Raw genomic sequence first — 128593 nt, 5'->3', positions numbered from 1 at the left:
TTATCTCAAAGTACACCAACACTTTTCATAAAACAGACAAATTAAACTGATACCTGTGAATTGTTAGCAATCTAGTGACCATTTTTAGGAACAATGTTATTTCCTAGAAGGTGCAGAACACAGTCACTGTTTTCATAGACCACTATCATCATATTCTTTCTGTGTGCATCGCTGGTGATGCAGAAGTTGGACTTGTAATGCTGTCCAGTCTGGAAATTTGACTGTGTATGCTGTCCCTCCCTGCTTTGGCCATTGGGACAAAAAACACCCTACTAATACTCCCAGTTGTCTGCTGAGATCTGCCAGATACAGTTTTACTAGCCCTTATCTACATCTCTTTCCAGCACGTTAAGCCAGAGCTGCACTTGTTTTGATGTCAGACCTTTTCCTAACGATTTTTCTGCCTTCCGATTTTGTACTATCTCTGCCCTCCTGATTCTACATTGGTGACTTGAACAATCCTGTCAGCCTGCACCACCAGGCAATTGCCTACTCCATGACCCCAACCCAGGGGACCCTGTGTAAGTACAGATCCCAAAACAAAGGTACAATTTTGAAGGCCAGGACATCCCAGGGATCTGGTAAATGAAGGGCTAAAGCCAAGACTGTCTGTAGTAGTCATTATTAAAGCTGCCATGTAATAGCAAACAATAGCCCCATTAAATGTAGCCCTCCTGTATGCAAAATCTAGGTGCATTTTTCCCTCTCAGTTTATGCATAACCACGACCTTTCCTCATCTCTATGTTAGTATGCTACTCTAAAATTGGAAGGATGAACTTGTTAGCTGACTGAAGCCATATACAGCATATCAGATATATACTGGTGTTACACAGACTATGTGACTGGCACCTTTTATTAGCCATATCTATTGGCATTAAGAATGTCAGACAATCAACCCCCCATGAATCGGCAAGTGTGTGAGTGATTATTTTATCAGTATTTTCCATCTGCACTGTCGCGGCTTATTATCAGGTGGCTTTTTATCATCCTAGAAAACTTTATGACCAGGTATCGGATATATATACGTATATATATATATATATATATATATATATATATATATATATATATATATATATATATACTGTATATATATATATATATATATATATATATATATATATATATATATATATATATATATATATACTGCTCAAAAGAACAATGGAACACTAAAATCCCACATCCTAGATATCTCTGAATGAAATGATCCAGCTGCAAATTTTTATTCATTGCATAGTGGAAAGTGTTCATAACAGTAAACCATAACAATTATCAATGTAAATCAAAATTAATATCCCATAGAGGTCTGGATTTGGAATGATACTCAAAATCAAAGTGGAAAATCAAATTACAGTTTGATCCAACTTCAGTGGAAATGCCTCATGACAAGGAAAAGATGCTCAGTATTGTGTGTGGCTTCCACGTGCCTGTATGAACTACCTAAAATGCCTGTGCATGCTCCTGATGAGGCGGTGGATGGTCTCCTGAGGGATCTCCTCCCGGACCTGGACTAAAGCATCCGCCAACTCCTGGACAGTCTGTGGTGCAATGTGACGTTGCTGGATGGAGTGAGAGATGATGTCCCAGATATGCTCAATTGGATTCAGGTCTGGGGAATGGGCGGGCTAGCCCATAGCTTCAATGCCTTCATCTTGCTGGAACTGCTGACACACTCCAGCTATATGAGGTCTGGCATTGTCCTGCATTAGGAGAAAACCATGGCCAACCACACCAGGATATGGCCTCACAAGGGGTCTGACGATCTCATCTTGGTAGCTAAAATGGCAGTCAGGCTACCTCTGCCAAGCACATGGATGGCTGTGCGGCCCTCCAAAGAAATGCCACCCACACCATTACTGACCAACTGCCAAACCGGTCATGCTGAAAAATGTTGCAGGCAGCATATTGCTTTCCACGGCATCTCCAGACTCTGTCACTTCTGTCACATGTGCTCAGTGTGAACCTGCTTTCATCTGTCAAGAGCACAGGGCACCATTGGTGAATTTGCCAATCCTGGTGTTCTGTGGCAAATGCCAAGTGACCTGCACGGTGTTGGGCTGTGAGCACAACCCCCATCAGTGGACATCGGGCCCTCAGACCATCCTCATGGAGTCAGTTTCTAACCGTTTGTGCAGAGAAACACGCACATGTTTGGCCTACTGGAGGTCATTTAGCAGGGCCCTGGCAGTGCTCCTACTGTTCCTCCCTGCACAAAGGTGGAGGTAGCAGTCCTGCTGCTTGGTTGTTGCCCTTCTATGGCCCCCTCCACATCTCCTGGTGTACTGGTCTGTCTCCTGATAGCACCTCCAGCCTTGGGACACTACTCTGACAGACACAGCAAACCTTCTTGCCACAGCTCGCATTGATGTGCCATCCTGGATGAGCTGAACTACCTGAGCCACTTGTGTGGGTTGTAGAGTCCATCTCATGTCACCACGAGTATGAAAGCACAACATTCAAAAGTGACCAAAACATCAGCCAGAAAGCATTGGTACTGAGATTTGGTCTGTGGTCCCCACCTGCACAACCACTCCTTTATTGAGGGTGTCTTGCTAATTGCCAATAATTTCCATCTGTTGTCTATTCCATTTGCACAACAGTGTGTGAAATTGATTGTCAATCAGTGTTGCTTCCGAAGTGGACAGTTTGATTTTACAGAAGTTTGATTTACTTGGAGTTAGATTCTGTTGTTCAAGTGTTCCCTTTATTTTTTTGAGCAGTGTAAATATATATATATATATATATATATATATATACAGTATATATATATATATATATATATATATATATATATATATATATATATATATTCTTAAGATTGTGAACTACCGTGCTAGACTGCAGGCGAGCCAGTGCTTTGCACTCACTTAATGAAAGCAGTCTTCTATCAGGGTGTAATAAGGTAACGGCGAGCGGTTCAGGCGCCAACATGTACGAGGACACTGTGACCAGAAGAGTACCTGCAACTGCTGGGGATCACTTATGAGGTAAGTATGAAAAACATTTGTTTTTCTTTCTAAAATGAATTAAATGGATGATGAAAGGGGGTCTGCACATGATGAAAGAGGAGGTCTGCACATTATGAAATGGGGGTCTGGACATGATGAAAAGGGGGTTCTGCATATGATGAAAGGGGTTCTGCATATGATGAAAGGGGGCGTCTGCATATCATGAAAAGGAGGGGTCTGCACAAGATGCAAGGGGGTACTGCACATGATGAAAGAGGGTCTGCACATGATGAAAGGGGGGACTGCACATACATGATGAAAGGGAGGTCTGCACATGATGAAAGGGGAGTCTGCACATGATGAAAGGGGGGTTCTGCACATGATGAAGGGAGTCTGCATATGATGAAAGGGGGGTCTGCACATACATGATGAAAGGGAGGTCTGCACATGATGAAAGGGGGTTCTGCACATGATGAAAGGGGTTCTGCACATGATGAAAGGGATGGATCTGCACATGATGAAAGAGGGGTCTGCACATGATGAAAGGGGGGACTGCACATACATGATGAAAGGGAGGTCTGCACATGATAAAAGGGGAGACTGCACATGATGAAAGGGGGTTCTTCACATGATGAAAGGGGGGACTGCACATTCATGATGAAAGGGAGGTCTGCACATGATGAAAGGGGGTCTGCACATGATGAAAGTGGGATCTGCATATGATAAAAGGGAGGATCTGCAAATGATGAAAGGTGGGATCTGCACGTGACGAAAGGGGGTCTGCATATGATGAAAGGGGGATCTGCACATGATGAATGGGATGGATCTGCACATGATGAAATGGGGGTCTGCACATGATGAAAGGGGGGACTGCACATACATGATGAAAGGGAGGTCTGCACATGATGAAAGGGGAGTCTGCACATGATTAAAGAGGGGTTCTGCACATGATGAAGGGGATTCTGCACATGATGAAAAGGGGGATCTGCATATGATGAACGGGAGGATCTGGAAATTATGAAAGGTGGGATCTGCACGTGATGAAAGGGGGTCTGCACATGATGAAAGGGGATCTGCACATAATGAAAGGGATGGATCTGCACATGATGAAAGGGGAGTCTGCACAAGATGAAGGGGGTTCTGCACATGATGAAGGGGGTTTTGCATATAATGAAAGGGGGAATCTGCACATTATGAAAGGGGATCTGCACATGATGAAAGGGGATCTGCACATAATGAAAGGGATGGATCTGCACATGATGAAATGGGGTCTGCACATGATGAAAGGGGGGTTCTGCACATGATGAAGGGGGTTCTTCACATAATGAAAAGGGAGATCTGCACATGATGAAAGGGGGAATCTGCACATGATGAAACGGGGGTCTGCACATGATGAAAGGAGATCTGTATATGATGAAAGAGGGGTTCTGCACATGATGAAAGGGGATCTGCATATGATGAAAGGGGATCTGCATATGATGAAAGGGAGGATCTGCAAATGATGAAAGGTGGAATCTGCACATGATGAAAGGGGGTCAGCACATGATGAAAGGGATGGATCTGCAGATAATGAAAGGGGGTCTGCATATAATGAAAGGGGGGACTGCACATACATGATGAAAGGGAGGTCTGCACATGATGAAAGGGGAGCCTGCACATGATGAAAGGGGGGACTGCACGTACATGATGAAAGGGAGGTCTGCACATGACGAAAGGGGGGTCTGCACGTGATGAAAGGGGGATCTGCATATGATGAAAGGGGATCTGCAAATGATGAAAGGTGGGATCTGCATGTAATGAAAGGGGGTCTGCACGTGATGAAAAGGGATCTGAATATGATGAAAGGGATGGATCTGCACATGATGAAAGGGGGGTCTGCAAATGATGAAAGGGGGGCCTGCACATACATGATGAAAGGGATGTCTACACATGATGAAAGGGGAGTCTGCACATGATGAAAGGGGGTTCTGCACATGATGAAGGGGGATCTGCACATGATGAAAGGAGCATCTGCACATGATGAAAGGGGGATCTGCATATGATGAAATGAGGATCTGCAAATAATGAAAGGTGGGATCTGCACGTAATGAAAGGGGGTCTGCACATGATGAAAGAGGGGATCTGCACGTGATGAAAGGGATGGATCTGCACATGATGAAAGGGCGGTCTACACATGACGAAAGGGGGATCTGCACATGATGAAAGGGAGGTCTGCACATGATGAAAGGGGAGTCTGCACATGATGAAGGAGGTTCTGCACATGATGAAAAGGGGGATCTGCATATGATGAAAGGGGGAATCTGCACATGACGAAAGGGGGATCTGCACATGATGAAAGGGGGGTCTACACATGATGAAAGGAGATCTGCATATAATGAAAAAGGGGTTCTGCACATGATGAAATGGGGATCTGCACAGGATGAAAGGGATGGATCTGCACATGATGAAATGTGGGTCTGCACATAATTAAAGGGGGGACTGCACATACATGATGAAAGGGAGGTCTGCACATGATGAAAGGGGAGTCTGCACATGATGAAAGAGGGGTTCTGCACATGATGAAGGGGATTCTGCACATGATGAAAAGGGGAATGTACATATGATAAAAGGGGGATCTGCATATGATGAAAGGGGGAATCTGCACATGACGAAAGGGGGATCTGCACATGATGAAAGGGGGGTCTACACATGATGAAAGGGGATCTGCATATAATGAAAAAGGGGTTCTGCACATGATGAAATGGGGATCTGCACAGGATGAAAGGGATGGATCTGCACATGATGAAATGTGGGTCTGCACATAATTAAAGGGGGGACTGCACATACATGATGAAAGGGAGGTCTGCACATGATGAAAGGGGAGTCTGCACATGATGAAAGAGGGGTTCTGCACATGATGAAGGGGATTCTGCACATGATGAAAAGGGGAATGTACATATGATAAAAGGGGGATCTGCATATGATGAAAGGGGGAAACTGCACATGACGAAAGGTGGGTCTGCACATGATGAAAGGGGATCTGCATATGGTGAAAGTGGGTTCTGCACATGATGAAAGGGGATCTGCATATGATGGAAGGGGGGTCCTGCACATCATGAAAGGAGGGATCTGCATATGATGAAGGGGAGGATCTGCAAATGATGAAAGGTGGGATCTGCACGTGATGAAAGGGGGTCTGCACATGATGAAAGGGGATCTGCACATCATGAAAGGGATGGATCTGCACATAATGAAAGGTGAGTCTGCACATGATGATGGGGGTTCTGCACATGATGAAGGGGGTTTTGCATATGATGAAAGGGGAATCTGCACATGATGAAAAGGGAGATCTGCACGTGATGAAAGGGGGTCTGCACATGATGAAAGAGGGGATCTGCACATGATGAAAGGGATGGATCTGCACATGATGAAAGGGAGGTCTGCACATGATGAAAGGGGAATCTGCACATGATGAAAGAGGGGTTCTGCACATGATGAAGGGGATTCTGCACATAATGAAAAGGGGGATCTGCATATGATGAACGGGAGGATCTGGAAATTATGAAAGGTGGGATCTGCACGTGATGAAAGGGGGTCTGCACATGATGAAAGGGGATCTGCACATAATGAAAGGGATGGATCTGCACATGATGAAAGGGGAGTCTGCACAAGATGAAGGGGGTTCTGCACATGATGAAGGGGGTTTTGCATATGATGAAAGGGGGAATCTGCACATTATGAAATGGGATCTGCACATGATGAAAGGGTATCTGCACATAATGAAAGGGATGGATCTGCACATGATGAAATGGGGTCTGCACATTATGAAAGGGGGGTTCTGCACATGATGAAGGGGGTTCTTCACATAATGAAAAGGGAGATCTGCACATGATGAAAGGGGGAATCTGCACATGATGAAAGGGGATCTCTATATGATGAAAGAGGGGTTCTGCACATGATGAAAGGGGATCTGCATATGATGAAAGGGGATCTGCATATGATGAAAGGGAGGATCTGCAAATTATGAAAGGTGGAATCTGCACATGATGAAAGGGTCAGCACATGATGAAAGGGATGGATCTGCAGATAATGAAAGGGGGTCTGCATATAATGAAAGGGGGGACTGCACATACATGATGAAAGGGAGGTCTACACATGATGAAAGGGGAGCCTGCACATGATGAAAGGGGGGACTGCACATACATGATGAAAGGGAGGTCTGCACATGATGAAAGGGGAGTCTGCACATGACGAAAGGGGGGTCTGCACGTGATGAAAGGGGGATCTGCATATGAAGAAAGGGGATCTGCAAATGATGAAAGGTGGGATCTGCATGTAATGAAAGGGGGTCTGCACGTGATGAAAAGGGATCTGAATATCATGAAAGGGATGGATCTGCACATGATGAAAGGGGGTCTGCAAATGATGAAAGGGGGGCCTGCACATACATGATGAAAGGGATGTCTACACATGATGAAAGGGGAGTCTGCACATGATGAAAGGGGGTTCTGCACATGATGAAGGGGGATCTGCATATGATGAAAGGGGATCTGCATATGATGAAAGGGAGGATCTGCAAATGATGAAAGGTGGAATCTGCACATGATGAAAGGGGGTCAGCACATGATGAAAGGGATGGATCTGCGGATAATGAAAGGGGGTCTGCATATAATGAAAGGGGGGACTGCACATACATGATGAAAGGGAGGTCTGCACATGATGAAAGGGGAGCCTGCACATGATGAAAGGGGGGACTGCACATACATGATGAAAGGGAGGTCTGCACATGATGAAAGGGGAGTCTGCACATGACGAAAGGGGGGTCTGCACGTGATGAAAGGGGGATCTGCATATGATGAAAGGGGATCTGCAAATGATGAAAGGTGGGATCTGCATGTAATGAAAGGGGGTCTGCACGTGATGAAAAGGGATCTGAATATGATGAAAGGGATGGATCTGCACATGATGAAAGGGGGGTCTGCAAATGATGAAAGGGGGGCCTGCACATACATGATGAAAGGGATGTCTACACATGATGAAAGGGGAGTCTGCACATGATGAAAGGGGGTTCTGCACATGATGAAGGGGGATCTGCACATGATGAAAGGAGCATCTGCACATGATGAAAGGGGGATCTGCATATGATGAAATGAGGATCTGCAAATAATGAAAGGTGTGATCTGCACGTAATGAAAGGGGGTCTGCACATGATGAAAGAGGGGATCTGCACGTGATGAAAGGGATGGATCTGCACATGATGAAAGGGTGGTCTACACATGATGAAAGGGAGGACTGCACATACATGATGAAAGGGAGGTCTGCACATGATGAAAGGGGAGTCTGCACATGATGAAGGAGGTTCTGCACATGATGAAAAGGGGGATCTGCATATGATGAAAGGGGGAATCTGCACATGACGAAAGGGGGATCTGCACATGATGAAAGGGGGGTCTACACATGATGAAAGGGGATCTGCATATAATGAAAAAGGGGTTCTGCACATGATGAAATGGGGATCTGCATATGATGAAAAGGAGGATCTGCAAATGATGAAAGGTGGGATCTGAACGTGATGAAAGGGGGTCTGCACATGATGAAAGGGATGGATCTGCACATGATGAAATGTGGGTCTGCACATAATTAAAGGGGGGACTGCACATACATGATGAAAGGGAGGTCTGCACATGATGAAAGGGGAGTCTGCACATGATGAAAGAGGGGTTCTGCACATGATGAAGGGGATTCTGCACATGATGAAAAGGGGAATGTACATATGATAAAAGGGGGATCTGCATATGATGAAAGGGGGAAACTGCACATGACGAAAGGGGGATATGCACATGATGAAAGGTGGGTCTGCACATGATGAAAGGGGATCTGCATATGGTGAAAGTGGGTTCTGCACATGATGAAAGGGGATCTGCATATGATGGAAGGGGGGTCCTGCACATCATGAAAGGAGGGATCTGCATATGATGAAGGGGAGGATCTGCAAATGATGAAAGGTGGGATCTGCACGTAATGAAAGGGGGTCTGCACATGATGAAAGGGGATCTGCACATCATGAAAGGGATGGATCTGCACATAATGAAAGGTGAGTCTGCACATGATGATGGGGGTTCTGCACATGATGAAGGGGGTTTTGCATATGATGAAAGGGGAATCTGCACATGATGAAAAGGGAGATCTGCACGTGATGAAAGGGGGTCTGCACATGATGAAAGAGGGGATCTGCACATGATGAAAGGGATGGATCTGCACATGATGAAAGGGCGGTCTGCACATGATGAAAGGGGGGACTGCACATACATGATGAAAGGGAGGTCTGCACATGATGAAAGGGGAGTCTGCACCTGATGAAAGAGGGGTTCTGCACATGATGAAGGGGATTCTGCACATGATGAAAAGGGGGATCTGCATATGATGAACGGGAGGATCTGGAAATTATGAAAGGTGGGATCTGCACGTGATGAAAGGGGGTCTGCACATGATGAAAGGGGATCTGCACATAATGAAAGGGATGGATCTGCACATGATGAAAGGGGAGTCTGCACAAGATGAAGGGGGTTCTGCACATGATGAAGGGGGTTTTGCATATGATGAAAGGGGGAATCTGCACATTATGAAAGGGGATCTGCACATGATGAAAGGGGATCTGCACATAATGAAAGGGATGGATCTGCACATGATGAAATGGGGTCTGCACATGATGAAAGGGGGGTTCTGCACATGATGAAGGGGGTTCTTCACATAATGAAAAGGGAGATCTGCACATGATGAAAGGGGGAATCTGCACATGATGAAACGGGGGTCTGCACATGATGAAAGGGGATCTGTATATGATGAAAGAGGGGTTCTGCACATGATGAAAGGGGATCTGCATATGATGAAAGGGGGTCTGCACATGATGAAAGGGAGGATCTGCACATGATGGAAGGGATGGATCTGCACATGATGAAATGTGGGTCTGCACATAATTAAAGGGGGACCTGCACATACATGATGAAAGGGATGTCTACACATGATGAAAGGGGAGTCTGCACATGATGAAAGGGGGTTCTGCACATGATGAAGGGGGATCTGCACATGATGAAAGGAGCATCTGCACATGATGAAAGGGGGATCTGCATATGATGAAATGAGGATCTGCAAATAATGAAAGGTGGGATCTGCACGTAATGAAAGGGGGTCTGCACATGATGAAAGAGGGGATCTGCACGTGATGAAAGGGATGGATCTGCACATGATGAAAGGGTGGTCTACACATGATGAAAGGGAGGACTGCACATACATGATGAAAGGGAGGTCTGCACATGATGAAAGGGGAGTCTGCACATGATGAAGGAGGTTCTGCACATGATGAAAAGGGGGATCTGCATATGATGAAAGGGGGAATCTGCACATGACGAAAGGGGGATCTGCACATGATGAAAGGGGGGTCTACACATGATGAAAGGGGATCTGCATATAATGAAAAAGGGGTTCTGCACATGATGAAATGGGGATCTGCATATGATGAAAAGGAGGATCTGCAAATGATGAAAGGTGGGATCTGAACGTGATGAAAGGGGGTCTGCACATGATGAAAGGGATGGATCTGCACATGATGAAATGTGGGTCTGCACATAATTAAAGGGGGGACTGCACATACATGATGAAAGGGAGGTCTGCACATGATGAAAGGGGAGTCTGCACATGATGAAAGAGGGGTTCTGCACATGATGAAGGGGATTCTGCACATGATGAAAAGGGGAATGTACATATGATAAAAGGGGGATCTGCATATGATGAAAGGGGGAAACTGCACATGACGAAAGGGGGATATGCACATGATGAAAGGTGGGTCTGCACATGATGAAAGGGGATCTGCATATGGTGAAAGTGGGTTCTGCACATGATGAAAGGGGATCTGCATATGATGGAAGGGGGGTCCTGCACATCATGAAAGGAGGGATCTGCATATGATGAAGGGGAGGATCTGCAAATGATGAAAGGTGGGATCTGCACGTGATGAAAGGGGGTCTGCACATGATGAAAGGGGATCTGCACATCATGAAAGGGATGGATCTGCACATAATGAAAGGTGAGTCTGCACATGATGATGGGGGTTCTGCACATGATGAAGGGGGTTTTGCATATGATGAAAGGGGAATCTGCACATGATGAAAAGGGAGATCTGCACGTGATGAAAGGGGGTCTGCACATGATGAAAGAGGGGATCTGCACATGATGAAAGGGATGGATCTGCACATGATGAAAGGGCGGTCTGCACATGATGAAAGGGGGGACTGCACATACATGATGAAAGGGAGGTCTGCACATGATGAAAGGGGAGTCTGCACCTGATGAAAGAGGGGTTCTGCACATGATGAAGGGGATTCTGCACATGATGAAAAGGGGGATCTGCATATGATGAACGGGAGGATCTGGAAATTATGAAAGGTGGGATCTGCACGTGATGAAAGGGGGTCTGCACATGATGAAAGGGGATCTGCACATAATGAAAGGGATGGATCTGCACATGATGAAAGGGGAGTCTGCACAAGATGAAGGGGGTTCTGCACATGATGAAGGGGGTTTTGCATATGATGAAAGGGGGAATCTGCACATTATGAAAGGGGATCTGCACATGATGAAAGGGGATCTGCACATAATGAAAGGGATGGATCTGCACATGATGAAATGGGGTCTGCACATGATGAAAGGGGGGTTCTGCACATGATGAAGGGGGTTCTTCACATAATGAAAAGGGAGATCTGCACATGATGAAAGGGGGAATCTGCACATGATGAAACGGGGGTCTGCACATGATGAAAGGGGATCTGTATATGATGAAAGAGGGGTTCTGCACATGATGAAAGGGGATCTGCATATGATGAAAGGGGATCTGCATATGATGAAAGGGAGGATCTGCAAATGATGAAAGGTGGAATCTGCACATGATGAAAGGGGGTCAGCACATGATGAAAGGGATGGATCTGCAGAAAATGAAAGGGGGTCTGCATATAATGAAAGGGGGGACTGCACATACATGATGAAAGGGAGGTCTGCACATGATGAAAGGGGAGCCTGCACATGATGAAAGGGGGGACTGCACAAACATGATGAAAGGGAGGTCTGCACATGACGAAAGGGGGGTCTGCACGTGATGAAAGGGGGATCTGCATATGATGAAAGGGGATCTGCAAATGATGAAAGGTGGGATCTGCATGTAATGAAAGGGGGTCTGCACGTGATGAAAAGGGATCTGAATATAATGAAAGGGATGGATCTGCACATGATGAAAGGGGGGTCTGCAAATGATGAAAGGGGGGCCTGCACATACATGATGAAAGGATGTCTACACATGATGAAAGGGGAGTCTGCACATGATGAAAGGGGGTTCTGCACATGATGAAGGGGGATCTGCACATGATGAAAGGAGGATCTGCACATGATGAAAGGGGGATCTGCATATGATGAAATGAGGATCTGCAAATAATGAAAGGTGGGATCTGCACGTAATGAAAGGGGGTCTGCATATGATGAAAGAGGGGATCTATCTGCACGTGATGAAAGGGATGGATCTGCACATGATGAAAGGGCGGTCTACACATGATGAAAGGGAGGACTGCATATACATGATGAAAGGGAGGTCTGCACATGATGAAAGGGGAGTCTGCACATGATGAAGGAGGTTCTGCACATGATGAAAAGGGGGATCTGCATATGATGAAAGGGGGAATCTGCACATGATGAAAGGGGGGTCTACACATGATGAAAGGGGATCTGCATATAATGAAAAAGGGGTTCTGCACATGATGAAATGGGGATCTGCATATGATGAAAAGGAGGATCTGCTAATGATGAAAGGTGGGATCTGCACGTGATGAAAGGGGGTCTGCACATGATGAAAGGGAGGATCTGCACATGATGGAAGGGATGGATCTGCACATGATGAAATGTGGGTCTGCACATAATTAAAGGGGGGACTGCACATACATGATGAAAGGGAGGTCTGCACATGATGAAAGGGGAGTCTGCACATGATGAAAGAGGGGTTCTGCACATGATGAAGGGGATTCTGCACATGATGAAAGGGGGGATCTGCATATGATGAAAGGGGGAAACTGCACATGACGAAAAGGGGATATGCACATGATGAAAGGTGGGTCTGCACATGATGAAAGGGGATCTGCATATGGTGAAAGTGGGTTCTGCACATGATGAAAGGGGATCTGCATATGATGAAAGGGGGGTCCTGCACATCATGAAAGGAGGGATCTGCATATGATGAAGGGGAGGATCTGCAAATGATGAAAGGTGGGATCTGCACGTGATGAAAGGGGGTCTGCACATGATGAAAGGGGATCTGCACATCATGAAAGGGATGGATCTGCACATAATGAAAGGTGAGTCTGCACATGATGATGGGGGTTCTGCACATGATGAAGGGGGTTTTGCATATGATGAAAGGGGAATCTGCACATGATGAAAAGGGAGATCTGCACGTGATGAAAGGGGGTCTGCACATGATGAAAGAGGGGATCTGCACATGATGAAAGGGATGGATCTGCACATGATGAAAGGGCGGTCTGCACATGATGAAAGGGAGGTCTGGACATGATGAAAGGGGAGTCTGCACATGATGAAAGGGGGGTTCTGCACATGATGAAGGGGGTTCTGCACATGATGAAGGGGGTTCTGCACATGATGAAAGGGGAGTCTGCACATGATGAAAGGGGAGTTCTGCACATGATGAAATGGTGTCTGCACATGATGAAAGGGGAGTTCTGCACATGATGAAGGGGGTTCTGCACATGATGAAGGGGGAAACTGAACATGACGAAAGGGGGATCTGCACATGATGAAAGGGGTGTCTGCACATGATGAAAGGGGATCTGCATATGATGAAAGTGGGGTTCTGCACATGATGAAAGGGGATATGCATATGATGAAAGGGGGGTCCTGCACATCATGAAAGGAGGGATCTGCATATGATGAAGGGGAGGATCTGCAAATGATGAAAGGTGGGATCTGCACGTGATGAAAACGGGATCTGCACATGATGAAATGGGGTCTGCACATGATGAAAAGGGGAAACTACATATGATGAAATGGGGAATCTGCATATGATGAAATGGGGAAACTGCACATGACGAAAGGGGGATCTGCACATGATGAAAGGGGATCTGCATATGGTGAAAGTGGGGTTCTGCACATAATGAAAGGTAATCTGCATATGATGAAAGGGGGGTGCTGCACATCATGAAATGAGGGATCTGCATATTATGAAGGGGAGGATCTGCAAATGATGAAAGGTGGGATCTGCACATGATGAAAGGGGGTCTGCACATGATGAAAGGGGATCTGCACATCATAAAAAGGATGGATCTGCACATGATGAAAGGGGAGTCTGCACATGATGAAGGGGGTTCTGCACACGATGAAGGGGTTTTGCATATGATGAAAGGGGGAATCTGCACATAATGAAAAGGGAGATCTGCACGTGATGAATGGGGGTCTGCTGTTATGATCCTAGTGGGAGAGGATCTCTGGTATTCTGGCTAAGTCTGCAAAAACATAGAACCAGCTCTAGGGAGGTGGAAACTGGACTGACCGCATACCTGATCCTAACACACAACTAGCAGTAGCCGGTGAACGTGCCTACGTTGTTCCTAGACGTCTCGAGCCAGCCGGAGAACTGACTACCCCTAAAGAGAAAATAAGACCTCACTTGCCTCTAGGGAAATTAACCCCAAAGATACAGAAAGCCCCCAACAAATAATAACGGTGAGGTAAGAGGAAAACACAAACGTAGAGATGAACTAGATTCAGCAAAGTGAGGCCCACTAATATAGATAGACAGAAAATAGAAAGTGAACTATGCGGTCAGCAGAAAACCCTGCAAAAACATCCACGCTGAATATTCAAGAACCCCCGCACTGACTAACGGTGTGAGGGGAGAATATCAGCCCCCTAGAGCTTCCAGCAAGCTAGAAAATCACATTTTGGGCAAGCTGGACAAAAACACTGATAATGCAAATGATCCAAAGTATGCAAACAGAACTTAGCTTTTCTTGCTTGAGACAGATGGCAAGGAATCAGGAGGAGACCAATTTGGACTGAATACATCAATACCAGGCACAAGACTGAGTTTCCAGGAAAGCTAAATAGGAAAACACCCACAGCTTAATGAAACAGCTGAGTCCAAGCCTGAGGAAAGACAAGACTCATACCATACCGCTTGTGACCACTAGAGGGAGCCCAGAAACATAGTTCACAACAGTACCCCCCCCCCTGGAGGAGGGGTCACCGAACCCTCACCAAGACCCCCAGGGCGATCAGGATGAGCAGCGTGAAAGGCACGAACCAAATCAGCCGCATGAACATCAGAGGCGACAACCCAGGAATTATCCTCCTGACAATAGCCCTTCCACTTAACCAGATACTGAAGCCTCCATCTAGAGATACGAGAATCCAAGATGGCAAACAACACCGGAAGGTCCAAACGAAAAGACACCGGGTTAAGGACTTCCAAAATCTTATAAGGACCGATAAAACGAGGCTTGAACTTAGGAGAGGAGACCTTCAGAGAAACACACCGAGAAGACAACCAAACCAAATCCCCAACACGAAGTCGGGGACCCACACCGCAGCGGCGGTTGGCAAAACGCTGAGCCTTCTCCTGTGACAATTTCAAATTGTCCACCACATGGTTCCAAATCCGCTGCAACCTATCCACCACGGAATCCACCCCAGGACAGTCAGAAGGCTCAACCTGACCCGAGGAAAAACGAGGATGAAAACCAGAATTGCAGAAAAAGGGCGAAACCAAAGTAGCCGAACTAGCCCGATTATTAAGGGCAAACTCGGCCAGTGGCAAAAAGGTCACCCAATCATCCTGATCAGCAGAAACAAAACATCTTAAATACGTTTCCAACGTCTGATTAGCTCGCTCAGTTTGGCCATTAGTCTGAGGATGAAAGGCCGATGAAAAAGACAAATCAATGCCCATCTTAGCACAAAAGAATCGCCAGAATCTGGACACAAACTGGGATCCTCTGTCAGACACGATATTCTCAGGAATGCCATGCAAACGAACCACATTCTGAAAGAACAAAGGAACCAAATCGGAGGAGGAAGGCAACTTAGGCAAGGGCACCAAATGGACCATCTTGGAAAAACGATCACACACCACCCAGACGACAGACCTTCCCTGAGATACTGGAAGATCTGAAATGTAATCCATGGAAATGTGCGTCCAAGGCCTCTTCGGGATAGGCAAGGGCAAAAGCAAACCGCTGGCACGAGAACAGCAAGGCTTAGCCCGAGCACAAATCCCACAGGACTGCACAAAGGAGCGCACATCCCGTGACAAGGAAGGCCACCAAAAGGACCTAGCCACCAAATCTCTGGTACCAAAAATCCCAGGATGCCCCGCCAACACCGAAGAATGAACCTCGGAAATAACTCTGCTGGTCCATCTATCAGGGACAAACAGTCTCTCTGGTGGGCAATGATCAGGTCTATCAGCCTGAAATTTCTGCAGCACTCGTCGCAAATCTGGGGAAATGGCAGACAAAATAACTCCCTCTCTAAGAATACCAGCCGGTTCTGAGACTCCCGGAGAGTCAGGCACAAAACTCCTAGAAAGAGCATCAGCCTTCACGTTCTTCGAACCAGGCAGGTACGAGACCACAAAGTCGAAACGGGAGAAAAACAACGACCAACGAGCCTGTCTAGGATTCAGGCGCTTGGCAGACTCGAGATACATCAGATTTTTGTGATCAGTCAAGACCATCACACGATGCTTAGCTCCCTCGAGCCAATGTCGCCACTCCTCAAATGCCCACTTCATAGCCAACAACTCCCGATTACCGACATCATAGTTCCGCTCAGCAGGCGAAAATTTCCTTGAAAAAAAAGCACATGGCTTCATCACAGAGCCATCAGAGCTTCTCTGTGACAAAACAGCCCCTGCACCAATCTCAGAAGCATCAACTTCAACCTGAAAGGGAAGTGAGACATCTGGCTAGCACAAGACTGGTGCTGAAGTAAACCGGCGCTTCAGCTCCCGAAAGGCCTCCACGGCCGCAGGAGACCAATTAGTAACATCAGAACCTTTCTTGGTCATATCCGTCAAAGGTTTAACTACGCTAGAAAAATTAGCGATAAAACGACGGTAAAAATTAGCAAAGCCCAAGAATTTCTGAAGACTCTTAACAGACGTGGGCTGAGTCCAGTCATGAATGGCTCGGACCTTGACTGGGTCCATCTCCACCGTAGAAGGGGAAAAAATAAAACCCAAAAAGGAAACCTTCTGTACTCCAAAGAGACATTTTGAGCCCTTCACAAATAAAGCATTATCACGCAGAACCTGAAACACCATCCTGACCTGCTTCACAAGGGAATCCCAATCATCAGAAAAAAACAGAATATCATCCAGATAAACAATCATAAATTTATCCAGATACTTCCGGAAGATGTCATGCATGAAGGACTGAAACACAGAAGGAGCATTAGAAAGTCCAAAAGGCATCACCAAGTACTCAAAATGGCCTTCGGGCGTATTAAATGCTGTTTTCCATTCATCTCCCTGCTTAATACGCACAAGGTTATATGCACCACGAAGATCTATCTTGGTGAACCAACTGGCACCCTTAATCCGAGCAAACAGATCAGACAATAATGGCAAAGGATACTGAAATTTGACCGTGATTTTATTTAGAAGACGATAATCTATACAAGGTCTCAAAGACCCGTCTTTCTTGGCCACAAAAAAAAATCCTGCACCAAGAGGGGAAGAGGATGGGCGAATATGTCCCTTCTCCAAAGACTCCTATATATTACTCCGCATCGCGGCATGCTCTGGCACAGATAAATTAAAGAGTCGTCCCTTAGGAAATTTACTACCAGGAATCAAATTTATAGCACAATCACAGTCCCTATGAGGAGGAAGGGCACTGGACCTGGGCTCATTAAATACATCCTGATAGTCTGACAAAAACTCAGGGATCTCAGAAGGAGTAGAAGAAGCAATTGACACCAACGGAGAATCGCCATGAATCCCCTGACAACCCCAACTTGACACAGTCATAGCTTTCCAATCTAAAACTGGATTATGGGCCTGTAACCATGGCAGACCAAAACGACAACATCATGCATTTTATGCAGTACAAGAAAACGAATCACCTCCTGATGTACAGGAGTCATGCACATGGTCACTTGCGTCCAATACTGAGGTTTAGTCTCTGCCAATGGCGTACATCAATTCCTCTAAGAGGAATAAGAATTTCCAAAGGCTCCAGGACAAAACCACAGCGCCTGGCAAACGACAAGTCCATCAGACTCAGGGCAGCATCAGAATCCACAAAAGCCATAACTGAGTAAGAATATAATGAACAAATTAAAGTCACAGACAAAATAAATTTAGGCTGCAAAGTACCAATGGCGACAGGATTAACGACTTTTTTTAAGCGTTTAGAGCATGCTGAGATAACGTGTAGAATCACCACAGTAAAAACACAACCCATTTTGACGTCTATGATTTTGCCGTTCGGCTCTGGTCTGAATTCTGTCACATTGCATAGAGTCAGGCACCGCCAGAGGATTAGCAGATTTGCGCTCCCGCAAACGCCGATCAATCTGAATGGCCAGAGCCATAGAATCACTCAGACTTGTAGGGATGGGAAAACCCACCATCACATTCTTAATGGCTTCAGAAAGACCATCTCTGAAATTTGCGGCCAGGGCACACTCATTCCATTGAGTAAGCACGGACCATTTCCGAAATTTTTGACAATACACCTCAGCTTCATCCTGACCCTGAGAGATAGCCAGCAACGCCTTTTCTGCCTGTTTTTCAAGATTAGACTCCTCATAAAGCAATCCAAGCGCCAGAAAAAACGCATCTACAATCACCAATGCAGGAACTCCTGGCGCCAGTGAGAAGGACCAATCTTGAGGGTCGCCACGCAAGAAGGAGATAACAATTTTAACTTGCTGAGTAGAATCACCAGAGGAACAAGGTCTCAAAGACAGAAACAATTTACAATTATTCCTAAAATTCGAAAACTTAGATTTATCTCCAAAGAATAGCTCAGGAATAGGTATCTTTGGCTCAGACACAGGACTACGAATAACAAAATCCTGAATGCCTTGCACCCTTGCAGCAAGCTGATCCACACTAGTAATCAGAGTCTGAACATCCATGTCTGCAGCAGAGCTCCAAGCCACTCAGAGAATAAGGGGGAAAAAAGAAAAAAAAAAAAGTACTCAGAACTTCTTTTTAATCCCGCTTCTGCAATGCATTAAATATTTCCTTTTGGCCTGGTATACTGTTATGATCCTAGTGGGAGAGGATCTCTGGTATTCCGGCTAAGTCTGCAAAAGCATAGAACCAGCTCTAGGGAGGTGGAAACTGGGCTGACCGCATACCTGATCCTAACACACAACTAGCAGTAGCCGGTGAACGTGCCTACGTTGTTCCTAGACGTCTCGAGCCAGACGGAGAACTGACTACCCCTAAAGAGAAAATAAGACCTCACTTGCCTCTAGGGAAATTAACCCCAAAGATACAGAAAGCCCCCAACAAATAATAACGGTGAGGTAAGAGGAAAACACAAACGTAGAGATGAACTAGATTCAGCAAAGTGAGGCCCACTAATATTGAAAGGCAGAAAATAGAAAGTGAACTATGCGGTCAGCAGAAAACCCTGCAAAAACATCCACGCTGAATATTCAAGAACCCCCGCACCGACTAATGGTGTGAGGGGAGAATACCAGCCCCCTAGAGCTTCCAGCAAGCTAGAAAATCACATTTTGGGCAAGCTGGACAAAAACACTGATAATGCAAATGATCCAAAGTATGCAAACAGAACTTAGCTTTTCTTGCTTGAGACAGATGGCAAGGAATCAGGAGGAGACCAATTTGGACTGAATACATCAATACCAGGCACAAGACTGAGTTTCCAGGAAAGCTAAATAGGAAAACACCCACAGCTTAATGAAACAGCTGAGTCCAAGCCTGAGGAAAGACAAGACTCATACCATACCGCTTGTGACCACTAGAGGGAGCCCAGAAACATAGTTCACAACAGTACCCCCCCCCCTGGAGGAGGGGTCACCGAACCCTCACCAAGACCCCCAGGGCGATCAGGATGAGCAGCGTGAAAGGCACGAACCAAATCAGCCGCATGAACATCAGAGGCGACAACCCAGGAATTATCCTCCTGACAATAGCCCTTCCACTTAACCAGATACTGAAGCCTCCATCTAGAGATACGAGAATCCAAGATGGCAAACAACACCGGAAGGTCCAAACGAAAAGACACCGGGTTAAGGACTTCCAAAATCTTATAAGGACCGATAAAACGAGGCTTGAACTTAGGAGAGGAGACCTTCAGAGGAACACACCGAGAAGACAACCAAACCAAATCCCCAACACGAAGTCGGGGACCCACACCGCAGCGGCGGTTGGCAAAACGCTGAGCCTTCTCCTGTGACAATTTCAAATTGTCCACCACATGGTTCCAAATCCGCTGCAACCTATCCACCACGGAATCCACCCCAGGACAGTCAGAAGGCTCAACCTGACCCGAGGAAAAACGAGGATGAAAACCAGAATTGCAGAAAAAGGGCGAAACCAAAGTAGCCGAACTAGCCCGATTATTAAGGGCAAACTCGGCCAGTGGCAAAAAGGTCACCCAATCATCCTGATCAGCAGAAACAAAACATCTTAAATACGTTTCCAACGTCTGATTAGCTCGCTCAGTTTGGCCATTAGTCTGAGGATGAAAGGCCGATGAAAAAGACAAATCAATGCCCATCTTAGCACAAAAGAATCGCCAGAATCTGGACACAAACTGGGATCCTCTGTCAGACACGATATTCTCAGGAATGCCATGCAAACGAACCACATTCTGAAAGAACAAAGGAACCAAATCGGAGGAGGAAGGCAACTTAGGCAAGGGCACCAAATGGACCATCTTGGAAAAACGATCACACACCACCCAGACGACAGACCTTCCCTGAGATACTGGAAGATCTGAAATGTAATCCATGGAAATGTGCGTCCAAGGCCTCTTCGGGATAGGCAAGGGCAAAAGCAAACCGCTGGCACGAGAACAGCAAGGCTTAGCCCGAGCACAAATCCCACAGGACTGCACAAAGGAGCGCACATCCCGTGACAAGGAAGGCCACCAAAAGGACCTAGCCACCAAATCTCTGGTACCAAAAATCCCAGGATGCCCCGCCAACACCGAAGAATGAACCTCGGAAATAACTCTGCTGGTCCATCTATCAGGGACAAACAGTCTCTCTGGTGGGCAATGATCAGGTCTATCAGCCTGAAATTTCTGCAGCACTCGTCGCAAATCTGGGGAAATGGCAGACAAAATAACTCCCTCTCTAAGAATACCAGCCGGTTCTGAGACTCCCGGAGAGTCAGGCACAAAACTCCTAGAAAGAGCATCAGCCTTCACGTTCTTCGAACCAGGCAGGTACGAGACCACAAAGTCGAAACGGGAGAAAAACAACGACCAACGAGCCTGTCTAGGATTCAGGCGCTTGGCAGACTCGAGATACATCAGATTTTTGTGATCAGTCAAGACCATCACACGATGCTTAGCTCCCTCGAGCCAATGTCGCCACTCCTCAAATGCCCACTTCATAGCCAACAACTCCCGATTACCGACATCATAGTTCCGCTCAGCAGGCGAAAATTTCCTTGAAAAAAAAGCACATGGCTTCATCACAGAGCCATCAGAGCTTCTCTGTGACAAAACAGCCCCTGCACCAATCTCAGAAGCATCAACTTCAACCTGAAAGGGAAGTGAGACATCTGGCTAGCACAAGACTGGTGCTGAAGTAAACCGGCGCTTCAGCTCCCGAAAGGCCTCCACGGCCGCAGGAGACCAATTAGTAACATCAGAACCTTTCTTGGTCATATCCGTCAAAGGTTTAACTACGCTAGAAAAATTAGCGATAAAACGACGGTAAAAATTAGCAAAGCCCAAGAATTTCTGAAGACTCTTAACAGACGTGGGCTGAGTCCAGTCATGAATGGCTCGGACCTTGACTGGGTCCATCTCCACCGTAGAAGGGGAAAAAATAAAACCCAAAAAGGAAACCTTCTGTACTCCAAAGAGACATTTTGAGCCCTTCACAAATAAAGCATTATCACGCAGAACCTGAAACACCATCCTGACCTGCTTCACAAGGGAATCCCAATCATCAGAAAAAAACAGAATATCATCCAGATAAACAATCATAAATTTATCCAGATACTTCCGGAAGATGTCATGCATGAAGGACTGAAACACAGAAGGAGCATTAGAAAGTCCAAAAGGCATCACCAAGTACTCAAAATGGCCTTCGGGCGTATTAAATGCTGTTTTCCATTCATCTCCCTGCTTAATACGCACAAGGTTATATGCACCACGAAGATCTATCTTGGTGAACCAACTGGCACCCTTAATCCGAGCAAACAGATCAGACAATAATGGCAAAGGATACTGAAATTTGACCGTGATTTTATTTAGAAGACGATAATCTATACAAGGTCTCAAAGACCCGTCTTTCTTGGCCACAAAAAAAAATCCTGCACCAAGAGGGGAAGAGGATGGGCGAATATGTCCCTTCTCCAAAGACTCCTATATATTACTCCGCATCGCGGCATGCTCTGGCACAGATAAATTAAAGAGTCGTCCCTTAGGAAATTTACTACCAGGAATCAAATTTATAGCACAATCACAGTCCCTATGAGGAGGAAGGGCACTGGACCTGGGCTCATTAAATACATCCTGATAGTCTGACAAAAACTCAGGGATCTCAGAAGGAGTAGAAGAAGCAATTGACACCAACGGAGAATCGCCATGAATCCCCTGACAACCCCAACTTGACACAGTCATAGCTTTCCAATCTAAAACTGGATTATGGGCCTGTAACCATGGCAGACCAAAACGACAACATCATGCATTTTATGCAGTACAAGAAAACGAATCACCTCCTGATGTACAGGAGTCATGCACATGGTCACTTGCGTCCAATACTGAGGTTTAGTCTCTGCCAATGGCGTACATCAATTCCTCTAAGAGGAATAAGAATTTCCAAAGGCTCCAGGACAAAACCACAGCGCCTGGCAAACGACAAGTCCATCAGACTCAGGGCAGCATCAGAATCCACAAAAGCCATAACTGAGTAAGAATATAATGAACAAATTAAAGTCACAGACAAAATAAATTTAGGCTGCAAAGTACCAATGGCGACAGGATTAACGACTTTTTTTAAGCGTTTAGAGCATGCTGAGATAACGTGTAGAATCACCACAGTAAAAACACAACCCATTTTGACGTCTATGATTTTGCCGTTCGGCTCTGGTCTGAATTCTGTCACATTGCATAGAGTCAGGCACCGCCAGAGGATTAGCAGATTTGCGCTCCCGCAAACGCCGATCAATCTGAATGGCCAGAGCCATAGAATCACTCAGACTTGTAGGGATGGGAAAACCCACCATCACATTCTTAATGGCTTCAGAAAGACCATCTCTGAAATTTGCGGCCAGGGCACACTCATTCCATTGAGTAAGCACGGACCATTTCCGAAATTTTTGACAATACACCTCAGCTTCATCCTGACCCTGAGAGATAGCCAGCAACGCCTTTTCTGCCTGTTTTTCAAGATTAGACTCCTCATAAAGCAATCCAAGCGCCAGAAAAAACGCATCTACAATCACCAATGCAGGAACTCCTGGCGCCAGTGAGAAGGACCAATCTTGAGGGTCGCCACGCAAGAAGGAGATAACAATTTTAACTTGCTGAGTAGAATCACCAGAGGAACAAGGTCTCAAAGACAGAAACAATTTACAATTATTCCTAAAATTCGAAAACTTAGATTTATCTCCAAAGAATAGCTCAGGAATAGGTATCTTTGGCTCAGACACAGGACTACGAATAACAAAATCCTGAATGCCTTGCACCCTTGCAGCAAGCTGATCCACACTAGTAATCAGAGTCTGAACATCCATGTCTGCAGCAGAGCTCCAAGCCACTCAGAGAATAAGGGGGAAAAAAGAAAAAAAAAAAAGTACTCAGAACTTCTTTTTAATCCCGCTTCTGCAATGCATTAAATATTTCCTTTTGGCCTGGTATACTGTTATGATCCTAGTGGGAGAGGATCTCTGGTATTCCGGCTAAGTCTGCAAAAGCATAGAACCAGCTCTAGGGAGGTGGAAACTGGGCTGACCGCATACCTGATCCTAACACACAACTAGCAGTAGCCGGTGAACGTGCCTACGTTGTTCCTAGACGTCTCGAGCCAGACGGAGAACTGACTACCCCTAAAGAGAAAATAAGACCTCACTTGCCTCTAGGGAAATTAACCCCAAAGATACAGAAAGCCCCCAACAAATAATAACGGTGAGGTAAGAGGAAAACACAAACGTAGAGATGAACTAGATTCAGCAAAGTGAGGCCCACTAATATTGAAAGGCAGAAAATAGAAAGTGAACTATGCGGTCAGCAGAAAACCCTGCAAAAACATCCACGCTGAATATTCAAGAACCCCCGCACCGACTAATGGTGTGAGGGGAGAATACCAGCCCCCTAGAGCTTCCAGCAAGCTAGAAAATCACATTTTGGGCAAGCTGGACAAAAACACTGATAATGCAAATGATCCAAAGTATGCAAACAGAACTTAGCTTTTCTTGCTTGAGACAGATGGCAAGGAATCAGGAGGAGACCAATTTGGACTGAATACATCGATACCAGGCACAAGACTGAGTTACCAGGAAAGCTAAATAGGAAAACACCCACAGCTTAATGAAACAGCTGAGTCCAAGCCTGAGGAAAGACAAGACTCATACCATACCGCTAGAGGGAGCCCAGAAACATAGTTCACAACAGTCTGCACATGATGAAAGAGGGGATCTGCACATGATGAAAGGGATGGATCTACACATGATGAAAGGGCGGTCTGCACATGATGAAAGGGCTTTCTGCACATACATGATGAAAGGGAGGTCTGGAAATGATGAAAGGGGAGTCTGCACATGATGAAAGGGGGGTTCTGCACATGATGAAGGGGGTTCTGCACCTGATGAAGGGGTGTCTGCACATGATGAAAGGGGAGTCTGCACTTGATGAAAAAGGAGTTCTGCACATGATGAAGGGGGTTCTGCACATGATGAAGGGGGTTCTACACATGATGAAGGGGTGTCTGCACATGATGAAAGGGGAGTATGCACATGATGAAAGGGGAGTTCTGCACATGAAGAAGGGGGTCCTGCACATGATGAAAGGGGAGTCTGCACATGATGAAAGGGGTGTTCTGCACATGATGAAGGGGGAAACTGAACATGACGAAAGGGGGATCTGCAAATAATGAAAGGGGGGTCTGCACATGATGAAAGGGGATCTGCATATGATGAAAGTGGGGTTCTGCACATGATGAAAGGGGATCTGCATATGATAAAAGTGGGGTCCTGCACATCATGAAAGGAGGGATCTACATATGATGAAAGGGAGGATCTGCAAATGATGAAAGGTGGGATCTGCACGTGATGAAAGGGGGTCTGCACATGATGAAAGGGGATCTGCACATGATGAAAAGGATGGATCTGCACATGATGAAAGGGGGGTCTGCAAATGATGAAAGAGGGGCCTGCACATACATGATGAAAGGGATGTCTACACATGATGAAAGGGGAGTCTGCACATGATGAAAGGGGGTTCTGCACATGATGAAGGGGGATCTGCACATGATGAAAGGGGGATCTGCACATGATGAAAGGGGGATCTGCACATGATGAAAGGTAGGATCTGCAAATAATGAAAAGTGGGATCTGCACGTGATGAAAGGGCGTCTGCACATGATGAAAGAGGGGATTTGCACATGATGAAAGGGATGGATCTGCACATGATGAAAAGGCGGTCTACACATGATGAAAGGGAGGACTGCACATACATGATGAAAGGGAGGTCTGCACATGATGAAAGGGGAGTCTGCACATGATGAAAGAGGGGTTCTGTGTTATGACCCCAATGGCAGAGGGTCTCAGAAGTTATTACCAAGTCTGCAAACACAAAAAACCAGCTCATAGGGCAGTGGTAACTAGGCTGACCGTATACCTGATCCTAGCACCACAAATAGCAGCAGCCGGGGAACGTACCTACGTTGGTTCTAGACGTCTCGCGCCAGCCGGAGAACTAACTAACCCTAGAAGGGAAAAGATAGACCTTTCTTGCCTCCAGAGAAAAGACCCCAAAAGTTGGATACAAGCCCCCAACAAATAATAACGGTGAGGTAAGAAGAAAAGACAAACGTAAGAATGAACTAGGTTTTTAGCAAAGAGAGGCCCACTGACTAATAGCAGAATATAGTAAGATGACTTATACGGTCAGCAAAAACCCTATCAAAATTTCCACGCTGGATATTCAAGAACCCCCGAACCGTCTAACGGCCCGGGGGGAGAATATCAGCCCCCTAGAGCTTCCAGCAAAATCAGGAATCACATTTAGTGCAAGCTGGACAAAAAATAAGAGCAATGCAAATAACCAAAAAACAAGGAAGCAGGACTAAGCTTATTTTGCAAGAACCAGGACCAGCAGACAGGAGCAAACAGAGAGGAACTGATTACAACGCTGCCAGGCACCAGACTGAAAATCCAGGAAGCTTAAATAGCAACACCCCTGGACTAACGAGCCAGGTGGGTACCAAGCTGGGGAAAGAAACTCAAAGTGTCATGTCGCTAGTGACCACAAGAGGGAGCCAAATAATCCAATTCACAACAGTACCCCCCCTTAAGGAGGGGTCACCGAACCCTCACCAAGACCACCAGGACGATCAGGATGAGCAACGTGAAAGGCACGAACCAAATCGGCCGCATGAACATCAGAGGCGACCACCCAGGAATTATCCTCCGGACCATAGCCCTTCCACTTGACCAGATACTGAAGCCTCCATCTGGAGAGACGAGAATCCAAGATCTTCTCCACCACGTACTCCAACTCGCCCTCAACCAACACCGGAGCAGGAGGCTCAACAGAAGGAACCACAGGCACAACGTAGCGCCGCAAAACAAAGACCTATGGAACACGTTGTGAATGGCAAACGACACCGGAAGAGCCAAGCGAAAGGACACTGGATTAAGGATTTCCAAAATCTTATAAGGACCGATGAAGCGAGGCTTAAATTTAGGAGAGGAGACCTTCATAGGAACAAACCGAGAAGACAGCCACACCAAATCCCCAACACGAAGTCGGGGACCCACACCGCGGCGGCGGTTGGCAAAACGCTGAGCCTTCTCCTGTGACAACTTTAAGTTGTCCACCACATGATTCCAGATCCGCTGCAACCTATCCACCACAGAATCCACCCCAGGACAGTCAGAGGGCTCAACATGTCCCGAGGAAAAAAGAGGATGAAAGCCAGAGTTGCAGAAAAATGGCGAAACCAAAGTAGCGGAACTAGCCCGATTATTAAGGGCAAACTCAGCCAATGGCAAGAAGGTCACCCAATCATCCTGATCTGCAGAAACAAAACACCTCAAATAAGCCTCCAGAGTCTGATTTGTTCGCTCCGTTTGGCCATAAGTCTGAGGATGAAAGGCAGACGGAAACGACAAATCAATGCCCATCTTAGCACAAAAGGATCGCCAGAACCTGGAAACAAACTGGGATCCTCTGTCAGACACGATATTCTCAGGAATGCCGTGCAAACGAACCACATTCTGAAAGAACAAAGGAACCAGATCGGAAGAGGAAGGCAGCTTAGGCAAAGACACCAAATGGACCATCTTGGAAAAGCGATCACATACCACCCAGATGACAGACATGCCCTGAGACACCGGAAGATCCGAAATGAAATCCATGGAAATGTGTGTCCAAGGCCTCTTTGGGACAGGCAAGGGCAAGAGCAACCCGCTGGCACGAGAACAGCAAGGCTTAGCTCGAGCACAAGTCCCACAGGACTGCACAAATGACCGCACATCCCGCGACAAGGAAGGCCACCAAAAGGACCTAGCCACCAAATCTCTGGTACCAAAAATCCCCGGATGCCCTGCCAACACCGAGGAATGAACCTCGGAAATGACTCTGCTGGTCCATTTATCAGGAACAAACAGTCTGTCAGGTGGACAAGAGTCAGGTCTACCAGCCTGAAATCTCTGCAACACACGTCGCAAATCCGGAGAAATGGCTGACAAGATTACTCCCTCTTTAAGAATACCAGCTGGCTCTGAGACTCCAGGAGAGTCAGGCACAAAGCTCCTTGAAAGAGCATCAACCTTCACATTCTTTGAACCTGGTAAATACGAGACCACAAAGTCAAAACGGGAGAAAAACAATGACCAACGGGCCTGTCTAGGATTCAGGCGTTTAGCAGACTCGAGATACATCAGATTTTTGTGATCAGTCAAGACCACCACACGATGCTTAGCACCCTCGAGCCAATGACGCCACTCCTCAAATGCCCACTTCATGGCCAACAACTCCCGATTGCCAACATCATAATTCTGCTCAGCAGGCGAAAACTTCCTAGAAAAAAAAGCACATGGTCTCATTACAGAGCAACCAGGGCCTCTCTGCGACAAAACGGCCCCTGCCCCGATCTCAGAAGCATCCACTTCAACCTGAAAGGGAAGTGAGACATCAGGCTGGCACAAAACAGGCGCCGAAGTAAACCGGCGCTTCAGCTCTTGGAAAGCTTCCACGGCTGCAGGAGCCCAGTTAGCAACATCAGAACCTTTCTTGGTCATATCCGTCAAAGGTTTAACAACGCTAGAAAAGTTAGCGATAAAACGATGGTAGAAGTTAGCAAAACCCAAGAACTTCTGAAGACTCTTAACTGACGTGGGTTGAGTCCAATCATGAATAGCTCGGACCTTGACTCGGTCCATCTCCACCGCAGAAGGGGAAAAAAATAAAACCCAAAAAGGGAACCTTCTGCACTCCAAAGAGACACTTTGAGCCCTTAACAAACAAAGCATTCTCACGCAAAACCTGAAACACCATCCTGACCTTCTTTACATGGGAGTCCCAATCATCAGAAAAAACCAGAATATCATCCAGATAAACAATCATAAATTTATCCAGATACTTCCGGAAGAAATCATGCATAAAGGACTGAAACACTGAAGGAGCATTAGAGAGCCCAAAAGGCATCACCAAGTACTCAAAATGACCTTCGGGCGTATTAAATGCAGTTTTCCATTCATCTCCTTGCTTAATGCGCACAAGGTTGTACGCACCACGAAGATCTATCTTGGTGAACCACTTGGCACCCTTAATCCGGGCAAACAAGTCCAAACAACAGAGGCAAATGATACTGAAATTTAACAGTGATTTTATTCAGAAGCCGATAGTCTATACAAGGTCTCAAAGATCCGTCCTTCTTGGCCACAAAAAAGAATCCCGCACCAAGAGGGGAAGAGGATGGACGGATATGCCCCTTCTCCAGAGACTCCTTGATATACGAACGCATTGCGGTATGCTCAGGTACAGACAGATTAAATAATCTTCCCTTAGGAAATTTACTACCTGGAATCAAATCTATAGCGCAGTCACAGTCCCTATGAGGAGGAAGAGCACTGGACCTGGACTCGCTGAATACATCCTGATAATCAGAAATACTCAGGAACTTCCGAAAGAGTAGAGGAAGCAATAGACACCGGCGGGGAATCACCATGAATTCCCTGACAGCCCCAACTTGACACAGACATTGCCTTCCAATCCAAGACTGGATTATGGGTCTGTAACCATGGCAGACCCAAAACAACCAAATCATGCATTTTATGCAGAACAAGAAAACGAATCACCTCCCGATGTTCAGGAGTCATGCACATGGTTACCTGTGTCCAAAACTGTGGCTTATATTCCGCCAATGGCGTAGCATCAATACCTCTAAGAGGGATAGGATTTACCAACGGCTCAAGAACAAAACCACAGCGCTTGGCAAATGACAGATCCATAAGACTCAGGGCAGCTCCTGAATCCACAAACGCCATAACAGGGTAGGAAGACAATGAGCAAATTAAAGTCACAGACAAAATAAATTTAGGTTGCAAATTACCAATGGCGACAGGACTAACAACCCTTGTTAGGCGTTTAGAGCATGCTGATATAACATGTGTAGAATCACCACAGTAAAAACACAACCCATTCTGATGTCTATGATTTTTCCGTTCATTTCTAGTCTGAATTCTACCACATTGCATTAAATCAGGTGTTTGTTCAGACAACACCACCAGAGGATTAGCGGCTTTGCGCGCCCGCAAACGCCGGTCAATTTGAATAGCCAGCGCCATGGAATCATTCAGACTTGTAGGAATGGAGAAACCCACCATCACATTCTTAATGGCTTCAGAAAGGCCATTTCTGAAATTTGCGGCCAGAGCACACTCATTCCACTGAGTAAGCACGGACCATTTCCGAAATTTTTGGCAATACACTTCAGCTTCATCCTGGCCCTGAGAGATAGCCAGCAAGGCTTTTTCTGCCTGAATTTCAAGATTGGGTTCCTCGTAAAGCAACCCGAGCGCCAGAAAAAACGCATCAATATTTGCCAATGCCGGATCTCCTGGCGCTAACGAGAAGGCCCAATCCTGAGGGTCGCCCCGCAAGAAAGAGATAACAATTTTAACTTGCTAAGCTGAGTCTCCAGACGAACAGGGTCTCAGAGATAGAAACAATTTACAATTATTCCTGAAATTCCTAAACTTAAATCGGTCTCCAGAGAAAAGATCAGGAATAGGTATTTTAGGTTCAGACATAGGACTACTGGTAACAAAATCTTGAATGCCCTGCACACGAGCAGCAAGCTGATCCACACTAGTAATCAAAGTCTGGACATTCATGTCTGCAGCAAGCTCAAGCCACTCAGAAGTAAAGGGGAGGAAGAAAGAGAAAAAAAAAAAAACCTCAGAATTTCCTTTCTTATTATCCCACTTCTGCAATGCATTAAACATTCACCTTCGGCCTGGCATACTGTTATGACTGTCATGATCTCTGCAGGCAGAGATCATAGCAAGCCTATAGAGGGACAAGCTCTCGGAAGATGGAACTATACTGACCATGAACTAAGCCTGCCGCGCAACTAGAAATAGCCAGGTAGCATTTCCTATTTATCGCTAGATGCCCAGCTCTGGCCTAAGACCTAAATAGCTAGCAGAGGGAAATATAAGACCTGGCTCACCTCTAGAGAAATATTCCAAAGAAGACAGTAGCCCCCCACATATAATGACGGTGAGTTCAGATGAAACTACAAACGCAGCAGGAAAATAGTCTTAGCAAATTTGAGGTCCGCTTACTAGATAGCAGAAGACAGATAGTATACTTTCATGGTCAGCAGAAAAACACTAACAAAACACCATCCAGAGATTACCTTAAACTCTGGCATTAACTCATAACGCCAGAGTAGCAATCCCTGATCAACGAGAGCTTTCCAGACACAGTAACAAAACTTCAGCTGTGAACTGGAACAAATAGGCAAAACAAAACATGGACAAAAGTCCAACTTAACTAGTAGTTGTCTAGAAGCAGGAACAAGCACTGAGAGGCATCAGATAACATTGTTGACCGGCAAGAAACCACCAGAGAAATGAGCTTAAATAGCGACACCCACTACTGATGGAACCAGGTGAAACAGGAAAGAGGATGACAAGTCCAATTCCACAAGCGGCCACCGGGGGAGCCCAGAATCCAAATTCACAACAGTACCCCCCCCTCAAGGAGGGGGCACCGAACCCTCACCAGATCCACCAGGGCGACCAGGATGAGCCCTATGGAAGGCACGAACAAGATCAGAAGCATGAACATCAGATGCATTGACCCAAGAATTATCCTCCTGGCCGTAACCCTTCCAGTTGACCAGATACTGGAGTTTCCGTCTGGAAACACGAGAGTCCAAAATTTTCTCCACAACGTACTCCAACTCACCCTCAACCAACACCGGAGCAGGAGGCTCAACTGAAGGTACAACAGGTACCTCATACCTGCGCAATAACGACCGATGAAAAACGTTATGAATGGAAAAGGACGCAGGGAGGTCCAAACGGAAAGAAACAGGATTAAGAATCTCCAATATTCTATAAGGGCCGATGAACCGAGGTTTAAACTTAGGAGAAGAGACCCTCATAGGGACAAAACGAGAAGACAACCACACTAAATCTCCAACACAAAGCCGAGAACCAACACGACGATGACGGTTGGCAAAACGCTGAGTCTTCTCCTGGGACAACTTCAAATTGTCCATAACCTGCCCCCAGATGTGATGCAATCTCTCCACCACCGCATCCACTCCAGGACAATCCGAGGATTCCACCTGACCGGAGGAAAATCGAGGGTGAAACCCCGAATTACAGAAAAACGGGGACACCAAGGTGGAAGAACTGGCCCGATTATTAAGGGCGAACTCTGCCAATGGCAAAAAAGCAACCCAATCATCCTGGTCAGCAGAGACAAAACACCTCAGATATGTCTCAAGGGTCTGATTAGTCCGCTCGGTCTGGCCATTAGTCTGAGGGTGAAAAGCAGATGAAAAAGACAAATCTATGCCCATCCTAGCACAGAATGCCCGCCAAAATCTAGACACAAATTGGGTACCTCTGTCAGAAACAATATTCTCAGGAATACCGTGCAATCGGACAACATTCTGAAAAAACAGAGGAACCAACTCAGAAGAAGAAGGCAACTTGGGCAGAGGAACCAAATGGACCATTTTAGAGAAACGGTCACAGACCACCCAGATGACAGACATCTTCTGGGAAACAGGCAGATCTGAAATAAAATCCATCGAGATGTGTGTCCAAGGCCTCTTAGGAATAGGCAAGGGCAACAGCAGTCCGCTAGCCCGAGAACTACAAGACTTGGCCCGAGCACAAACGTCACATGACTGCACAAAGACTCGCACATCTCGTGACAGAGAAGGCCACCAGAAGGATCTTGCCACCAAATCCCTGGTACCAAAAATTCCGGGATGACCTGCCAATGCAGAAGAATGTACCTCAGAGATGACTCTGCTGGTCCAATCATCCGGAACAAACAGTCTATCAGGCGGACAACGATCCGGTCTATCCGCCTGAAACTCTTGCAAGGACCGCCGCAGATCAGGAGAAACAGCCGACAAAATTACTCCCTCCCTAAGGATACCTGTGGGTTCAGAATTACCAGGAGAGTCCGGGTCAAAACTCCTAGAAAGGGCATCTGCCTTAACATTCTTAGAACCCGGTAGGTATGACACCACAAAATTAAAGCGAGAAAAAAATAAAGACCAGCGCGCCTGTCTAGGATTCAGGCGTCTGGCAGTCTCAAGATAAATCAAATTTTTGTGGTCAGTCAATACCACCACCTGATGCCTAGCCCCCTCGAGCCAATGGCGCCACTCCTCAAACGCCCACTTCATGGCCAAAAGCTCCCGATTCCCAACATCATAATTCCGCTCTGCGGGCGAAAATTTGCGAGAAAAGAAGGCACAAGGCCTAATGACGGAGCAGTCGGAACCTTTCTGCGACAACACTGCCCCAGCTCCGATCTCCGAAGCGTCAACCTCAACCTGAAAAGGCAGATTCACATCAGGCTGACGCAACACAGGGGCAGAGGCAAAACGGCGCTTAAGCTCCTGAAAGGCCTCTACAGCATGAGGGGACCAATTAGCAACATCAGCGCCTTGTCTGGTCAAATCAGTCAGTGGTTTAACGACATCCGAAAAACCAGCAATAAATCGGCGGTAAAAGTTGGCAAAGCCCAAAAATCTCTGAAGACCCTTAAGAGAGGAGGGCTGAGTCCAGTCACAAATAGCTTGCACCTTGACGGGATCCATCTCAATGGAAGAGGGAGAAAAAATATACCCCAAAAAGGAAATTTTCTGGACCCCAAAAACGCACTTAGACCCCTTCACACATAAAGAATTAGACCGCAGAACCTGAAAAACTCTCCTGACCTGCTGGACATGAGAGTCCCAGTCATCAGAAAAAATCAGAATATCATCCAGATATATTATCATAAATTTATCCAGAAAATCGCGGAAAATATCATGCATAAAAGACTGAAAAACTGAAGGGGCATTAGAAAGACCAAAAGGCATGACCAAATACTCAAAGTGGCCCTCGGGCGTATTAAATGCGGTCTTCCACTCATCCCCCTGCCTGATCCGCACCAAATTATACGCCCCACGAAGATCAATTTTAGAGAACCACTTAGCACCCTCTATACGAGCAAACAAATCAGTAAGCAATGGCAATGGGTATTGATACTTAACAGTGATCTTATTCAGAAGCCGATAATCAATACATGGTCTCAAAGAGCCGTCTTTTTTTGAGACAAAGAAAAACCCAGCTCCCAAGGGAGAAGAAGATGGACGAATATGTCCCTTTTCCAAAGACTCCTTTATATATTCCCGCATAGCAGCATGTTCCGGCACAGACAAATTAAACAAACGACCCTTTGGATATTTACAACCCGGTATCAAATCTATGGCACAATCGCACTCACGGTGCGGAGGTAACGACCCAAGCTTGGGTTCGTCAAAGACGTCTTGATAATCAGAGAGGAACTCAGGGACTTCAGAGGGAATGGACGACGAAATAGAAACCAAAGGTACGTCCCCATGAATACCCTTACATCCCCAGCTCAACACAGACATTGCTCTCCAGTCCAAGACTGGGTTGTGAGACTGCAACCATGGCAATCCCAGTACCAAATCGTCATGTAAATTATACAGCACCAGGAAACGAATAATCTCCTGGTGATCCGGATTGATAAGCATGGTTACTTGTGTCCAGTATTGTGGTTTATTATTAGCCAATGGGGTGGAGTCAATCCCCTTCAGAGGAATAAGAGTCTCCAAAGGCTCTAAATTAAAACCACAACGATTGGCAAAGGACCAATCCATAAGACTCAGAGCGGCGCCAGAGTCAACATAGGCGTCCGTGGCAATGGATGACAAAGAGCAAATCAGGGTTACAGACAAAATAAACTTAGACTGAATGGTGCCAATGGAAACAGACTTATCAAGCTTCTTTGTACGCCTAGAGCATGCTGATATAACATGAGTAGAATCCCCACAATAGAAACACAATCCATTCTTCCGTCTAAAATTCTGTCGCTCGCTCCTGGACAGAATTCTATCACACTGCATACTTTCTGGCGTCTTTTCCATAGACACCACCAGATGGTGCACCGGTTTGCGCTCCCGCAGACGCCTATCAATCTGAATAGCCATTGTCATGGACTCATTCAGACCTGCAGGCAAAGGGAACCCCACCATAACATCCTTAACAGCATCAGAGAGACCTTCTCTGAAAGTTGCCGCCAAAGCGCACTCATTCCACTGAGTAAGCACAGACCATTTACGGAATTTTTGGCAGAAAACTTCAGCTTCGTCTTGCCCCTGAGATAGTGCCATCAAAGTTTTTTCTGCCTGAAGTTCCAAATGAGGTTCCTCATAAAGCAAGCCCAAGGCCAGAAAAAACGCATCCACATCGCGTAACGCAGGATCCCCTGCTGGCAATGAGAAGGCCCAATCTTGAGGGTCACCCCTGAGCAAGGAAATCACAATCCTAACCTGCTGAGCAGGGTCTCCAGCTGAACGAGACTTCAGGGACAAATAAAGCTTACAATTATTTCGGAAATTCTGGAAGCTAGCTCTATTCCCTGTGAAGAACTCCGGCAAAGGAATTCTCGGCTCAGATACCGGAGCATGTACCACAAAATCTTGTAAATTTTGTACTTTCGTGATGAGATTATTCAAACCCGCAGTTACACTCTGGAGATCCATTATTGTCAGGTGCACACAGAGCATACAGAGATTAGGAGGAGAGAGAGAAAAAAGACTGCAGCAAGGCAGACTGGAGGAAAAAAAAAAAAAAATTCCAGCAGACTTCTTATAACTCTCCTTTCTCAACCTGGGTCTTTAACACTTTATAGGCCGGTCAAACTGTCATGATCTCTGCAGGCAGAGATCATAGCAAGCCTATAGAGGGACAAGCTCTCGGAAGATGGAACTATACTGACCATGAACTAAGCCTGCCGCGCAACTAGAAATAGCCAGGTAGCATTTCCTATTTATCGCTAGATGCCCAGCTCTGGCCTAAGACCTAAATAGCTAGCAGAGGGAAATATAAGACCTGGCTCACCTCTAGAGAAATATTCCAAAGAAGACAGTAGCCCCCCACATATAATGACGGTGAGTTCAGATGAAACTACAAACGCAGCAGGAAAATAGTCTTAGCAAATTTGAGGTCCGCTTACTAGATAGCAGAAGACAGATAGTATACTTTCATGGTCAGCAGAAAAACACTAACAAAACACCATCCAGAGATTACCTTAAACTCTGGCATTAACTCATAACGCCAGAGTAGCAATCCCTGATCAACGAGAGCTTTCCAGACACAGTAACAAAACTTCAGCTGTGAACTGGAACAAATAGGCAAAACAAAACATGGACAAAAGTCCAACTTAACTAGTAGTTGTCTAGAAGCAGGAACAAGCACTGAGAGGCATCAGATAACATTGTTGACCGGCAAGAAACCACCAGAGAAATGAGCTTAAATAGCGACACCCACTACTGATGGAACCAGGTGAAACAGGAAAGAGGATGACAAGTCCAATTCCACAAGCGGCCACCGGGGGAGCCCAGAATCCAAATTCACAACATATGACCCCAATGGCAGAGGGTCTCAGAAGTTATTACCAAGTCTGCAAACACAAAAAAACAGCTCATAGGGCAGTGGTAACTAGGCTGACCGTATACCTGATCCTAGCACCACAAATAGCAGCAGCTGGGGAACGTACCTACGTTGGTTCTAGACGTCTCGTGCCAGCCGGAGAACTAACTAACCCTAGAAGGGAAAAGATAGACCCACTGACTAATAGCAGAATATAGTAAGATGACTTATACGGTCAGCAAAAACCCTATCAAAATTTCCACGCTGGATATTCAAGAACCCCCGAACCGTCTAACGGCCCGGGGGGAGAATATCAGCCCCCTAGAGCTTCCAGCAAAATCAGGAATCACATTTAGTGCAAGCTGGACAAAAAATAAGAGCAATGTAAATAACCAAAAAACAAGGAAGCAGGACTTAGCTTATTTTGCAAGAACCAGGACCAGCAGACAGGAGCAAACAGAAAGGAACTGATTACAACGCTGCCAGGCACCAGACTGAAAATCCAGGAAGCATAAATAGCAACACCCCTGGACTAACGAGCCAGGTGGGTACCAAGCTGGGGAAAGAAACTCAAAGTGTCATGTCGCTAGTGACCACAAGAGGGAGCCAAATAATCCAATTCACAACAGTTCTGCACATGATGAAGGAGGTTCTGCACATGATGAAAAGGGGATCTGCATATGATGAAAGGGGGAATCTGCACATGACGAAAGGGTGATCTGCACATGATGAAAGAGGGGTTCTGCACATGATGAAAGGTAGGATCTGCAAATGATGAAAGGTGGGATCTGCACGTGATGAAAGGGGGTCTGCACATGATGAAAGGGGGGATCTGCACATGATGAAAGGGATGGATCTGCACATGATGAAATGTGGGTCTGCACATGATGAAAGGGGAGTCTGCACATGATGAAAGGGGAGTTCTGCACATGATGAAGGGGGAAACTGAACATGACGAAAGGGGGATCTGCAAATAATGAAAGGGGGGTCTGCACATGATGAAAGGGGATCTGCATATGATGAAAGTGGGGTTCTGCACATGATGAAAGGGGATCTGCATATGATAAAAGTGGGGTCCTGCACATTATGAAAGGAGGGATCTACATATGATGAAAGGGAGGATCTGCAAATGATGAAAGGTGGGATCTGCAAATGATGAAAGGTGGGATCTGCACGTGATGAAAGGGGGTCTGCACATGATGAAAGGGGGGATCTGCACATGATGAAAGGGATGGATCTGCACATGATGAAATGTGGGTCTGCACATGATGAAAGGGGAGTCTGCACATGATGAAAGGGGAGTTCTGCACATGATGAAGGGGAAACTGAACATGACGAAAGGGGGATCTGCAAATAATGAAAGGGGGGTCTACACATGATGAAAGGGGATCTGCATATGATGAAAGTGGGGTTCTGCACATGATGAAAGGGGATCTGCATATGATAAAAGTGGGGTCCTGCACATTATGAAAGGAGGGATCTACATATGATGAAAGGGAGGATCTGCAAATGATGAAAGGTGGGATCTGCACGTGATGAAAGGGGGTCTGCACATGATGAAAGGGGATCTGCACATGATGAAAAGGATGGATCTGCACATGATGAAAGGGGGGTCTGCAAATGATGAAAGAGGGGCCTGCACATACATGATGAAAGGGATGTCTACACATGATGAAAGGGGAGTCTGCACATGATGAAAGGGGGTTCTTCACATGATGAAAGGGGATCTGCACATGATGAAAGGGGGTCTGCACATGATGAAAGGGGGATCTGCACATGATGAAAGGTAGGATCTGCAAATAATGAAAAGTGGGATCTGCACGTGATGAAAGGGGGTCTGCACATGATGAAAGCGGGGATCTGCACATGATGAAAGGGATGGATCTGCACATGATGAAAAGGCGGTCTACACATGATGAAAGGGAGGACTGCACATACATGATGAAAGGGAGGTCTGCACATGATGAAAGGGAATCTGCACATGATGAAAGAGGGGTTCTGCACATGATGAAGGAGGTTCTGCACATGATGAAAAGGGGGATCTGCATATGATGAAAGCGGGAATCTGCACATGACGAAAGGGTGATCTGCACATGATGAAAGGGGATCTGCATATGATGAAAGAGGGAATCTGCACATGACGAAAGGGTGATCTGCACATGATGAAATGTAGGATCTGCAAATGATGAAAGGTGGGATCTGCACGTGATGAAAGGGGGTCTGCACATGATGAAAGGGGGGATCTGCACATGATGAAAGGGATGGATCTGCACATGATGAAATGTGGGTCTGCACATGATGAAAGGGGGGACTGCACATACATGATGAAAGGGAGGTCTGCACATGACGAAAGGGGGATCTGCACATGATGAAAGGGGATCTGCATATGATGAAAGAGGGGTTCTGCACATGATGAAAGGGGATCTGCATATGATGAAAGGGGGGTCCTGCACATCATGAAAGGAGGGATCTGCATATGATGAAGGGGAGGATCTGCAAATGATGAAAGGTGGGATCTGCACGTGATGAAAGGGGGTCTGCACATGATGATATGGGATCTGCACATCATGAAAGGGATGGATCTGCACATGATGAAAGGGGAGTCTGCACATGATGAAGGGGTTTTTGCATGTGATGAAAGGGGGGTTCTGCACATGATGAAGGGGGTTTTGCACATGTTGAAAGGGGGAACTGCACATTATGAAAGGGAATCTGCACATTATGAAAAGGGGGTCTGCACATGATGAAATGGGGTCTGCACATGATGAAAGAGGGGATCTGCACATGATGAAAGGGATGGATCTGCACATAATGAAAGGGCGGTCTGCACATGATGAAAGGGAGGACTGCACATACATGGTGAAAGGGAGTTCTGCACATGATGAAAGGGGAGTCTGCACATGATGAAAGTGGGGTTCTGCACATGATGAAGGAGGTTCTGCACATGCTGAAAAGGTGGATCTGCATATGATGAAAGGGGGAATCTGCACATGACGAAAGGGGGATCTGCACATGTTGAAAGGGGATCTGCATATGATGAAAGAGGGGTTCTGCACATGATGAAAGGGGATCTGCATATGATGAAAGAGGGGTTCTGCACATGATGAAAGGGGGATCTGCATATGATGAAAGGGGGTTCTGCACATCATGAAAGGGGGGATCTGCATATGATGAAAGGGGGGATCTGCACATGATGAAAGGGATGAATCTGCACATGATGAAAGGGGAGTCTGCACATTATGAAAGGGGGATCTGCATATGATGAAAGGTGGGATCTGCACATACATGATGAAAGGGAGGTCTGGATATGATGAAAGGGGAGTCTGCACATGATGAAAGGGAGGTCTGCACATGATGAAAGGGGAGTCTGCACATGATGAAAGAGGAGTTCTGCACATGATGAAGGGGTTTCTGCACATGATGAAGGGGGTCTGCACATGATGAAAGGGGGGTCTGCACATGATGAAAGGGGGTCTGCATATGATCAAATGGGAGTTCTGCTCATGATGAAAGAGGGGTCTGCATATGATGAAAGGGAGGGGCCTGTACATGATGAAAGTGGGGACTGCACATGATGAAAGAGGAGTCTGCACATGAATGATGAAAGGTGGTTCTGTACATGATGAAAAGGGTTTCTGCACATGATGAAAGGGGTTGTTATGCACATGATGAAAGGGAGGGGGTTCTGCACATGATGAAGGAGGTCTGGACATGATGATATGGGGGATTTTGCACATGATGAAAGGAGGGGTTCTGCACATGATGAAAGTGGGGTTCTTCACATGATGAAAGGAGGTGTTATGCACATGATGAAAGCTGGGTTCTGCATATGATGAAAGGGGTGTTCTGCAGATGATGAAAGGGGAAGTTCTGCACATGAGGAAAGTGGGGGTTCTGCACATGATGAAAAGAGGGGTCTGCCTATGATGAAAGGGGGAATCTGCACATGATTAAAGGGGATCTGCATATAATGAAAGAGGGGGATCTGCATATGATGAAATGATGGATTTGCACATGATGAAAGGGGAGTCTGCACATGATGAAAGGGGGTCTGCACATGATGAAAGGGGGATTTGCACATGATGAAAGAGGGGATCTGCAAATAATGGAGGGACTGCAAATTATGGAGGGGGGCTTGAAATGATGATGACAGGGGCCTGCAAATGATGGAGGGGTGCTGTCATTTGCCAATGATGGAGTGGGGGTTACAAATGATGGAGGGGGTTGCAAATGATGGAGGGGGCTGCAAATGATGTGAGGGAGGGGTCTGGGGACTGAAATGGAACAGAAAGGGACTGCACATGATGAAATGAGGGGGAAGGGGGAATACAAATGATGATGTGAGGGGGAGAGATACTGCAAATGATGAAGTGAGGGGGAAGGGGGCTGCAAATGATGAAGTGAGGGGGAGGAGGACAGCAAATGATGATGTGAGGGACAGGGACAGCAATTCAATTGAAGGTGGGGACAGGGAGAGCAAATGAGGACCTAGGGGAGAGCAAATAATGATGAATTTTAAGGGTGGTGGGAGTAAATGATGTATTGAATGTGGGGGGAGAGCAGTTTATAATGAATGGGGTGGGGGTGGGAGAGAGAGAAGATGTGACAATGAATTGGGGTGGAAGGGGCATGTAAATATATTGAATCGGGAAGATGGAGGCACACAGTGGGGGGCGTGGAGGATGCAGTGACTGATAATGAATTGCGGGAAAAGTACAGGGGCTAATTAATGTATATGTTTATTAAGTGGGAAAATGGCTATTTATTGTTGGTGGGGTGCAGTGGTGGATTAAAAATAACTAATTATATATTAATGGTGGGTGCACATCTGTATTCAGATGTGTAGTGTAGAAGAAAGGGAATAGTGGGGAATGTGCTCTGGAAGTGGTGCTCCAGGTAACTATGTGTTATTTTATGCAGAGACGAGTCCTGGCTTGAAGAAATGATGCCAGTCTGCGATGCATGAAAATGAAAAGCAAAGATGAAGGACTTCAGCTAGAGACGTCACTGGTGAGTTAGTGTGTTACCTGTACACTGACACTATATACAGAGCTCCTGTGTACAATGTCACCAGTGGTCACTGTATTACCTGCACATTGACATTATATACAGAGCTCCTGTGTATAATGGCATTAGTGTTGTGTTTTTTTATTATTGATCAGTATTGTAGTATTCGGTCACTATGTGGTGGTAGTATGTGATCTGTTTATGATGTGGCAGTACTTCTCCCTGTATGTGGTATTATCTGGTCACTATGTGATGGTAATATGTGATCTGGTCATGGTATGGAGGTACTTGTTCCTTGTATGTGGTATGTGGTATTATTCTGTCACTATGTGGTGGTAATATGTCGTCATTGCTCTATATTATTGTTAATTTTGATTATTTATTTTCACCACGTTTTTGATGATAAGCAAGGATCAAAAGAAAGTTTACAATTGCACTAGTTCTTGTTGTAATTTAATGTTAACTGCTATTGCTATTTGAACAACCCTTTCTCATTCCCAGGTTTGTTCGCATTTAAAGGAAAATGCCTATTCTGACCCCTTGTGTTGGCTACTGGATCTGCCGCAAGTGGCAAAAATCGCTGATGTGAAAGTAGCCTAAGTCACTGCCGACAGTGTCTGTATTAGTCATACTCACCAATGGGAGAGGCAGCACTAAAAGTGCCTATGGCAGCATAAACTCTAAACACGACTGGAAGACCCATGACCTAGGCCTCAAACTTAGCTTTCTTACACTGGGCTCTACATGGCGACCCAGAATCCATTGGTATTTTTCAGATTTTATGAAGCCTTGCACACAATCAAGGCACTCAGTGCCAGAGGCAGCAAAACAACCCGAAAACATCTTTGAAAATTCACCATGTTTAACTGAAGGTACTCTGTTCTTTTCTTTGTAGGCCTCATTGCATTTTCGGTAAATAGTAGAATCATCTGCTTTACCAAGAGGCTCTATCTATGTCTCTACTGTCTAAAGATGCTTTTTCAGAAGGATTTTAGCTTACTTACATACAATTTGCAGTCTAGCTTTTTTATGTCTCTGTGTCAGCAGTGGAGTCCTCCTGAATCTCTTGCTATGGCGTTTCATTTCATTCAATATCTATGGATAGTTTGTGCTGATATTGATGCACCCTGAGCCTGCAGGACAGCTTGAATTTCTTTAGAACTTTGTTGGTGTTGCTTATCCACCATCTGGACTATCCTGTTTTGCAACCATTTCATCAATTTTTCTCTGCAGTCCACATTCAGGGAGATTAGCTACGATGCCATGGGTTGTAAACTTCTTAATTATATTGTGCACTGTGGACAAAGGTAAGCCAAGATCTCTGGAGATGGACTTATAACCTTGAGATTGTTGAAATCTTTCTGTTCTCCATGTTTAGTGTGGCACACACAGACACACACTGCAAATATCAAGTTCGCCATTTTTTATTTGGTTAGAAGTGTGATTTTCATATTGCTCAAACCTGTTAAGGTACCTTCACACTAAGCGACTTTACAACGATAACGATAGCGATCCGTGACGTTGCAGCGTCCTGGCTAGCGATATCGTTGTGTTTGACACGCAGCAGCGATCTGGATCCCGCTGTGATATCGCTGGTCGTTGCTGAAAGTCCAGAACTTTATTTGGTCGTCAGATCAGCATGTATCGTCGTGTTTGACAGCAAAAGCAACGATGCCAGCGATGTTTTACAATGGTAACCAGGGTAAATATCGGGTTACTAAGCGCAGGGCCGCGCTTAGTAACCCGATATTTACCCTGGTTACCATTGTAAAAGTAAAAAAAAAAACAGTACATACTCACCCTCTGATGTCTGTCACGTCCCCCGGCGTCCGCGCCGCTGCTCAGAGCTTCCTGCACTGAGTGTGTCAGTGCCGGCCGTAAAGCAAAGCACAGCGGTGACGTCACCGCTCTGCTGTTAGGGCCGACGCTCACACACTGCAGGGAAGCGGACGCCGGGGGACGCGAATGTAAGTATGTAGTGTTTGTTTTTTTACATTTAACACTGGTAACCAGGGTAAACATTGGGTTACTAAGCGCGGCCCTGTGCTTAGCAACCCGATGTTTACCCTGGTTACCCGGGGACTTCGGCATCGTTGGTCGCTGGAGAGCTGTCTGTGTGACAGCTCTCCAGCGACCAAACAGCGACGCTGCAGCGATTGGCATCGTTGTCGATATCGCTGCAGCGTCGCTTAGTGTGAAGGTACCTTTACTTGCCACAGGTGAGTTTGAATGAGCATCACATGATTGAAACAAAGTTGCGTGTCCACAATTTTGGAAAGGTGCCAACAATTTTGCCTGGCCCATTTTGGGGGTTTTGTGAGAAATGATGTCCAATTTGCCTTTTTTCTCTTTTATTTGCGTGGTTTTAAAACACACAAAGGAAATAAACATGTGTGTAACAAAGCATGCGTAATTGCAAGAATTTGGGGGGAGAAACATGTAATTTTCTATAAGAATTACAATTGTGCCAACACTTTCAGCCATGATTGTAGTTTATCATTGCTTAACCCCTTAATCCCATATGACGTACTATACCGTCGAGGTGGGGTGGGCCTTAATTCCCGGTGACGGTATAGTACGTCATACGCGATCGGCCGCGCTCACGGACCGCCCCCGGCACATTAACCCCCGGCACACCGCGATCAAACATGATCGCGGTGTACCGGCGGTACAGGGAAGCATCGCGCAGGGAGGGGGCTCCCTGCGTGCTTCCCTGAGACGATCGGTACAAGGTGATGTACTCACCTCGTACCGAACGTCTTCTCCCTGCAGGCCCCGGATCCAAAATGGCCGAGGGGCTGTATCCGGGTCCTGCAGGGAGCACTTCCGGGTCGGAGCAGGCTGCAGATGAAAGCTGCAGCCTGCTCCGATGAAAGTATGATCGCAGATCTAATAGAGTGCTGTGCACACTATCAGATCTGCGATCTGTGATGTCCCCCCCGGGACAAAGTAAAAAAAAAAATTTCCACATGTGTAAAAAAAAAAAAAAAAAAATTCCTAAATAAATAATAATAAAAAAAAAAATATTATTCCCATAAATACATTTCTTTATCTAAAAAAAACAAACAAAAACAATAAAAGTACACATATTTAGTATCGCCGCGTCCGTAACGACCCAACCTATAAAACTGGCCCACTAGTTAACCCCTTCAGTAAACACCGTAAGAAAAAAAAAAAAAAACGAGGCAAAAAACAACGCTTTATTACCATACCGCCGAACAAAAAGTGGAATAACACGCGATCAAAAAGACGGATATAAATAACCATGTTACCGCTGAAAACATCATCTTGTCCCACAAAAAACGAGCCGCCATACAGCATCATCAGCAAAAAAATAAAAAAGTTATAGTCCTCAGAATAAAGCGATGCCAAAATAATTATTTTTTCTATAAAATAGTTTTTATCGTATAAAAGCGTCAAAACATAAAAAAATGATATAAATGAGGTATCGCTGTAATCGTACTGACCCGACGAATAAAACTGCTTTATCAATTTTACCAAGCGCAGAACGGTATAAACGCCTCTCCCAAAAGAAATTCATGAATAGCTGGTTTTTGGTTATTCTGCCTCACAAAAATCGGAATAAAAAGTGATAAAAAATGGTCACGTGTCCGAAAATGTTACCAATAAAAACGTCAACTCGTCCCGCAAAAAACAAGACCTCACATGACTCTGTGGACCAAAATGTGGAAAAATTATAGGTCTCAAAATGTGGAGACGCAAAAACTTTTTTGCTATAAAAAGCGTCTTTTAGTCTGGTTTCACACTTGCGTTTTTATCTGCATGCGTTTTTTAAAAAAACCGCATGTGTGAAAAAATGCATGTAAACGCGGTAAAACGCATGCGTTTTTATAGAAAAACACAAGAAAACAAGAAAAAAACAAAAAACCCTAACCCTACCCCTAAACCTACCCCTAACCTGAAATACGTGGCACTGAAATACGTGGCACTGAAATATACGTTTATATACGTATATACGTATATAAGTGCCACGATATTTCAGTGGCCACGTATATAAGTGCCACGTATTTAAGTGCCACGTATTTAAGTGCCACGTATTTAAGTGCCACGTATTTACGTGCCACGTATTTACGTGCCATGTATTTACGTGCCACGTATTTTTCAGTGCCTGAAATACGTGGCACTGAAATACGTGGCACTGAAATATACGTTTATATACGTATATACGTATATAAGTGCCACGATATTTCAGTGGCCACGTATATAAGTGCCACATATTTAAGTGCCACGTATTTAAGTGCCACGTATTTAAGTGCCACGTATTTAAGTGCCACGTATTTAAGTGCCACGTATTTACGTGCCACATATTTTTCAGTGCCTGAAATACGTGGCACTGAAATACGTGGCACTGAAATACGTGGCACTGAAATATACGTTTATATACGTATATACGTATATAAGTGCCACGATATTTCAGTGGCCACGTATATAAGTGCCACGTATTTAAGTGCCACGTATTTAAGTGCCACATATTTAAGTGCCACGTATTTAAGTGCCACATATTTACGTGCCACGTATTTACGTGCCACGTATTTTTCAGTGCCTGAAATACGTGGCACTGAAATATCGTGGCACTGAAATATCGTGGCACTGAAATCTCGTGGCACTGAAGTATTTACGTGCCACGTATTTTTCAGTGCCTGAAATACGTGGCACTGAAATACGTGGCACTGAAATACGTGGCACTGAAATACGTGGCACTGAAATACGTGGCACTGAAATATCGTGGCACTGAAATATCGTGGCACTTAAATACGTGGCACTTAAATACGTGGCACTTAAATACGTGGCACTTAAATACGTGGCACTTATATACGTGGCACTTATGACTGTCAGAAAATGTTCAGTAAACGGTTAGGGGTAGGGTTTCAGGTAGAATTGGGGAGTTTCCACTGTTCAGGCACATCAGGGGCTCTCCAAACGCGACATGGCGTCCAATCTCAATTCCAGCCAATTCTGCATTGAAAAAGTAAAACAGTGCTCCTTCCCTTCCGAGCTCTCCTGTGCGTCCAAAAAGGGGTTTACCCCAACATATGGGGTATCAGCGTACTAGGGACAAATTGAACAACAACTTCTGGGGTCCAAGTTCTCTTGTTATCCTTGGGAAAATAAAAATTTGGGGGGCTAAAAATCATTTTTGTGGGAAAAAAAATATGTTTTATTTTCACGGCTCTGCGTTGTAAACTGTAGTGAAACACTTGGGGGTTCAAAGTTCTCACAACACATCTAGATAAGTTCCTTGGGAGGTCTAGTTTCCAATATGGGGTCACTTGTGGGGGGTTTGTACTATTTGGGTACATCAGGGGCTCTGCAAATGCAACGTGACGCCTGCAGACCAATCCATTTAAGTCTGCATTCCAAATGGCGCTCCTTCCCTTCCGAGCTCTGTCATGCGCCCAAACAGTGGTTCCCCCCCACATAGGGGGTATCAGCGTACTCAGGACAAATTGGACAACAACTTTTAGGGTCCAATTTATCCTGATACCCTTGTGAAAATACAAAACTGGGGGCTAAAAAATCATTTTTGTGAAAAAGAAAAATAATTTTTATTTTCACGGCTCTGCGTTATAAACTGTAGTGAAACACTTGGGGGTTCAAAGTTCTCACAACACATCTAGATAAGTTCCTTGGGGGGTCTAGTTTCCAATATGGGGTCACTTGTGGGGGGTTTGTACTGTTTGGGTACATCAGGGGCTCTGCAAATGCAACGTGACGCCTGCAGACCAATCCATTTAAGTCTGAATTCCAAATGGCGCTCCTTCCCTTCCGAGCTCTGTCATGCGCCCAAACAGTGGTTCCCCCCCACATAGGGGGTATCAGCGTACTCAGGACAAATTGGACAACAACTTTTAGGGTCCAATTTATCCTGATACCCTTGTGAAAATACAAAACTGGGGGCTAAATTTCATTTTTGTGAAAAAAAAAAAAAATTATTTTCACGGCTCTGCGTTATAAACTGTAGTGAAACACTTGGGGGTTCAAAGTTCTCACAACACATCTAGATAAGTTCCTTGGGGGGTCTAGTTTCCAATATGGGGTCACTTGTGGGGGGTTTGTACTGTTTGGGTACATCAGGGGCTCTGCAAATGCAACGTGACGCCTGCAGACCAATCCATTTAAGTCTGCATTCCAAATGGCGCTCCTTCCCTTCCGAGCTCTGTCATGCGCCCAAACAGTGGTCCCTCCCCACAAATGGGGTATCAGCGTACTCCAGACAAATTGGACAACAACTTTTGGGGTCCAATTTATCCTGATACCCTTGTGAAAATACAAAACTGGGGGCTAAAAAATCATTTTTGTGAAAAAAAAAAATAATTTTTATTTTCACGGCTCTGCGTTATAAACTGTAGTGAAACACTTGGGGGTTCAAAGCTCTCAAAACACATCTAGATAAGTTCCTTAAGGGGTCTACTTTCCAAAATGATGTCACTCGTGGGGGGTTTCAATGTTTAGGCACATTAGGGGCTCTCCAAACGCAACATGGCGTCCCATCTCAATTCCAGTCAATTTTGCATTGAAAAGTCAAATGGCGCTCCTTCCCTTCTGAGCTCTGCCCTGCGCCCAAACAATGGTTTACACCCACATATGGGGTATCAGTGTACTCAGGACAAATTGCACAACAATTTTTGGGGTCCAATTTCTTCTCTTACCCTTGGGAAAATAAAAAATTGGGGGTGAAAAATCATTTTTGTGAAAAAATATGATTTTTTATTTTTACGGCTCTGCATTATAAACTTCTGTAAAGCACTTGTTGGGTCAAAGTGCTCACCACACATCTAGATAAGTTCCTTAGGGGGTCTACTTTCCAAAATGGTGTCACTTGTTAGGGGTTTCAATGTTTAGGCACATCAAGGGCTCTCTAAATGCAACATGGCGTCCCATCTCAATTCCAGTCAATTTTGCATTGAAAAGTCAAATGGCGCTCCTTCCCTTCCGAGCTCTGCCCTGCGCCCAAACAATGGTTTACACCCACATATGGGGTATCAGCATACTCAGGACAAATTGCACAACAATTTTTGGGGTCCAATTTCTTCTCTCACCCTTGGGAAAATAAAAAATTGGGGGTGAAAAGATAATTTTTGTGAAAAAATATGATTTTTTATTTTTACGGCTCTGCATTATAAACTTCTGTAAAGCACTTGTTGGGTCAAAGTGCTCACCACACATCTAGATAAGTTCCTTAGGGGGTCTACTTTCCAAAATGGTGTCACTTGTGGGGGGTTTCAATGTTTAGGCACATCAGGGGCTCTCCAAATGCAACATGGCGTCCCATCTCAATTCCAGTCAATTTTGCATTGAAAAGTCAAATGGCGCTCCTTTGCTTCCAAGCTCTGCCATGCGCCCAAACTGTGGTTTACCCCCACATATGGGGTATCAGCGTACTCAGGACAAATTGTACAACAACTTTTGGGGTCTATTTTCTCCTGTTACCCTTGGTAAAATAAAACAAATTGGAGCTGAAATAAATTTTGTGTGAAAAAAAGTTAAATGTTCATTTTTATTTAAACATTCCAAAAATTCCTGTGAAACACCTGAAGGGTTAATAAACTTCTTGAAAGTGGTTTTGAGTACCTTGAGGGGTGCAGTTTTTAGAATGGTGTCACACTTGGGTATTTTCTATCATATAGACCCGTCAAAATGACTTCAAATGAGATGTGGTCCCTAAAAAAAAATGGTGTTGTAAAAATGAGAAATTGCTGGTCAACTTTTAACCCTTATAACTCCGTCACAAAAAAAAAATTTGGTTCCAAAATTGTGCTGATGTAAAGTAGACATGTGGGAAATGTTATTTATTAAGTATTTTGTGTGACATATGTCTGTGATTTAAGGGCATAAAAATTCAAAGTTGGAAAATTGCGAAATTTTCAAAATTTTCGCCAAATGTTCATTTTTTTCACAAATAAACGCAAGTTATATCGAAGAAATTTTACCACTAGCATGAAGTACAATATGTCACGAGAAAACAATGTCAGAATCGCCAAGATCCGTTGAAGCGTTCCAGAGTTATAACCTCATAAAAGGACAGTGGTCAGAATTGTAAAAATTGGCCCGGTCATTAACGTGCAAACCACCCTCGGGGCTTAAGGGGTTAAAGATGGAGAGTAACTTGACTAAGGGGATTAGAACTACAAAGTGTAACAATAATACATTTCCTTTAACCTAAATGGGTTTAAAGAGGGAGCAGGAGAACTATTGATTCTCGATAGAATATTTATAATCCTTTCCTTCCCAAAACATAACCATCTAAGCATATGATATACTTTTTTTCTGCCTTGCAGCCACCAGTAGAAGGAGCGTTCTGTATATGGACTTATACATCTCACATTTATCGTAATATTCAATCACCATTTCTCCCCTAGTGAGGACCAAAACTTTTTTTTAGCAATGTTTTTTCCTAAACTTCTCAGAGAGATGGTGTTAGTTCTATGCATCACCAGTTCCAAAGAAACATAATTTCCTTTGTGATAAGGATCAGGAAAGGCTTGTCCTCACAGGTTTTACACAACCTTGGTTTCACCATTTTCCTGCCATGTGTCTTTTAAAAAAAAACAAAAAAAAAACCTTCTTTTGTTGGGAAAGTAATAGGAGAACCAGGGTGGAGTTGTAGGCATCCAACACTCACAAACACAGCAATGTGCTGAAAACAAGCTGCCGCTTTTCCTGCAAAGAGACAGAGCAACTCAGGTAAGTGATCGATTCTGATAAATAGGATGAGATATGAATTAATATCCTAAATATGCAAATGTAGCAGAGATCTGTCTCTTTAAATATGCCGTATGCTCTTTTGTGAGTAAAAATGCATTCGTACAAGATGACTCAAACTAAGCTTTACATCAGACCAACTGAGATCTACTATATCGGAGGAATTCAGATTGTCCAGGACTGTCCATGGGCTTATTCGCACTTTATTTAATATAAGTGTGAAAACTCAAGAAAAATAAATAAATAAATAAATCAGAAAATGAGCATGTACCCCACAGCAAGTAAATATGTAAATTATAATGATATATGTAAATAGCATAGAATACTTAATTAACATTATTTTCATTAAAAAGGCATAAAAGCCATCCCAGCATGACAAGGTCCCAATGGGTACATCTTATTGTATAGGGATGGCTTTTAATTTTTTAATAAAAAATAATATTAACCAAGTATCCTATACTATTTGCATGTACTATTGATCTTTACTTATTTACTTCCTGCAGGGTATATGCACTTTTTTTTTTCTTGAAGATTGTCCGTGAAATGTGTGAATCATCCTTACACTTACATATCAGTTTTTGGGGGTTTTAATATAAATATGGTTCAACTATAGGGATTTCTTTTTTATACAATTTGTTTGCTTCTCATCCATAACTCTCTTGTTTGATTGTATTTTTTTGTAACATTGCTGAAATAAAAATGTATAAAAAAAAAAAATCTGCACTTGTGAACTGCCCAAATAAGGATCACGTCGTTTTTTAAATTCCAGATATGGGCCTATAGAGCTGCAAACTGAAAAATGACAGAATTTAGTATGTAAGAAAAAAAAAAACAAAAAAAACGGGAATGAACAGTTTGAGCCGGCAATGATTGGGCAAGCAAAAAAGCTACAGTAATAAGGAACCAAATGACGTAACTGTGAATAAGCCCTGCCGTTAAGCCATCTGACCGACTCAGCTCAACTACATGTATGGGAATGGGTATTGTAGATGGGGTAAAAAAGGGCAGAATTATAGTATTGGGAGATGGTAACGGGGTAAGATTCATGTCAGAGGAAACTAACATTGTGCTGGTAGGCTTTGAGGGAGGATAAATAGTCTGTGGGGGCAAAAAGATGCATTTCTCCAGAGTGCGGGAGAACTAAATGACTGGATCACTCCGTGCATGCCCCAATGACAGAAAGTCCGTCTCCCTGGATGAAATACAGTAATGGATTTTCTACTGGCAGCATTGGAAGTCTTTTTATTTCTGGAATAAACCTACATATGCAGGTAAATATTTTTTTTTTCAAAAGGCAAAAACAAAGAGCATTTTTGTTTTACGCCAAATTCATGAATCATTTAGAAGAATTTGGCATAAAGCTTTCAGCAAGTAAGGGAAAAGGAAAAGTGACAATAAATTGTAAATAATGTATCAAAGCCTAAGGCCGGGGTCACACTATCAGTATTTGGTCAGTATTTTACATCAGTATTTGTAGCCAAAACCAGGAGTGGGACAGTCAGAGGAAAAGTATAATAGAAACATATGCACCACTTCTGGATTTATCACCCACTCCAGGTTTTGGCTACAAATGCTGATGTAAAATACTGACCAAATACTGATAGTGTGACCCCGGCCTAAGACTTCATAGTTGTGTAATATGGTAATATACTGTGATTAGATTTCTGCATCTGTGGATAATGATATTACAATATTGTCTGTGGTTCACATAAGACTGAAACACAATTATAATAAAAATCATACAGTACTCAGATGTAGCAGTCACATCTAAGTGGTTGCCCTAGATGTATCCACAAATATTCTAAAGTAATAGTATGTACAGAAGCTGTAGTCAGGTTTGTCAACTGTTCACTAATATGTGTGAGGCATCTTTCCGTAAACCATGTCTGAGGGCTAAATAGTTTTCAACCTCTACGGTGCCAGGATGCGACCGTCCAGGCTGAGAACCACTGGGGAATAAGCTGCTGAGGGCGCAGCATCATTCACCAGTGGTGACATCATCGAGGCCGGGCTGAACTGCGGTGACCTCAGGACCGTGGGAAAATGCCAGTGATGATGTCACCGTTGGTGAATGAGGCTGCGCCCTCAGCAGCTCATTCCCCAGTGGTTTTCAGTCTGGACGGTCGCATCTTGGCAGTGCAGGTTTAAGTGTCCAGTGACGTAACTAGAGTCCTATGGGCTGGTTCAAATTTGGAAATGGGCCCTCATCAGCATATTCGTCAGATGAATGGGCCACTGTAATTATGTCCTCCGTCCTGGCCCTATTCTCTAATAATGTCCCCCATTTTGTAATAATGTCCCCTGTCCTGGGTCCCTTCATATGATAGTGTCCCCTTTCCTGGGTCTCTTCGTGCAATGATATCCCGCATCCTGGCCCCCAGCCTGTATTAATGTCCCCATCCTGTCATAATATCCCCCATAATGGCCCCTTCTTTCATACTTTAATAATGTTCCCTTTCCTGGCTCCTTCCTGCAATAAAGCCCACTATTCTATGCCCCATTACTGTAATATTGCCTTATATACCATTATAATATTTACTGTCCTGTTCTAGAATGTTCCTGTAATAGAAGCCACTATCTTGTGCCTTTTCTGTAATAATGTTCCCTGTCCTGGGTCCCTCTCTGTAATAATGTCTTCCAATATGTAATAATGATCAACTCCATGGCCCCCATTCTGTAAAAATGTCCCCTGTCCTGGCCCCCATCCAGTAATAAAGTCCCATATCCTTGTTGTTTACTGTAATAATATCCCCTGTCCTAACTCCTATCCTGAATAATGGCCCCTATCCTATGCCATTTCTTTGAGAAAGTCCTTAATCCTGAATCACTTACTGTAACAGCGGCCCATGTTCTAGGTTCCTTCCTGTAATAATATTCCCCATCGTTGGTTCCATCCTGTAATAAAGTGTTCAGTCCTGTGCCCCATTCTGCAATGATGTCACCTGTCCAAGCCCCTTCCTGTAATAGTATCCCCATTCTTACTACCATCCGGAAATAATAGCTCTATCCTTTAATAATGCATTAGTCCCTATTCTATAATAATGTGCTCTATAATAATGATAATAATAATTTTATTTATATAGAACCAATATATTCTGCAGCACTTTTCAATTAAGCAAGGACATGTACATACAATAAATACAATACAACGTAACATATAGTTCAACATTCACAGGAGAAGTGAGCGTCCGGCTGCTCACAAGCTACAATCTATAAGATGCTGTAATAATTTCCCCATCCTAGCCACTATCCTGTAATATTGGCCCCATCCAGTAATAAAGGCCCCTATTTTGTGCCTTTCCTGTAATGATACCAGCCATTCTGGGTCCCATCTTGTAATAATGTCCCCCATTCTGTAATAAAGATCCTCATTCTGGCCCATATCCTGTAGAAAAATGTCCCCTGTCCTGGCCCCCATCCTGTAATAATGTCCTATGTCCTGAATTTAGTCCTCTAATAATATTTCCCATTCTGTGCCCTTCCTGTAATAATATCCCCTGTCTGTGCCCCTTCATGTAATAATGGTCCTGTCCTTATCCCCATCTAGTAATAATATCACCGTCTTGGGCCCGATGCTGTAATGTACAGTACAGACCAAAAGTTTGGACACACCTTCTCATTTAAAGATTTTTCTGTATTTTCATGACTATGAAAATTGTACATTCACACCGAAGGCATCAAAACTATGAAATAACACATGTTGAATTATATACTTAACAAAAAAGTGTGAAACAACTGAAAATATGTCTTATATTCTAGGTTCTTCAAAGTAGCCACCTTTTGCTTTGATGACTGCTTTGCACAGTCTTGGCATTCTCTTGATGAGCTTCAAGAGGTAGTCACTGGGAATGGTCTTCACTTCACAGGTGTGCCCTGTCAGGTTTAGTAAGGCTGGTTTCACACATCAGTGGCTCCGGTACATGTGGTGACAGCTTCCTCATGTACCGGAGACACTGACACACGTAGACAAATTAAAATCAATGTGTCTCTGCAGATGTCAGTGATTTTTCGAGGACCGTGTGTCCGTGTGCAAAACACGGAGACATGTCAGTGTTCGTGGGAGCGCACGGATCATACGGAACCATTAAAGTCACTGGGTCTGTGTAAACACGTACCGCACACGGATGCTGTCCATGTGCCATCTGTGTGCTGTCCGTGTGCTGTTCATGTACGTTTTTCCTGTCATAGGGTTAAAATTGTAAAAATTGTTGCAATACACGGACACGGACACAGTGTTTTAAAAACGCACTCACGGACATCACACGGATCCCACATGGATAGTCTACGTGAGCACACGGACACGGATAACTCCGGTACCGTTTTCTCCGGTACCGTAATTATCTGGATCTGTGAGACTGGTCTAAGTGGGATTTCTTGCCTTATAAATGGGGTTGGGACCATCAGTTGTGTTGTGCAGAAGTCTGGTGGATACACAGCTGATAGTCCTACTGAATAGACTGTTAGAATTTGTATTATGGCAAGAAAAAAGCAGCCAAGTAAAGAAAAACGAGTGGCCATCATTACTTTAAGAAATGAAGGTCAGTCAGTCTGGAAATTGTGAAAAGTTTGAAAGTGTCCCCAAGTGCAGTTGCAAAAACCATCAAGCGCTACAAAGAAACTGGCTCACATGAGGACTGCCCCAGGAAAGGAAGACCAAGAGTCACCTCTGCTTCTGAGGATAAGTTTATCCGAGTCACCAGCCTCAGAAATCGCAGGTTAACAGCAGCTCAGATTAGAGACCAGGTCAATGCCACACAGAGTTCTAGCAGCAGACACATCTCTACAACAACTGTTAAGAGGAGACTTTGTGCAGCAGGCCTTCATGGTAAAATAGCTGCTAGGAAACCACTGCTAAGGACAGGCAACAAGCAGAAGAGACTGTGCTAAAGAACACAAGGAATGGACATTAGACCAGTGGAAATCTTGTCTTTGGTCTGATGAGTCCAAATTTGAGATTTTTGGTTCCAACCACAGTGTCTTTGTGCGACGCAGAAAAGTTGAACTTTACATGCCTGGTTCCCACCGTGAAGCATGGAGGAGGAGGTGTGATGGTGTGGGGGTGCTTTGCTGGTGACACTGTTGGGGATTTATTAAAAATTGAAGGCATACTGAACCAGCATGGCTACCACAGCATCTTGCGGCGGCATGCTATTCCATCCAGTTTGCGTTTAGTTGGACCATCAATTATTTTTCAACAGGACAATGACCCCAAACACACCTCCAGGCTGTGTAAGGGCTATTTGACCTAGAAGGAGAGTGATGGGGTGCTACGCCAGATGACCTGGCCTCCACAGTCACCAGACCTGAACCCAATTGAGATGGTTTGGGGTGAGCTGGACCGCAGAGTGAAGGCAAAAGGGCCAACAAGTGCTAAGCATCTCTGGGAACTCCTTCAAGATTGTTGGAAGACCATTCCCGGTGACTACTTCTTGAAGCTCATCAAGAGAATGCCAAGCGTGTGCAAAGCAGTCATCAAAGCAAAAGGTGGCTACTTTGAAGAACCTACAATATAAGACATATTTTCAGTTGTTTCACACTTTTTTGTTAAGTATATAATTCCACATGTGTTAATTCATAGTTTTGATGCCTTCAGTGTGAATTTACCATTTTTATAGTCATGAAAATTCAGAAAAATCTTTAAATGAGAAGGTGTGTCCAAACTTGTTCTGAACTGTATATTGTAAAAATGTTCCCCATTCTGTATTTATTTCCCCTGTCCTGTCCACTATCCTGGACCCCAAACAATAATAATGTCCCCCATCCTGGTCCCATCCCATAATAATATTCCCTGTCCTTGGCCCAAACCTGTAATTATGTTTATGATCCTGGACCCCGCCCTGTTATAATATCTCCTGTCATGTGTCCCATTATGTAAAAAATTCCCCCATCCTGTTATTATATCCCCTGTCCTGGGCATCACCCCGTACTAACATCCCCTGTCCTGGACCCCTTCCTGTAACAATGTCCCATTATCATTGTTATTATTATTATTATTATATATTATATATCCCATATCCTATTCTCCTTCTTGTAATAATAGCCTCTATTCTGGGCCCCTTCCTGTCATAATATCCTCTGTCTTAAGCCCCATTCTGTAATTATGTCTCCCATCTTGTGTCTAATACTGTAATTTTTGTCCTTGTCCCGGGTCCCATCCAATAAAAATGTCCCCCCATTCCTGTAATTATGTATCCATCCCGTAATAATGTTCTCTGTCCAGGGCACCTTCCTGTCATATAATCTCTTCTGCTGGGCTCCATCCTGTAGCAATGTCTACTGTCCTGAGTCACAATTTGTAAGAATGCCCTCCATCCTGAAATGATGTCTACATTCTGGGCCCCATCATGTAATATTGTTCCCTGTCCTGGTACTCATCCTGATTAATATCCCCTTCTTGGACTCCAGCCTATATTTATATCTCCAATGCAGGGCCCCATCCTGTAATAGTGTTCCATCTTGCCCTCTTCTTGCAATGACGTCCCCAAACCTGTATTTTCCTCTGTCCTGTAAAAATTTCCTCCATCCTGTCATTATGTCTCCTGTCCTGGGACCTGTCCTGTAATAATATCTCATCTTGGGCCCCGTCGTGTAATAATAGCTAATATCCTGTAAAAATGTCCTCCATTCTGTAATTATTTCCCTCCTCCTGGGCCCCATTCTGTAATAATGTCCCCATCCTGCCCTCTTCGTGCAATGGTGTCCATTGTCCTGGGCCATAATCTGTAAAATGTCTCCCCATCCTGGCCCCATACGATAAGAATGTTGCCCGTCCTAGCTCCCAAGTTGTAATATTGTCCCCCCCCATCCTGGGTCCCAACCTGTAATGATATCTACGGTCCTGGGCCCCACCCCTGTCCGGAGTCCCATCCTGTAACAATTTCCAACATCCTGGCTCCTTCCTGTAATAATATCCCCCATCCAGGGCCCAAACGTATGATAAAGTTCTCGGCCCTGGCCCCTTCCTATAAGAATGTCTTCTATCCTGTAATTTTCACCTGTCCTTGCTGAGAGGAGTATCTTATTCATACTCTGTAGCTAGATCAGGGGGGTAGATGCGCCATGACAGTGACATCATGTGCAACCCGTGATGGACACGCCATCATTAGTTGCCAGACCCTGATTGGCTTTTGGCATTGCGGTGCAGGGAGTTGACGGCTCTGTGCACCACAATACATTTAATGAAGCTGGCATCAGCAGGCCTGATGACTCCCCACACCCTATCATGGCTGCACTCTTTCAGATTGCAATCGTTACCACCAGGTACGGACTGGGACTGAAATTCAGCCCTGGCATTTGAGATCACACAGGCTCATGCCATCCCTGTCCCCAAGCACCAGATGGGATATATTACTAATATTACCCTGGATGGAGGAAAGGAAGGTTTCCTACAAGACCAATATACTAATGATAGCCGTGGCTGCTGGGGTAAGTGACGGAGTCAGCGACTTTGTGCTCCATCACAACTCTTAACAGCATGGGTGTCTTAAGAACACTGATTCTGTTAACAACGTAGCAGACAAGGTGGCCCACGACCAGACAGGCCCTTCTGGTATTTGCCAGAATTGCCAGATGGCCAGTCCGGCCCTGGATACAGCAATCTAAGTGATGGACGCAAACCATACCCAGGGAACCAACATTGTCACTATGTGAGCTCGGTTTCAGCGTCTGTGCGGAGGTGCAGAGCCGATCATTGAGTTTAGGCTGCACTCACTTGAGTGCTGCCAATCAAGATACCAGAAAGTGACTGGTATGTAAGTCAAAGGGCCGTAACAGTGCGCTGAAGCCTCCTCATTCACATATGAAATAAACTGTTTTTATTTCCTTCATCGAAACCATTAAAACTAATATTAGTAAAAGATTTCTCCATCCAGCACAGAAAATTAAAAGCAATATTTTTTTTTTTATTGTGACTCCATTAAAATAGTCAGAGAAAAATAGATGATGCGTTTTGAATCGAACTGACTCTTCATTGTAGATAGAATTTAAAAAAATGACAAAACTACTGGTCTAAAAACACATAAAACCATTAGTTAGATGATATCATATATTCAGCACCTGAAATGCAAAGTGATAACCCTAGAAAGGGATGTTGTGGGCATGCATGCGTCCGATAGACAACCATGTAACGAAAATAAAAGAACTAATTTATAATGTGATTACAGTCGATTTACTGAATAGTCCATGGAACGGCCAAACAGTTGAATTACAGTCTTATGTTAAAGCACTGCTCCAGTTTTTGCTTTTATTCACTGCTGGAGTGGTGCTTTAAAAGTAAATCACCTGCCCTTGGCCATATACTCACCCTCCGGTATCTTCACCGGTTTTTGGCACCACTCCAGTGTGAAAGTCAGAAGCTGCGTCACAACCTCTCAATACATACTTAGGCTACTTTCACACTAGCGTCGTTTGGCCTCCGTTGCAATGCGTCGTTTTGGAGAAAAAACGCATCCTGCAAAAGTGCTTGCAGGATGCGTTTTTTCTCCATTGACTTGCATTAGCGACGCATTGCGACGGATTGCCACACGTCGCATCCGTTGTGCGATGGATGCGTCGTGCTTTGGCGGACCGTCGGCACAAAAAAACGCTACATGTAACTTATTTTGTGCCGACGGTCCGCCATTTCCGACCGCGCATGCGCAGCCGGAACTCTGCCCCCTCCTCCCCGGACCTTACAATGGGGCAGCGGATGCATTGAAAAAATGCATCCGCCGCCCCCGTTGTGCGGCTCTTGCACAGTATGTGTCGGTACGTCGGGCCGACGCAACGCGACGGCCCCGTACCAACGCTAGTGTGAAAGTAGCCTTAGACTTTTATTGTAAAGTGACCTCTGCGTCACTCCTTGAAACACTGGAACTACCAGCAGGTCTCTTTTCACTGGAGCGACACTGGAAAAAGATGAAGTCGGAGGCAGGTAAGTAAAAGACAGGGAGCAAGGGCGCTACATTTAAAGCAACACTCAAGCAGTGCAATTAAAAAAAAACCTGGAGTGGTGCTTTAATGGCATTATTTATTTTTGATTGCATATGGGAAACCGTTAATTTATATGATTTTAGAATTAAATTATGAATCATAAAACGTCGCTGTTCTAAGTACAATTTGCATCACTTTGTAGCGTTCATGGAGTTACAAGCACTAAACATTAAAGTAACGTTATCAGCCGTATTATAATTAGTGACTCGTCTGAAACCGCATTAGAAATTACTTTTATTTACAATAAATGTTCTTCTTTTTTTTTTTGTCACATAGTTGCCTATGAGACACATGCATGTCTACGCCATACTATTCTAGGGTTAACACTTTGCTTTTCGGGTGCTGTCAATATGTGAAGTCATCTAATTAGTGGGAATTATGTGTTTTTATACCAGGGGTGTTGTCATTTTTTTAAGTTTCTGATCATTTTGCCCACAGCTGCTGGATACCTCACCAGCCTTATCCGTGCACAGAGGGGATTACACAGGAACCAGCCTGAACAACGCACATATATTGGACGGTGTTAGCTGCATCCACAAAACTTTCACATACTTCTACTACTAGAAGCAATACTGCAGGTACCATTTTTGTAATGGTAAAGTCCCTTAGTAACTTGTACAAGTGGTTTATTTAGCATTTTGGAGGTGACCGATTTCCTTTTCAGGTCGAATGATAGTGTGTTCATACAGACTATTTTTTTTCTGCAGGAAAAATATAAGCCATGTTTGAAAAAAAAACCTCAGTAAAACTTGTTTTATCTGTTTTTTATTTGTGTGCTGCGCCGTCTTGATCTCAATTTGGGAAAAGTGCATTAAAAACGCTGAAAGAATCGCCTCGTTATTTTATTTTATAAAAAGTGCAAGGGAAAAAAAATCTCCTTGAGAGGGACTTCTTGTAAATTTCATTTGTTTCTCCATTAACCCCTTCACGACCTTGCCCTTTTCCGTTTCTGCATTCTCGTTTTTCGCTCCCCTCCTTACCAGAGCCATAACTTTTTTTATTTTTCCATCAATATGGCCATGTGAGGGCTTGTTTTTTGCGGGACAAGTTGCCCTTTTCAAAGACCGATAAACAGCTGCAGCTTGGGATGGCCAAACTGTTGCACAACTCTTAGGGTAAACAGTTAGTATCAGCTAGAAGAGTATCACCCATATATAAAACATAACTCTTACTAATATTGTTAAAATTGGACAAACAATACAAAACACATAAAAGTGCTCACGCCGAAAACCGTGCAGAAGATAAAAAACTGGTTGAATCTCACCAATTGCGGACTGGGTGTACCCTCATAGATGAATGGGGGTCCCAGGGAGGGTCCAGGGATGGTAGAGCAGTAAGTGTAGCGGACGGGGACCAATTTCCTACTCCCCTGTCGTGCCCCAGCAGTGACTCCTGTCCTTACAAGGACAGGCCAAGATAAGCCCTACACTGGACACCCCCCACCATATGTAGTGTAGTAAGCGCCTCCCAACGCGTTTCTTCCCCGATCACGGAGATTCATCAGGGGAGTTCCAAAAGTCCATGAGCTAGATTTTGCATATCACCGTATGATATACAGCCACTGCTGATATCCTCAACTCTGTTTATCTGAGCAAAATCTAGATTCAACCAGTTTTTTATCTTCTGCACGGTTTTCGGCGTGAGCACTTTTATGTGTTTTGTATTGTTTGTCCAATTTTAACAATATTAGTAAGTAAAAGTTATGTTTTTTATATGGGTGATACTCTTCTAGCTGATACTAACCTTTTCAAAGACATAATTGGTTTTAGAATGTTGTGTACTAGAAAACGGGAAAAAAATTCCAAGTGCAGTGAAATTGCAAAAAAAAGTTCAATCCCACACTTGTCTTTTGTTTGGCTTTTTTGCTAGGTTCACTAAGGCTATGTGCACGCATTGCGGATTAGGCTTCGGAATTTCTGGTGCGGATTCTGTCTCTCCTGGCAGAAAATGCACCTGCGGTTTTTTGTACGGTTCCGCAGCGTGTTTTTGCTGTGGTTTTCTTGCGGATTTGCTGCGTTTTTTACCCCTGCGGTTTTCTATAATGGAATGGGTACAAAAACGCTGCAGATTCACAAAAAAGAAGTGACATGCTACTTCTTCCATAGCGTTTCTGCAGTGGATTTTCCGCAAAGTGTGCACAGCATTTTTTTTTCTCATTGATTTACATTGTACTTTAAATCAATTGCGGATCTGCAGTCTTTCTGCACTGCAAAAAACGCTGCGGATCTGCAGAGAATCCACAACGTGTGCACATACCCTTAATGCTAAAACTAACCTGCCATTATGATTCTCCAGGTCATTACAAGTTCATAGACACCAAACATGGCTAGGTTACATTTTATCTAAGTGGTAAAAAGAAATTCCAAACTTTGCTTAAAATTTTTTTTTTTTTAAAAATGCCATTTTCTGATACCCGTAGCGTCTCCATTTTTCGTGATCTGGGGTCGGGTGAGTGTTGTTTTTTTTTTGCGTGCCGAGCTGACGTTTTTAATTGTACCATTTTGGTGCAGATATGTTATTTTGATCGCCCGTTATTACATTTTAATGCAATGTTGTGGCGACCAAAAAAACATAATTCTGGCGTTTCGAATTTTTTTCTCGCTATGCCATTTAGCGATCAGCTTAATACTTTTTTTTTATTGATCGGGCGATTCTGAATGCGGCGATACCAAATATGTGTAGGTTTGATTTTTTTATTTTTTTTTTATTTTATTTTGAATGGGGTGAAAGGGGGGCGATTTAAACTTTTATATTTTTTTATTTTTTTTTTTCATTTTTTAAAACTTTTTTTTTTTACTTTTGCCATGCTTCTATAGCCTCCATGGGAGGCTAGAAGCTGGCACAACTGGATCGGCCCAGCTACATAGCAGAGATCATCAGATCGCTGCTATCTAGCTGAAATGCAGGTGTGCTATGAGCGCCGACCACAGGGTGGCGCTCACAGCAGGCCGGCATCAGTAACCATACAGGTCTCAAGGACCTCTATGATTACCATCCTGACACATCGCCGACCCCCGATCATGTGACAGGGGTCGGCGATGTGCTCATTTCTGGCCGCGCGGCCGGTAGTGCCGGTTAAATGCCGCTATCAGCGTTTGGCAGCGGCATGTAACTGGTGAATCACGATTTCACCCGCCGCTATTGCGGGTACATGTCAGCTGCTCAAAACAGCTGACATGTTCTGGCTTTGAGGTGGGCTCACTGCCGGAGCCCACATCAAAGCAGGGGACCCGACCTCCGCTGTAATAGTACGGCGGAGGTCGGGAAGGGGTTAAGAACAAGGCATACGAAATGCTGCATGAGGATACTGTTGGATTTTTTTTTTGTTGTTTTAGAAAAAATTCTGAATTGGTTAAATGATGCTGCTTTCTATTTCAGGACTGACGCAATCATGTTCTCTATTGACCCGTTCACCGTTCTTGTTGGGATTTTATTTGGCCTATTTTTCATTAAGATTTTCAAAAAGTCAAAAGGCAAAAGTTACGAAAACTTCCCTCCTGGGCCCAAACCCTTGCCAATCATTGGTAACCTGCACATCTTAAATCTGAAGAGGCCATATAAGACTTTCCTAGAGGTATTATTGTATTGATATGAATATGTACAAGTATTTTATACAAAAATAGCAAAAAATGTGTGGACTATAGCCTACAGACATCATAAAAAAATAAAAAATAACTGACAGTGGACCTGAAATATTTTTTTCTGAATTTTGTTTGCAAGTTTATTTCCTAGTGTACCAAAATGTTGTCTCCTCCCTCCTTTCTCTAGTTCTTGTTAATGTATTACTTTCCTATTCCCAGCTGTCCAAGAAGTATGGCCCAGTGTTCAGTGTACAGATTGGAAGTGAGAAGATTGTTATACTTTGTGGATATGAGACTGTGAAGGACGCTCTTGTCAACTACGCAGAAGAATTCTCTGAAAGACCCTATATCCCAATATTCCAGGACCTAACAAGGGGATATGGTAACTTTTATTTTAATTTTCACTCCACAATGTAAATTTACCAACCTAAATGTCATACACTTAAATAGGCAGCTTACTATCATCACCATAACTCTACTATAGTACATTAAAGGGGCTCTTTAAAGAAAAAGAAAATAGATTAAACCTTGTCCATATGTCCTGTTCGGGCAAAAGAATATCATAGATGAAGGACACCACGTAAGGAATCCCTCCCCAGACATTTGTTTTGCCAAAATACTGACTTGGATGTAATCAATGTTATGGTGTTCGCAGATGCATCATCATTTTTTTTTTTCACAAATATTTTAATATAACTATCAGAAATGTTTAGATGGTAGGCAACCACAATATCAGGGGCATAACGTGAAGCATGGTGGGAACTAATGTATAGTCTTCAATAGGGCCCCAAACTAAAGTCGGTTTCACACGTCCTGATATTTCCAGTACTGGAAAAAACAGTACTGGAGATGTCCGTGTGCTCACTTGGTACATCCGTGTGGCACACTACGGAAGCAGCGCCACAGTAATTGCTGTCCCCTGCTTGTGGTGCTAAAGCCAGCTGTCATCCATTCTCCCCTGCTCTGCCGGCGATTAGCACGAGCCGGGGAGAATGAATGAAAGAAAGGAAAAAACTGTTGGGTTCCCCCTATGTTTTACAACCAACCCAGCAAAACTCACAGGTGCAAGCTGCTGTTCTCAGGTTAGTGAGGGGTCATTGATATAGGCCCCAAAGCCTAAAAACAGCAGCCCTCAGCTGCACAGAAAAGGCACATCTATTAGATGCGCCAATTCTGGCGCTTTGCCTGGTTCTTCCCACTGCCCTGTAGCATTGGCATATGGGGTAAATGTCATCTTCCTATTGTAAGGTGACATTAAAACCCTGCTGTTCTGTTTAGATTTCACATACACTTGTACTGTTCCCGGTCATTTTTGACCGTCCTTATAAAATAATCATTTTTAGCTAATCTAAGTGGTTTTTTTAAACAGTTTTTGCACTATTATATTGCTTGTGAAGATGGTTGTTCAAATACCAGAAAAAAAAATAAATACAAAGCTTGTTTTATATTTTTTTTTTTATATCCAAAAGGGAACATGGTATTTTTTCGATTTTTGTAAAAATTGATTATTTTTGCAGATAAAAAAAAAATCTTGATCTAAATGTTAACTATAAGTAACAATATCAAACATTATGTAGATATACTTTTTTCAAAGGCAAAAAAAAAAAAAAAAAAGCTTTTTTCTCTATAAAATGGCAAAAAACGTTGTTTTTTTATACACTTATACTGTTCCCGGTCATTTTTGACCGGACCTAACAAAGTTGTGATTTGTACCTAATTCAAGTGTTATTTGATTACCTGTTGCATTGTTTTACTGTATGTGAACATGGTTTTCAATAATCAGATGAAAAATGAAATCAAAAACATTTTGAAAATGTTTTGAATCAAATAAATTAACATTTTTTGCAATATTTGCTTCATATTGCACATAAAAACTTTTCTTTATTCTAAACTATATACAAACTTTTTTTTTAAAAAAAGGTTTTTTGTCAAAAACAAATGATAAATGCGATCAATGTATTACTTGCATTGATCACATGTATAATTTACATGACGCTTGCACAAGTATTTTGCACATTTGCAACACATAATATTAGATTTATGGTTACTGGACGTTGGACAGAATGAGCATCTTTTTCGCTTGCAGCTGGTTGCGATGGTGGAAGCCGTTTCAGTATCAGTGGTGGTCGAAGCTGTTGGCTCGCCGTCTCCACCATGCTCTCGAATTTGTCGGGCCACTTTTTCTGCACTCTCATTTCTTGGATTTCGTGGCCGTGTTTTTACATATGGATTAGTGAGAGACTTCCCCAATTCCTCAATAAAAAGCCGTCGTTTGTGTAATTTTTTTTCTTCCCATTTGGGATTTATTTCCCGCCACAATACAAAGGCATTATACAACCAGCAAACACATGGAAAATCAGAAAATCATGATTTACAATATGAAATGTTGACAACTGAATGGAACTAGATCTATATGAACAGCAGGGTAAATAAAAACCAGTGAAATAAATTGCGCATAGCTATACTGGAAGCGAATCCGTCGGCTGTATCGCAACTTGAAAATGTTGGTATGTGTAAATCTGTTCTGACCAAAAGTAGTCAGATACATTGATAAATAGTAGTAGATGCAATATATAGTTCAAAATGAGGTGATAGCACCTTTATTTTTGTCAAAAATTGTCTGGAGAGCTGAATAAAGGCCTATCGGTCATTTTTGACCGAACAGTACAAGTGTAAAAAAAATTGTACCAAATAAAGTAAACAAAAATTAAAAAAAAAAAAATTCCCACAGAGAGTACCCCCCTAATGACGAAAAGTCAGGGAGCCTGAAGTCTCAGAATCACACGCTGAATTTTTATAACATTATAGAATTTCAAAAACGGTCATTTTTGACCTAACAGAACAGCAGGGTTAAGTTGGCTTAGTAATGGAGAGGTGTCAAAAAGACACCTCTCCATTACTAATCCCAAAGTTGTTAAAGGGTTAATAAAATACACCGTAAGAAAAAAGATTTTTAATGAAGTAAAACCATACACATAGTTTGACCATTTTTATTGTTACAGGTGATCCAAGCGAAGCCCTTTATCTCCTGGAAAAAAATTAAAATAAAAAGCCAACAATATACCCATACCTGTCTGCCGTATAGTCACGTCCCACGCAGTAATCCATATCTGGGGGCATTAACATTTTACAACTGGGAGCGCTGCTAATGCGACCGCTCCCAGCTGTAAATGACTGGGGAATGAATGAAACACTGGGAGCAGAGCTTTGGTGACTAGCGGTGACATCACCGAAGCTGTGCCCCCTGATTGTTGCCAGCTGATTTTCTCACACTGAAGAGTTCATTTGAGTTCATGTTGCCAGGGGGCACAGCTTCGGTGATGTCACCAAAGCTCCGCTCCCAGCGTTTCATTCATTCCCCAGTCATTTACAGCTGGGAGCAGTCGAATTGGCAGCACTCCCGGTTGTAAAATGTAAATGCCCCCAGATATGGATTACTGTGTGGGATTTGACTGTACGGCTGACAGGTATGGGATATTGTTGTTTTTTTATTTTGACTTTTTTCCAGGAGATCAAGGGCTTTGCTTAGATTACCTGTAACAACAAAATGGTCTCAAACTGTGTGTATTGTTTTATTTCATTCAAATTATTTCTTTCTGTGTTTAATTAACTTTATAACAATTGTGGGATTAGTAATGGATAGGTGTCTTATTGACACCTCTCCATTACTAAGCTGGCTTAATGTCACCTTCCGATAGGAAGGTGACATTAACCCCTCATTACCCTATACGCCAATGCTACTATTGGAATAATAATGGATAGGTGTCTTATTGACACCTCTCCATTTTTAACCAGGCTTAATGTCACCTTTACCATAGCAAGGTTACATTAACCCCTTATTACCCCAAATGCCACCGCTATAGGGCAATGGGAAGAGAGAGGTTAAGTGCCAGAACTGGCGCATTCTAATAGATGTGCCTTTTCTGGGGTGGCTGGGGGCAGATGTTTTTAGCCAGGGGGACCAATAACAATGGTCCCTTTCCAGGCTATTCATATCACTGTTTTTTCCTCTCTGGCGAAGAATATTGCACGGGAGCCCACGCGTTTTTTTTTCCCAGGGACATATATAAATCTAACTGATATGCAATGGTTTACTGTATGTAAACCATGCGTCATATCCTGTCGGCTTCTGCAATGATTTTACAGAAGCCGACAATTGAGTTATCGGCTATTCTGCTACCTAACTCTCTATGAAATTATATATATATATATATATATATATATATATATATATATATATATATATATATATATATATATATATATATCTATATCTCATACCTACCTATACTAGATCTATAAATTTATTTTATCTATTCTATTTTAACCTGTCAGTGTGATTTTACATTACAGCACCCTGAATTGCCGGCTTTTCTAAATTCTTTCAAGTCACAAGCATGCTACTTGTGTAATGCGTTTTTTTTTTCTTTTTCACACCCATAGACTTGCATTGGCGAGTCTCTGCCATAACACTGTGCAAATCGCAGCATGCTGCGATTTCTCTCACACGTACAATGCAGTCGAGAAAAAAATGGGAGCTGCCCCATAGATTAACTTTGTTTCAAGTGCTATGCGATTATATGTGTGTGACTCCGGCCTTAAAGAGAACCTTTAATACTTCCCAAAACACAAACACGACTCCAACATTTTGGCGATAATATAATTTGAAGATCCAGCCAGGTGTCCTAGCTAGAGAGAAGACTAGTCCACTTCAGCTGTCTCTTCCTGCCCCCAGAAAGATCCAGATGGAGTGGCTTCAGACCAGTCTTGTTTCTGCCTATTATCCATGGATGGATCTTCCAACTATATTTTTTCTGAAACGCGGATTGTTTAGGAATAATCCAATACTACTGTCTAATGCACAACAATTTGGAAGTGTTTGATGTTCTTCTGTTATTTCTTGTAATTTTGCAAACTCTAACACAATACAACTTTTTTATTATCTATTTCTTCTATGATATGAGATTCTGTACACTTATACAGCCGCACATTTGAAGAAGAGGCATGTCAATGATTCAAGGTATGATCATGTTCCTTTGCAAGTTTTCCAGAAAAACAAGTGGACAGCAAGCTTCAGTGAAAAAGAATGAAAATATAAAAAGTATGAAGGTTCAGTACATATTTAGTGATGGGTGAAACCCTGGATGTTCGGTCGAGATGGTTCGGCCTAACATTTAATACAAAGTTTGGTTTGGGTACCAGAACAGCATCCGAACCTGAATCCCATTCTGATGAATGAGAGGCCCAGACATCCATTGTTTTCCACACTGTCATCTGCATGACAGTGCGGCAAACATTTGCCTCTGATTGGCGGTAAGATTATTACCGGCGGGCACGAGCCAGCAGCTTTATTGCCGGTCACAGAGGCATCGACAAATAAGAGTACTGCTGAAATCAGCCTACGCCTGATGCCACTAATAACAGCAGGAGCAGGTATCGGTTGATGAATACTCTCATTAGTGGCACCTGCTCTTGCTGTTATTAGCGATAGATGGCATAGGTTGATGGGATAAGCACTATAAGACACCTATTACTAACCTCATACTCATACTGTCAATAAAAAACACCCAGAATAAAGTAATTTATTTTAAATAAAAATCCCCACCTGACAATGCAAAGGTGACCTCCATCCCACAAATATTAACCCCACTTGCCACCGCCTCTAGGGATGTGAAAAAAGACGGGCAAGGTGCTAAAATTGGTGCATCTATTAGTGGCTTCTATTTTTTGGCTTAGTGCAAATATCCATGGCCCCTTACCAGCCTGAGAATACCAGTCCCAACTGTCTGCTTTAGCTTGGCTGGTTGTCCAAAATGAGGGGGACCTCAAGCTGTTTTTAAATTTAAAAAAGAAAAAATGGTGTTGGGACCCGTCTATTTTTGATAATTAGCCATAACAAAACTGACAGCTGAGGGCTGCAGTAGGCAGCTATCAATTTTGCCATTCTGGTTATCAAAGATAGAACAGACTCCACAATGTTTTTTTTATTTTTTAATTATTTATTTGTTGCTCAGGTGCCTGATCTTGCTGTTATTAGCGACATCAGGAGTAGGCTGATGGAAGTAGTACTCTCATCAGCCAACGCCTCTGTGACTGGAGGAAATTTTTTTACCAACGGTAACAGATGCTGGTGCTCTGACCAGAGGTAATAAAAATCCTTCTGCAGATCAGATCCAACTGTGTTTTTTACGCTATTATGCAGCTGACAAAGTGGGAAATAGGCAATGTTTGGGGTGCTGAACCCGGAGAGTAACACTGACTTCCTGGAAAAGTCTAGATTTGAAGTCTGCATCTGAACTGTAGGTGTTTAGTACGGACCCCAAACTTTACTGTTAAGGTTCGCACATCACTATTAGTGATTAGTGATTTCCGAGTATTTGTGACTGCTCGTTGATTTGGTTTTCCTTGCCGCAGCTGCATGATTTGCGACTGTTAGACAGTTTGATTTACATGTGGGGATTCTCTAGCAACCAGGCAACCTCCACATGTACTCAGGCTGGCTAGCAGCCACAAATCATGCAGCTGCGTCAACAAAAGCTAAATCTCTGAGCAATCACAAATACTAGGAGATCACCAGAGCATGCTCGGGAAAAACCGAGCAACAAGTATACTCGCTCATCACTAATCACTATACATATTCATTTTTTTTTTCTAAATCAGGAACCCAGTATTTGACCTATAGTTATCTGTATTTTCTTCCACATTACTATTTTCTATTAAACAGCACACCATGAGGTCAGACCTAGTATTACATATAAAATGTAAAAATGATATTAATGTTTTATAATGTGGCTTAGGAAAGCTTTTTTCACACGTTATCTTTGCCATGGAATATGTATTAGAGGTGAGCGAATAAATTCAGGAAGAATTGACTTCTACTCAAATTTTGTTCACTGCATTGGCAAATTGCAGATTTTTTTTAATTTATTTTTTATATTTGCTTCCATGCAGATTGAGCAGAATCATGTCCAACATTTTTCTAATTCACGATGGGTCATCCAAAGGTTAAAAAATGCTTAGAATCACTTCTTCAGCTCCCCGCAACTGAGCTTGAAGATCCAGGTCTGATGAGGCCCTGGATTGTTCTGTGCATGTGCTTGCAAGGTCACGGCACATGTCATGATGTCATCGTCATCATGTCATGACTTTTCATGAGCATACACATAATTCCTTTCCGGTCTCATCATAGATGGTAGTCCCAGCTAAGTGTCAGCGGCCGGAGTCAGATGACGACTGGAGGGTGAGAGTCTGGAGAGGTGTGCGGTGAAGATTAGGCTTCCTAATTACTTTTTACATCTCACATTAATTAAACTCTGGGGTCTAAGGGCATAAAAAACTAACATCAAATTGTGGATAGTTTTATATACCGTATTCATATATTTGGAAAATGTCCCTTAGGTATGCTCAGAACTTGGCAATATGGTACAACAGTGCTAACTTCTGACATATGTCTGGAGGTTGCACTGTTTTTCAGTGTAGAAACCATAAGTGATTATTCCAAGGATATGCCACAAAAACATCTATATATTACATGAATACGCATCTGTAGATATGCAAATGTTCAGTATAAGATACCCCTAAAGAATAGATAGTGTTCCACTTGTTTGCAATAGTAACTAATCCTGACCTAGTAATTCATAATTTGTTTTTGTCGGGAAGTTTCTTTCCAGGTGTTATTTTCTCTCATGGTGAGAATTGGAAAATAATGAGAAGATTTACAATTTCAACCCTGAAGGACCTGGGAATGGGGAAGAAAACGATTGAAAACAAGATATGTGAAGAATGTGATTTCTTAGTTAAGAAGTTTAAAACATTTGGAGGTTAGTGATGAGGTTTTCTCCTTCGCCAGACAGGAACCTAAAAATTGATAATGTTAGGAGCAAACATTTTCTTGATGCTCTGTCAGGAGGTCTTTATGCTACATGTGTCTTTATATAGCTGTGATTTGTAGATTTAAAAATGTATACTTCTCCCATCAAAGTTTGTATCCTTAACATTATGTTGCAGTCTCATCATATTATATAGCACTGTGTACTTACAATTGCTCATTTTGCCTTTCTACACAGCTAATTCTTCTCTTTTCCATTAGGTCTATGACTTCACATGCTTAAAAACTGACTGAATCCTTCTAAACTCTATGTAGAAACAGGAGGTCCTTTACATCTGTATAATACAAGGGGCACCGGGGTGGTAGTCCGGACCGAGTTCACCCACTAAACACAGTCTGTATACACCCCGGCCCCTTGTACATGCGATATGAGATGGATTAAGTTTTTCATCCTTCTCTCCTTTGTCACAGCAGTCCAGAAGATTAAAAGTCTAGAGATGTAGGTTTGTTCCAAACAGGGAAAACATAACTTTTATTGAAAACAGGTAGTGAAGAATGGACATCAACGACAATCCCAAACACTGGATTTCCTGTTCTTTCCCTGACATGAGCAACAGTTGCATACACTACAGCTGCAGCAGCCGAGAATTCCAGTTGTCCAACCCCCTGGTATCTGGGCGCCTGAGACCCCTTTAGCGGAGGCCCCTCTATAGTCCAGAGAGCCTGTATGAAAGTCCTTTTTAGTCAGTGGCCTTCTTTAGTCCGGGGCAACAGAACTCTCACATATGGGGTCTGGCAGTGCCCCGTCTGTCTGACACGTCCACACTTGTCAAGGATCCAGGCAGAACAGGAGGGAAATAGCAACTTCCTTTCTCTGCTGCTGCTGACCCAACCCCTCACAGTAACCATTTCTTGTCCTAAAGCTAATGCATTTAAAGGGGAGATGGAACAATGCATTACATTACATTGCAGGGCATAGGACACACATAAGACAGAACAGAACAGGTACATAACTTATGTACATAAGTAGTGCACAGGGGGTCACACGGCAGAAGGAGGGGGCGCAAGTGAGGGGACCGGCCATCTCCTTATATCTGCATAAGTCATGAGTCACTGCTAAAGTCTGATGGGGAAGGAGAGAGCAACTGGGTCAGTAGATGACGAAGAGAGGGATGATAAACACAGAGACAAAATACTTCCTGTTTCTACTGTTAGGGAGGTCTGCGAGTCAGACCCTCAGGGATATTGGATGGCTGCCAGATTTGTGGGTTCTCCGGAGAAATGATGGACAGAGACAGATGTGATCTGTTTCAAAAGCCATAAAGTTTACTTGGAAATGGACATTCAGTTATATACACTTTTGAGTAGACGTATACTGTTATGATCCGATGACCTTGGAGCCGCATGAGACTTTCTCAGGAGTAGGTGGAACCTGTACTGACCACAAACCCTACACTGACACCGCAACTAGAAGTAGCCGTGGGGTGTACCTAACACATCCTAGACACCTCGACACAGCCGGAGGACTAAATACCCCTATAGATGGAAATGGGAATTCTATCTTGCCTCAGAGCAGAACCCCAAAGGATAGGCAGCCCCCCCACAAATATTGACTGTGAGTATTAGAGGAAAGACACACGCAGGCAGAAATCAGGATTTAGCAAAAGAGGCCACGCTAGCTAAATAGGAAAGGATAGGACAGAATACTAAGTGGTCAGTATTAAAACTCTAAAAATATCCACAGCAGATAATACAAAAATTCCACCATCTAACTAAAGACATGGAATGTATATCTACATCTCCTGAGAATCCAAAAAAATCCAAACACAGTCTAAGCTGGACAAGAAAAAACAATGAATAGCACTGAATTGTAAAGCACACAGCATGTGTGCTGCAGAAACAAAAACCAGACACTTATCTTTGCTGATTTGGCAGCAGGGCAGGAGGAACCAGACCGAGAAGCAAAACCTCCAAGAACAATGGACAACTGGCAAGGGCTAATGAATCCTGCACACCTAAATACCCCAGTCAGAACTGCAATCAGCAGGGACACCTGCCCAGGATTGCAACCCAGGGACAACTGTATTACCACCAACAACCACCGGAGGGAACCCAAGAGCAGAATTCACAACAGTTCCCCCCCTTGAGGAGGGGTCACAGAACCCACAACAGAGCCCCCAGGCCGATCAGGACGAGCCAGATGAAAGGCACGGACCAAATCAGCAGCATGGACATCAGAGGCAAAAACCCAAGAATTATCCTCCTGGCCATAACCCTTCCATTTGACAAGGTACTGAAACCTCCGCCTCGAAAAGCGAGAATCCAAAATCTTCTCAACCACATACTCCAACTCCCCATCAACCAACACAGGGGCCGGAGGATCAACAGAGGGAACAACGGGCACCACATATTTCCGCAATAAATATCAATGGAAGACATTATGGATAGCAAGTTCCGGAAGGGCCAATCGAACAGACACCAGATTAATAATCTCAGAAATCCTATAAGGACCAATAAACCGAGGCTTAAACTTAGGGGAAGAAACCTTCATAGGAACATGACGGGAAGACACCAGACCAGATCCCCAACCCGAAGCCGGGAACCAACACACCGACAAAGGTTAGCAAAACATTGAGCCTCCTCCTGAGACAACACCAAATTGTCAACCACATGAGCCCAAATCTGCTGCAACCTGTCAACCACAGAATCCACACCAGGACAGTCAGAAGGCTCAACCTGCCCCGAAGAAAAACGAGGATGAAAACCAAAATTACAAAAGAAGGGCGAAACCAAGGTAGCCAAACTAGCCCGATTATTAAGGGCAAACTCGGCCAGAGGCAAGAAAGCCACCCAATCATCCTGATCAGCTGACACAAAGCATCTAAAATAAGTTTCCAAAGTCTGATTAGTTCGCTCGGTCTGGCCATTTGTCTGAGGATGAAATGCGGAAGAAAAAGACAAATCAATGCCCAGCCTAGCACAAAAGGCCCGCCAAAACCTGGAAACAAACTGGGAACCTCTGTCGGACACAATATTCTCCGGAATACCATGCAAACGAACCACATGCTGAAAAAACAACGGAACCAAATCAGAAGAGGAAGGCAATTTAGGCAAAGGCACCAAATGAACCATCTTAGAGAACCGGTCACAAACAACCCAGATAACCGACATCCTCTGGGAAACCGGAAGATCAGAAATATAATCCATAGAAATATGCATCCAGGGCCTCTCAGGGACCGGTAAAAGCAACCCACTAGCATGGGAACAACAAGGCTTGGCCCGCGCACAAGTCCCACAGGACTGCACAAAAGAACGCACATCACGTGACAAAGAAGGCCACCAAAAGGACCTACCAACCAAATCTCTGGTACCAAAAATACCAGGATGGCCAGCCAACATAGAACAATGAACCTCAGAAATCACTCTACTAGTCCATCTATCAGGAACAAACAGTTTCCACACTGGACAGCGGTCAGGTTTATCAGCTTGAAATTCCTGAAGAACCCGTCGTAAATCAGGGGAAATGGCAGAAAGGACCACCCCTTCTTTCAGAATGCTGACCGGTTCAAGGACCTCAGCAGAATCAGGCAAAAAATTCTAAGAGAGGGCATCAGCCTTAATATTCTTAGAACCCGGAAGGTACGAGACCACGAAATCAAAACGGGAAAAAAACAAGGACCATCGAGCCTGCCTAGGACTCAGCCGTTTGGCAGACTCAAGGTAAATCAGATTTTTATGATCGGTCAAGACCACACTACGGTGCTTAGCTCCCTCAAGCCAATGTCGCCACTCCTCAAACGCCCACTTCATAGCCAACAACTCCCGATTGCCGACATCATAATTGCGTTCAGCAGGCGAAAACTTACGGGAAAAGAAGGCACACGGTTTCATTAACCAACAGGATCCCTCTGAGACAAAACGGCCCCTGCCCCAATCTCAGAAGCGTCAACCTCAACCTGAAATGGAAGAGAAACATCCGGTTGACGCAACACTGGGGCAGAAGTAAATCGGCGTTTAAGCTCCTGAAAGGCAGAGACAGCTGCAGAGGACCAATTCGTCACATCAGCGCCTTTCTTCGTCAAATCGGTCAAGGGTTTAACCACACTGAAGAAATTAGCAATGAAACGGCGATAAAAATTAGCAAACCCCAAAAATTTTTGAAGACTCTTCACGGATGTGGGTTGAATCCAATCATGAATGGCCTGAACCTTAACCGGATCCATCTCTATAGATGAGGGAGAAAAAATGAAGCCCAAAAAAGAAACCTTCTGCACTCCAAAGAGACACTTAGACCCCTTCACAAACAAAGCATTATCACGAAGGATCTGAAATACCATCCTGACCTGTTCCACATGAGACTCCCAATCATCGGAAAAAATTAAAATGTCAGCCAAATATACAATCATGAATTTATCAAGATAACTCTGGAAGATATCGTGCATGAAGGACTGAAAAACAGATGGAGCAATAGAGAGCCCGAGTGGCATCACAAGGTATTCAAAATGGCCTTCGGGCGTATTAAACGCAGTTTTCCATTCATCACCCTGCTTAATACGAACAAGATTATATGACCCCCGAAGGTCAATCTTCGTAAACCAACTAGCCCCCTTAATCCTAGCAAACAAATCGGAAAGCAGAGGTAAAGGGTATTGAAACTTGACCGTGATCTTATTCAAGAGGCGATAATCAATACAGGGTCTCAAGGAGCTATCCTTCTTAGCAACAAAAAAAAAATCCCGCTCCCAACGGTGAAGAAGATGGCCGAATATGCCCTTTCTCCAAAGACTCCTTAACATAACTCCGCATGGCGGTATGTTCAGGCACAGACAGGTTGAAAAGTCGGCCCTTAGGAAACTTACAGCCTGGAATCAAGTCAATCGCACAATCACAGTCCCTATGCGGTGGAAGGGAACTGGACTTGGGCTCATCGAATACATCCTGAAAATCAGACAAAAACTCTGGAATTTCAGAAGAGGAAGAAGAGGAGATTGACATCAAAGGAACGTCATTATAAACCCCCTGACATCCCCAACTAGTCACAGACATAGACTTCCAATCCAGCACAGGATTATGAACCTGCAACCACGGAAAACCCAGCACGATAGCATCATGCAAATTATGCAACACCAGAAATCGACAATTTTCCTGATGGATTGGCGCCATGCACATGGTCACCTGTGTCTAGAACTGGGGCTTATTTTTAGCCCCTTAAAGGAATAGGGTTCTGCAAAGACTGCAAGGGAAAATCACAATGCCTGGCAAACTCAAAGGCCATTAAGTTCAAGGCGGCGCCTGAATCCACAAACGCCATGACAGAAAATGATGACAATGAGCAGATCAAGGACACAGATAACAGAAATTTAGGTTGTCCAGTGGGGGGCCAGTTGTACTGTTATGATCCGGTGACCTTGGAGCCACATGAGACTTTCTCAGGAGTAGGTGGAACCTGTACTGACCGCAAACCCTAAACTGACACTGCAACTAGTAGTAGCCGTGGAGTGTACCTAACACATCCTAGACACCTCGACTAGTGTTGAGCATTCCGATACTGCAAGTATCGGCCGATACTTGCGGTATCAGAATTCCGATACCGAGATCCGATACTTGCCGCATATGGGATACCGGAATCGGAAGTTCTCAATTCAAACAGCACAAATTCAGCCAATGAGGAATGATTACAAGTGTGGGCACATCCTGTTCAGCATGGTGGGCATGAAACTACTGGCAAGGCTGTGATTGGCTGCTGAAATGATGTCATGCTGCAGTTTAAAAGTCGCTGGCGCCATTTTGCGCTCACTCTGCTGTGAATTCAGTTAGGCATAGGACGCTGTGTTCTGACTGAGGGCCAGTTGAGATAGTGATTTGCTTATTTGTGCTTTTCCCAAGCTAATTTAGCAACTGCTGTGTGTTCACCTTGCTTTTGCCTTGCAGCGCTTTTTCACAGTGATCTGCAAGGTCTCTGTGTGTGTGTGAGTGCAGCCCACTCTCTAGTCTGTGTGCAGCCATAGCTGGTTGTATTCAGGTCAGGGTGGTTTACTGCCTTATACTGTTCTATCCATACCATTGTCCTTTTTTGCAAGTAGTGCAGCCAGCTGCACATTTTTTCAAATAATTCCTATTAGTGGCTTTCAACCCGTATCCAGCTAAATTGTGGAAAAACACTACATAGGATAACGTAGAGGAGGTTTTTGGGGCCTTGCAGCGCCGTTTACCGCTGTCTGCACGGTCTCCGTGTGAGTGCAGCTCGCCCTGTTGTCAGTTCAGCCCTCAAAAAATAAATAAATAATAAAGTTCACCAAACACACCACTTTACAGTTGTGTAGGAAGCCCACATTAGCTCATATTAAAGTCTAGTCCACACTTTAGAAAATTAGTGTTTCTTATACCTGTTAGGAGCTGTTCAGGAATAAGCACACAAAGCCGTTAGTACTTTTCTGCTTATCTTTATCAGTCAATCAAGATGAAGAAGGCAGGGAGTAAGGCAAGTGGGCGGAGCATGGAGAGGACGTGGGGATTCTGTGCCTGCTTCGGCCACCGGTGACTCATTACCCAGTTTCAGCAGGGAACAGTCCTTCATGCGCAGCTTTGTAGGAGAGCGCCGTACACTGCTGCTGCGTGAAGACCAAATTGAAGCCGCTGTCGGATGGATGGCAACACCTCCAGTTGGCGCCCAGAAGTGCTAGCTGCACAGAGAAAAACACCCGCCAATGTGTCAGTGGGGTTCAGCAACGCCAGCTGTTCCCCTGCTGTGTAGCCGGCATCGTGTCCTGCAAATGCCACGCAGACACCACAGACCTCCAAATGCCTCCAGTGCAGGCTTCGGCCTACACTCTGCTCCCCCTGCTGACCCTTTGCTCCAACCCCACTAGTTGGGGCTCTAAGAAGACAAGCTTGAATAGGTCCCCATCCTGGTTCCAGTACCATCAGCTGGTTCCGGGCAGAGCCTTTGGCTTAGGTGCCTCCCTCTGGGTATCCGAGTTCCACCAACGTCAGGTGGTCCTTGGTAGTGCTTTCAGGCACGGGTACCTCCTTCTTAGTAACCGGGTTCCAGTAACGTCAGCTGGTCCTCGGTAGTTCCATTGGCTCTTGGACCTTCAGGTAGCCATCCGAATTCCAGTTCCCTCAGCTGTTTCTCGGCATTTTCTCAGCCTTCTTGTACCTTCTGCTACATTTCCAAGTTAAAGACCCTAAAGACGATGACCCGGAAGACCACCCCTAAGATGACAACGACACCAGAGACGACAACCACTGAGATGACGACGACCCTGGAGACGACGACGACATGGGGGACCGAGAAGCAGAAGAACAAGAGGCTGCAGAACAAAGAGCAGAAGAACATTAAGCATAACACTAAATATCAGAGCAAAAGATATTATCTAAATTATAAGCAGAAGAAGACTAAGCAATGTATGGGGGTGAGTCCGTTCCTCCTCGTGGTGCCCCTGGATAAATCCTGATGCTGCATGCCAAACTGAACGCGGACAAATGTAACTCTTTTGTGACAGGCAGAACGGAAGGTGTAATCTTCAAACTTTTATAGATAACAACTACGGGAATGCCTGTCACAAATAAGAATTTGATGAAGAACTTGAATATGAAGAAGAAAAATAGTTAAATAAAAAGAATATGAACAATGTAACAAAAAAATTATAGGTAGAAGATGAAGAAGAAGATGAATAAGGTGAAGAAGTTGATGTCAAAGATGCTGATGATGATGAAGAAGAAAGTGTGGGAGAAGTAAAAAAGAGGGTGAAGGGTGTGGAAGTAGTGAAACATCAATATCTGACAAAATAAAAAAAATCTTAACATAGTCAATATCTTTGTAACTCCGAACGTCTTAAAAAAAAAAAATTAAATTCCTGCTATTCTATTTGATTGGGCTAAACCTCTATGCCTTTAATGTGTCCGCCACCTCCCCCAATACATCCTACATTATTCTTAGTTGTTTTCCTTCATGTAGAATGAACCTACAAGGAAAGAAAGGGTTTATTTTAATTCCGATATTTTCGTCCCATTGACTTGCATTGGTATCGGGTATCGGTTGTTGTGAACTATACTTTTTGGCTCCCTCTTGTGGTCACTAGTGGTATGGCACTTGGATATTCTTTCCCCAGGTTTGTAGTCACCTGGTTCGTTAGACCCTGGGTGTTCCTATTTAAACTTCCTGGATTCTTAGTCCAGTGCCTGGCATCAATGTAATCAGTCCTTGTCTGGTTGCTCCTGTCTACTGCTCCTGATTTTTGCAAGATAAGCTAAGTCCTGCTTTCTTATTTTTGTTCATTTGTATTGTTCAGTTTTTTTGTCCAGCTTGTTCATAATGTGATTCTTGTTTTTGCTGGAAGCTCTTAGGGGGCTGATATTCTCCCCCCACACCGTTAGTTGGTGCGGGGGTTCTTGGATATTCAGCGTGGATATTTTTGTAGGGTTTTTCGCTGACCGCATAAGTCCGCTTTCTATATTTCTGCTATTATATAGTGGGCCTCTCTTTGCTGAATCTAGTTCATACTTACGTTTGTCCTTTCTTCTTACCTCACCGTTATTATTTGTTGGGGGCGTGTCTTTACTTTGGGGTACCTTTCTCTTGAGGCAAGTGAGGTCTGATTTTCTCTGAAAGGGTTAGTTAGTTCTCCGGCTGGCGCGAGACGTCTAGAACCAACGTAGGTATGTTCCCCGGCTGCTATTAGTTGTGGGCTAGGATCAGGTATGCGGTCAGCTCAGTTACCACCTCCCTATGAGCTGGTTTTTTATGTTTGCAGACTTTGCTGAAAACCCTGAGATCCTCTACCATTGGGATCATAACAATCGGTATAGACGAGATCCGATATGTTGCCGGTATTGGCTGATACTTTCCAATACCGATACTTTCCGATATCGGAAGGTATTGCTCAACACTAACCTCGACACAGCCAGAGGACTAAATACCCCTATAGATAGAAATGGGAATTCTATCTTGCCTCAGAGCAGAACCCCAAAGGATAGGCAGCCCCCCACAAATATTGACTGTGAGTATTAGAGGAAAGACACTCGCAGGCAGAAACCAGGATTTAGCAAAAGAGGCCACGCTAGCTAAATAGGAAAGGATAGGACAGAATACTAAGCGGTCAGTATTAAAACCCTAAAAATATCAACAGCAGATAATACAAAAATTCCACCATCTAACTAAAGACATGGAATGTATATCTGCATCTCCTGAGAATCCAAAAAAATCCAAACAGTCTAAGCTGGACAAGAAAAAACAATGAATAGCACTGAATTGTAAAGCACACAGCATGTGTGCTGCAGAAACAAAAACCAGACACTTATCTTTGCTGATTTGGCAGCAGGGCAGGAGGAACCAAACAGAGATGCAAAACCTCCAAGAACAATGGACAACTGGCAAGGGCTAATGAATCCTGCACACCTAAATACTCAGTCAGAGCTGCAATCAGCAGGGACACCTGCCCAGGATTGCAACCCAGGGACAACTATATTACCACCAACAACCACCGGAGGGAACCCAAGAGCAGAATTCACAACAGTATACATTGTTTGTGCGCAAATCAGCTGTTTATTACATATGAGATCATTCTTAATTCATCAGTTTGATTCCTTTATAAGGAGAGAACTGTGAACAGGTACATGGTGTGAGAGGTCCTAAGTCTTGTCTTGATTAAACTAACCCTGTCAACAACTTTAATCAATAGTCAGCAGAATGGATTTAGCAAAACAAGGCTTGTCCGGGCATATTCTGCATATGTGTTAATCATAAGAATATATCAAGGTGGTCCCTGATTCCCCATCAGTCCCCCCTTTTGAGATTGGATATGACTCTAACCCTGACCTACAGGTGCTGTCACTGGCCTAATGCCAATGTCGGACTTTCTTGTCAATTCTTCGGCCGAATCCCCCATAGGATGGGGAGATTATATCCTATTCTCAATCATATCATGTGTTCATAATCATAATTGCGGGGTTTCATTTGCATGTACATAGTCTTAGTAATGGACGCATCGATCAGTCTCTGGAGGAGCACTCTAATGCAAGGTATGCAGCAGCATCCGGCGACCACAAGTGTTGCAGGGACGACTGCGAGAGAGATGAGGAGACTGGACACCAGGTGACTCCATTTTCCGAACCATGACTCGAGCCAATCTGTGAAGGGGTTGTTGATACCCAAATTCTCTGCCAGCTCCTCAGACAGTGATGTAAGACCCTCCACTGCTTTAGTGATGCTCCCATCTGGTGCTGTGTTGTTTGGGATGAAAGTAGAACAGTAAGTGCCAAACATTTTACAAACACCTCCTTTTTCTGCTAGCAACATATCTAAAGCCATTCTATTTTGCCAAGTTATCAAGGAAATAGGGCCTAATTGTTCTGCTATTCCTTTTATCGCATCTCTTGTATAATTTATAAACCTTTGTTGATTATAATATATGTAATTTATCCAGTCCACATTCTTGTTAAGTGTAAACCACCAAAAGAAAGCTGATTCAAACCCTGCTGCAATCTGGTTCCTAGCTTTATATTCATCTGGTACCCCTCTGGGAACCCCTATGCTGTCTATGTAAATCCTTGGATCAAAGGATCCAGCAGGTGATGATCTCTTATGTCTACCTAGAGTATCAGCATTCAGTTTACCCCTTTGTATCTCTTCTGATGAAATTATCTGAAATGGCATGAGTATCTGTGTTAGGGCACAGGTGCCAACCCAATCTGCTGGCAATCTAGCTCTAAGTTGCATATCTCCACATAACCACCAAATATCACTTCTTGCTGCAGTCTGTCCCTGAAACCAATTAGCTCTGAAGCCCCCCCGTATCTTGGTCTATGGGGATGGCAGTGTCACAGAACTCTGACGTTAGGTTTCCTACTATTCCTGATTTTTTTTTCTGCTCCCGTCCCCTGTCTCTGAAAACAGGTGTAATTTCCTGGATATGCAAAAACTCTAGGGGGTACCTGATCAGTCTTCACATGTGGATACAAAGCTGAAAGAGCGTAACACAGAGCATTGTTAGAGCGGTCATATGCAGCATCATACAAGGCCAAAATGCATTGCAAGTCTGTTTGGTCTGGTTCTGAAGACCTGAGAGGAATTGTCCCTAAGTGAGGTCTGGCAGTAGCACATGCAATACAGTTAGACTTATTATGCTGCCCGGCGGTAAATCTCATCCACAAGAGCCACTCATTCCTTTCAGTGTAGCCTTTTTCTATGTCTACCTTCTCCTCGTAGCTCACTTCCCTAAACATGTTGAATTTTGGCCTTCCTACTGCTGTTCCTTGGGGCTCCTTTTCCTCGTTCCCACTCTCTTGTTGAGGGAAAGCCCTTAGCCAAAATTGTCCAAACAGCCCTTTTACCCGAGGAATGCAGTCCCAGTACATAAAGACCTTCATCTCCTGGAGAGGGATCATTTATAATCATGAGGATAGGGTTGTAGGATGATCCCCAATCATAATCCCCTATTTTACAGTCCCATCTGCCCCCCATCGTTGTGATATACACCCTGTTGAGAAGAGGCTGTCCTTTTGGGCTAAGGCGGGTCTTAGCTTCCTCTGGCTCATATCCCCATGGGTTTCCCGTATTCCAGGCTGCATCAGACCATGAAGCACAATTCTCATTCCCTGGCCTGGTTACACAGATATACACCACAGACCCTTTGACTGTTGTTAAAAATGTATAACTGGGGTTACTGCTCTTTTTCCCAAATTTAAGATTCCATTGACATTTCACTATTTTACGAAAGTCAAATCTAAAAGTCACAGATTTCTCAGAGGCGTCAAACCACAGTGTTGGTATCCCTGAGGCATTTTTAGTTAGCATTGGTATCCGTCCTTCTTGAGATGAGGCCATCAACAATATCAGGAGCAGGATTAACATTCTTCCACTCCCGGACCATACACCGGCTTGCATGATTCCAAGCAGGGTCTCCCTCAAGTGGTACAGGTGTAGCTGTGGTGAGAGAACCGTGAGTCAATTTGCAGTCATTGAAATGGGTAGAGAGGCTTGGGCATGTGTCTGTGGTGCAATGCTTATACTACCTGTGTTGTGCAATGGGGTACATGCCTGAGTAGAATCCAAAAGGGAGCATTATGAAATTGTGAGTGACCCTCTCATCTACCATGGCACATATATCCTTGGACAGGTGCATTGGATTGTGAGCCACTTGGGTCGTCACAGAGCACAAAGATCTTGGCAAACACACCCGCTGTCCCACCTTCCACAAACCTAGCGTAGAGCCGTCTGTCCTTTCCGATGCTCCTTCCTCCATCTACAAAAAGCTCAACATCTGGATTGAGAGGTACACGAGAGACATGTGACAAATCTGCAGTTTCTTGAGCCATAAGGGCTATACAAGTTTAAAAACACAGTAATTTACTAGTACTAGTAATTTATTAGTACTCCTCCCCCCTTTTGAATCCACTACCTCAGTGCTGGAGAGTAGCTGGATTAAAAAACCTAGAAAAGAGAAAAAAGTTTGCTGGCACGTAGCCAAAAATTTGAAACTTCAACAACTTATCAACTAAGCAAAAACAGAAAATTTTGTTTATAGGTAGTGTTGAGCATTTCGATACTGCAAATATCGGGTATCGGCCGATACTCGCTGTATCGAAATTCCGATCCCGAGTTCCGATATTTTTGTGATATCGGAAATCGGGATCTATATTCATGTAAAAAATAAAGAATAAAAATAAAAAATATGGATATTCTCACCCACCGATGTCCCCTGGCTCGTGCAACCGGCAGCCTCCGTTCCTAAGAATGCACTGAGTGTAGGACCTGCGATGACGTCGCGGTATTGTGATTGGTTGCGTGACCGCTCGTGACCGCTCACATGACCGTGACGTCATCGAAGGTCCTTCACTCTCTGCATTCTTGGGAACAGAGGCTGCCGGTTGCACGAGCCAGGGGACATCGGTGGGTGAGAATATCCATATTTTTTATTTTTATTCTTTATTTTTTACATGAATATGGATCCCAGGGCCTGAAGGAGAGTTTCCTCTCCTTCACACCCTGGGAACCATCCAGGATCACTTCCGATATTTGTGTCCCATTGACTTGTATTGGTATCGGTATTGGCAATATCCGATATTTTTTTGGATATCGGCCGATCCAATCCGATACCGATACTTTCAAATATCGGAAGGTATCGCTCAACACTATTTATAAGGTAACATGTAATTGGGGCATAGAACATATGTGCAAATTTTTGACAGTTGGCAGAGTGCTAAGTTTTCGTACCTTACTGGGCTGTCTTATTTTAGACACATTTTCATTTCATTTCGTTCATCAAGGCTTGTCCGGGCATATTCTGCATATGTGTGAATCATAAGAATATATCAAGGTGGTCCCTGATTCCCCATCATTACATAGAGGATAGAAAAGAGAAGAATTAACTGGGTAGAAAAGTAAATGAGCAATTGTCAGTACATAGTGCTATTTATTATGATTGCAATATATTAAGAGGATAAAAACGTTTATGGATGAGTGCAGCTTTAATACTAAAACTTATAGTAAAAGAACTGTAAATGAGGAAAAGTGGATTTATAAGGGAATATACAGTATCTGTATAATGAGAACTAGTCAATCTGCACTCATTTAAAGGTCCATTCATAATGACCAATACAAAATATATGGGGACAAAACGATTGCTTCCCATATGCCATGCATATTGCCGGTAGCAAGTTCTCTTTCTACACGGTGAGATGCACTGCCAGAAATTATAGGCTCTGGTAGGTAACATAGGCACCCTCTTCCTTTAACTAGTCCTGATTGTCTGTTCCCACACTTTCATTTCCTGTTCACCTTTAGCCTCTTTGTTTCCTTCACAACCTCCTTCAGCTCATCCAGATTAGATCCTGGTTATAACTTTACATTGGGCTGTTTTATTTAATGTATGGATGTACCTGAGCCTCCAAAGAGGCTAAAGTAGGCAGTATCCAACGCTTTGAATGACAGTCTAATGTGTATTATGACCTCTCTACTCTACCCCAAGAGTTCATGTCCAGGAAGAAAAAGCTGAAGTAGTTGAATAATAAAGTGCAACAGTTTTTTGTTTTTCAGGAGATAAGGGCGCTATCTGAAGTTTTAATTGGTGGTGGGGGGAGTGAGACCTCAAGACCATACTGGTTCCTCAAGTGAGTGAGCAGATGTGCTCATCTGACCACTGTGCCACCTCTGCTTGGCTTTCTTCAAAGTGTAGAGTGAGAAGTGTGTGGATTTGCAAAAGGTCTATAGGCTTCAAAAATACTTTGATTAAAATTGAGAGTAAATTATTTGTTATATTTTACACTATATATTTTCTCTCTAAAATTTCCAGGAAAACCATTCGAGAGCACATTGATAATGAATGCAGCCGTCGCGAATATAATTGTTTCCATAATATTGGGTCATCGCTTTGACTATGACGATCAGGCGTTTTTAAGGCTAATGAGTTTGACCAATGAGAACATAAGACTGGCGGAAAACCCAATGGTCTTAGTAAGTTCTTGTATTTTATCCATAGTCTTGTCAATTCATTATCACTGTAATATAAATATGCAGGATGAATGGGCTAACAATATTGATCTTGGTCACAAGAAGCTTTTACAAAGTCTTAAAAAAAAAACAAAAAACGGCACCACTATTGGTGAATGGGTAGGCCTTGTAGTTGAGTGAAGCCAGCTTACTTCACCGCTGTGTTGTAGTGTGGTGTCCCGGTTGGTATCTTTCTGGAAGGGTGATAATTCTGCTGGCGATTATGGCCAAATGTAAACCATGAAGGAGGGAGGACTAGTAAATTCCAGCACTGCCATCCTGGTAACATAAAAGTTAGATTTATTAGATTAACAAAATATTAAAAGGCTTTAAAAACAAAACCACACGTGTGCACATCAGGATTTATAGTGGAAGATCAGTAAGTGTATGAATGTACTGTATGTGTGTATGTATGTGTGTGTGTATATATATATATATTATGCAATATACAAAATACAGCTATATATAGACCACCACATGAAAACCCTGTCATAGGCAGCCCAATCTCCAGACCTGAACCCCATTGAAAACCACTAGAATGTTATAAGAGGATGATGGATAGTCACAAGCTATCAAACAAAGAACTGCTTACATTTTTGTGCCAGAAGCAGTGAGTAAGACTGGTGGAAAGCATGCCAAGACGCATGAAAGCTGTGATTAATAATCATGGTTATTCCACACAATATTGATTTCTGAACTCTTCCTGAGTTAAAACATTAGTATTGTTGTTTCTAAATGATCATGAACTTGTCTTCTTTGCATTATTTGAGGTCTGAAAGCACTGTTTTTTTTTTTTTCATTTTGACCATTTCTCCTTTTCAGAAAAAAAATACAACATTTATTGCTTGGAAATTCGGAGACATTGTTTTCAGAAGTTTATAGAATTAAAGAAAAATTTACATTTTACTAAAAAATATACCTATAAAGAGAAAAATCAGACAAACTGAATATTCTGCAGTGGCCTCTTAATTTTTGCCAGAGCTTTTTGTGTGTGTGTGATATATAATACTAGCTGTTTCCAGCCAGCTAACGCTCGGCACGCTCATTGCTATCTAATTAACGCTGCAAGTGATTAAACTAAAGTAAATAATGACAACATTCAATGGCGTTTACGCAGGTGGTAAATTAACTTAAAATGAAGTTAATAACAATAATAATTAAAAATCAGAATAATACTAATACATTTTATTCACAGTGTAAAATCAAAAGCAAACTGGATTCGTGTGGTAATGTGTGGGTACGGAGCCTCGTGTGGTAATGTGGGGAGACGGAGCCTCGTGTGGTAATGTGTGGGGGCGGAGCCTCGTGTGGTAGTGCGTGGGGGCGGAGAGTCGTGTGGTAATGTGGGGGGCGGAATTATGTGTGGTAATATGGTGGGGGGGCGGGATTGTGTGTGGTAATGTGGTGGGGGGTGGGATTATGTGTGGTAATGTGGTGGGGGGCAGGATTATGTGTGGTAATATGGTGGGGGGGCGGGATTGTGTGTGGTAATGTGGTGGGGGTGGGATTATGTGTGGTAATGTGGTGGGGGGCAGGATTATGTGTGGTAATATGGTGGGGGGGCGGGATTGTGTGTGGTAATGTGGTGGGGGGCAGGATTATGTTTGGTAATGTGGTGGAGGGTGGGATTATGTGTGGTAATGTGGTGGGGGGGGTGGGATTATGTGTGGTAATGTGGTGGGGGGCGGGATTATACACACACACACACACACACACACACACACACACACACACACACACACACACACACACACATAATTTTATTAGCTAATGAACCTGTTCTGCACCCGGGTGGCGAGCATTTATATTGGTATATAGTCTCCATCCTGGTATGTGCTGCTTCCATCCTGCGCCATAATCTTGTCATGTGCTAGCACACCTGATAGATGGGCATCCAGAGCTCGTTCATCTTCTCCTCATCCTCGTACAGCAGGTACTGCAGGAACTTGGAGAAGGTGACGTCGTCCCACTTGGATGCGGCAGTGGGCGGCTGCTGGAGGTACGGCGCACTATCTCCAGGCTGTACAGCTGCTGGTACTCCTTGATCTCCCCGAACTTGTTCCTGTAGGCGGACAGCAGCCACTCCAGGGGCTCTCGCACGGAAAGGAACTTGTAGGGTATGTGCACATGTTGCGGATTTGCCTGTGGATTTTTCCGCACTGAATCCGCATCTCTTGGCAGAAAACGCAGTTAAAAATCAGCCCATTTTTGGTGCATTTTTAATGCGTTTTTGTATGTGTTTTTGAAAGCTAAATAAAGATCTATTATTTAACAAAAAAAATGGCGATGTAATTTATTTTCCAACCTCCTTTTACATTTGTCCAACCCACACTCCATTACACATAGATGGATGGATGGATAGATAGATAGATATGGGTTAGATAGATCTATAGATAATATGTATCTATCTATCTATAGGTCTATTTATCATCTATCTATCTCATTCCATCTATCTATCTATCTATGGATCTATCTATAAGTCTATTTATCATCTATCTATCTCATTCCTTCTATCTATAGTTAAATAGTTCGATAGATAGCTAGATAGATGTGGGATAGATAGAAGGAATGAGATAGATAGATCTATAGATATCTATAATATAACGCTGGGAGCGTCACTCTGTCCAAAGCCTTTATAGACTGCGCAAGCACTGGCGCAGTCTGGACCCCACAGAGTGACGCAGCCCAGGAGATAGCGGTGTGCGTAAGCTCTGAACGCACACCACGATCTCCAATGGAGAAGCAGGGACGTGCCAGGAGGGTGAGTATGCTTTATTCACCTGTCCCGTTCCAGTGATGCGCGCTGCTCCGTCCTCCACATCCTCTGCCTGTGACGTTCAGTTCAGAGGGTGCGATGACGCGCTTAATGCACGCCGCCCTCTGACTGAACAGTCACAGCCAGAGGACCCGGAAGAAGGAGCGGCGCGCAGCACTTGATCAGGGCCAGGTGACTATAGCAAGTGTCGGGGGCCTGAGCTAGCGGCGACTCCAGCACCTGACCCCCACAGCGCGCCGGTGTCCCCGCCTGCTCAGGCCCCCCAGCACTCGGCGCCCAGCGACGATAAGTGACTATGTTATTTTTTATTGCAGCAGCATACAGGGCATATAATACTATGTAGCATTTATGGGGGCCATCAACCATAATGGAGCAGCATATGAGGCATAAACTATGGAGCATCTTATGGGGGCCATCAACCATAATGGAGCAGCATATGAGGCACATACTATGGAGCATCTTATGGGGGCCATCAACCACAATGGAGCAGCATGTGAGGAATATACTATGGAGCATCTTATGGGGGCCATCAACCCCAATGGAGCAGCATATGAGGCATATACTATGGAGCATATTATGGGGGCCATCAACCACAATGGAGCAGCATATGAGGCATATACTATGGAGCATCTTATGGGGGCCATCAACCGTAATGGAGCAGCATATGAGTCACATACTATGGAGCATCTTATGGGGGCCATCAACCATAATGGAGCAGCATATGAGGCATATACTATGGAGCATCTTATGGGGGCCATCAACCTTTATGGAGCAGCGTATGGGGCATATGGATGGGAGCAGCAAATTACAGAATGGTTGCGCAGGATGGGAGCAGCACATTACAGAACTGTGGCGCAGGATGGGAGCAGCACATGACAGAATAGTGCAGCACATGACAGAACAGGGGTGCAGGATGGCAGCAGCACATGACAGAACGGGGGCGCAGGATGGGAGCAGTGCATGGGAGCATGGGGGCACAGGATGTGAGCAGCACATGACAGAACCGTGGGTAGGATGGCAGCAGCACATGACAGAATGGGAGCGCAGGATGGGAGCACCACGTGACGGAATGGGGGAGCAGGATGGCAGCAGCACATGACAAGATTAGGGCGCAGGATGGAAGCAACACATACCAGGATGGAGACCATATACCAATATAAATGCTCGCCACCCGGGCGTAGAACGGGTGCAATAGCTAGTATCTATATATACATAGATATATCTCTCTATAGATATATCTCTCTATCAATAGATATATCTATAAATATATCGATAGATAGATATATCCATAGATATATAATGGCAAGGCCAATGTTTATTAATGAAGAATATGTTAAATTTTGAAAAAAAAATGGGGAAAAAAATGGCGTGGGGGAAAGCAGACGGCCAGGTGCCAATATTTGTAGCCTGGGAAGGGGTTAATACCCATGGCCCCTTCCCAGGCTATGAATATCAGCCCGCATCTGTCTACATAGCCTTTACTGGCTATTCAAATGGGGAACCCCCCAAAAAAAGACATGGGGTCCCCTGTTATGACCCCAATGGCAGAGGGTCTCAGAAGTTATTACCAAGTCTGCACACACAAAAAACCAGCTCATAGGGCAGTGGTAACTAGGCTGACCGTATAACTGATCCTAGCACAACAAATAGCAGTAGCCGGGGAACGTACCTACGTTGATTCTAGACGTCTCGCGCCAGCCGGAGAACTAACTAACCCTATAAGGGAAACAATAGACCTTTCTTGCTTCCAGAGAAAAGTTGGATACAAGCCCCCAACAAATAATAACGGTGAGGTAAGAAGAAAAGACAAACATAAGAATGAACTAGGTTTTAGCAAAGAGAGGCCCACTGACTAATAGCAGAATATAGGAAGATGACTTATACGGTCAGCAAAAACCCTATCAAAATTTCCACGCTGAATATTCAAGAACCCCCGAACCGTCTAACGGCACGGGGGGAGAATATCAGCCCCCTAGAGCTTCCAGCAATATCAGGAATCACATTTAGTATAAGCTGGACAAAAATAAGAGCAATGCAAATAACCAAAAAACAAGGAAGCAGGACTTAGCTTATTTTGCAAAGAACCAGGACCAGCAGACAGGAGCAAACAGAAAGGAACTGATTACAACGATGCCAGGCACCAGACTGAGAATCCAGGGAGTTTAAATAGCAACACCCCTGGACTAACGAACCAGGTGGGTACCAAGCTGGGGAAAGAAAATCAAAGTGTCATGTCGCTAGTGACCACAAGAGGGAGCCAAAAAGTTCAATTCACAACAGTCCCCCTATATTTTATAGCCAGAAAGGCTATGCAGACAGCTGAGAGCTGATATTCATAGCCTAGGAAGGGGCAATGGATATTGGCACCCCCCCGGCTACAAAAACCAGTTCCCAGCCACCCCAGAAATGGTGCATCTGTGTGATGTGCCAATTCCAGCACTTATCCTCTCTCTTACCACTGCCCTGTAGCGGTGGCATATGGGGTAATAAGGAGTTAATGTCACCTTTGTATTGTAAGGTGACATTATGCCCGGTTAGTAATGGGGAGACGTCAATATGACACCTATCCATTACTAATCCTATAGTAGTGAAAGAGTTTAAAAAAGACCGCCAGAGAAAAGTATTTTAATATTCTTAATTTCACCATACTTACAACCACGTCAAATTCCTGCAATGTCCTCGATCACCTGCAAAAAATAAAAAAATAATAAACCAACCGTATTCTCCCTGTCCGACGAAGTCCAATTAATTGTGAGTGTCCCATGAGGATCTCCCCTATAGAGCTGTCACATCAGGGGATGTGACAGCTCTATAGACCTTCAGTGACACACTGACAGGAGACAATGGCTCCTGCAGTTCATCACTGAAGAGGTTACTTTAGTTCATTGTTTCACTTTATGGCAATGCTGCGTGGTAATTTTTCCGTGCAGCTTTGCCGCAAGTGATCGTATGAACTGAACTGTACTCACAGCGGTGGAGGGATAGTGTGGAAGGATACCTTTCGTCATTGTATCCTGGGGCCCCAGGAGAGCGGCTGCATCATCTGATGTTACAGCTCTCCATGAGAGATCATCGTGGGACAATCGTATTAATTGGATTAAGGTGGACATAGGGAGTATATTGTTGGTTTATTATGTTAACTTTTTCAGGTGAGCGAGGTCTTTGGGGATTAGCTGTAGATGGTGAGTATGAACTATATATGTACTATATGTGTGTTTTTTTTCACATTCAACCCATTAGCCGGATGTGGATAATGGGACTACTACTGTCCTATCATTGGCTAATGTGTCAATCACTGTCACTGTAGCAGGCATAGCCGGATGGGACTTGTTGTCCAATCGGACGATGCCTACACACACACACACACACACACACACACACACACACAAAGCCCCGCACACACAGACACACAGTCACCGCCCATACTCCACCCACACACTTCCCTCCTCCCGGGTCACAGCGTTTCTCGCAGGGTGCTCTGTCTGCGGGGCCGGGACACTGTGCCATAGATCACAGTATGCGTTCAGTGCTTATGCATACCGCGATCTCTACCGCAATCTCCTGGGCCACAATCCTCATCCCCAGTTGCATAACTCTGTCGGGTCCAGACTGTGCAGGCGCTTCGTGCTTGCGCAGTCTATGAAGGCTTCGGACAGAGTGACACTCCTAGCATTATATTATATATGATGAAATCCAATCGCAAGGTAATTGATGATTAGTCTAATTTATGCAGATAAGGTGTGTGACTGTGAAACCTTAGTTGTAAATAACAGCAAGACACCACAAAATACTGTATCTATTTATTTAATGATTGATCACCGCTAAATAATCTAATATATATATATATAATGCGTTAGTATTGTTTCTAATTTGTTCAGAATATATCATATAAATCTTTTTTTATATTTCATGCCTTTTTGGGTATTTTGTGTCTAATTGTCTAATTGAAGAATCCAATACGCTTCTCAAAGGGTTAATTATTTTTGCCAATTTCTTCCACGGATTGGATTCTTCACTTTCTCCACTCCAAAGAAAGAAATATGTAATAAATCTCCTTGATGTTTCAAAGTGAAATTCTTTGCTGCACCTGAATATGTGCTGTTATTACTTTTTATATTAACAATATGTTCTGCAATTCTATTTTTGATTTTTGTTATTGTACAGCCAATGTGCTTCACATTACAGGCATAGCACTAAATACAGTAAACAAACAGGAATGCACAACAGCTCTCTATAAAGGACAAAGTATATGCAAACACTGAATACAGAAGATCTGGAATACATTGTTGCTAAATAAAATATACTCCTCCCATCAGCCCAAGGGTTATTTTAATTAGTCATGGTTTACACCTGTCCATTTAAAATGTAGGCTTGTAGCCCAGGAGAGGCATGTTTGATAAGTATGAGTAGTTACCCATCAGAGAAGCATCGCCTTGGTATGGTTGATGGGCACACATGAATTGGCACATTTATGCTCTAAGAACGTTCATTTTTGTATGTACATTTTATTTAGCAACAATTTATTCTATATCTCCTGTATTCAGTGTTTGCATATACTTTGGCCTTTATAGAGTGCTGCTGTGCTTTCCTTTTTGTATATTGTGCAGTCATTGCAGCTTGCACCTGTTCACATTGTATGGAGGTGCTGGTCAGGGTTTTTTTTGTTATACTCTATACAATAAGCTATGTGATGTGACTGAGTCACAGTTTATAAATGAATAGATAGTGTGGATGGAGCCTTGGGGGAGATAAGTTTTTTACTGCTGTCTGCTAACTCCTATACATTACACCATTCTTCGGCACCCTTGTAGAATCCTTAAAGTATGAAATTTAGATTATAGTTATTCTTCAAATAGTTCTGAAAGGTTGGCACTATTTGGACCTCTCCTGTTATGACCCCAATGGCAGAGGGTCTCAGAAGTTATTACCAAGTCTGCAAACACAAAAAACCAGCTCATAGGGCAGTGGTAACTAGGCTGACCGTATACCTGATCCTAGCACCACAAATAGCAGCAGCCGGGGAACGTACCTACGTTGGTTCTAGACGTCTCGCGCCAGCCGGAGAACTAACTAACCCTAGAAGGGAAAAGATAGACCTTTCTTGCCTCCAGAGAAAAGACCCCAAAAGTTGGATACAAGCCCCCAACAAATAATAACGGTGAGGTAAGAAGAAAAGACAAACGTAAGAATGAACTAGGTTTTTAGCAAAGAGAGGCCCACTGACTAATAGCAGAATATAGTAAGATGACTTATACGGTCAGCAAAAACCCTATCAAAATTTCCACGCTGAATATTCAAGAACCCCCGAACCGTCTAACGGCCCGGGGGGAGAATATCAGCCCCCTAGAGCTTCCAGCAAAATCAGGAATCACATTTAGTGCAAGCTGGACAAAAAATAAGAGCAATGCAAATAACCAAAAAACAAGGAAGCAGGACTTAGCTTATTTTGCAAGAACCAGGACCAGCAGACAGGAGGAAACAGAAAGGAACTGATTACAACGATGCCAGGCACCAGACTGAAAATCCAGGAAGCTTAAATAGCAACACCCCTGGACTAACGAGCCAGGTGGGTACCAAGCTGGGGAAAGTGTCATGTCGCTAGTGACCACAAGAGGGAGCCAAATAATCCAATTCACAACAGTACCCCCCCCTTAAGGAGGGGTCACCGAACCCTCACCAACACCACCAGGACGATCAGGATGAGCAGCGTGAAAGGCACGAACCAAATCGGCCGCATGAACATCAGAGGCGACCACCCAGGAATTATCCTCCTGACCATAGCCCTTCCACTTGACCAGATACTGAAGCCTCCATCTGGAGAGATGAGAATCCAAGATCTTCTCCACCACGTATTCCAACTCTCCCTCAACCAACACTGGAGCAGGAGGCTCAACAGAAGGAACCACAGGCACAACGTAGCGCCGCAACAAAGACCTATGGAACACGTTGTGAATGGCAAACGACACCGGAAGATCCAAGCGAAAGGACACTGGATTAAGGATTTCCAAAATCTTATAAGGACTGATGAAGCGAGGCTTAAATTTAGGAGAGGAGACCTTCATAGGAATAAACCGAGAAGACAGCCACACCAAATCCCCAACACGAAGTCGGGGACCCACACCGCGGCGACGGTTGGCAAAACGCTGAGCCTTCTCCTGTGACAACTTTAAGTTGTCCACCACATGATTCCAGATCCGCTGCAACCTATCCACCACAGAATCCACCCCAGGACAGTCAGAGGGCTCAACATGTCCCGAGGAAAAACGAGGATGAAAACCAGAGTTGCAGAAAAATGGCGAAACCAAAGTAGCGGAACTAGCCCGATTATTAATGGCAAACTCAGCCAATGGCAAGAAGGTCACCCAATCATCCTGATCTGCAGAAACAAAGCACCTCAAATAAGCCTCCAGAGTCTGATTTGTTCGCTCCGTTTGGCCATTAGTCTGAGGATGAAAGGCAGACGAAAACGACAAATCAATGCCCATCTTAGCACAAAGGATCGCCAGAACCTGGAAACAAACTGGGATCCTCTGTCAGACACGATATTCTCAGGAATGCCGTGCAAACGGACCACATTCTGAAAGAACAAAGGAACCAGATCGGAAGAGGAAGGCAGCTTAGGCAAAGACACCAAATGGACCATCTTGGAAAAGCGATCACATACCACCCAGATGACAGACATTCCCTGAGACACCGGAAGATCTGAAATGAAATCCATGGAAATGTGTGTCCAAGGCCTCTTCGGGACAGGCAAGGGCAAGAGCAACCCGCTGGCACGAGAACAGCAAGGCTTAGCTCGAGCACAAGTCCCACAGGACTGCACAAATGACCGCACATCCCGTGACAAGGAAGGCCACCAAAAGGACCTAGCCACCAAATCTCTGGTGCCAAAAATCCCCGGATGCCCTGCCAACACCAAGGAATGAACCTCGGAAATGACTCTGCTGGTCCATTTATCAGGAACAAACAGTCTGTCAGGTGGACAAGAGTCAGGTCTACCAGCCTGAAATCTCTGCAACACACGTCGCAAATCCGGAGAAATGGCTGACAAGATTACTCCCTCTTTAAGAATACCAGCTGGCTCTGAGACTCCAGGAGAGTCAGTCACAAAGCTCCTTGAAAGAGCATCAGCCTTCACATTCTTTGAACCTGGTAAATACGAGACCACAAAGTCAAAACGGGAGAAAAACAATGACCAACGGGCCTGTCTAGGATTCAGGCGTTTAGCAGACTCGAGATACATCAGATTTTTGTGATCAGTCAAGACCACCACACGATGCTTAGCACCCTCGAGCCAATGACGCCACTCCTCAAATGCCCACTTCATGGCCAACAACTCCCGATTGCCAACATCATAATTCCGCTCAGCAGGCGAAAACTTCCTAGAAAAAAAAGCACATGGTCTCATTACAGAGCAACCAGGGCCTCTCTGCGACAAAACGGCCCCTGCCCCGATCTCAGAAGCATCCACTTCAACCTGAAAGGGAAGTGAGACATCAGGCTGGCACAAAACAGGCGCCGAAGTAAACCGGCGCTTCAGCTCTTGGAAAGCTTCCACGGCTGCAGGAGCCCAGTTAGCAACATCAGAACCTTTCTTGGTCATATCCGTCAAATGTTTAACAACGCTTGAAAAGTTAGCGATAAAACGACGGTAGAAGTTAGCAAAACCCAAGAACTTCTGAAGACTCTTAACTGACGTGGGTTGAGTCCAATCATGAATAGCTCGGACCTTGACTGGGTCCATCTCCACCGCAGAAGGGGAAAAAATAAAACCCAAAAAGGGAACCTTCTGTACTCCAAAAAGACACTTTGAGCCCTTAACAAACAAAGCATTCTCACGCAAAACCTGAAACACCATCCTGACCTGCTTTACATGGGAGTCCCAATCATCAGAAAAAACCAGAATATCATCCAGATAAACAATCATAAATTTATCCAGATACTTCCGGAAGATATCATGCATAAAGGACTGAAACACTGAAGGAGCATTAGAGAGCCCAAAAGGCATCACCAAGTACTCAAAATGACCTTCGGGCATATTAAATGCAGTTTTCCATTCATCTCCTTGCTTAATGCGCACAAGGTTGTACGCACCACGAAGATCTATCTTGGTGAACCACTTGGCACCCTTAATCCGGGCAAACAAGTCCGACAACAGAGGCAAAGGATACTGAAATTTAACAGTGATTTTATTCAGAAGCCGATAGTCTATACAAGGTCTCAAAGATCCGTCCTTCTTGGCCACAAAAAAGAATCCCGCACCAAGAGGGGAAGAGAATGGACGGATATGCCCCTTCTCCAGAGACTCCTTGATATACGAACGCATTGCGGTATGCTCAGGTACAGACAGATTAAATAATCTTCCCTTAGGAAATTTACTACCTGGAATCAAATCTATAGCGCAGTCACAGTCCCTATGAGGAGGAAGAGCACTGGACCTGGACTCGCTGAATACATCCTGATAATCAGACAAATACTCAGGAACTTCCGAAAGAGTAGAGGAAGCAATAGACACCGGCGGGGAATCACCATGAATTCCCTGACAGCCCCAACTTGACACAGACATTGCCTTCAAATCCAAGACTGGATTATGGTTCTGTAACCATGGCAGACCCAAAACAACCAAATCATGCATTTTATGCAGAACAAGAAAACGAATCACCTCCCGATGTTCAGGAGTCATGCACATGGTTACCTGTGTCCAAAACTGTGGCTTATATTCCGCCAATGGCGTAGCATCAATACCTCTAAGAGGGATAGGATTTACCAACGGCTCAAGAACAAAACCACAGCGCTTGGCAAATGACAGATCCATAAGACTCAGGGCAGCTCCTGAATCCACAAACGCCATAACAGGGTAGGAAGACAATGAGCAAATTAAAGTCACAGACAAAATAAATTTAGGTTGCAAATTACCAATGGCGACAGAACTAACAACCCTTCTTAGGCGTTTAGAGCATGCTGATATAACATGTGTAGAATCACCACAGTAAAAACACAACCCATTCTGACGTCTATGATTTTTCCGTTCATTTCTAGTCTGAATTCTACCACATTGCATTAAATCAGGTGTTTGTTCAGACAACACCACCAGAGGATTAGCGGCTTTGCGCTCCCGCAAACGCCGGTCAATTTGAATAGCCAGTGCCATGGAATCATTCAGACTTGTAGGAATGGAGAAACCCACCATCACATTCTTAATGGCTTCAGAAAGGCCATTTCTGAAATTTGCGGCCAGAGCACACTCATTGCACTGAGTAAGCACGGACCATTTCCGAAATTTTTGGCAATACACTTCAGCTTCATCCTGGCCCTGAGAGATAGCCAGCAAGGCTTTTTCTGCCTGAATTTCAAGATTGGGTTCCTCGTAAAGCAACCCGAGCGCCAGAAAAAATGCATCAATATTTGCCAATGCCGGATCTCCTGGCGCTAACGAGAAGGCCCAATCCTGAGGGTCGCCCCGCAAGAAAGAGATAACAATTTTAACTTGCTGAGCTGAGTCTCCAGACGAATGGGGTCTCAGAGATAGAAACAATTTACAATTATTCCTGAAATTCCTAAACTTAAATCGGTCTCCAGAGAACAGTTCAGGAATAGGTATTTTAGGTTCAGACATAGGACTACTGGTAACAAAATCTTGAATGCCCTGCACACGAGCAGCAAGCTGATCCACACTAGTAATCAAAGTCTGGACATTCATGTCTGCAGCAAGCTCAAGCCACTCAGAGGTAAAGGGGAGGAAGAAAGAGAAAAAAAAAAAACCTCAGAATTTCCTTTCTTATTATCCCACTTCTGCAATGCATTAAACATTCACCTTTGGCCTGGCATACTGTTATGACCCCAATGGCAGAGGGTCTCAGAAGTTATTACCAAGTCTGCAAACACAAAAAACCAGCTCATAGGGCAGTGGTAACTAGGCTGACCGTATACCTGATCCTAGCACCACAAATAGCAACAGCCGGGGAACGTACCTACGTTGGTTCTAGACGTCTCGCGCCAGCCGGAGAACTAACTAACCCTAGAAGGGAAAAGATAGACCTTTCTTGCCTCCAGAGAAAAGACCCCAAAAGTTGGATACAAGCCCCCAACAAATAATAACGGTGAGGTAAGAAGAAAAGACAAACGTAAGAATGAACTAGGTTTTTAGCAAAGAGAGGCCCACTGACTAATAGCAGAATATAGTAAGATGACTTATACGGTCAGCAAAAACCCTATCAAAATTTCCACGCTGAATATTCAAGAACCCCCGAACCGTCTAACGGCCCGGGGGGAGAATATCAGCCCCCTAGAGCTTCCAGCAAAATCAGGAATCACATTTAGTGCAAGCTGGACAAAAAATAAGAGCAATGCAAATAACCAAAAAACAAGGAAGCAGGACTTAGCTTATTTTGCAAGAACCAGGACCAGCAGACAGGAGGAAACAGAAAGGAACTGATTACAACGATGCCAGGCACCAGACTGAAAATCCAGGAAGCTTAAATAGCAACACCCCTGGACTAACGAGCCAGGTGGGTACCAAGCTGGGGAAAGAAACTCAAAGTGTCATGTCGCTAGTGACCACAAGAGGGAGCCAAATAATCCAATTCACAACACTCTCCCCTCCATACAAAAAGGTCGTCCACATAGCGACCATACCATACTATATTTGAAAAATGGATTATCTTGAGTGAATATAAAAGTTTCCTCCCACCATGCCATGAATAAATTTGCAAGAGTGGGTGATTGTCCCCCACATGGCTCTTATGTAAAGGATTTTACAAGTTTGCCAGAGATCAGTGTAATGTATCTGAGTTTGCAGACAACAGAAAAAAGCTTCATACACCCTATTGATTCATATTTAAACTGTGACTCACATCACATAGTTTACTATATTGAGTGCCGCACCTGTAATGTAAAGCACATTGGCTGTACAATAAGAAAAATCAAAAAGAGAATTACCTAACATATTGACAATATAAAAAGTAACCACAGCGCATATTCAGGCACGGCAAAGCATGTCACTTTGACAACTCAAGGAGATTTATTCATATTCCGCGGGTGGTGTCGGCTCTCTATGGTTTTTCTAGACATGGCAAAGTACAGTATCTTCGTCCGATGTAGCTTTCAAAGCAGAGATTTCGGGAAGGAAATGTTGGTGGTGCAAAATCAATTCTGGTTGAGTGCAAGAAGTCGACACACAGGAGTTAAGCTGCTCATAATCATTGTGGAATAAACCCATACTGGGTTTGAGCAAAAAGGAATCTTAAGACCAGTCTTCTGTGGCAATGATTTAGTTTTCTGTCCTAGCTTAGTATCCAAGTACCCTGATCATGGTGGAATGTCTTGTTGGCACTTTAGGATCAGGACACACCAGCCTTGTCCCTCCAAATATTAGTACATCTAATTTTTCCAAAACATCAGCCCTCTTGGGAAAGAAAGAAGAAACATGTTGAATTTCAAAATGGCCTATCCCTCTTCCTCCCTAGTTAAATAATAACACCTGTTGGATTCATCCAAGTCTGTTTATTTGTGGGGAATTCAGACTGCGTGCCATGTGAATGTCTAGTGGTAGTGAATCAAAGTTGTTGAACATTTTCCCCAAAAATGTCAGATTTGTTAAACTCTCAAATTTTGGGGATTTGATTTGCAAGTTCCTGTAAAGTAGTACACATGACATAAATCATGTGCAACATGTCCATGTGGCCGTGTGAGGCTTAGCTAGCGCATCCGCATCTCCAACACAGACCAGGGGAAGCTTGCTGGGTAGTCGGAGGTGCAGGGTAGGTGTGTGTGTGTGTGTGTGTGTGTGTGTATATAGAAAAAGATAAAATATATATTACATTTTTTCTGTTTTTTGCTAACCCCTTCCCACCACTATGTATTCATATGGACTTGATTGACCAGTTTGAGTAAACCTTCTTGAAAACATTTTCAGGAGATTTACTCATTTAAATTGTTTAGCTAAAATAAATCATAGCGAAAACTCTCTAGGAATATGATGGGATTCTAGGGAAATAACTACTTCATTATTTTTGTCTTCTGCAGTTATACAACACTTTCACATCTCTGATTCGCTGGTTACCAGGAGGTCACAGAAAAATGAATAGAAATTCTGAAGAGATCGAAAAGTTCTTTACAGTGACCTTCGCAAAACACAAAGATCAGCTAGATGTAAACGATCAGAGGACTCTGATAGATGCTTTTTTTGTCAAGCAACAAGAGGTATTGTACGTCAGCTCTTCAGAATAGTGATTGAATTTAAACATTTACAAAGGCGAGAGATCTGCAAGTCTTTAACATTTTACACCGAATTTAAAAAAAAAAATGTTTAACAGGTGTCAGTTTACATCAGTGGGGGCTCTTGTCGTGAAATACCTATTTCTTTCTAAAACAAAGGGTCAGAAGGGATCATCTTAGTGCTGTGTCCTTTTTGTATCTCATATGCTCTCCTATCCTTCAAGAATGACAAGACTTTCTAATTAGCCTCTCCTCAGAGATGATCAAATAAATCCAAGTGAAATTGAATTCTAATTGAATTTAACAAAAATTTGCTATTGTCATAATTGAGATTGTTTTTGTTTAAAGAATCACTATATTCACCTTATTGATTACCCCTACGACCCATCAAGTCCTCGTTGCATCTTCTGATTCCACCTCTGTTTGCTTTGGAATCTTCGGTCTTCTTTCACAGAGCCGGAATTCTGGGTGTTACTGTGTTCCAGAGGTTTCTGCACAGCCGTGAGAAGACTGAAGATTTCAATGTGAGCAACGGGTGATCAGAAGATGCAGTAAGTAGAAGAGGGGCCCCAGAGGGTGAGTATAGCGAAATACGCAGAGCATAATAAGGGACATAAAATCTATAGAGAATTACTTCTTCTCCATGATTCGAATTTCTGGCAAAAAACAAACAGGACTGATCAGGCAAAATTTGATTTTGGCTAAGTCTTGAAGAGTGGCACTCAGCCATGAATTTCTAGTTCTTTATTTGAGCAATCAGTGTCCCCCACCAATCAAAACTGAAAGCACGTCAAAACTTTTGTAAGACTGCAATAGCAAATACTTTTTAGTGCTTGAGTTGCTATACCATCACCGTCAGAGGATTTTCTTGAAAACTTTGTGCCTAGTGCATATGTTTATTATTATGTACTGCCTTTTTTAACTATTTGCTTTTTTCTGTGATTTGTATTTGTTTTAAATTTTTAAGGAAAAATCTGAAATTGCACCTTTTTTCCACAATGAAAATTTAATAGTAATTATTACCAACCTGCTTTTTGCTGGGATGGAGACAACCTCAACCACTCTACAATGGAGTCTTCTTCTAATGATGAAATATCCTGAGATACAAAGTAAGATTGTACTTATGAATTCTATGCTCAGAATTATATACATGGTCTTTGTTATGAAAAAAAATATATATACATGAAAAAATAATATATATATATATATATATATATATATATATATATATATATATATATATATATATATATATATATATATATATACACACCCTGCTCAAACAAATAAAGGGTACACTTAATCAACAGAATATAGCTTAAGTAAATCAAACGTCTGTGAAATCAAACTGTTCACTTAGGTAGCAACACTTTTTGACAATCAATTTCACATTCTGTTGTGCAAATGGAATAGACAACAGATGAAAATTATTGGCAATTATCAAGACACCCTCAATAAAGGAGTGGTTCTGCAGGTGGGCACCACAGACCATATCTCAGTACCAATGCTTTCTGGCTGATGTTTTGGTCACTTTCGAATGTTGGCTGTGCTTTCACACTCATGGTAGCATGAGATGAACTCTACAACCCACACAAGTGGCTCAGGTAGTTCAGCTTTTCCAGAATGGCACATCAATGCGAGCCGTGGCAAATTGGCTTGCATAATGTCTAGAGGGTGGAGGCGCTACCAGGAGACAGGCCAGTACACCAGGAGACGAGGAGAGATCTGTAGGAGGGCAACAACCCAGCAGCAGGACCGCTACCTCAGCCTTTGTGCAAGGAGGAACAGGAGGAGCTGTTAGAATCTGTTTAGCTTGTGACTATCCGCCATTTTCTTGTGGGTTCCTCCTAATGCAGGACAGTGCCAGACCTCATGTGGCTGGAGTACGTCAGCAGTTCCTGCAATATGAAGGCATTGAAGCTATCGACTGGCCCGCCCGTTCCCCAGACCCAAAACCAATTGAACACATCTGGGACATCATGTCTCTCACCATCCACCAACGTCATGTTGCACCACAGACTGTCCAGGAGTTGGCGGATGCTTTAGTCCAGGTCTGGGAGGAGATCCCTCAGGAGACTAGCCACCGCCTCATCAGGAGCATGCCCAGGTGTTGTAGGGAGGTCACACAGGCACGTGTAGGCCAAACACACACTATTGAGCATCATTTCCTTGTTTTGAGCCATTTCCACTGAAGTTGGATCAGCCTGTAATTTGATTTTCCACTTTGATTTTGAGTATCATTCCAAATCCAGGCCTCCACTGGTTAATAAATTTGATTTCCATTGTTGATTTTTGTGTGATTTTGTTGTCAGCGCATTCAACTTTGTACAGAACAAAGCATTCACTGAGAACATTTCATTCATTCAGATATAGGATGTGCTATTAGTGTTCCCTTTTACTTTGTTTTGAGCAGTGTGTGTGTGTGTATATGTGTGTGTGCGTGTATATATATATATATATATCTATCCACTGGGCTATAAGGCAAAAATACGGATGGCACCGCCAGTGCTGCTGATTCCTGTGCTGCTTAGCCTTATGACCCCGGGTGCTAGTCCAGGAAATCAGTGTCATAAACCCTACAAAGAAAAGCAGATGGCGCTCATTGGTCTTTTGCAGAAATTCTGCTCTTTATTTGTAGTAAAAAAGCATGTTGGCCAGGGGAGTGAGGACGGGAGTGGGCAGAAGCTTGACGACTGCGCTGGCCGTGCTTTCCCTGCAGGGGCATAACTAAGTGACTATCTGGTCTTCACTAGAGCCTCTGATAGTGGGGATAGGCATGGGACATTAGGGTAGACACCAGGCCCAACTCGAGGACACTGCCTGGACAACAAGATGATGTAGCAGAGCTGTAAGGTTTGCACAAAGCTGCTCTACTAGATGATCTGACACTGGGGGGAGCAGAGTGGTGCAAGCAGTGAGCAGGACAACTTACAAGCCATGCAAGCCACTGGCATGACAGTATATATGTGTTATATGTGCCTGTACAGTAAGAGACATCCTGGTGGCTTTAATGTGAATGGCAGACTTAAATAATTTTGCTAGCATTTTGCAATAAAGTATTGGGTTTTTTTGTGATAACTTTTATATTTAAATTCAATCAAAGGTAAGGGTAGATGCATCTGTACCAATGATTTGGGTAATGCCTACACTGAAGTATGGCAGTTGTGAAGTGATACTATAGTGAAGTATGATGGTAGTCATAACTAGAGTTCAGTGAATTTGGTTCAATTACTGCTTATTCGGCAAGCCAACACACAGACTCACCATGTATGTGCTGTGACAGTGATACAGCTGCAACACAAGCAGCTGCGGCGCCCGACAGCTGATCAGCCAGTGCGCTCCAAGTATCTGGGTTTCCTCTGCAGCTTATTAATAAGCAGGGACCAGATCAAATTTGCTCAACTCTAGTCATACCCATCATCAATAAATGAATACAGCACTAGGTTGACCATCAGTACATGAATACAGAACCCAAGCCAGCATCAGCAAAGGACTTCAGCAGCAGAACCGCCATCAGTACATGAATACAGCACTAGCCTTAATACAGTGATCAATTTCAACTCCCCCACAGCTCCCTCTAATACAATATACATTGGTTTTACATGATTTTACAACTCCTAGTATGTTCTTAATAAAGTTAAAGGGAAACAAGGAGTTATTGTTACCAGGCATCATTAGACTGTAGACTTTTACAAATTCCCAGTACTGAATAGATGCCCAGGTAGTATTACAAATAAACACGAACATCCATGTACCTGACATGATGATGCAAGGAAAAAAGGAGAGGAAATCAATGCCGATCAATTAGAAAGCAAAGAATGGCATGAAAGAAACAATATTGTAGAACAAAATAATAAACCTTTCATATACTGATGGTAGGAAGCCCCATAGTTACTTATTACACCCCTAAGTTATTACAGCTGCAAACAAAGAACACATAAAACACGATTGACCACCTTTTCCTCCATCCTCCATCTCCCTGCAATTATCACAGAGCATGACAAGTACAATACCCCATATAAGTCAGAGTAATTTTTATTATTTCTTAATTTTCTTAGATACAGATGTTGTTGTGTAAAGAAAAAATAATATAAAATAAAAAAAAGAGATTTCAACAAAAAATTACAAAGTGGACAATGTAGGATTATTAAAGAAAAAAACTAATTTCTTAAGGAAAAGTGAGACTAATTGCAAACTTGGATTTTTGACTGATTTAAAAGATATGATATAGACAAAGATGAATGAATTAATGAATGCAAATTGAATATGTGGGTGCTTTTGAATTTGCTGAATCAAGTGAATTTCCCACTTTATACATTGTATCAGAGAAAGATTAAAAGACCTCATGCACAGCCAAGCAGATTTGCCCATAATGTCTTGCTGCTATGACATAGTGTAGAGCATCCAATCAGGAGCGACTCTCATAGCCTTTATAAAAGCAGAGGAAGGGAATGTAGCTGCCATTTTGAGGTGAATCTGGATAGTGAGAAAGACATCACAGCTTTGCCAAAGAGATAAAAAGAGAAACCAAGTGACAGCACAGAAGTGAGGAAGATATAATTGTGTCATACACATCTTATCAGGGCAATTTTAGGCTTTGGACTACTTTTCTGCAAATCAATTTTCTTGAGAAACAATGATGAATCTGACTAATTCTATTTTTGATATTGAGAATGTTCAACCAAACAGGCATTTATTTTCAGAAAATGTTCAAAATGAAATAGAAAAAGTTATTGGATCATCTGTACCTCAATCGGAGCACCGGCGGTTAATGCCCTACACAGACGCCGTCATTCATGAGGTCCAAAGATTTGCCAACATCATTCCAACTAATGTTCCACACGCCACTGCCCAGGATGTCACATTCAAAGGATATTTTATACCAAAAGTAAGAAATTTTTTTTAAAAAGTGATAAATAGTTTGATGTACAAATGTTACTTTTCTTTCTTCGAATTTCGTTATAGACTTCAATTTCTCATCATCAGGCAAATTTAGTTTGTCACCACAATATGCTAGAAAAATCCTCAAGAGGATGTAATATAAATCACAACCACTGGGTGGCCACACCTACACATTCAATATCAACATTTCCTGACCGAGTATCATAGTGTCATGAGTTGTTTTTTTTTTAACTTCACTATATTATACCTTTTCTCTTGGTATATGTAATGTCAAGAGAAAAGATAGAGGACACCTGTGTACAAGAAATAAGTATATATTTTTGTTACTTCTGTAGTCTTTTTGAGGTCTCACCAAACATAAAATGTATGCCACATTCATAGACCATGCCAGAAGAGCTTGAAAGTTGCAGGTGGAATCTCTGGAATCCTCACCCCATGCCAAAACAATATCGCCATCACCGTTCTCGCATTGCAACTTGCATATTGTCTTCTGCATTTAAAATCTACAGGGTGGGCCATTTATATGGATACACCTGGGTGGGCCATTTATAAAATTGGATCCAAAATGGCAGACTACAAAATGGTCGCCATGGTCACCACCCATCTTGAAAAGTTTTCCCACTCCCATATACTAATGTTCCACTAACAGGAAGTTGATATCCCAACCATTCCCATTTTATTTAGGTGTATCCATATACATGGCCCACCTACAAGTTGTGGAAAGGGATGTGTAAGAATTCAATAGACTTGGCTGCATGCAAGTGCAGTCACTTCTCAGTTGACATTTAGGGACCAATATAAAATAGCAAACAGGTCTCAAGGTAGCTGGAAATTCCTTTTCTTACACAATTCTTACATATATTTGTGTTTTCTAAGGAAACAATGAAATTAAAAACCGTTCCATAGTTTTATAAAAATAGTTACCGTTAGGGTTGAGCGACTTTTACTTTTTTAAGATCGAGTCGGGTTTTGCGAAACCCGACTTTCTTAAAAGTCGAGTCGAGTGAAATCGGCCGATTATCGCAAAGAGTCGGGGATCGACCGAAACATGAAACCCAATGCAAGTCAATGGCAAAAATTCCTCCTCCTCCTCCTCCTCCTCCTCCTCCTCCTCCTCCTCCTCCTCCTCCTCCTCCTCCTCCTCCTCCTCCTCCTCCATCCCTGAACAGCAAAGCTGGTGTTCACATTGCAAATCGCAGCATAAGCGATAAGATGGCGATAGGCGTGCACGCCCCTGACACCTATGTCATCACGCTGCCCACACTCCTTCATTGGCTGAAAAAATGGCGCTAAACGCGTCATACAAAATGCGACTTTGGCGCGAAGATCGCCGACCACATAGCCGATCCCACACTAGGATCGGGTCGGGTTTCATGAAACCCGACTTTGCCAAAAGTTGGAGACTTTTGAATTTGTCCGATCAGTTTCGCTCAACCCTAGTTACCGTAAATACTCGAGTATAAGTCAACCAGAGTATAAGTTGAGACCCCTAATTTTACCACCAAAAAACTGGGAAAACTTATTGACTCGAGTATAAGCCTAGGGTGGGAAATGCAGCAGCTACCGGTTAATGTCAAAAGTAAAAATAGATACCAATGAAAGTAAAATTGATTGAGACATCAGTAGGTTGTGCTTTTGAATATCCATACTGAATCAGGAGCCCCATATAATGCTCCATACAGTTCATGAGGGGCCCCATAAGATGCTCCATATTAAAATATGCCCCATATAATGCTGAATAAAAGGTTAATGATGGCCCCATAAGATGCTCCATAGAATATTATGCCCCATTTAATGCTGCACAAAGGGTGATGGCCCCATAAGATGCTTCATAGAATATTATGCCCCATTTAAATCTGCACAAAGGTTGATGGCCCCATAAGATGCTCCACAGAATATTATGCCCCATGTAATGCTGCACAAATGTTGATGGCCCCATTCGATGCTCCATAGAATATTATGCCCCATATAATGGCACACAAAGGTTGATGACCCCAAAAGATGCTCCATAGAATATTATGCCCCATATGCTGCTGCTGCAATTTAAAAAAAAACAAAAAAAACAAAAAAACATACTCACCTTTCGTCGCTGGGGGTCTGAGCAGGAGGGAACACCGACACGCTATGGGGCCAGGTGCCGGAGTCACCGCTGGCTCCGGCCACCAGCACTTGCGATATTCACCTGTCCCCGTTCCACCGCCACGTGCCACTGTGCCTTCCGGGTCTCTGCAGTGACTGTTCAGGCAGAGGGCGTGCACTAACCACGTCATCGCGCCCTGTGACCTAAATGTCACAACCAGAGGACAAGGAAGACAGAGCCAGGCGGTGGAACGGGGACAGGTGAATATCAAAAACAGTTTTACTGACTACTAAAGTCTTAGATTTATTCATTCCACCTCATAACTAGCATCTTTTGCCCTAAGTAAAAGGCTTTTGGCTATTATGATTTGCAGGAGATGTGATACAGAGCCAAACAACAGATTCTGGCAGCTTTCCTGAGGAATGTGGGCTTTTCTTCATGGGCAGTGGTCTATAGGTCACTAATATTCTTGATATTTGTGCTGCCTTCATTAAATTCAACAAAAGATTTTCTTTATTGGGTTGAAGACCAGCAGTGAGATTTGAACGCAGCAGATGCTGAGGTTTCACTCTGCACAATAAAGCTTATAACAACACTGAACGTCACCATGTCCAAACGTTAAAACTTCATTTATAGTGAACAAAAAGCAAGAGAAAAGTTGACTCCAATATGCTCAAAATCATAGAAGTGAGGAAAAAGAAGATTAGGAACAAAACAGAACAAAACAGATTTGAAACAAAACAGGAACATTGAGGAGACAGCATAAAGCATACACTGAACAGGGAACTCTTTCTACAGTAAAGCATAACAATGGCTCATTGATGCCTACAGTGAAGCATGGTGGTGGCTCTATGATCTTACAGTGGTAGCTCAGTGAATCTTACACTGAAGCGTGGCAAGGACTTGGTGATGCTTTCAGTGAAGTATGGCTGTGGTTTTTTGAGGCTATAATTAAGTTCCCTAAGGTGGCTTAAAAACATCAACAGTATATTAATACATCACCAGAACTACCATCAGAATATTAACACCTTAGTGACCGAGATAATTTTGACCTTAATGACCAAGGCAAGGGAAATTTTACAATTTTGACCAATGTCACTTTGTGATAACACTGTAACACTTGACTATATTCTACTGATTAGGAGGATTTTTTTTTTCGTGACCTATTGCTCTTCAAGATAGTGGTAACAATTATTCAATATAACTCGCGTTTAGGAAAAAAAAAGAAATTTGGCAGAAATTTTGACATTTTCCAATGTTTCATTTTTGTGCCCTTAAACCAAAGAGATACAGTATGTCACACAAAATATTTAATGAATAACATTTCCCTAATGTCTATTTTACATCAGCACAATTTTGGAAGCACAATTTTTTTGTTAGGAAGTTATAAAGATTGTAAGTTGATAAGCAATTTCTAATTTTTCTAACAAAATTTACAAAACCATTTGTTTTGGGACCACATCACATTTGAAGTGACTTTGAGGGGTCTATATGATAGAAAATACCAGTGACACCATTCTAAAAACTGTACCCCTCAAGGTGCTCAAAACCACATTCAAGAAGTTTAACCCTTTACTTCATTTCTCGTGAGGCACCTAATGTGGGAGGGGAAAAAATTAACATTTCAACTTTTTTTCACAGAAAATATATTTTAGACCCAAACTTTTTTTATCTTCACAAGGGTAGAAGAGAAAATAGACCACAAAATTTGTTGTGCAATTTCTCCTTAGTACATCGATATTCAACATGTGGGGGAAATCTACTTTTCGGGCGCATGGCAGGGCTCGGAAAGGGAAGGAGTACTGACTTTTTGAACGCAAAACTGGCTAGAATCGAGAGTGGATGCAGTGTCGCATTTGGCAAGCCTCTGATGTTTCTAATTAGTGGAAAGACCCCTTCCCCAAGTGATACCATTTTGAAATCCAAACCCCTCAAGGATTATATCCAGGCGGTATAGTGAGCATTTCGAACCCACAGATATGACACAGAATTTGCTAACATTAGATTATAATATTGAATATGTCGTAATTAGTGTTGAGCGCAAATGCTCACTATTCCAGTTTGCATCGAATGTCGGGTATGCATTGAATATGACGGGTGCTCGAGTGACATGCTCAACTCGCTACCCTGCATGATTTGAGGCTGTTAGACACAAAAAACACGCGGGGATCCACACTAATCCATGCATACCCAAGCACCTGATGCAAACTTGAGTAGCGGGAATTTGCACTCCGCACTATCATATCGTCATCTTATTTTTATTTATTTTTTTTACATTTGAAACCCCCCCAATTCTAGCTCCAATCCTAACACCCATCCCCAACGTGACTGCAAAGAAAGGAAAAAATTATATAGTTACATAGTTAACTAGGTCCATCAAGTTCAACCTTTCAACCTTTCCAATTGCAATTTTTTTATTTTATACATTTTATCTAACAAAAGGGGATTTGATCTATATTTTTTTTTAGTTTGATCACTGATGGGATCTATCACATTGATCAAAATGCATCAATAGGAAAAATTCCCTATTGTTGATGGGTAACGGCTGGCAGATCTGTTTTTCCAGGGAAGATGATGCAGAGGGCAGGGGATAGAGCAGGAGGGCTCGGGGATGGCGGAGTTATGAGGGGGAATCAGGGGACACAATTTCTCTTCTTTTCTGATATGTTGGATCATATCAGAGGAGAGAGAAATTAATTTTAAATCAGACATTTTTTGTGATCGCTGTTTTTTGATGAATAACAGTCATCATATGACAGGGGCCTGTAAAAACTGACCCTGATCATGTTCTCCAGGGTCTCAGCTACCCCTGATTTTCCGATGCTGGGGGGCATTATTCCTTAGTGCTGTTAAAAAGTAGCGCTGAGGAACAAGTACCCTTAACTGCCACCTATAAATTGCATACTGGCTGTCGTTAAGGTGTTAAAGTATTGCCACAACCACCATCAGTATCATAAAGGGAACCTGTCACCCCCAAAATGGAAGTTGAACTAAGCCCACCATCATCAGTGGCTTATTTACAGCATTCTGGAATGCTGTAGATAAGCCCCCGATGTAACCTGAAAGATGAGAAAAGAGGTTAGATTATACTCACCTGGGGGGGCGGTCCGATTCGATGGGCGTCACGGTCCGGCGCCTCCCATCCTCTTACAATCACGTCCTCTTCTTGTCTTCACGCTGCAGCTCCGGCGCAGGCGTACTTTGTCTGCCCTGTTGAGAGCAGAGCAAAGTACTGCAGTGTGCAGGCACCGGGAAAGGTCAGAGAGGCCTGACCACAGCGGGAACGGCACTGGGTGAGCATAACATAATCTCTTTTTCTCCTCTTTTAAGATGTATCTTTCAGGATATATCGAGGGCTTATTTACAGCATTCCAGAATGCTGTAGATAAGCCCATGATGCCGGTGGGCTTAGCTCAACTTCCATTTTGGGGGTGACACCAGAATCACCATCAGCATATATTTTGAAGCTGTACACAAAATACGTGTCGAGGTACTGTGCAGTTTGGTCTGTCCCTGATCCATTGATCCTGGCTTTTGATAGGTATGGGTCCTTTTCCAGTAATATATTCTAGTAGAAGTTCCGTGTTTGGTGCGGTCATCTTTGAAAATAAGGTTATTTGTTATGCTTACAATATTGATTATTTTGATCAAGTTATTGTAGTTTGATTATGTATGGAGTTCCCTTATTAAGCCTTGTGTAATTACAGTATATATTTTTTATTGAATATATTTTTTGTAAACAATATTTTATTTGAGGATTTCTGTTATTTACCTTGATTTTTAGGAGCAAATTATAGATTTGTATTAATGCATCACCTAAATGCCATCAGTACATAAATACAGCACCAGAACCACCTTCAGTGCATAAACACAGCATCAAGTTTAGTACAGCAATCAATTGCAATGTGATGTCAGCCTCCACAATATTGGTATGTATGTAATGATGGTAAGGCGATACAAGGCATTGTAACCAGCCATCATCAAATTGCTGACCATTCAGGAATCCCTGTACTGAATGGACAGTCAGTGTCACAAATAAACATTTACCATACATCCAGGTATCTTATAGGTGACATTATCTCTAATTAAAGTTGTTCTAATCACGTTAATATACAGTATGTACCTGTTTGGGTTATATGTCTTTTAACATCCACAGCTCGTCTCTCCAAACTTTCATTCTCTCATTCTCTGCTGCTTATCCAAACATGATGCCCTTTAAAATAAGTGTCCCTATAATTCATAGTCCACCAACGCTTGGTTTCAGAAGTCCAGGAACATTCTGGAGTGACTGTCACAGCTGCCTCTCCTGAAATCCATAGAAAATTTCATATGGGATTTGAAAATGTTGCAGTACGAAAATGCAAGACAATTAGTGACCGAAATGGGCTAGAAATCCCCAGGACTATGGCCAGAATCTGACGTCTGGCTATATATCCTGTTTGCAGCAGGTCATACCAGCCAGAGGAATTCTACTTTCATTACTTTTTAATAAAAAAAGACCCTTTCATGCTTTTGTACACATTTTTGCATAGGATTAATAATAAGAACTATAGATGCTCATTGGATTATTCTGAAACTACAGTAGTAAGTAAAAATGACATTTTATGATGATTGTGTTTTGTTGAAGTAATTGTATTTGGTTTTATTGCAAACAAAGTTGATTAAAATTATTAAACTTATTTTAGACTGAAGAAAGTGAATAATTTTGATTATATAAGTCCTTAATTTTTTCTTTTTTTTTTTTTTTTCCTTTAGCCATATGTAGGAGGTTACAATGTTGATGTGTCTTCTTTTTGCAGGGCACATACGTTATGCCCCTACTGACATCCGTCCTTCGAGATGAGGCCCACTTTGAGAAGCCAAATGATTTTTATCCGGGACATTTTCTTGACTCCAAAGGGAATTTTGTTAAGAAAGAAGCATTTTTGCCATTTTCTGCAGGTAATTTGATACAATATTCCATTGAAATGGCTGAGAAGCTTTAGTACATACAGTCTACAGCGTGTCCATCTATGCAGGGTGGATTAGGTCAATATAATTTGATTACTGGTAGTAATGTAAGGATGAGTATTGCACCTTTTATAAATAAAAAAAAAAATAAAAAATGAGCAGTATTCCAGGCTGGTATGCATTTCTTTTGGGAGTGTGTAATAAATAAAAATATCTATGTATTTTTTTATATTTATATTCTTTGAATACTGACTTATTGCCTAAAATTACTGCGTCACGCCATTTATACCGCACCAAAAGCACTGTAAAGGCACGATGAATAAATTTTAGAAAACTCCACAAAATATATTTACATATATATGTATGTGTATATATATATATATATATATATATATATATATATATATATATATATATATATATATATATATATATATATATATATAGCATCGTGATTACTCGCACCCCCACACATCACCACACATAATCCCGCCCCCACCCCATTATTACACACAATCCCGACCCCCCACCACATTACCACACACAATCCCGCCCCTCCACATTACCACACACAATCCCGCCCCCCACATTACCACACACAATCCTGCCCCCCACCACATTACCACACACAATTCCGCCCCCCACCAAATTACCACACACATTTACTCCCCCCACCATATTACCACACATAATCCTGCCCCCACCATATTACCACACATAATCCCGCCCCCCACATTACCACACACAATCCCGCACCCCCACCACACATAATCCCGCACCCCCAACACATCATCACACACAATCCGCACCACATCACCACACATAATCCCGACCCCCACCAAATTACCACACACAATCCCGCCCCCCCACCACATTACCACACAATCACGCCCCCCCACCACATTACCACACACAATCCCACCCCCCACCACATTACCACACACAATTGTGCTCCCACATCATTACCTCACACAATCCGCCCCCCCACATTACCACACACAATCCCGCCCCCCACCACATTACCAGACACAATCCCGCCCCCCACCACATTACTGCACACAATCCCGCCCCTCCACCACATTACCACACACAATCCCGCCCCCACCACATTACTACAAACAATCCTGCCCCCCACCACATTACCGCACACAATCCCGCCCCCCCCACCACGTTACCGCACACAATCCCGCCCCCCACCACATTACCGCACACAATCCCGCCCCCACCACATTACCACACAATCCCGCCCCCTCACCACATTACCACACATAATCCTGCCCCCACCATATTACCACACACAATCCCGCCCCCCACCACATTACCAAACACAATCCCGCCCCCCACTACATTACCACACATAATCTCGCCCCCCACCACATTACCACACATAATCTCGCCCCCCACCACATCATCACACACAATCTGCACCACATCACCACACATAATCCCGCCCCCCACCACATTACCACACACAATCCAGCCACCCACCACATTACCACCAACAATCCCACCCCCCACCACATTACAACACACAACCATGCCCCCACCACATTACCACACATAATCCCACACCTCCAGCACATCACCACACATAATCCCATCCCCACCACATTACCACACATAATCCGGCCCCCCACCACATTATCACACACAATCCCGCCCCTCCAGCACATCACCACACACAATCCCGCACCCCCCACCACTTTACTACACATAATCCTGCCCCCTACACAGTAAGTCCACCCCCCACCCCATCACCACACATAATCCCGTCCCCACCACATTACCACACATAATCCCGCCCCCCGCCACATTACACACATAATCCCGCCTCCCACCACATTACCACACATAATCCCGCCCCCCCACCACATTACCACACACAATCCCGCCCCCACCACATTACCACACATAATCCTGCCCCCACCATATTACCACACACAATCCCACCCCCCCACATTACCGCACACAATCCCGCTCCCCCACCACATTACCGCACACAATCCCGCCCCCCACCACATCACCACACACAATCTTGCCCCCCCACCACATCACCACACACAATCCCGCCCCCCCACCACATCACCACACATATTTCCGCTCCCCCACCACATTACCACACATAATCCCATCCCACCACATTACCACACATACACTGCGTTCCAAATTATTATGCAAATAATATTTCCTCATATTTTCTCTAAATTACCTATCTTAATTGCAGTCATTGTTATTTTCCAGTCATCTACTATTCTAGTATAATTGCAATGTTTTGGAACAAACTGCCTATGAAAACAGTATCTTTAAAAAAAAAATAAACACTCAAAATGCATGTTCCAAATTATTATGCACAGCAGAGTTTTCAACCTTTTTTATTTTATTTTGAACAAAAAAATGGTCAATTGTGAAGTTATAAGCATTATCAGCTTATTACAAAATGAAATCAAACAGTTTTCAAGTGAAAACTTTATTCTAGGTGATGTTACATTTGCACATAGGACCCCTTGTTCGAAAGAAGTGCAGCGCCCCAGAGTCCTGGTCGTTGCAGTAATGTCGCTCTGCCACTAAGGGGAGTGATGTTACGTCTGATTGCACTAAAGGAGTTTCTCTGATCAGGTAACACTCACACTACACTTCACACTCCGGCCACCAGGGGGGGTGGTTCTATCTAGTAGGCCACTCCTCACACTCTGGTAAAACTGGGGGCTGGACAGGAAGACGGGGAGAAGTACTGGGAAGACCTAGTGAAAGGACCTGTCAGGGATGGGATCCTGACAGACTCCTAAGAGCAGAACTAACCAGTGAACAACGGGAATACAGTAAAGAGGAATTAGGACCAGAAGGAGTCGTGCTGTTAGACCGAGGCAACATCCTTCTGAGGTGCAAACAGTCAAAGGCCGGAACGCCGAGCAAGTAAGAGACTCTAAGTACTACTGCAAACCACGGCAGGGCAGCCAATTATAGGTTGGCTGTCTCACTTAAACACCTAAGCAGACAACGGAGGCAGCTGTGGGAGAGGGGCGACTCTAGAGTCCCGGAAGAACTCCAGGCCTACCCCGTCATACGGGTGCGTCCTACCATATCATCTGGGGGACGGAGAGAACGAACATCAGAGACAGACAGAATTAGTTGTGAGGACTATCCCGGGAGCTCAGCAGGGAAGGACTACAACACACAGCGCTAGAAGGTAGACACTGATTCCCACCTGTAAAGAGAACTCCTGATGTGCCTTTGGACCGGCCGGTCTCTGACAGCCCTGTTGACAGCGCTCTGGACTGAGGACTCTAAAACCTTCAGTAAAGAGGTAAAGAGACTGCAACCTGGTGTCCTCGTTATTCACCGCGACCTGCACTTCACAACTACACCATCGTTCACCACTCACTCACCGGACGTCTCCCTGACAGGCAGGGCCACGGACTGGGCCTAGCCACCGTGACAACCCCAGAACAGAGACTCAGAGGCCCGGTACTGGGTACCCCTCGGCCCTGCGGCAGTGGGGGCGCTCCATTTTGGCGTCACGAACAGGATCTACTTAAGCCTGAAGAATCAGGTCATGTGTGCCTTGGAACTGTGATTTATTGTGCTTGGACTGTGCTTTACTGCAAAGACTGTGTGTTGCCAATTGCCGCCAAGAGTTCCCGCCACGATTCGCCATTGCCGCGAGCGGAGGGAGGAGCCTCAGCTTCGTGGGCGGTACCGGCCAAAAGAAGCGCGGAACAAGAAAGCGCGGCACAGTGCCAATCCCGGAAGAGGAACTCCGACCTCCAGCAGGTTAGTGGGAGGAAGGGACAACCATGTCCGATTCGGGAGGAGATGAGGTGGCGGTCGCAGCCGCGGACGCAGGGGCACCTCCAGTCCCCGCGTCGGGCGAAGCCGCGGCCCTAATACAATCACTGGTTGCCGCAGAACCCGCTACCCCCCTCAGTCAGTCGGACGCTGCCGCTAACACAAAGGCCATAATGCCCTTCTCTATGCCGTACCTGCCCGGAGCGGCCTGGCTCCCACGATACTCTGGGGAGTCGCATACATTCACTGACTTTAAAGAAGGGATCTGCAGCCTGCTCGAGTTCTATCCCCTGACAGAGCCGCAGAAAGTTCATATGATAACCGGCCAACTCTTTGGGGCGGCTCTGAGAGAATTGAAATCCTGGCCCGCCGAGGATAAGGGAACTGCACAGCAGATCTTTGCAAAGCTTAAAGCCACCTTCGATACTTGCACTGCTACAGAAATTAAACTGACTTTCTATGGATGCAAACAGAGACCGCAGGATAGCTTACGGGACTATGCCCTTAATCTCCAGGAGGCGATGCGGCCATTAAGCAGAGTGACCCCGGCAGTATGCAGGATGAGGATAAACTCCTGAAGGAGCGGTTCATTGAGGGGCTCCTGTGCAGTCACCAGCGGGGCCAATTGCACTTCCTGGCCATGCAAAATCCAGACTTGACTTTTGCGCAATTCAAAGATAAGGCTATCCAGGCATTGCAGGAGCGCCCGCCCAGCCGTGCAGCACCTCCCCGGCGCCCCGCTCTCACATACCACCAGGAGGTGGCGTCGGATGCCCCAGTCGCCGCCGAGGCCGATGCCCAGAGCCTAGAGGACGACTCCCCTGAAGGACTTCGCCTCCAGATGCAGGAGCTATCCAAGAGCGTTGCGGCCCTGGCCCGGACGGTGCAGTCCCTACAGGAAGCCCCCAAGGAGAATATCCAGTTAGCCTCCAGAACAGAGGATGTCCCTTGGATACGACAGAGGAGGACTCCGCCGACCAGAGGCCAGAACGACGATCGCTTCCACCAGGACGGACGACCCATCTGCCGCCGCTGTCACCAGGTGGGCCACCTTGCAAGGTACTGTCCTATAAACGAGCAACCCCTGGGGCAAAGGGCCAACCCCCAGGAGTAGGATGGTCAGGCCCGCAGCATTGGACAACCAAGTATATTGGAGGACGACCAGTTCTCCCTGTAGTGGTTGATGGAATCCCCTTGAACGCTTTGCTGGACACCGGTTCTCAGGTGACGACTATACCTTACGTGCTTTATAAACGGTACTGGGAGGACACCGATATTACTCGTGGCCCTGATGATGATTTCACCATAATAGCCAGTAATGGTCAGCCGTTGCCACAAGTGGGGTATAAGGAGGTCACCATCAAGGTGGGGCGGGTGGAACTGAAAGCCCAAGGGATTGTGATTGTTGATATTGATCGTCGAGAATGTAATCCCATGATGACTCTTGGTACTAATGTTATAGAAAATTGTCTTGCAGAAGTTATTGTTTTGTTGCAACAGGTGGCAGAAACCACTGGCCACAGTGAGCAACGTGCCCTGCAAAAGGAAATAAGAGCTCTGATGCAGAGACAGCAGGTAGAGCTGACTGGTGGTGAGATTGGTCGTGTCACTGTGAGTGATTCAAACCCCATCGCGATACCCCCCAGGAGTGAAATGTTAATCTGGTGTCGGGCCGCCATAGGTCTCAGGGGAAAGGACTACCAGGCCTTGGTAGAACCCATATATTCAGACAATAGGCCTTCTATTCTGACAGCCCGGGGGGTGGTCGACGTTCGCCATGGGAGAGTGCCCGTACGTGTCCTCAACTGTGGGGAGGAAGAGGTCCACCTCACCAAGTATGCCACACTCGCCAAATTGTTCACTGTTAATAATAATGTGATACAGACACCTGAGCCCTTGGTCCCGTCAAACGTGATGGAGGACAACGGTTCTGCAAAGCACTCGAAAGACTGGTGTCGGGAATTGCATGTGGGCACTGACTCTACCCCATACCATCAAAAACAGGGGGCCTACAGGGTGGTACACGAGTACGAGCAAGTATTCAGCAAACACCCCTTAGATTTTGGGCGGGTGAAGGGGATCCAACATCATATCCCCACGGGAGATCACCGACCCATAAAAGAGAGATATCGCCCTGTACCCCCAGCTCATTACCAGTGTGCCAAGGACATGTTGCGGGAAATGAAGGAGGCTGGGGTAGTGAGAGACAGCTGTAGCCCATGGGCAGCTCCGTTAGTCCTTGTCAAAAAGAAAGATGGTACAATGAGGATGTGTGTTGATTACAGACAGTTGAATCGCATTACACATAAAGACGCTTACCCACTGCCCAGGATAGAGGAGTCTCTGGCTGCCCTAAAATCTGCTAACTACTTCTCTACCTTAGATCTCACCAGTAGGTACTGGCAGGTTCCTGTGGCGGAGGCGGACAAAGAGAAGACAGCCTTCACGACCCAATGGGTCTCTGCGAGTTCAACTACATGCCCTTCGGATTGTGCAATGCTCCCGGGATGTTCCAGAGGATGATGGAGTGCTGCCTGGGACACATGAACTTTGAAACCGTGCTGCTGTATTTGGATGATGTCATTGTCTTCTCTAAGACCTACGAAGACCATCTGAAGCACCTGGCCGAGGTGTTTGAAGCCCTGTCCAACTTCGGCTTAAAGGTGAAAACGTCCAAGTGTCATCTGCTGAAACCTAAAGTGCAGTACCTGGGCCATGTGGTCAGCGCTGAAGGGGTGGCCCCAGACCCCGACAAGGTCACAGTGATCAAAGACTGGCAAAAGCCCAGTGACCTCCACGAAGTCCAGCAGTTCCTCGGGTTGATAGGCTATTACCGGAGGTTCATTAGGGACTTCACCAAGAAGGCCGCACCCTTGCAAAACCTGTTGGTGGGCCAACCAAAGAAGACCAAGGGGAGGAACACCCCCTTTGATTGGAACGAGGAGCTGGAGGAATCCTTCACCTGTTTGAAGTCGGCACTGACGGGAGAAGAGGTACTGGCTTACCCCGAATACGACCAACCGTTTGTGCTGTACACAGATGCCAGTAATGTGGGATTAGGAGCCGTGCTGTCCCAGGTTCAGAACGGCAAAGAAAGGATGATCGCTTACGCCAGCAGGAAACTCCGTCCCACGGAAAGGAACCCTGACAACTACAGTTCCTTTAAGCTGGAATTCCTTGCCATCATCTGGGCGGTGACAGAGAGGTTCAAACACTACCTGGCCTCCGCGAAATTCACCGTCTTCACGGACAACAACCCGTTAACGCATCTGGATACTGCCAAACTCGGGGCCTTGGAACAGCGGTGGATGGCCCGGCTGTCCAACTACGATTTCACCATCAAGTATCGGGCAGGACACAAGAATGCTAATGCCGATGCCTTGTCCCGAATGCCCAATTTGCCAGAAACGGGAGAAGACCCGGAGGCACTTGAAGAGGTGGAGCTGCCTGCATTCCATCACCCCAAAGCCACTCAGAACTCTCATCATGTAAAGAACAGGCACAAGCACCAACCGGATGCCACGCTGAATCCCCTGCCCCTTCACGGGTGGGCAGAAACTCAGGATGGTGACCCCGCGGTCCGTCGGGTGAAAGAGCTCTTGACGCAGGCAGGGTTGCATCCCGGCCCAGAAGATCCACAGGAAACCCAACAGCTGTGGAAGGGGAGAAGCAAACTGTTTATCCATGATGGCAAGCTGTGCAGGAGGAGCATCGACCCACGTACTCATGAATTGGTGTGGCAGATAGTGGTGCCAAGGCGAGATGCGCCCATGGTTCTGGGAGCCTACCACGATGGAGCCGGACACTTCGGATGGAGGAAGCTAGAGAGGCTACTCCGAGGGAGGTTCTATTGGATTGGCATGAAGAGAACCATTGAGAAGTGGTGTCGGGAGTGCGGTCCATGTAGCCTATGCAGGAAGGACCGTGGCAGCCAACGGGCTCCCCTGCAGCCTATTATCACCAAACGGCCGCTCGAACTGGTCGCGCTGGATCATGTGAAGTTGACACCTAGCCGGTCAGGTTATATCTACGCTCTTACCATCGTAGATCACTACTCCAGATTTTTGGTGGTTGTACCTGTCAAGGATCTAACGGCCAGGACTGCCGCCAAGGCCTTCCAGCAGTACTTTTGTAGGCCCCATGGCTACCCGGAGAAGGTACTGAACGACCAGGGACCAGCATTCGAAGCAGAAGTGTTCCAAGAGTTCTGCCAGCTATACGGGTGTAAGAAGATCCGAACCACGCCGTACCATCCTCAATCCAATGGGATGTGCGAAAAGATGAACCAGGTGGTGATCGACTTATTGAAGACCTTGCCCGTGGAGGAACGGAACCTGTGGCCGACAAAGTTGCCTGACTTGGTGGATATCTACAATCACATCCCAGTAAATTCCACCAACTGTACTCCAGCGTACCTAATGAGGGGAAGACCTAGCCAGTTACCCATTGATCTGGACATGGGGGTCCTAGTCCCCGAAGATACCTCACTGGATGCAGATTGGGATGCAGAAAGGCAGCGAAGGTACCGCAAAGTACAGGAGTGCGTGGAAAGGAGTCTCGCCCAGGCTAGGCAAAAACAAGAAAGGGACTACAACCAGCACGCTCCTGCGACTCCCCTGTCACCTGGTGAGCAAGTACTTAAACGAAAGAGGAGACTACACAAGCTTGATGACCAATGGGAAGCGGAACCGTATACCATCCTGCCATCCGACTTCGACAACACGAAGGTCTGTCTCATCAGCAAGGACAGAGGGGAGACCTCGACAGCGGTATCCAGGGATCACTTTAAGGTCTGCCCCGATAAGTTGAGAGAGAGGGACACGGCCCCAGGAATCTCCCTGCCGGTGGAAAAGGAGAAGATGATCCATACCGTCCTTGGTGACTTCCCCCAGTCCTGGACTCAGATAAATCAGGCCATCGTGGTACCTGTTCTAATGTTTCCACAGCCGGACCCACCAGAAACAATGGTGGTACCAGATCATCTGGCCCCGCAACCTCAACAAGCCTTACCTGAAGATGCCATGCCAACCGTTGAACCGGCAAATCCTCCCTCTGCTATCAGTGAATCTGCTGTACCCACTGTTGATAGCAGCAGCCCTGAGAGCTCCAGCCTGCCAGTGCTACCCAGACTCACTAGAAGTGTAGCTAGAAGACAGTACACTACACCAGCGGTAGCAAGCATAGCGGGCCCTGTTAGGCCAATAGCAACCCCTGCGCTGCGACGGTCCACACGCAGCACTCAAAATCAAACTCCTCTCCGCTACAAAACTTGGAGGTATTAGCGGGGGCTGCTATTCAGTTGAAAATGTTTGTGTGTATATCTTTTGTTACAGGTTTTAAAATGGACAATAGAGTAATGGACAGTGAATTGCTCAAAAACTTTCACAAGGGGGCCCCTTTGTTTACCTGGGGTCCCCGCTGTTTCAACCACTGAACTGAGAGTCATAAACTGTGCATGACCTAACTTTCGCAACGTTCAAGAGTCCTCACCTCCCACAAAGGGAAGCACTGTTATGTTTAATTGTTTACGCTATTTCAAAATTTTGTGTGTTTTCTGTTAACATGTATTGTTGTTCTTGTTTTCCCAGTCCGGGAGTACTGGATTTAACCGGGGGGGGAGTGCAGCACCCCAGAGTCCTGGTCGTTGCAGTAATGTCGCTCTGCCACTAAGGGGAGTGATGTTACGTCTGATTGCACTAAAGGAGTTTCTCTGATCAGGTAACACTCACACTACACTTCACACTCCAGCCACCAGGGGGGGTGGTTCTATCTAGTAGGCCACTCCTCACACTCTGGTAAAACTGGGGGCTGGACAGGAAGACAGGGAGAAGTACTGGGAAGAGCTAGTGAAAGGACCTGTCAGGGATGGGATCCTGACAGACTCCTAAGAGCAGAACTAACCAGTGAACAACGGGAATACAGTAAAGAGGAATTAGGACCAGAAGGAGTCGTGCTGTTAGACCGAGGCAACATCCTTCTGAGGTGCAAACAGTCAAAGGCCGGAATGCCAAGCAAGTAAGAGACTCTAAGTACTACTGCAAACCACGGCAGGGCAGCCAATTATAGGTTGGCTGTCTCACTTAAACACCTAAGCAGACAACGGAGGCAGCTGTGGGAGAGGGGCGACTCTAGAGTCCCGGAAGAACTCCAGGCCTACCCCGTCATACGGGTGCGTCCTACCATATCATCTGGGGACGGAGAGAACGAACATCAGAGACAGACAGAATCAGTTGTGAGGACTATCCCGGGAGCTCAGCAGGGAAGGACTACAACACACAGCGCTAGAAGGTAGACACTGATTCCCACCTGTAAAGAGAACTCCTGATGTGCCTTTGGACCGGCCGGTCTCTGACAGCCCTGTTGACAGCGTTCTGGACTGAGGACTCTAAAACCTTCAGTAAAGAGATAAAGAGACTGCAACCTGGTGTCCTCGTTATTCACCGCGACCTGCATTTCACAACTACACCATCGTTCACCACTCACTCACCGGACGTCTCCCTGACAGGCAGGGCCACGGACCGGGCCTAGCCACAGTGACAACCCCAGAACAGAGACTCAGAGGCCCGGTACCGGGTACCCCTCGGCCCTGCGGCAGTGGGGGCGCTCCAGAAGCTTCTGAACTCTCTCGTCCATTGAATTTGTCAGTTTTTGGATGGTTTCTGCTTCAATTGTTTTGCATGTGGACAGAATACCCTCCCAGAGCTGTTGCTTAGATGTGAACTGCCTCCCGCCATCATAGACACTCCTTTTGATGATGCTCCAGAGGTTCTCAATGGGGTTGAGGCCAGGGGAAGATGGTGGCCACACCATAAGTTTGTCCTCTTTTATGCCCATAGCAGCCAGAGATGCAGATGTGTTTTTTGCAGCATGAGATGGTGCATTATTATGCATGAAAATGATCTTGCTGCGGAAAGCACGGTTCTTCCTCTTGAACCATGGCAGGAAGTGTTTTTAGAAACTCCACATAGATTATGGAGTTCATCTTTACCCCTTCAGGGATCATAAAGGGGCCGACAATCTCTCTCCCCATGATTCCAGTCCAAAACATTACTCCACCTCCTCCTTGTTGGCGCCTTAGCTGTGTTTTCATGGGGTGTCCATCAACCAGCCATCCTCCACTCCATCCATCTGGACCATCGAGCATTGCACGGCACTCATCGGTGAACAAAACAGTTTGGAAGTCAGTCTTCATGTATCGTTTGGCCCACTGGAGCCATTTCTGCTTGTGTGCAGTGGATAGAGGTGGTCGACAGGATGGCTTACGCACCTCTGAAGGACCCTGCATCTTGTTGTTCTGGGGACGTTGGAGGCACCAGCAGCTTCAAAAACTTGTCTGCTGCTCTGACCAGGCATTTTTGCAGCTGCTCTTTTAACCTTATGCAATTGCCTGTTGGAAAGGGTCCTCAATTTTTCCTTATCAGCACGTGGAGCGCCCCCGCACCGCCGCAGGGCCGAGGGGTACCCGGAGCCGGGCCTCTGGTTCTCAGTCTCGGGGTTGTCACGGTGGCTAGACCCGGTCCGTGGCCCTGTCCGTCAGTGGGGGGCGTCCGGTGAAATAGGTGGTAGTAATGGCAGCGATGTAACGGTGCGGTTGTGGGGTGTAAGTCGCGGTAAATAACGAGGACACCAGTTTGCAGTCTCTTTACCTCTTTACTGGAGATCTCTGAGTCCTCAGTCCAGAACACGGTTCACCAGGCTACGCAAGTCCGGCCGGTCCAATGGCACCTCCAGAGTTCTCCTCTCAGGTGGAAATCTGTGCCTTCCTTCTAGCGCTATGTGTTGTAGTCCTTCCCTGCTGTGCTTACGGAAAGTAACCCCACAACGGTTGTGTCTGTTTCTTAAGTTCCCTCACAACTCGATTTGATGTTCCTCTGAAATCCACCCCTTCCCTGTATTCAGGTTGGAATGGCACCCGTTTGTCAGGTAGGCCTGGAGTTCTTCCGGGACCCTAGAGACGCCCCTCTCCCACAATTGCCCCCCAAGACTTCATAGGTGATATGTGGTAGACAGCCCGCCTGAGACCGACTGTCCTGCCGCTGTTTGGAGTATGGCTTGAAGCTGTATTCTAATCCACTCCCTCGGCGTTCCGGCCACCGGTATTGCGCCTCAGCAAGGTGCTGCCTCTTTCAGCACAACCCCTGCTGGTATTCTCCTTCTGCTTGATCTCGTTTCTCACTCAGCACAATCTGTCTCGCTTCTAGTCCTTTCCTTGAGTCCCGCCGCTTCCAGGAGCCTGCGCGGACCCGTTACGTTCTTTCAATGCCAAGCCTCTGCCAGGATCCCACCCCTGGCAGAGACCCTACAGTCTCTCCCTTCACAACACCCCCTGCCACAGGGTGTTGCTCCGTTCAATCCCGTCAGCGTTTTTTCTAACTTTCTGCCTGACCCCCAGTTTACCCACTATGGTGGGGAGTGGCCTAATGAATAGCACCCTTAGCTCCCCCCGGAGGCCCAGCTGTGAAACATATTGGTGTCTGTGATACCTGATTGGAGGAACTCCTTCGGTGCCATCGAACGTACCATGGCTCCCCTTAGCGGCGAAGCCACAGTACTGCAACGACCAGAACTCTGGGGCGCTGCACACGCACACGTGTGTGCTGGGAATCAGCTACATACTTCTTGATTGTGCGATGATCACGATAAAGTGTCTTGGCAATGTTGATTGTAGTCATGCCTTGACCTAAATACTCCACAATTTGTTGCTTCTCAGCAGCCAACACATCCTTTTTCTTTCCCATTTTGGCCAAAAATGTAGGCTGCTTAATAATGTGGAACAGCCTTCTTAAGTAGTCTTGCCTTTATTTGGACACACCTGCCAAACTAATTTGCACAGGTATCTGCAATTGCTTTCAGTGATATAAAGAGCCCTGACACACATCACCATCAATGAGCTTAAATGACAAACAAAAAAATTCTAACCTTATCACTCATAAACTCTTTGTGCATAATAATTTGGAACACAGTGTAATCCCGCCCCCCACCACATTACCACACGTAATCCCACACCCCACATTACCACAAATGATCCGACCCCCCACCACATTAACACACATAATCCCGCCCCCCCACTTTACCACATGAGGCTCCGTCCCCACACATTACCACACAAGGCTCCTTCCCCACACATTACCACATGAGGCTCCATCCCCACATGTGGCTCCGTCCCCCCACATTACCACACGAGGCTCCTTCCCCACACATTACCACACGAGGCTCTGTCCCCCCACATTACCACACTGTCTACATCCCAACACATTACCACAAGAGGCTCCGTCCCTCCACATTACCAGACGAGGCTCCGTCCCAACACATTACCACACGAGGCTCCATCCTCACACATTACCACACAAGGCTCTGTCCTCACACATTACCACACTGTCTACATCCCAACACATTACCACAAGAGGCTCCGTCCCTCCACATTACCAGATGAGGCTCCGTCCCAACACATTACCACATGAGGCTCCATCCTCACACATTACCACACGAGGCTGCGTCTCCACACATTACCACATGAAGCTGTGTCTCCACTCATTTCAACACGAGGCTTCGTCCCCACACATTACCACACGAGGCTCCGTCCCCACAGATTACCACATGAGGCTCCGTCCTCACACATTACCACACGAGGCTCCGTCCCCACACATTACCACATGAGGCTGCATCCCCACACATTACCACACGAGGCTCCATCCCCACACATTACCACAGGAGGCTGCATCCCCACACATTACCACACAAGGCTCTGTCCCCACACATTACCACATGAGGCTGCATCCCCACACATTACCACATGAGGCTCTGTCCCCACACATTACCACACGAGGCTCCGTCCCCACACATTACCACACGAGGCTGCGTCCCACACATTACCACATGAGGCTGCATCCCCACACATTACCACACGAGGCTCTGTCCCCACACATTACCACATGAATCCAGTTTGCTTTTGATTTTACACACTGAATAAAATGTACTAGTAATATTCTGATTTTTAATTATTATTATTGTTATTAACTTCATTTTAAGTTAATGTACTACCTGCGTAAGCGCTATTGAATGTTGTCATTATTTACTTTAGTTTAATCACTAGCAGCGTTAATTAGATAGCAATGAGCATGCTGAGCGTTAGCTGGCTGGAAACAGCTAATATATATATATATATATATATATATATATATATATATATAATTTTATTTCTAAAAAAAAAGAAGCTTAACCTTGGTGCCTAGGTTACTATTGACCACAAAATCAAGGTGGATAAATGGGAGAAGTCAGAGGTTGCTTTGACCTTGATTTATTACAATATAATAGCTCGAGTTCAACCACCCCCGAGCTCTTGATGTGAAGTCAAGGGTTCAGAAACTTAAGTTATAGGCAATCTATGATATGAATATGTTCAGTAAGTGATTGAAAAAACCCACTGACCAGTAAGAAGCAAAATAATCTCTCAAATATAGAATCCAAACAAACTTCCACAGTCATCTTGCCTGGGTCTTAACTAAATTCACAATGGCTCCCAGTCAATAGTGTTTGCTCAGAAGTGAGGCACAATTCCCCGGTTTTAGAGATATGGAAGAGAGGAATGTCATTTAATATAGCATGTAAACGTTTGGGCACCCCTGGTCGAATGTACGGTTATAGTAAACAGTTAAGCAAATTGAAGATGAAACGATATCTAAAAGGCCTACAGTTATATATGGCACATTTCCTTAGTATAGTAGAATTATAATTATAATGTTTTTTAAATTTTTTTACATTTTAGAAATTACAAAAAAAAAAAAAATTGGGCCGATGTAAAAGTTTGGGCACCCTGCATGATTAAAACCTAGTATCACTGCTTGTAAACACTTTTTGTAGCCAGTCAAGAATCTTACAATTCTTGTTCAGGGATTTTCATCTATTCTTCCTTGGAAATTTTTTTCAGTTCTGTGAGATCCCTAGGTCATCTTTCATACAATTTGAGGCTTAGCTGCAATGTTATTCAGATCAGGGGACTGTGGGGGCTATTGTTGTACCTTCAGTTTGTGCCTTTTGATACAGTCTATTCTGTATTTTGATGTGTGTTTAAATCCTTATCGATTTGGAGAAGCCATACTCTTCAGCTTTAGCTTTTTTACAGATGGTGTTATATTGTCATCAGGAATTTGTTGAAATGCAATTGAATCCATTGCTCCCTCTACCTATGAAATGTTCCTCGTGCCATTGGCTGCAACACCACCTCAAAGCATGATTGATCCAGATCCATGCTTAATGGTTGGGAAGATGTTCTTTTCCTGATATGATGTGCCCTTTTCTTCTCCATCCAAACCTTTAATCATTGTAGCCAAAGATTTCGACTTTAACCTCATCTTATGTTCTTTTGCATAATTCTGATGCTGAATTTTATAGTGAGGACACAGGAGAGGTTTTCTTCAAATGACTTTGATGAAGGCCATATTTGTGCAGGTGTCTCTGAAAAGCAGAACAATATATTACAACTCCTGAGTCAGCCACATATTTCTCGGGGTCTTTTGCAGTCAAGCAGGGGTTCTGATTTGGCTCTCTAGCAATCGTACAAGCAGATCTCACTGAAAATTTGCTTGGTCTTCTAGACCTTGTCTTGACCTTCACTGTTCCTGTTAACTGACATTTCTTAATTAAATTTCTAACTGAAGAAATGGCATCTTGAAAAATGAAAATGATTTGCTATCTTTTTAGAACCTTCTCCTGCTTCGTGGGCCTCCACCATTTTCATTTTCAGAGTGCTAGGCAGCTGCTTAGAAAAACCCATGGAACCCATTTTTTTGGCAAAAGGTTAGAGGAGGCAGGGCTTTTATAAACATGGGAAATTTGCATCACCTGGCCTTTTCTAACAATGATGGTGAACAAAATTTGTCATCTTTAACTTTAGTCCTTTTACAGATCATTTCATCTTCAATTTAACTGTTCACAGTAACAGTAATTTTTTTACCAGGGTGCCCAAACTTTAACATGCCACTGTGTATGGGTACTATATATCAGTGTAATAGAGAGACCGATTTCCACTTTTTTTTGTTGTTTCTCCAGGGAAGAGAAATTGTGCCGGGGAGAACTTGGCTAAAATGGAGCTGTTCCTCTTCTTTACAAGATTGCTGCAGAAGTTCACATTTCAGCCTCGGTTCGGAGTGGAGTTGGACCTGACCCCGGCTCTTGGGTTCACAACATCTCCTTTGACCCATTTTACTTGTGCTATATCTCGTGCTTAAGCACCAGTCTATAAGAAAGAAGTCAAAGTATGAAGAGATTTTCCAGTTTAGCATTGTTTGTAGTGTGTGTACTTGCCAGCCAATGTTTTCCAGGGATGCAAGGACTGGAAGCTGCATCCCAACTGGAGAACCAAGACTGGAGCTCACTTCTGCACACCAAAACTCTGCTTGTGACCAATTTTTTTTTCTAGGTTCCTTTTTGATTTTATACATTAAAGGAAGATCTGAAACTTAATTGCTTTTTTTTCAGCATTTCTTATTGGGTTACTCGAGCTCAGCTGCAACGTCCAATAGAATACAACGGAAGTCAGAAATTCACTTCCTGTCCAGCAGCTCCTGCTACAATTTCCTCCATATTAACAGCCCAATGAAAAATCTATGCAAGGGCCACCCCCTATTATGTGCTATTAATCATTAATGGCATGTTTAGTGTCTGCGTAATTGTACTGACATTGAGAATTGCAAGGTCTTTTTTTCTATGTAT

At 44.3% G+C, this 128593-nt stretch overlaps 1 protein-coding gene across 2 annotated transcripts; it reads left to right on the top strand.

Moving 5' to 3' along the window:
- Nucleotides 1–59685: 59685 nt before the first annotated feature.
- LOC143808727 (cytochrome P450 2K1-like) lies at nucleotides 59686–128344 on the top strand. 2 transcript variants are annotated; one of them, XM_077291668.1, is made up of 10 exons: nucleotides 59686–59850; nucleotides 62651–62846; nucleotides 63073–63235; nucleotides 70524–70673; nucleotides 84976–85136; nucleotides 99973–100149; nucleotides 101132–101273; nucleotides 104868–105052; nucleotides 111946–112087; nucleotides 127931–128344. In XM_077291668.1, the coding sequence occupies exons 2-10, from the start codon at nucleotides 62664–62666 to the stop codon at nucleotides 128107–128109; spliced, it is 1482 nt and encodes a 493-aa protein (XP_077147783.1). In that variant the 5' UTR covers nucleotides 59686–59850; nucleotides 62651–62663; the 3' UTR covers nucleotides 128110–128344. The 2 variants fall into 2 exon arrangements, with proteins under 2 accessions (XP_077147783.1, XP_077147784.1); XM_077291669.1 differs by lacking the exon at nucleotides 59686–59850 and having other exon boundaries at nucleotides 62625–62846.
- Nucleotides 128345–128593: the final 249 nt, after the last annotated feature.

This window comes from Ranitomeya variabilis, chromosome 2 (genome assembly GCF_051348905.1).
Source record: "Ranitomeya variabilis isolate aRanVar5 chromosome 2, aRanVar5.hap1, whole genome shotgun sequence".
In the NCBI taxonomy this organism is placed as follows: domain Eukaryota; kingdom Metazoa; phylum Chordata; class Amphibia; order Anura; family Dendrobatidae; genus Ranitomeya; species Ranitomeya variabilis.
The sequence above is the reverse complement of the archived record's forward strand: the minus strand, read 5'-3'. Positions and strand labels throughout refer to the sequence as shown.

Coding starts and splice junctions, on each gene's coding strand:
- LOC143808727 (XM_077291668.1), top strand. CDS start 62,664: ATGTTCTCTATTGACCCGTTCACCGTTCTTGTTGGGATTTTATTTGGC. Junction 63,236..70,523: donor GGACCTAACAAGGGGATATG/GTAACTTTTATT, acceptor GTTTCTTTCCAG/GTGTTATTTTCTCTCATGGT. Junction 70,674..84,975: donor GAAGTTTAAAACATTTGGAG/GTTAGTGATGAG, acceptor TAAAATTTCCAG/GAAAACCATTCGAGAGCACA.